Source organism: Natrix helvetica, assembly GCF_964273705.1.
Source record: "Natrix helvetica genome assembly, chromosome: Z".
NCBI classification, from domain to species: Eukaryota; Metazoa; Chordata; class Lepidosauria; order Squamata; family Natricidae; genus Natrix; species Natrix helvetica.
Genome location: NC_138554.1, coordinates 59,912,865 through 60,057,043, shown reverse-complemented (window position 1 = coordinate 60,057,043; position 144,179 = coordinate 59,912,865). Strand labels below are relative to the sequence as shown.

Here is a 144,179-nt window from a genome sequence, read left to right as displayed (position 1 = left end):
TAAGATCTGCTGAAGGAATGTAATTATAAATGTATTATATTTACAACAGCATGTTTCCCTTTAACATTACTTACCTGCATTCAAAGGTAGCAAATCAATAAAGCACAAGCATAGTAGGGACCTATTTATACTTCTCACTGATGAAATTAACTTCACATCTCTGCTCTCTCATCTTGTGAAGGTGAAGGCTAATGTATCTGCCTTTTGATTACCATTTGAATAAATTTGCACTGTGACATCTGTAGCGAGTTGACAGCTCTATTCTGACCTTGCTTTATTTCCTTCCTTGTGATGTACAGAAATAGATTTACCTAACTAAATGACTGTCTACTAGTCACAATGGCATTGATTCTATTTTCTTTTTCAACAATCAAAGGTAGCATCTAGAAATCAGTTTCTAGAGAAAAATAGTCTTGAGCTTAAGTTCCACATAAGCCTTCATCAGTTCCTCTCCTTTTTTTAGATGACTGATGAAGGTCACCAGGTGTTGCTGCCACTGCTATTATTTACATATTGATACTATGTCAACATTCCCCAGGCTCCTGCTGCCCCTATTCATGCAGAGTGGACACTATGTCGGACATGCTTATTTTAATTTTCAAATGCAACCTATGATTACAAGAAAGTGACTGGTGATGCTATTGGGGAGCTTCAGGTGGGTGGGTGTAGCCCATCAATTTCCATACATGTATATATAATTCCAAATAAAATCAAGAGTCAATCTAACTCACTAACCTCATTTACTTGCTTACTGTATTTGTTTGTTTGTTTATTTAACTTCTATCTCACATTTTTGACTTTGGTTTCAGAACCTGTTCAGATTAGCCTGAACCTTCCTTCCTTCTTTCTTTCTCCTTCCTTCCTTCACCTTCCCCAGCATAAAGAAAATTGAAAACAATGCCCATAGCATGCAGGAGTGCCCCTCAAGATTCTGTTTTGGGTCCAGTACTTTCAACATTTCAGAAACAATTTAGATGAGTGGATAGAATGGGAACTTATTAAATTCACAGACAACATCAAGTTGACTGGAATAGTAAACTGTAGACAATACGTTCAAGATCCAGAAGGATCTTCACATATTTGGACACTGGACCCTATGCAACAAAACGCAGTTCAGTAGTCAGAAAATCAAGGCCTTACATTTATGAAAGAAAAACCAAATCCACAGGTATAAAATAGGTTGTACCTGATTCATTCTTAGTGCCTATAAGAATGACCTAGATCAGGGGTCCCCAACCTCCAGGCCACAACCCACTACCAGATCATGAGCCTTTTGGAAGTGTTGAGTGAGCACATGTTCATGCGTTCCACTCAAACAAGCAGTGGGTGAGAGTGTGCACACATGCTCCATTTGTGCAAAAGACAGGCATGTATGCCTGGTGTTTGTGTGAATGGAGCTGTGTCTGTGCTTGCCCTCTGCATGTGCATACAGAACCATTCCCCTCTCCCCTCCCTCCTCCACCAGTCCATGAAGCTGAAAAGGTTGGGAAACTCTAATTAGTGGTCAACCACTTAAACGTAAGCCAGATTTGCAAGGACCTTTCCAATTCTGCAAGTCAATGTTCTATTTTCTTAATAACTCTGTGTAGCAGTGATAAATACAAGTGATGAGTTTTCACTAATTGGTGAAGTTTTGAAGAAGCTTTTAGAGCTAGAAGAATTTCATCTATTCAAACCTGTAAACAAGTAGCTATATACTTTAGGAGAACTATTGTGCCATATTGAAAAGAATTAAAAAGTCATTTAAGCAATTGTTTTTATTGCAATGTACCTTGCTTTGACATTTCAATGAGGAACTATTTATGCAATATACTGCTTTCAAGTTATAATGTGTTATTTTCCAGGTTATAATCATTTATACAAACAATTGCAGTGTATGGGTAGGTTTTTTTAAACTCTCAGAATGATTCGGAATCTTAAAGATCTGGCAAATAGAGGGATAGTTATATGATCAAATATTTTTATACTGCTTTGCATTAATGAAAGCAGTTGTTACACAACACAAATGCAGAGTCTTGGATTCCAGCAATGCATTTCATGAGAAGAAACACTGATTTTTTTTCCTGGCTTTTGGCAAATGACACAGAAGCAGCTGGTAAGTGGTGTGATTGCACGTTATCCACTATTACCTTGAAATGTTTAATAATCTAAAGAAAAGCCCTGAAGAATTTTTCTAATTGATCGTTTGTGCCTCTAATTGTGTCTCCTTATGTCTCTGTGAACTTCTAGTCACTTTGGGAGATAGCAGTTCCAGCAGTTATATTAAAAGTCTCTATTTTCTTCCCCATTTCTCTAACTAGATAGATTCAAGAATGTTATCTATAACCTGTTCTGAATGAGGCAGAAATTAGTGTTTATGTCCTAGAACGTTATATACAGGGCCATTTTTTTTTCATTGCAAATCATAGAATTTAACAAAAGTACAGAAAACAGAAGATAATGCAGGACTATATTACCTTCCCTACTGGTTCACAAATGTGATCATGTGCAGGGCATTTTGGGGCTGTTTTCCACTTTTTACTGTTTTTCAGGCTGTTTTTCAGCTGTTTTCGGGTCATTTTTGATATTCAGTAGTAGTAAATAAATAGAAAGGGAAATTGAGTCAAAGACCTCAACAAGGTACAATTTCCCTCTCTATTTATTTATTACTACTGAACATCCAAAACAACCCCAAAATCAACCTGAAAATGCCCCAAAATGGCCCAAAAAATGGCCAAAAATGGCCCAGAAAACAGCCCAGAAAAATGGCTGAAAAATGGCCTGGAAAACAGCCAAAAATGACCTGGAAATTGGCCCCAAAACAGCCTACAGAATTTTATTTGCAGAATGTTAAATCTTTTTCTATTGTTGAGTTTATGTTTTTGTTGTGTCTTTATTATTATCTTGTGAATTACCTTGGAGTTTATAAAATATAAATTTTAACATGTAATCTATATTAAATGGCACCTTTAGAGTATATTGCAATTTAGGCTGCTGGATTGAGAGCAGCAGAAATGAAAATTGTCATGTTTGGCCATTTATTCCATTCTCGTGCCTGCTGTTACCCACAACAATGACAGGCTTTTCTTTTGGGTTAATGACATACCAATTTCCTTTTCTTCCTGAAATTTGGTCTTAATTTAGGAGTTAATTTAGAAGCTGACTACAGATCGATAGCTGTGCCTTTACAGTCATTAGGAAATGTCTACTCAACAAATAAAAGTGAAAGCCATGCAGTCTTCCCTTCATCCACTGGGAAGGGACTACACAGTTATGTAGCCCAGGCAATAAAGTAAGTAGAATTGAGCTAGATGGACCAACTGTTAACTCAGTAAGAGATAAATTGCACAAAGTCATTTTGTGATTATCTCAGAAAGCAAGTATTGCAATTAAATCTCTGCACAAGGTAGCTGAGAACTGCTGCTAATCAGATTAATCAATATATGGAAGGCAGAATAATGGTAAACATTGTCTTTCTTTTTATAAGTAAGCCCATGCCAGTATTGTACATACTTGCCAAGGAGAAAAAGATTTTATTGAGATCCAGGCTGATCCAATCCTATTGATACATAGCAGCTTTTGGTCACATGTTTCTGTAACTTATGCTATTACTATGGACATTTCCTTCACAATTCTTTCTTGAATTGTCACAAAATCTACATTATCTATTCGTGCAATGGCTAAGAATCAATTCAAAGATATAAAACTACGGCATAAATTGTTATGTTGTTCTAGAATGCTGTATCAAATGAAATATTAAGCAGAAAATATTTTCCCAATTTTCTCTTGTCTTTCTTAGAGATAATTTTAAAATCTTTTTCTCACTTGTGGGCTTTAAAATGAAATCTAACAGTGTAGCACATTAGTATTTGAGAAAACCTGGAGACCAGCTATGAGGATGGCAGTTATAAGCAATTCCCTCTGTTAGAAACTGGCTGTTTACTTGGATTAAAAACGGCACTGTTGCCTCTTTTTTCTGGCAGCCATCTTTGCTAATTGGTCATTACCAAAGGTAGTGACCTGTTTATTATAACATAAAACTTTGACTTGCCTTGTGAAAATATTTTTTTAAAAAATATCATTAAAAACTGGTAGCCATGCATTTCTCAGAAGGGGGTATAATACTTTTATTATAGCACAGTTGAAGAGATAATTTAGGAAATCTGTCACGTCTGTATTGGCTTTACTACAAATACCCAGTAGACCTTAATTTGCAACAATGTCATTCTCTTACTTCATGCTGGCTAAAAAAAGTAACTAAAATTGTACAGTTCTTTGAATTGAAAAGAAAAAGAAATATAGCAATTAAGGATTTAAAGACTTAAGCCAAAGAGATCCAATTTCAAATTGATAATGGAACCAATGGTGCATTAACCATTAAGCAGACTAAATACATGCTTAGGGCACCAGGCCCAAAGGGGGCACCACAAAGTTGAGAAGAAGAAAAAGCCAATGAAGATTTGTATAGTATGTACAAAGGAGAGGGGCACCAACATTTGTCAGTGCTTAGAGCACCAGTGAGCCTTAATCCGCCACTGCATGTAACATACTAAGTTTAGGTCACTCCCAGTTTACAAGATTGCTCTGTGGATAAAATTAGAGATCTGCATGAAATCTGTCTTGGGAAAAGGAAAGAAAAGAAAAGAGAAAAGAAAAGGATGGAGTATAAATGTAATGAATAACTAAATAATAGGAACAAATGGATTTATAATTTATAATCTGACTCCCTAGTCCTTGTTCTGGATATCATTCCTGGGGAAATAGAAAAAGTAAATGTATCATGCTGTAAATATCTATATTTGTTTTTAATATTGTGGCATACTTGTGAAAACCATTATATCTACTACAGACCAAACGATTCACATAAATCTGAATTTCCTACAGCTTTTTTCATCATATGCATAATTACTAAATTATATATACTGACACATTTAAATTGGTAATTATTTTTAATGGATACTCATTCTCCCCAGACTGCACTATTAAATCAAAGTTTCAATATACAGCTACCCTAATATGTGTTGGTGTTGCTTAACTTTAACCTTTTAAGGGGGAAATTTTTTCATGATAGTGTAGTGAAAGGAACTCACCTCCCAAAATCCAATCTAAAATTGAAGATAATTAAACTAGAACCAAAGGACAAAAGAGACTACTTTTCAGAAGGGATTAAGTGAAGAGCTCTAAGAGGAGGAATATGTTTTCTCAACCATGCAATATATAGATTAGAATAATAATGCTTAGTTGGAGACCAGAATGCTTACTTTGTATTCCTATAGGAGAGTTCATTAAAGTAATCTTTCTTACTTTGTAAAGGGTCCTCAGTTCTTAAAGTAACACCTTCATTTCAAACTTTACTGCAGGATTGAGCACATTTGGCTCAAACTCAGTGCTCTTGTTCATTAATTACAGCAAGCCTTAGAAATGTAACAATATAAATCTGCAGAGAATTGTCTTCTGAGCTTTAGACACATACATTTATAAGCTTTTAAGATAATTTTATTACTATTTCTTAGGAATCCAGTCTTTAGAACAACAGTGGATTCACTGGGATGTAGTGAATAAAACACTGAACTGGGAGCAGGGAGAGCCATGTTGTAGTTCCTATTTAACCATAAAGTTCAGTAGACAATTTTGGAACTAGCCGTTACTTTATATTTTGCCAATCATTACTTAGAAATCGGACTTTAGTGTCAAATAGCTAAAGTTCCCCATGGGCCTTCTCATAGTGGCAAGAGAAGGGAGAAAAAACTTCTGTTCTAAAAGACATTGAGTTATGTATGTGACTCATTTGGGGCATAGATAGAAAAAAGGAAATCAAAATATTCATTAGGAATTCTTTATTCACTGAAATCAAAATATGTTTTAAACCTTCCAATTCTTCTTCAAGTACACATGAATCAAGCATCTGTATTCTCTCATCCTTGCATGGTTGTACCTCCAGAAAAAGGGGGAATAGAGAACATCTATACTCAAATCTTTTTTCTTCTTCTAATTATTCAGCAGTCCTTGATAAATACTCTTGTTTTTTTCTTCTTGGAGGATGAAGAAACCAACAGTGCACAGTTAATAGCAGTTGTTCATTGTTTCAGATCAACTTCAATGGGAATATTTTTTCATATTTTCGTATTGAAGTGATATGGTCATTTTCTTGGGCCTAATGTTTTTCCCATCTCTTCCCTGAACTTTCTTCTCTTTGATCCATATAATGTGGTCATTATAGAGAGACATATCCCATTGTTTTCATGTATTTAGTATTGCCAGATACATAGTTTACTAATGCATACTATAGATGAAACTGTCATACAGTGCTTCCCACTAAACCTCCAATATTCACTCTCTAACCTTGAATCCCTAGAATGAAAAGCTAGTGACCAAAAGTCACCACAATGTGAGAAAAATAGTTATTACCCTGTTTTTTAAAAAATTCTTCCTGCCAATTGAAAAGAGATGAGATTGCTTTGCTGGGCACTAACAATTTGCAAATTTTGGGCTACAAAAAGCATTTGACAGAATTATTTCACAATGCAAACAAAGAATGGCTTTTGAAATCATTAAAGTAACCATGTACTTGTGGAATGAACATGTTTGCATTAAAGATTAAAAGAGAACCATTTTTATTGGTGCCAGATCTCTGCTAAATGTTGCAGCCCTAATAAAATTGCTTTCTTCTGAAGAATCTGTTCAGGTCTTGATTCAATCCTATTTCTCCATTCCGTCAATGTATGTTTACCAGAGATCAATTTTTTTTACCATATATCTGGATGATGGCACCAAAATATGGTTTGACATCCAGAATTAAAGTTTATTTGTACTGCCTGTCAGCAGAATAAGACAGCAATTATTTTCTAAGGGCAAAAATAGGAAACATCAGCCTTAACTCACTTTTCTTCCATTGAAAAATTTACCTTCTTGTGTGTTTCTCTTAACACACTTTGAAAGTAATATTTCCCTTTAGTGCAGGGGTGTCAAACTCATGGCTCGCATGCATCATGCATTGGCCATGCCTACCCTTGGTTTAGCAAAGGGGGAAAAGTCGTGATACATCACATGATGGCAACGTGAAGCCATGAGTTTGATACCTCTGCTCTAGTGTCATCTTGGGCATGCTTTTTCATTTGGCTGGAGCGCATTACTTCCTTACAGGCTTGCTCCAGCAGTTTCTTTTGCAGAGAAAGAAACACCCTTTAACTGAGCCAGTTTACACCTTCTCGAATTGTAATAGCATAGTCTCTACAAATATTGCTTTGAAAATCAAAGGTTACTCATTCAAGATCAAGAGAACCAACCAACCAACTTTCCTTCCTTCCTTTCTTCCTTCCTTCCTTTCTTCCTATTGGAATTTTACTAAGCACTGCTGTTATGAAGTGCAATGTCACATTACTGTGTCACTTAGCAGCAGCAATTCCAGCAGTCCATAGTTATTGTAGTTAAGTCAATCATCAACATACACCATATGTACACCTATGAATTCTGACTTTCTGTTGATGTCAAATGGTGATCACGTGACTGTGGGATACTGTGATCATTGGAAATCCAATTGCTGAGATCTTAAATCTTAATCACATGACCATAGAGCTGCTGTGATGACCAGAACTTCATTGTAAGTACTCCTTGTTCAGAGCTATCATAACTTCAAAGAGTTGTCGAATGAGTGATCATTCACCATGATCATCTGTACTGTATATATGGATTTTGGGTAACCATTCTTGCTTGAATTTGGTTAAACTTCTGCTTCTCGGGTGGGACACCAGGTTTCCTCTCAGCTGATTACTCACTGATCAATATTACTTACTCCTGTTGGCCATGAGCTGTGGATGCTTTCTCAGGTTAGAGAAGCTTGATTGAGGCATTAGTCCTCACATGGGAGCAAAGGAAGTCACTGTAGGTTTTGACTGAAGCAAAACATGAAATAATTTAGCTCAGAGAGGAGTCAGTCTGATGTGGTTGACTATTCAATATCCAGATGTCAAGAGACTGCTTAATGGAGCACACATAACTTCTGAAAACAAACTGTTCCATTGGCTGATTGCTCTCACCATTGAGAAATTTCTCCTTAGTTCTATTGTGAGTAAAGGGTCCCTTCCAATTCTCATTATCCCATGTTCTATGGTATATATTTTAAATTTTCCCACTGGAAAAATGTCATATTATGATAGAAAATGTAATAGTTGGCTATAACATCTGACTAATATTTCTCCAGGCTGGGAATTATGCTACAACAAATTCATGTTTCTGGTTGTATCCATTTTCCAGTTCCCATCATGCTGACAATAAAAGAATACAGCCAAATAGGCTGTTCCAGGAGCCAGGGCACAAAGTTATGTACAGTGTATCACCAACATCATAATAATCTGTTCTGCACTGCAATGGCCAAATGATTATTGACCACTGCTACTTCCCCCAAATGTTAACACTGTCCAAATCAGACTGCTATGCTTATAACTATAAGCAAAATTTCATAATACATATTTTGTATATTGAGTAATATAACTGTAAAACTATAAGCTCTTCAAGACAGCAAATAGATAATGCATTGCATTTATTCACAGTTTTAAAGGGTAGTCTATAAGAACCCTCAGGATTGAGAATGTAGCTATCTTCAGGCACTTAAAAAAATGTATACAACCAACTTCCCATCTAAAAATTTGCAATTTGTTGTTCTCATCTGCAGAAGTCACCATCTCTGATTTATTTAGCCTATGTTACCTTTGTTTTTTCTCTGGAAATCTTCCTAAGTAAAAGTGAGAAATAGCATCAGAACCATATTGGTTCCTGATTTTTTTTAAAAAAATCAATCTATAGATGAGTGATAACTTTAATAGTCCAAAGTAAGTTACACAAAAATAAGTAGAACATTCACAGAACTTTCCACCAGGGAAATTCTCTCTTATGCTTATTTTCAGGTCTAAAAGAAAATAAGACTCAGTCTTATTTTCTGAGAAACACAATAATAATAATGTTTACTTATCCATTTTAACATACCTCCCTTATATCATTGATTCTTTCCTTATATTTTCCTGTTTCTAACTCCAGTTTTTATCAGCTAACCATTGATAAATAAATCCCAGGTCAAAAAGTATTCCGTTTCTTTCTTTTCTTAATTGTAAGTGTTAGCCTGTCCATTTCTGCACATTCTAGTATTTTTAAGCACATTTTCATCTGTTGGGATCTCTTCACTTTTCCATTGTTGTACAAATACAATTCTAGTTGCAATCAGTACATGTAAAATCAGATATGTACTTATCTGGTAAAATGCCTAACAAAAATATTTCTGGTTTCAGATCAATATGTTGCTTTACCATTTTTTCCAACCATGTATGTATTTTTGTCCAGTATTTTTTTTGCTTTTGGGCATGTCCAGCTCATATGATAGTATGAACCAGGTATCTGATGGTATTTCCAACATTTTGCAGACATATCCTTAAACATCTTCGCTAACCTTGAGGGTGGAAAATGCCATCAATAAAACATTTTATAAAGATTTTCTTTAAATGCAGTTGACATCCATGAATTAATTAACATGAGAGTCTTATGGGCAGTGTTTGTGTTGGATTAACTGTTCAGCAGATTTTCTATAATATTCTTGGCTTTGCCATGCAAACAAGATATAAAAAAAACTGTTAATACTAATGGATGCTCTTCTTTGATGGTATCCATTTGTACAGGCAACAGTTTATAAAGCAGTCTTTTTCCAAGTGGCACCTATGGAGCTGCCGATAGAATCAGTTCAGGGGCGTGGCTGGCTGAGTTACTATCTACTTGGCTGAACTGTTCCAAACTGGTAGGAACCCACGTCTGATGGAGCACCCACAACTTATGGAGACAGGTCATTCCACCCGTTAATTGTTTTTTCATCTCCCTAGCTCTAGGTTGGTTCTCTCCTTGATTAGTTTCATTAGTTTCTTGTCCTGTCTTCAGATACTTTGGAGAATAGGTTGATCTCCTCTTCTTTGTGGTAGAACCTCGAATTTTGGAACATTGATGTTATCATTTTACTTTGATTTAATTTCCAGCAGTTTTGCCAGTACAGCCACAAAAGTATGTAGTCCACAAACCTATGATTACCCACAGTCTCATAATACCTCTGTTGCTTTTATCCTGCAACAAAGATAATAAAATACCAGGCCGAGATGCACAGAGCGTCTTAGGCCATAAGGATCTTAAAGCAGAAAGGCTAGATTAACAGATCTATAGTTCTACATGGCTCTTAGCCAGCAGAAAATGAATGTCTAATCTTTGAAAGTTTAAAAAGAACTTGAACACTACTCAGCAATGCTGTTTTCATATTTAGAAATTGTTATTTATTCAAAATTTATCTCATTAGTGCAATTTAGTGTCTGCCATTGATATCACATTTCTGTTTTGCCCAGTTTCACCATCCTGTTCCTTTACTAAAGCATCCATAAAACAGACACACACAGTCTGTTTTATTGGAGGATAGGTGGGTTTAGCTGAGGTCAAGCTGCACACAGGATAACGTGTAGCAAGGACAGAACAGACTGATGCCATAATGTTTTTCATACCATGGACTGTTCTTGTTGCATTAGCTGCACAAGCTCTTAAGGTTCACAGTAAATGAACTCGGGCATGAAACAATCTGTCTAAAAGGAATAGGGAGACAAAAAAGGAAATTATTCATTAGCAGGTAATGATATGCACCAGAACTTTGATTTCTTATTCAGTACTAGACATCTAGTTCTTTTATTATCTATAAGTTGTGATAAGCTCAGTGATTTATTTTTGAAACATTTATTTATATTTGCTGTTTGCAAATTAAAATATGCCTTAGGCTTTAAACTACAGCACTGATTTTTAGAATTTCCGGGGGGGGGGATCTCACAAATATCCAATTTTGAATTATTTAAATCAGTAGCTTTCCCCATATTTTTTGTCAGTGAATTCTATAATAACCTGGTACATATTTACCTAGAATAATTCAGGAGAATATTTGATAAGATGTGCACAATTAAGCATATGGAAAGGAATAAAATCTTTTCTGACTATCCATACCATAATATTTGTGAGATAAGGAACTCAACTATTGGTTATCATGCTAATGTTGCACATCTAGAACTTAAATATATTCCTAGGCATTTGGAATTGTGAAACATCCATGGTATCTCACATAAGAACCAAATGTATTGACCCTGTTTCAATTGCACAGAGGTTGGTCTTCTTCTCTATTCTTTTTCTGAGACATTCCACACAAATTATTCTAGTCTGACTATAGTCCAATGTCTACCAAATGTGTAACACAAGCTAACCAGATTCCTTCCTGTCCTCTCAGGCTTTTTGAAATACACATTTCCATTTTCAACTCTCCCCCCACCCCCTTACCTGAATTGAGGACAAATAGTCATTTTTGACTATTTGTTGCCATCTGTTCTTAACTGGGAAGATTTTCTTCTTTCCCACGTTTCCCTGGAATCTGAATGAGCCAGAAAGGAGGTCTAATACTTTAAACAAATGATTTTAATACCCAATACTACCCTTGCAGTTTTGGAAACATTAATACAAGCCTGTTGTTGTTAGTTGCGAAGTCATGTCTGACCCATTGAGACCCCATGGACAATGTTCCTCCAGGCCTTCCTGTACCATCCTCTGGAGTCCATTTAAGCTCATGCTTCAGTGACTCCATCCAGCCACCTCATTCTCTGCAGTCCCCTTCTTCTTTTGCCCTCCATCTTTTCCAGCATTAGGCTCTTCTCATTAGGTGGCTGTTCTGACCCCCCTTCTCATATACCAAAGCACTCCGAAACAAGGTCTCTGCAAGATGTTTTATTTACATACAGTTTAAACCTTGGCAGCAATCCAGGTACAGATAACACCTTGGCAGCAATCCAGCCTGCCGAGGTCCAGATAATACCTTGGCAGCAATCCAGCCTGCTGAGATCCAGATAACACCTTGGCAGCAATCCAGCCTGCCGAGGTACGACACAGATTTGAGAGTGTCTCCAACTCTAATGATAAGTTGATTCCTGCAAAACAACTTTCGGAAAGTCCCTCCTTAAATAGCCTTGAGGGGAGCCTGATTACGATCACCTGAGTCCAATCATCTCTTGTAAATGCGTAGCTGTTCTCTATCAGCTCTCCGTTGCCGGGCATCCAGAAACCACTCCCTTGTCTCCTCCCCACTGCTCCAAGGCATGACATCAGGAGCACACTCCCTTTGGCTTTCACCACTGCTCCATGCCTCAGGTGCCTCCTGGTGGCCAACCAGCCTCTCTGACCCCTGCTCGGAGTCAGAACCCTGTCCAGGGTCCTCCACATCCTCCAGAGCCGACTCATAGGGACCCGCGCTGTTGGAGTCTGGTGGCAGCTCCAACGGCTCCTGCTGGGCCACAACAGGTGGCCAGAGTATTTGAGTTTCATCTTCTGGATCTGGCCTTCTAAAGAGCAGTCAGGGTTGATCTCCTCTAGGACTGACCGGTTTGATTGCCTTGCAGTCCAAGGGACTCGCAGGGTCTTCTCTAGCATCATAGTTCAAAGGCCTCAATTCTTTGGCACTCAGCCTTCCTTATGGTCCAACTTTCACATCCATACATTGCAACTGGGAAAACCATAGCCTTGAATATACGCATTTTTGTTGGCAGGTTGATGTCTCTTCTTTTTAGTATGCTGTCTAGATTTGCCATAGCTTTCATCCTTAGGGGCAAGTGTCTTTTAATTTCTTGACTACAGTCCCCATCTGTGATTATCTTGGAGCTCAAGAAAATAAAATCTGTCACTACTTCCATTTCTTCCCCATCTATTTTCCAGGAATTGAGATGGCTGGATGTCATTATCTTAGTATTCTTAATGTTGAGTTTCAAGCCAACTTTTGCACTTTCCTTCTTTACCTACATCAAGAGGCTCTTTCGATCCTCTTCAGTTTCTGCCATTAATACAAGTCTAGCACAGGACTAATATTAAAAAGAATGTCCATTTTTTAATAATTTGATACTCGGGTTTCAATTACTACCTCATCATTGCTTATTTCCAGTTTACCCCAACCAACATGCTCTAAAAACTTAGCATTTGCACTGTGATGGATCTTAATTGTCCCACATTCCCAGAACCTATAAGATATATGGTTTGAGTCATAACCTACAAATATTAATTGCCTTGGACGAGTTTGTCCCTTTAACCTAATCTGTGCAGGAATATGCACTCATGCAGGACTTCCAAACGTATGCAAGTAGCTCAAATCAGGTTTTCTACCATGCCAATGAGTAAATGGTACCTCTCCAGTAGAAGCATTTACAACGTTGTTCAGTAAATGATTAGCACACATCATGGCTTCACCCCATAATGTTTCAGGCAATCCTGAATCGGCTAACATGGTTCTAGTCATAGCTTGTAACATTTGCCCTCTTCGTTCTACAAACAAATTATGTTGAGGTCTATAAGGAGCAGAACGTTTATGCTCAATACCAGCTGTTTTTAACATAGTTTGGAACTTATAATTTGTAAACTCCATCCCATTATCAGTAACTACAGTAATAACCTTGGCTTTTATCTTTCTTTCCGTAACAGAAACATAATCATAGCTTAATATACATTGCCAAGCCAAGCCTAGGGTTACATCCCTAACAGCAGTCTTTCAATATATGAAGGGTTGCCAGAAAGAAGAGGGGGTTGACCTGTTCTCTAAAGCAGCTGAGGGCACAACATGAAGTAACTGATGGAAACCTATCAAAGAGACATCCAGCCTAAAAATAAGGAGAAATTTTCTGACGATTTAGAGAATAATTCAGCAGTTGAATAGCTTGTGTTCAGACTGGACAGCCATTTGTCAGAAATAGTGTAGGGTTTCCTGAGAGCAATTACAATACCAAATTCTTTTTTTTTAATTTTTCAATTTTATTAACAAACATGTAAAATACACACACACAAAACTTAGACGTACAATACATTTACACAATGCAATACAAACAGGAGCTTCCTGTTCTTTCTAGTAGCATTAGCAATCCTTGCCACCGTAATTATATGTAGCATTAAATACTGGATTTCTTTTTTGTATTTCGCAGACATTATTCCTAATAAAAAAAATTCAGGTTTCCATTCTATTTTAACCCCCGTTATTGCCTCCAGCCAATTTTTGATCTTTTTCCAGAATTTTTTAGCTTCCTCACAAGTCCACCATAAATGGTAATATGTTCCGTGTATCAATTCGCATTTCCAACATTTTGGGGAGGTATTAGTTGAGATTTTAGCTAACCTTGTTGGTGCCAGGTGCCATCTATAAACATTTTGTATTGGTTTTCCTTGAATGCAACTGATAGTGTCATTTTTAAGTTTGTTCCCCCAAATTTTTCCCATTTGTCTAATTCAATATTATAGCCAAAGTTCTGCACCCATTTTATCATTTGTTCTTTCACAATTTCTTCTTCCATTTTATACTTCAGGAGAAATTTATATATTCTCCCTATCATCTTTCTATCTGAGCTTTGAATAATTTTATCCAATTCGTGTGGTTCTGTTTCAATGTCATATAATTTGGTATCTTTATTGTATTTAGTTTTGATTTGAAGGTAAGTTAACCAGTCAACTTTCATGTTCTGTTCTGCCAATTCTTCAATTGCTTTTAAGTTTCCCTGTCTATCAATTAAGTCTCTATATCTTAGCATTTTGTTCAAATCTATAAGATTTGGATGGGTCGTCTTTTGTGTCGGTGATAGCCAATTCGGAATTTTCACATAGTGGATTTTTTTTTTTGAGCCATTTTTGCAATAACTCTCTTCTAATTAAATGATTTTGAAAATATTTGTGCATTTTATTTTTATCATCCCATAGGAATGTATGCCAGCCTGCTTGCAAATCATGGCCTTCCAAGGTCAAAATTCTTTTATTCTTTAGCTCTGTCCAATCCTTCACCCATGTTATTGATACTGCTGATGCGTATAGACCCCAATTTGGTAATGCCAAACCTCCCCTCTCCTTGCTGTCTTGCATTGACTTTAGTTTAATCCTCGCTTTTTGTCCCTGCCAAATAAACCTAGTGGTTATTTTGTTTAATTCTTGAAAGAATTTTTTACCCAGATTAATAGGTGCAGCTTGCAACAGGAATAAGATTCTTGGTAAAATATTCATTTTAATTGTTGCTATATGTCCCATGAGTGATAGTTGGATATTTTTCAAATTTTCTAAATCTTTCTTTATTTGTATCACTAATTTATTATAATTATCGTCTTTAATTGTGGAACATTTTGCCGACACCCAGATCCCCAAGTATTTCACTTTCTTATAATACCAAATTCTAAACCTCACCCCAGAGAATCATAATGCCAAATCCTAACCCCAACCCCAGAGCAATCATAATACCTTCACTAACCTGTTTTCCAGCTCCATACTCTGCCATCACATGCAGGGCAACAAAAGAAGTTTGTGGGACTAAAAACAAAATCAATCAGACCTTCCAACTTCTCAAGAAAAAAAAAAGATCTCACAAAGTTGGAAGGTCTGATTGAACTTTTTTTTTTACCAGTACTCCCACAGCCTTCTTTTGTTGCCCTGCACATGGCACAGAGAACACAGCTGGAAAGCAGGTTAGTGAAGGAATGCTTCACTAGGATGCTTCACTAGAGAAGCAAGGGGAGCAGGTTGGGAACTGGAAAGCAGGTGGCAAGGCAAACTCCCCAAGGGCTCCAGGCAACTGGTGGTGGAACCCAAGTGGTGGTAGGAGGTGCCCCAATGAACACCGCCACTGGGTGAGATGGGGAAGGGACTGCTTCAGCTACCACCGCTTCACTCCACCAGCATCAGGGCTCTGCAGGTTAAGCATACTGGTGGGGCTTCATCCTGCATACCCTCACCACCTTGCTTCATCCTCCACACCCGCATTATCTCACTTAGCGGCTATGACACTGGTGCATTGCTCAGCCTTCTGCACTGTTGCAGCAGCGAGCAAGGAGAAGAAGCTTTATCCTCCACCATCCCCCACTGCCTTGTTTCATCCTCTACCCTACGCCTTGCCTCCTGCTCCATTGCAGCAGCAAAAAAAAAAAAAAAGGCCTACCCCCCAAAATAAGCACTAGTGCTTTTTTTGTAAACCAAAAAATATAAGACCAGGTCTTATTTTCAGAAAAACATGGTATATTAACCACTAACCTGATTCTGTATTCCACAACAATGTCAAGTGGTTTGATGTAATTGTAAATGTTGTGTCCCTGCTATTTAAACAAATGTATCCCATTCTCTCTTTTTCTGCAGCTACAGAGATAAAACTTTCAGTTTTATATAAACCACCATTCTCCATAATGTGCAAGCATAGATCTCATCTTCTCATCCCTTTAAATTGCAGCACAAAGATGTTTCATTCTCTGTTCTTAAACCATATATCAGCCTGTCCATCACTGGTTTCCTTGCTGTCAGCTGCCATGGAAACAGGGAGGGGGGAAGGTGCATTGGTCTTTGGAAGGGGAAGGATGCAGATAGTGTGAGAGGGGAGCTGCTGGGTACTAATGAGGAGGATCAAGCTAATGGAAGACAGGCCAGTTTGGGTTATTTCCCATCTTCAAGGCCAACCGTCCCAGGAATGGCATGCATGAAGGTGGTACATAACATCTGGATTAGAGACATTCCTAAAACATCTTTCTAGACATTGATTGAACTCTGTCTGCTGAACTATTAGGGGGTGATTTTGAATTTATCCTTTTGGTGTGGGTTTGTTTCAGGCTTTGCCTGATTTTTGCTACACCCAATTCTTTCTTAGTAAAAGTACTTTTTCTCTGAATCTGTGGCAGTAAGGGCTTTCCTTCCAGGGAACTGAGTGGAGGCAGACCTGGTAGCATATGTCCTCATGATGTTATTTCTGTCTCATACTCTGCCTACCAGAAAGGCAACTTACATTAATCCTCAGCTTTTCTAATTTCTAATTTTGAAAGTGTTTTTCTTCTTTTTTCCAACACAAATCTTACTATATGAACTTTCATACCCAAGTAACACCATGATCAAGGTCTAGAGTCTGCCAGCTCTTTCTAACCACACTAGGTTCCATTCACTCAGCTCTGTCTCCCATAACCCTTTGGCTTAATTTATGATATGAAGTGGACACTTGCATAATGATGATGATGATATGGTAATTAATATTAGATGCATTCTAGAAAGGAATAGAAGGGGGGATTCTGTCTGCCCACAGGAAGCTTTCCAGGGTTTTTATTTCTGTGGCAAACAAAATTAAAACATTTATATGAAAAAAAAACTGCATTCCAATGTATTTAGGTATATGTATGGGAGTGTTCATGTTCAAACTCTCTAAAGATACATATTCTGTCTTTATGTTAAGTTGCAATTCAGAAGAGAATAAAAAGCATTTAGGCTAAAGTTTTTGTCTCCTAGCTGTTTTCAAAATCAAGAAGGCAATTGGACAATACTGGATAAAAGTTGGCAACTTTAATTCAGTGTTCTGATCAGTTATAAATGACTGCTTCTTACCAACTGGAAAACTGAGCACTTTACTTCAGTCCTTGTGAAAAGAAATACCACCTTAACATCTGATAGAAAGGGGAAAACATCCTAAATAAAGCTTTATGGGAATTTCACAAGTATAAAGCTTTTTTTTCCCAATGAAACGTGTGTAATTAATGCATCTTGGAGAGAATGGTGCAGTTTTAGAAGCACTGGAGTGGGGAAAAATAGCAAAACTGTGGTTAATTAAACACAAGTGTGTGCTTCCTCATAAACTCAATATGTTTTTCCAGGATTGGCCACTTGGAAAAAGACTGCTTTATAAATGCTGCCCGTACAAATAGATACCATCAAAGAAGAGTATCCGTTAGTATTAACAGATTTTTTATGTCTTGTTTGCATGGCAAAGCCAAGAACATTATAAAAATCTGCTGAACAGACAATCCAACCAAACACTGCTCATAAGACTCGTGTCAATTAATTCATGGATCTCATTAGGGAACTAAAAATGTTGGACTCCTTTAAATTACAAAGCCAATTAATGAGATGAATGCCCCATGTCATTCCCCTGCTTTCATGATTTTTCTGTTCCCTAATGCTATGAGGGAAAAAATTCTTATGACTAGAAAATGGAAGAATTCTGGAATTATTATTTAGACTAATCCTGAAATACCTGAGAAAAATTTCTGATAAAATAATAGTCAGATCAAAATATGACAAAGTTCAAGGATTAAGGAAGTAAATGGGGTCTATGACAAAAGAAAGAATAAGTGCTGCCACACTTTCAAGATTTATTCTAGTGTTTCTCAACCTGTCAACTCTAAAATATGTGGACCAAGTCACAGAATTCCTCAACTAACAAGCTGGTTGAGAAGAACTGTCTTAGTCTTTCTGGACTAATAGATCTAGAAAGAACATGAACAATTCAGACAGAATGGTACCCACACAAGATGCCTATGCAATAGGCAGGGGAGAGAAATGAAGAAAGAAGGTACAAGGCTAACTATATAGGGTCCCCTGTCATACATAAAAATATTTCAGCAGTAGTAGAACTCATCTTCCAAGATTTGCAAATGGACATCACCCACCGTCCAACAGCTACAGCATGAGGATAAATCATGTGCTACAAAAATCATTTGAAGGTGGGAGAAATTCTAATGTAATTTAGCAGATTCCCTGCTACTATGTAGAACAGATGGAGAGAAAGCTAACTACCAGATAGTGAGAACATGAGTGAGTGGACAGACTAGGAGACTTATTGGTTGCCTCACATTGCAGTGAACAAGGACATGCATTCAATTTTGCAGCTACTAAGATTGTTTGCCGAGTAGAGACAAAAATAGCCAGAAAAAGTATTGAAGTCTGAGAAACTGGGCCCCTTCTCAATCAATAGAAGTGGTGATTTACATCAGTTTATCAGGTACTTAGATCTGTGGCGCAAGGAAATAACAACTTAATAGCTAGCCATCAACACTATATTTAACAATTAAAAGTCAGACATAACTAGGCACTATATAAATACAATGTGTAGAACAGTCCAGTTGTACACATTCTGGAGAGAAAGAAGTTCCCTGAGGATGGGCTCCAACATGAGCCCAAAAGCTTGGAAGAATTAACGTTTGGTCCTGGTGACCAACTCGGATTGGATCCTGCAGATCTAAAAAGAGTATTAAAGACTCAGTACAGTATGAGGCTTATACTTATTCTGATCCAGACAGTATTGCTATCAAAAGAATGGGATGCTTGTTAAGAAGAGCAGGTATATATTTTCTAATCATCCAAACCACAAATCATAAATGCAAAAAAGTCTATGAGGAGTTTCCGGTCATCCAGAAGAATAAACATTGCTTTTTATCTAATCAAAGACATTAACCATCCCTGCAAGTTACATCAACTTCACCCATCATTCCTCTGTCTGTCATAGATGATGTCAAACCTTTCCACTTTTGAGCATATAGGAGTCTTGCTGCAGTTGTCATATATAAAAACAAAGTTCTATGACTTTTTTTCTAGTTGCTTGTTCATTAGTCCCAAAGAAAAGTCTCTGGTTTCAGTTATATTTTATCTTTTTAAAATCTTCTGAATATAATGTAAGTGTTTGTATCCAAAATGTATTTATATGTCCATCAAACATGATAACATGTCCTTTTATCTTGTTCATTTTCCAGCAAAACCTGGATTTATATTTATTCCATATTCTGAGGATAGTTCTGTCTAGCATAATGATTTTTAAGTTTGTGTTCACCTTAGTTTTATCATACTAGAATATCCATGACACCCAAATCTTAAATCATGATCTAAATCCAGTAATCTTTTATTTCTCAACAACACCTGCTCTTTTATCCAGCAAGCAGCCAAATATAACTTCAAATCTGGTAATCCCAGCCATCCTCTTTCCTTTGCATCTTATAATACCTTATAACTAGTAGTTTTTTTTTCATTTGCCATGGAAATTTAGATATATTCTTCGGTCATAGCTAAAATCTTAACAGAATCTTAATAGAATAACCAAGTTGGAAGGGACCTTGTATGTCTTCTAGTTCAACCCTCTGCTCAAAAAGGAGAACTTCCATTATTTCAGATAAATGATTTCCATTCTCTTCTTAAAAGCCCCCAGTATTGGAATCCCCACAATTTCTGAAGGTAAACCATTCCATTGGTTAATTGTTTGTACTGTTAGGAAATTTCTCCTTGGTTCCAGGTTGCTTCTCTCTGCAATTAGTTTCCCTCCATTGTTTCTTGTCTTACCCTCTGGTATTTTGAAAATTTGGTGGAAACCCCCCTTCTTTGAGACAGAATGCAGATCCTCAAATATTGGAACACTGCTATCATGTCACCCTAGCCTTTCTTTTCACTAGACTATACATACCCATTTCTTACAACCATTCTTTATACAATATGTTTAACCTTCAGCTCCTAATCAACTTCGTTGCTGTTCTCTGCATTCTTTCCAGAGTCTTTACATCTTTTTTTCATAATATGGTGACCAAAACTAGATGCAGTATTTTTTGTTACACACCTTTGTCTTCTCTTTATTAAACTTGAAACTACTGATGACCCAAATTCTTCTTATTTATTTATTAATAAATCAAACCATATCATCTGCAAAAACCATCTTAACTTGTATGATTCTTGTTTAATCTTTACACCAGTGATTCTCTCATCTTTTGTGATATCTCTATTTAGTATTTCAAGAAGTAAAATAAATAAGAGAGGAAACAGAAGGCAGCTTTTTCTTACTCCTTTTTGTATCTCACTTAACTAATAAAGGAGAATATTTGTAGCTCAGGGCTGAAATGAGAGATCCTTGGTGCTCTCTGAGCTTGGTTGTTTTCTTGAAGACATTTCATTAACCAAACTAAACTGATTGGGTTATGGAATGTTGGGTTCTGAAATGTCTGCAAGAAAATAACCAAACTCATAGGACTCCTAAAAGTCACAATATTTAGTTAAACATCCATTAATGATTATTTGTGCTGCCTGTGAAATACAATCAGTTTCTGCCCCAAATATGTATCTTCCAAAATCTTAAACCAGAAGGTCCTGTTCAATTTGTGAAAAGCCTTCTCTACATCTAAAAAAAAGTCAATGCAGCAGTTTTAGTTATATTGTATTTCAACTGTCTTTTACATAATAACCCACATTGAGCCCCATGAATGAATTCTTTCAAAATTATTAATCTATTTTTCAACTAATATCATTGTAAATAACATACTCTTTGGTCAATAATGGTATTGTTCTGCAATTTCTTACTGAAGTAAAATCTTGACCCTCTTTAAATATTAATGTTATACCGGTAGTAGGCTCTTTCCAAGTCTCTGGTATCCTTCCTCCCTGTATAATATAATTCATTATGTTTTGTAAAAGTTGTAAAAGTTCATGCCCAAAATCTTTATAACATAGATTCAATGAACTATCTGATCCATACTCAGCCCTGGTTTACTCTTTTTAATTCCTTCTGAGACTTTCCTTATCATTATAATCCCTTCCAAAAGATTCTAACCAAACCCCTTTAACCAATTTCAATAGTTTCTCACCATCTTGGATAGATTTTAAATAGCATTTACACTTCTTTAGATTGAAACCATCTAAAACCCTGATATTTGTACATGTTAGAGAAAAGAGTCAAAGAGATTTTGGACCAACAAAGAATGGATAAACCATGAACAGAGCAAATATGTGCGCAAATATGCCCCCAACAAAACATTTTAACAACTGACTAAGATTAATTTCTGTTAAACTGTTCCTCCTTAAGATATTTCTTCCTCTGGTAAGGAAAAGAATTATAATAAATTTAAGTAAGATGGTATTTACCAGTTTTCCAAACTACTCAAAATTTCTGCTACCGGTTCTCAAGAACTGGTCAGAACCTGCTGAATACCACCTCTGTCTGTATACCAAAATAACTTTAATCAGATCTAATTATTCCCCAGAATTTCTGCTCATTATTTATCTTTTTAAAATTCTCCAAGCAACATTATAGCGACAGGTAGATTCCATTCAATGAATTAGGCATATGTGTTTTGGAACCCTAGTCACAATAACAATATAGGCAACAGTTATCTGTTTTATGAGGTGTTTTTTTTAAATTATGTTAAGCTAAAACAGGCCTTGCATGGATTATGTATACCCCTTTCATTGCTGCTTTGTTTCTGAATTTTCTTCTATCTGGGAGTTGTCTGGGAATTCTCTAAAATGCCCTCTACTGAGGATAATAGAGGGTCTTCTCATTCTGTTAAGTCTCTCAAATGTGGTGGGGAGAGAGGGATTCTGGAATCAAAGAAGTTTGTAGGATATTTAACCTGTCCCCACTATGGGCAACAGAATCAGAACCCTGCGCACTTCTACTAATGTAAAGGAAAAAGGGGAGAGGGAAGGATATGTTCTTTCTGAGGAAAGTCTGGACTCTTTATAATGGGGCAATTGATGAATCAGTGCTACTTTGAGAAGAAGAAGCAATCTCTGGCCTACTATCAAAAATCCTTTCCAATTTGCCAACATTTCACTTTCTTTCGCATTTCACCTGAATATATTAATAATAGTAATAATAATGTCAACACCTTTAAGATTATCAAACATCAACATCTGCCTATAACAGGTTCTTGGGAAGGAATTGATAGGTGGACAAAAATGCCAAATTCAGTCTGAACATTTGGCTGACTGTGTGACAAGCCATAAGTTATTAAACTTGTATTTGCCCAACTCTCAACACATGTATGAGTGACTCACAACAATCAAACAGAAGGGAGGGAGGGAGGAAAGGATGGCAAGCTTCATTTCCCTATACCACAAATATTGGATAGAGAGAAATACACACTAGAGTCTAGAAATATATCTCTTCCTGCCCTTTTAAAAATATCTATCAGTTCGATTATTCCAATATTAAGCTTTAGCTCATTTGGACTTGATTCTGTTCATAATTTCCCCAAATTACCAAGGAGATGCATATATCTGACGGTTGAAATAACTATTCTTTGAGTCCTGAGCAGACATTAAGGAATCTCTGGAGACAAACTCAACACAGCTTTGCAATGCAGTGGAACGATAGCTCTGTTTAGGGAACTTACATTTAGGACAAAGTTCATTTTTATTTCTTCCTACCTTGTCACATTGAGAATTCACAAATATTCTTTATCTCAGCTATACTGCTTCATCTCCATCTACCACATGGGCTAAGAATTCTTGCCCTTTGTACTGCTATTGTCTAGAAAGCCCTTCTCCTCCAAACATGAAGTAGTGGGACCTCAATCTTGATTTGCCAAAGGACAGCTGAATAAAATAATAGGACTGCCATTCAATGCTTTGCATATTTAGTGCCCATGTTTCCAAAACAAAAACTATGAAACATAATTTGCAGAGTAAATCACCCATCATTCTGATTATTTACACACAATATCCATCCACCCTCAGCTGTTCAGTTTTAATATTACATATAATTATAACTGTCATGATTGATTTATTAACAGACATCTAAGCAAATTTATTTCTACCCAATCATTTATCATAGGATCAGATAGCTATAAACTGACAATCTAAATGTTTACAACAGGAATGGCAAAGGGAGAAGAGGAAATGATGGGCATGGACTAAAGCAAACGTATTTCCATATATTCATTTTCATTTCACTTGAGGATGGGTACTAAGGAATCGAAGTATCACTCCAGGTAAAATGTGGCTACAACCAGGATTACACCATATTTGATACGTTCTCCCCCATTTTCCATAACCAGTCAGACATACTGTGTAGGAACTGTGGCAGATTGCAGTTAACTCAGGGCATGTGGCAGTGTTTGCTCCCTCCAAATCATTTCTTACATTGGCTTTTTGTGGGGGGAGGACCTGAATAGCTAAGATGGCAAGGGGAAGTGTCATCAGATCTATAATAATTCATATTTTAACAAGTTCATGAGGAAATGATTGGTCTTGCAAATGTGAGCCAGCCAAAGGGTCATCATTGCCTTGCCCTCAAATCAGTCAGAATCATGTCCATTGTCAATCTCTCCCCTGACATATCTGCCATAAAATCACAAGCACAAGAACTATCAGCCTGCCCAGTTTAGTTAAATTCCTCAGAATGTTCTACAATTTTGCCTATTATTCTTCCTCTTTTTCAGGGCTGCAAAGTCTTTACTGATATAATCCTAAATTGCATGCTTTGCAAGTTCTGAGATGCAGATCCATTGCCTGAGAATATATTCTCCCATTCATCAGCCACAAGCAATTTCTTGTTCTTCTATGACTTTCAATAACATGGACACTGAAAGTAGGCTCCCCCACATTTCCAGCTAGATTTCAATTAGAGAAGATAATGCTAGTTCTCTGTTCCATCAGAATTGTGAAATAAAAGGATGGGGGTTGTTATGTGACTTGGTTTGTTTGTTTGTTTTTCAGATTTCTGTACCACCCATCTCCCTTTATGAGGGAAACAAGGATGCTGCTTTCAAAACTTTCCTTCCCTTGCTGCTTCTGCCCTAATTTCTATGAAAACTGCTAAGGAAGATCATATCTTTTCAGCTTCCAATTTAGCCTCAGAAGAATAAAATATAAGTTTTGAAGTGGCTGGCAGAGCATGGAAATTCTTCCTTTTGGAGATTTGCATATTTTCTTCCATTCAATGAGACTTAGTCCTTCAGGAATTACTTCAGTTTGCCTGAAAAGACTTGACTAGTTATCATTCCATTTTGGGATTTCTTTTGAAAAAGTCTTCATGTTATATTCTTTCCTCCATACTGAGTGTGAACTTAGATCCCTAGATAGGTTTGCTTTTGATATCAATAGACTATCAATCTTATTCCATATAATTATGTAAAGGATTCAGTAAAAAGATTGTAACCACTCAATGGTTGTAGCCAAAAAGATTGTAACCACTCAACCAACATCTGAAAACTGCAAAGTATAAGCAGAATTAGTCAATCCACATCTTTTCACACAGGAGGAGGATGTGGAACAGTTAAACTAACCATTCCCTTCCAGCTCCAACTCTGATCCTAATCTTTTCCTGACAGTTGCTATTATTAATAAAACAGAAACCATGCTGAATGTAATCATGTATTTCACATTTGCTGTCCATTTTTTTTCTTTAAGGGACTTCTATTTCAGGCAGAAGAGAATTGTCAGCATTGAACAGCATCAAAGGATCAATGAGGAATGTATCTTTTCCTTGATCCCTCGTCATCTTTAATTGAGTTGACCCATGTCTTTAGGTGTGCTTTCTCCTTCCTTCCTTCCTTCCTTCCTTCCTTCCTTCCTTCCTTCCTTCCTTCCTTCCTTTCTGCCTGTCTATCTTCCTTTCTTCCTTCTCATTCCCATCTTTCTTCCTTCCTTCCTTCCTTCCTTCCTTCCTTCCTTCCTTCCTCTTTCTTTCTTTGAAGTGGCATAAAATTGCTGAGAGAGAGAGAGAGAGAGAGAGAGAGAGAGAGAGAGAGAGAGAGTGAGAGAGAGATGATAAGATGGTGTGGGACTTTTCCAAACTTTCTCGCAAAGCTTAGAAAGTCTGCCAGCCAGGAAAAAGATGGAAGGAAATAGACAGAAAATGGAGAATAAGGCACTTAATATTGAGTTTAACTACAATCTCAAACCAATCAGAGTTTGGAAATGGAGTGGTTCACCCAATAAACGACCTGTATATGAAATGTCTCATACAATATTCCAGTACACAGCCTTATGGTGTTCTTCTCTGCTGTGTTGATTGGATGCAAAAACCTGGCTTTGCATAACCTCATGTTCATATAAAAACCAAGCTTTATCTTTCACTTTTTGTTACTATTCCTGATTTGAGCAGCAAGACTAGCAGCAAGACCAAGCTTTACTGTCTGCTGTGCAACTGGAGATCGTCCTGTACTGTCTCTGCTCAATTTGCTGAAAAAGAAAACATAGAAGGGGGAAGGGGAGGTTTTCCATTGTCTTGCAGCATTCATTCTCTGCATTTGCCTGATCAACACAATGTCTGTGCCTTCCACAAGGCTTCACAATTATTGCTATTAATAGCACAAACACTTAGTGTCAGTCAATCAGTTTAACAGCAAGTAGCAGTTAAATGTCTGGAAGATGTGTGGTGGGTCTAAATGCAAGAAAGATTTGCACTGCTATGACATTTGCCTCGAGGAAGCCTGAAGGAGGAACTGGCCTCAGTAGAAAGAAAAAAGAAAAGACAACTCCAGCTGCACATTTGGGTGTCACAACAAACAGCAGAGGAAGAAAAAGATCAGAGAAGAGAGACCTGCTGGCTATTACTCTTTGAGAGCTTTCCTGCACTTCGCACTTTGGAACAACAGCCAACCTTTCTCTTCCGTGTCAGAACCAAGCAAGAGGCCCTTCAATCTTTAAGGTATAAACCAATGCCTCTCTGCCTCAGTATGTTTGAAATGTCTGGATTTCAGCTCCCAGAGTTCTCCTGCCAGCTTGTTAGCTCGGAAATTCTGAGGGTTTAAGTCCACACATCTTAAAATGAGATAGAGCAAAATCAAATTTCCTCTTGCCATTCTTCCAGGGTTCCCTTATAGTTCTTATTTTTACTCACATTAGGGCAAGGATGTCAAACTCAAGGCCCGCAGGCCGGATCCTCAATTCAGAAACACATCTTGCAATTGAAATCTTAAAAACATTTTGAAACAATAAAAACCATTAACACTCTAAAAACATTAAAAAGTCTAATATGAATACATACAAAATAAAACATCTTGTCTGCTAACAGTAAAGCCAAGAGGTAGTGCATGTAGTGCCCCAGGCTCAGGATCATAGCCAGGTCTTTACAGAAGGCTGACAGGGTTGGGGCTAGTCTAATCTCCAGAGCGAAGATATTCCATAGAGCAGGGGATACTGCAGAAAAAGTTCTTATAGTCTCCATCAGCTGACATTCCTGGCTGACAGGGTCTCCAGCAAGCCCATTCTATTTGATCAAACTGGATGTGTAGAAACTCTTGGAAAAAAGTAATCCTTTAAGTACTCTGGTCCAGAGGTCTTATTCAGCCAGTTCTGATAGGTTCTGGAGAACCGTTAACGGAAATTTTGAGTAGCTCAGAGAACCAGTAAATAGGCTGGCCCCACCCCCACTTCCTTCCAGCCTCCCAGCTGATCGTTTGTTCCCCTGAAGAGGAGAACATAGCTGGAAAGCAAGTTAGTGGGGTGGGGAGAAAATGGGGATTTTGCAGTATCCTTCCCCTGCCATGCCCATAAAGTCATGCTCACAACTCCACACCATGCCCACAAAGCCACATCCACAGAATCAGTAGTAAAATTTTTGAATCCCACCACTGTTCTGGTCCCAAGCCATGTAGGGGTTTATAGGCAATCACCAGCACCTTGAATTGCATTTGGAAATACACTGGTAACCAGTGCAGTTCACACAGGAGTGGTGTTTTATGTGCCATATATTTGACATCAGTAACTGCCTGCATGGCTGCATTCTATACCAGTTGAAGTTTCCGAATGGTCTTCAAGGGTAGCCCCATGTAGTTCTTTGTGCAGGAACTTTCTCTTTGGGGGGGATCTCTATTTTTGTTCTTTATTAGTATTGTGCTAGACTGGGCTTTTATTATTTCATTTTTCAAAATTTTCCAAGCTTCTTGGGTTGTTTTTCCCTTGAGGATTTCCACCTCAGCAATAGGCATACAAATTACCAGCCTTCAGTGAGGTTCCAGAACAGTATTTTACAATGTACTAACTCTCTGAAGTACCTGAGAGTAACACCTGAGAGATCACTAAACTTCTAACAACACCTGGAAAAAAACAGCTGCAAAATTGAAAAGCTGCACCAATTTACTGAATAGACTGGCTGGAACTGCTGGGAGTGCTGATGCTAACGTGTTATGAACAACACCCATGGCTTTGGTTTATTCCATATCTAAGTATCTGCCAGCATGTAACTTAACAACGCTCACACCCAAATGGTCAATGTCCAATTCTGCCGGACAATGTATATTATCCTTGTCACATTGTATCCTACTCCTGTGCAATTATTACCAGTACTTAGCAATATCATACTGCCCCCACATTAGAAGACTATAAGCTCTCATTTGGCTATGGTCAAGGATGCTGAACCACAAAGCCATCCCTGTGACAATGCACAATACATCACAATATTGAAATCCTGTAGGCCAGCATGGGAAACAGTTAATTTTGGTCACCATGAGGTAAAAAAATGTAGAGACTCTAGAAAGAGTGCAGAGAAGAGCAACAAAGATGATTAGGGGCCTGGATGCTAAAACATACGAAGAATGGTTGCAGGAACTGGCTATGTCTAGTTTAATGAAAAGAAGGACTAGGGGAGACATGATAGCAGTGTTCCAATATCTCAGAGGTTGCCACAAAGAAGAGGGAGTCAAACTATTCTCCAAGGCACCTGAGGGTAGAACAAGAAGCAATGAGTGGAAACTAATCAAGGAAAGAAGCAACCTAGAACTAAGGAGAAATTTCCTGACAGTTAGAACAATTAATCAGTGGAACAACTTGTCTCCAGGAGTTGTAAATGCTCCAACACTGAAAGTTTTTAAGAAGATGTTGCATAACCATTTGTCTGAAGTGGTATAGGGTTTCCTGCCTAAGCAGGTTGTTGGACTAGAAGACCTCCAAAGTCCCTTCCAACTCTGTTATTCTATTCTATTTACTTAACATCTACTCAGTTTCAGCCTGAGAATGCCTGGAGAGAGGAATGGTCCAAGGTACTTTCTTGTAACCTGACAATTAATAACTTGTCTCGCTCTATCTAGTAAAAAATGAACAGAATTAGATGTGGTTGTCTGGATAGCTGAATTGGACATCCAGTTATGAGGCTACTGCCATATCTCCATAGAGATTTTGAATATAATTACTTGGATTGTATGCATATGTTTACTTCTCTTCTGTCATGTTCTCATAATATGCCAAATAATAATAACTGAATGAAAACAGTAATAAAGGAGTCCTTTGGCTAATCAGTGTTTTTCAATCTCAGCAATTTTATGATTTTTAAACTTCAACTCCCAGAATTCCTTAGATTATCTTAAAATTGCTGAGGTTGGGAAACATTGTGCTGCATTTCCTCTTTTTTAATTAAAAGAATTCACAAAGGGGAGGAAGAATATGCCATGGAATTCTCTTCTGTGCTTATTTTTCTCTGTCACATCATTAAAAGTTCAGCAAATTTCCAATTAAATATCTGTGACTTGATTGATAGATGTCCTTGAATCAACCTCAGAAGCCTTGAAGACATAGATTCAGTTTCTCCTTCCCTTTCCAAGAACATATTATTAACCCTTTTCCTTTCTACCAGTAAAGATGCATTATTAAGCACTTATTATCATTAGTTTCCTATGGCAGGTCATGGGCTACAGAGGTTATCTAGCAAAGAAGAATGAAACTAATTATTGTCTTTTAAATGGGAGAAATATCTTAGATTCAATGAGAACATTATTTTTTAAAATTTCTACAAGGATCAGTCTGCTTATAATGATGGCTTATAAATCTAAGCCAAAAGGTGATTTAGAAATCTGCACTTTGGAAAAAGAAAGGGAGAAAGGAGGAGATGACACGAGGAAGAGGAGGGAAGGAAGAAAGAGGTAAGGAAAGGAGGGTAGAAGGGAGAGAAAGAGAAGGAGAGAGGGTAGGAAGGAGAAGAGGTAGAGTAGGAGTAGGGGAGAGGTAAGGGAAGAAGGAAGGGGAAGGAAAAGGAGAAGAGGAAAGAAGAAAGTAGAGAAGGAAGGGAGAGAGAAAAGAAAGAGAAAATAAGGTGGTGTTAAAACACGTGGATGGGATGGTAAATAAAGCAACCCAAATTGTGTGTTATAACCTTTTAAATGGAATAACAAATGTATAAGAATGACGAATGTAAAGAAGAAGAATAACTATGTGAATGTATACCTATAATTGTATGTAAGAGAATAAAAAAATAAAATAACATAGAGCACTACTACTACTACTACTACACTACTACTACTACTACTAATAGCAGTAGTAGTATTACTACCAGAGGTGGGTTCCTACCGCTTCGGTCCAGTACGGCCGAATAGCTAGTAGAAATCTGGCGTACCTTTCTGAACCGGTAGTAATGGTAGCCTGGCCATACCTCCAAATCAGTTATCCCGGCGGGCCATAGGCACTGCGATCTTGGGTTTTGCTTCTGCGCATGCACAGAGCAATTTGTATTGCACTGGTTGGCCATGCCCACCACTCCAACGCTCACCTTGATTCACCTTTGCCATGTGGATCCACAGAACTGCCTCCTCCTGGCTCCTGGCTACTGCCTACACACAAGTAAGCAGCATTCGCACTAGCCTAGCTTTTTAAAGCCTTTTCTCCCTGTTCTTTGCCTGAACAGGCAGGGGGGGGAAAGGATTTAAAAGGTAAGAGAGAAGGGAGTAGGGAGGGAGGGAAGAGAGAAAGAAAGAGAAATAAAAAGAAAGAAAGAAAGAAAGAAAGAAAGAAAGAAAGAAAGAAAGAAAGAAAGAAAGAAAGAAAGAAAGAAAGAAAGAAAGAGATATTAAAAAGAAACTCACTTTTCAGCCAGGAGATTCAGCAAAGGAGAAAAACAAATGCTGTCGCTTTAAAGCTCCAAAATGAGCATGGCTGGCTGTGAAATTCTGGGAGTTGAAGTCTGCAAGTCTTAATGCTGCAAACTTTGGAGACTCCTACTTTAAATTGAAAAGCTGCTCGGAAGGAGGTTTTTAATTGCAGAAGCAAAGTGACATTCAGCAGTTTGTTTCTGTGTCAGCTGAACAACACCTGGATAAAAGGAAGGATTCTTATATGGTTCTATGTTTTTGAAGTTTTGGGGTTTATGCAATATGGGCTTTGTGTTTCTAAAAGGGTTTGGATGATTCCCTGCTTGTGTGAATGGAGCCACATTTTCTATAGGCTCATTATCTCATTATCTCTAACTGGCCGGAATGTGGAATGAGCCTCAGGCAGGTTTCTTTGTTAGCAGCTTGATTTTTCCTTGCTTTTCTGAGAGTCATTTCTTATGAGTAATATTTTATTTGGGGGGGGGGGTTGCTTCCCACAGAGGGAAGGGAGAAAGAAAGAGAGAAAGAAAGAAAGAAAGAAAGAAAGAAAGAAAGAAAGAAAGAAAGAAAGAAAGACAGACAGACAGACAGACAATTTAGGGCTCAAAGGCTACTCGGAGATCATCCAGGCCAACCCCCTTCTACAGCAGGAAACCTTACATTGTCTGGATTATTTTGGTTCCTCTAACAGAGAGGAAAATTGCCAGAAAGGAGTTTACTAGGACAAGGTTGCCATGCAGAGGAAGACAGAGATAGTCCTTGACTTATGACTACAATTGAGCCCAAAATTTTGGTTGCTAAGCAAGAGCGTTAAGTGAGCTTCACTACATTTTACCCAATCCATGACATCTCCTGGTGAGTGATGTCAAGTTGGCCACACTCACCCAGTCACATGACGAACCAGTTACATGACCATAGAGCCATGCCCACCAAACAAGCCACACCCTAACCCCTGATTACTACTATTGATATTCTGGATCAAAAGCCAATTAACAATGCCAAACTTCTCTTTGGACACAAGACAGCTATTCTGGTATTGGGGCCGGTCAGCTAAACCAGGGCCATCCAAAATATTGTTCTGCCAAGAAACAGGACAATATAAAGCATAGCTGCTCACAGTTAAAACCCTACCAAGGCCATCCAATTAGTTTTATAATTACTAGATAGGAGAGCAGAGAATGACAGAAAGGTTCTGGACTGATTTCATGACACATAGCTCTATCTCCAATGTTTTGCTCCCATTCAGTAGTTGCCGTATCTATGCATTCATAGATTTCTTATACGGTAAATATTTAATTTCATGGTATCTTTAAAGTATCTGTTTCCTGCTGAGATTTTTGAGAACTACATGCTGTCTTTTAGGACACACACAGGACACACACTTCCTTGCTGCTTTAAACAATTTCCATTTATTTGTCATGGGATTTCATATATTTCATCATGGCTACTTATGCAATCATCCAACATTCTTCACTTTAATTAGACTAGTTCTGGTCTGCTTTTCCTTCCTGTTGTTTTCCATCAAACTTTGCTGTAAATTAATCAAGAAGTGTCTATAAAAGTAGGAAACAGTTACAGTGTAATTTCTTGCCAAAGTGATTAAATCAACATAAATTTGCATTTTTTGTTTAGCATGATTATTTGTAAAATTCAGAGTTCATTTTAGATTTAAGACGTGTCCAAAAATGTTGATACCTAAATTAACTGTGCTGATTTATCAATAAAAAGGAGCATAATATAAATAGAATGCATAAATGTAAAACATTGTATCAGTCAACAATAGGACCACATAGAGAGGAACAAATCTGCCATTACTAAATATATAAAACCCAAGGACTGTTTGGCAAATGACTGCCATGTCTTATAAAAAAGAAGGTTCTATCAAACTAATTGTCTGATTCGATTAACACAAATATTTTGTGTCTTCTAGAGGTGTTTAACAGCACATCTACAATAATTATATTTCACTTGGCAAGAATCCAATTCCAAGAATGGGAAATTTGATTCTATAAAGTTGGAAGGCAAGGAGTTGTGAAAAGCTTAGGATGTCAGGTATAGCCGAGAGAGCTATTAATGGGCAGCAAAGATTTAGAGCAGTGTTTTTCAAATCTGGCAATTTTGAGATATATGGATTCAGGTCCCAGAATTCCCCAGACATTATGCTCACTAAGAAACTTTTGAAGTTGAAGTTCACACATCTAAATCTGCAAAATTTGCAAAATACCAATTTAGAGTTTTCTGATTTATTGCTGCTCTCTAGCATTCTTATCTAAATTTACAGACCAGATAAAAAATTTCTAAGCTATTAGGAATCTATATCAAAACATAAACTTAAATTAATTTTGGAAATATATATATTTAACTGTACATACTTTGTAAGAATTTAAATTAGAAGCCAGACACAGATCACACATAATGGATAGAAATAACAATGCGACTTTGATACCTGTGTACTATAGGGCTTTTAATCAAGTGTAGCATTTCAGTCCACCAAATTTTTAATCTGAAGTTGGAATTCTTGATGTGCTTCCAGAAAATAAGCATTTAATGATAATATAATAACAATTTTAATAAAGAGTAGACAGAACCTAGGAGTGTTTAACAGAATCAGAACTCCTAGCATAGTATTATATTGACAAGGTTTTTCTTTCTTTTAGTTTTTTGTTTTCAACTTTTCTTTGAATATCTTGGAAATGGCAGAGAGTTCAAACATTCTACAGACAAAGCACATACTCTTATCATTTGAGCCTTAGGACCAACAAAGAATCTTAAAGATAAAAGACAAATAAAAAGTTTTCAACTCGTTTTTGAACACATCTAATGTGTTACTACTTAGAGCAACGGTTCCCAAACTCTGTTCCAGGGTTCCACAAAAGCTTCATAGGGATTCTGCAAAAAAATCCTCAAAAATCATTTTTAAAATGGATTTTAAAATAAAACCACATGAGGTCAACTATTCAATTGTCAGTTAGTTTCCAAGTAGCAAATGCTAGAACACTCTTGGCTTTTCTAGCAACATCCAGAAGGTCCTCTGTCCACTACTGCCTTCATTCAGTTCAGTTCAGGGTAATTTCACATTTGCTTCTGTACTCATTCTTTCAATTGCAATTCATACTTGTGGTTCAGCGGTGTTATAATAGTATAAAATACAGTCTCTATATTATGATGCTAATCAGAAAAGCCTTCATCATAGTTTCCATAATAGCTATTTTGTGCAAAAACTATTGCTATAAGGTATGTAGTTCCTGGATAAACATTTTAACATTTTATTTGCATTCTGAACAAGAGTGATCCATACTTACTCAATTTTTCACATTATTCCACATTTCTCTTTGGGTTTTTTGCTTCCTGTGCAGTTTTTGAGATAAATGACATTTGGAATATTATCTTATAATCACTTTATTCATAAAATATCAGAGTAAAATTTACTCAAAAACTAGACATTGTATAGGAAATTGGAGAGATGTTTGAATTAGAATAAAAATGATTCAGAATATATTTTAATTAAATAAATTCCATTAAATCTGGGGTATAACTTTGGCCAATAACATAGAATTTATGTGTGTATATAGTTAGAATTTACTTACTATTTCAGGAAGCTGCTAAAGCCATGGATAACCAGCTCAAGAAGGATAGGCTTTCAGGTGCTAAAAATATAGCACATGCAACCTCTAGTTCTAACTCTACTGAGACACTGCCATCTGGACCTGATCAGATTCAAGAAGACACTCTTCATTGAAGTTTAATAAGTAAAAATACAAGGATACTAGAATTAGGGGAGGGGGTTGCGTGCAAATTGAGTCAGCCAAGAGTCTGATCTCTCTCTATTATTATTTTAATCATTTTAGGGAACAATTGTGATGGCAGATGATGCACTGATACTCAAAAAGCAAACATACTAATTAGTAGCAGATTCAAATATGAAGTTTTAAAATCTTTAAAGAAAAAAGAAAGGAATATGATGCATCTTATCTATCTTTAGTATTTATTCCTAATGGAAGTGAAGAACACCTGAATGGGCAATGTGTCATTTGCATTTAAGGAGATTTGCAAATCCTCAACCCTCCCTTGTCACCTGTTAAGCTGAAACAACACCTGAAAATAAACCACCTGCACATAAAGGGAAAATATGTCTTTTTTTTTTCAAAACCCACAGGGAACTCCAAGATGTTACTATGGCTTGTTTACCGAAATATACAAAAACCAATAATGAAAATACATGAAGCATCATTTCTCTTAAATTACATAAATGCCCATGCTGGGAATCCTTATAAAATTGCAGAGGATCTCATCATACCATGAAAGAGATTGAATGCTTGGGAAAGTGGCAATGAAAAAAGTTTCAGCAACCCAATCTAACATTATATTCAATGATATTCATAAAATCTCAGACTATATTGAAGATGAATTAATTCAGTGATTAAAAAACTGTAAAGCATTTTGAATACAACTGGTTGAGAATACATACATTACAGGACTTATGATATGGTTTGTTTTCATGAGGTATCTATTTGAAGAATAAAAGAAGATTTGTTTTTACGCACACCTTTGGAGACCAATGCAACCAGGAAGAAATTTTTAAATCAACAATTGTTACATACATAAACACAATCTTGATTGGGATAAGTGTGTTAACATATCCATCAATGGGGCTGAAGTGATGGTGGGAAAATTGAAAGGGATGGTATCAAGAATAAAAAATGTAGTGCCAAATTATATCTCATTGCATCTTGTATTGGCATGCTCTTGTGGCATTCCATCTGACTTAAAGGTTATCCTTAATGAAGTTGTAAAAATTGTCACTTAAAGTCTTGCCCATTCCAGTCAAGACTTTTTGCAAAGGCTTGAGAAGAAATGGAAAGTCAACATCAATTGCTTCTAATTCAAACAGGTTAGATGGCTATTGTAGGAAGTTATCACCCAGCCCTCTCCCAGAAAAATGAAATATCCTAGGAAATATTGTTGAAAGAAATGTCCTTCTGGGTTCGGCTCCAAGTGGGGAAAAAGACACTGGAGACATGGAGGCTGCTTAGAAAGATGGTTTTAATGGTGGACAGAACCACATGGCTTGAGTCCTGAACAGAAAAGGCGATCACATGCTTCAATGTTGGTGGAGAAGAAGAGAAGGAAGGACTGAGATGCTGAGTTCCTGGTTTTTTATCGCCTCTCTGGCCTTTGATATTGAGCTTGTCTTCTAATTGGTTGTCAGACTCCCATGGGGCCATGCAAGGGCAACTATCTAGGCTGCATTTTGAATCCAGGTTTGGTTGAGTTCTCAGATGCCATGTGGTGAGTTGGGTAAAAGGCCAATACTACCATGCCTAAATCCCATCACTCTGGAGTTGGAGGGGAGAACTCTTTTTTTTTTTTTTTTTTTTTTTGTAATAAAATTTTATTGGTTTTTCAAAATTTATAGGGAAAAGGGTAAATGGACAGGTATACAAATTTTGGCAGTTGCAAAGTGTGTGAGGCCCCCCTCCCTCCATACCCATAGCGTACATTTATATATAATGCATTAGTATATAATTGATTATAATCAGCATATTAGTTCTATTATTAAATTCAATCAAATTAAACATTACAATATAAAATCCAAATATAATTCCATTTTCACTTTCGGTCAATTTATAATAATATGATTTTCATATTTATTTCTGTGATCTGAGTCTTCTTGCTATTGCCCCATCTCCCTCCACTGGCAGAGCTCTGGCCCCTCCCGTGTCCTGCGTGTCCGTTGTAGTGTCTGGTGGTTTCTCTAGGAGTGTTTTATTTTTTTCCATAAAGGCCTGCGCCTCTATGGGTGAATTAATTCTGATTCTTGTCTCCTCCCAGAATATCAGCATACCTTCAGGCATCAACCATCTAAACCACACCCCTTTCTGGTATAATTTATTCGCTAATTGCGAATAATTTTTTCTTTTTTCTCTAATCTTCTTAGGGATCTGCTTCAGAATGGTTATCTCCATATCATGATATGTCAATGCTTGCCCCCTTTGTACACCCAGAATTTCATCTCTTGTGGTTTTTCTAAGGAATTTAATGTGAACCTCCCTGGGTAAATTGTGTGTTCTAGCATAAGCTGAGTTCACTCTATAAACCAGATCTATATCCCACCCCATCTGTTGTTTTTCTTTGTGTGTATAGTCAGCCAGAATGTTTGTCATGATGTCCCTTATATTTTCCCCATCTTCTTCTATAACATTTTGAAATCTAAGATAATAGGACATTCTCTCAAATTCTAATTTCATCTGTTGGATGTCAAGATCTTTGTTCCCTTTCTGCACAGCTTCCACCACCCCCCTCACCTCCTCCACCCCCCCTTCCACAAGATTCAGTCTTTGTGAGTTCTTATATATTTGGGCTTGATTTTCTTTAATTTCATCTTTCATTTCCCTTAACTGTTTCTTGATTTCCTCCTGGCCCTGTAGAATTTGTTGAAGCATTTGTTGAAAGTCCATCTCTGTAGTCTTATGTTGCATCAGTTCTGTTATCTTTGACTGTGTGGCTGGACTGGATGTTACGGATGTTGGAGCAGAAGTGGCAAAGCCAGGTTTTCCAGGAGGGGGTCTTTTAGATGCCATCCTTTATAACGTTAAAAGTTCAGTCCAAATATGAAGTAAGCAATTAGAAAAGAAGGGTAGCCAGGTGAATCCGGGAGCAGAATAACCAGGCAGAAGAGAATCTCTCCAATAAGTCTGGCAATAGATAGAAAATTTCCCCTAGAAGGTTAAAAAAATACCAATCCACAAGAGGTTCCTCTGGGAGACACGGAGACAAAGACCGGAAGCCTGAATTTTAAAGGTGGAGTCAGGTTTCAGAGTTCATAAAGACAACGGAAGTGTGCCATCTTGCCCTGCCAGTTTTGGGCACAGAGGCGTAACAAAGTTTTAAAAAGTTCCAAAAGTCCTCAAATCATTATAATATGTAAAATTAAATTGAAAAGAAAATCATCTCAGCCTAAGTGAGGCTTCATTCGTTGGCTCTCCCCCCTCCTCCTTCCCCGGGGGCTGAGAGCAAAATTGTTTCTTGCCGCTTGTCCAAGGGGGGGGGGGAAAACCCCCCTCCCTCCAGCCGCACCTCCAAAATGCTCCGAAAGTTGTTTTAAAGTTTTAAAAGCTGAATCAAATCTTCATGCAAAGTAAGGGATGAAGAGAGAGGCAACCTCACCGCACCGCAGCTGCTTCCTTCAATTGTAGCATTCTCCAGTCGGCTTGTAGCGAGGCGCGAGGCGTGGAAACGCGATGCGCCCTCCGAGCTTGCTCCCCGGTGCCTTGGGCGCGCGAGAGAGCCCCCGCCGGCTGCCGCCGCTGCAGGAGACCTCCGCGATGCCGCCCCTCCGGCAGGACCCCTCTGCGGGGTGTCCTGTGCCCCCCAAGGAGTGGGGAAGCCCACCGGGGAGCCGGAGCGGGCAAAGAGCTGCCCGTCGCCGCCGCCGCCGGAACCGGAACCTAGGGGAGAACTCTTTATTATGTAAAGTGAACTAGCTCAGGCTTTAATGGCTCATTGACAAAGGGAGATGGGCAGGAAGCTGCATGCAGCTATTCTGTCTTTTAAAACATGTTTCTTCCTTTTCACATCCAGAGAAATATTCTCCCTTTTCAATATTTCCTAGGATATTTCATTTTTCTGGGAGGGGGCTGGGTGATAACTTCCACAATATTGAAAGGCAGAATATTTCTCTGGATGTGAAAAGGAAGAAACATGTTTTATAAAGAGAGAAAAGCTCCCTGTAGCTTCCTGCTCCCACCCACTTTGTCAATGGGCCATTAAGAAGGCCAAGCCAGTCCCTTTACATAATAAAGAGTTCTCCCCTTCAACTCCAGTGGGATGGGATTAAGGCATGAAAACATTGGCCCTTTACCCAACTCACCACATGGCATCTGAGAACTCAACCAAACCTGGATTCAAAACGCAGCCCAGAGAGTTGCCCCTGCATGGCCCAATGGGAGTCTGACAACCAATCAGAATACAATCTCAAGATCACAGGCCAGAGAGGGCATAAAACCAGAGACTCAGCATCTCAGCCTTCCCTCTCTTTTTCTCCACCAACATTGAAGCATGTGATCACCTTTTCTGTTCAGGATTCAAGCCATGTGATCCTGTCCACCATTAAAACTATCTTTCCAAGCAGCCTCCATGTCTCCAGTGTCTTTTTCCCCACTTGGAGCCGAACCCAAAAGGACATTTCTTCCAACAATTGGCACCCCCCAGATGGGACTCCAAGCTAGCCTAACCAATGGATATGGCCCAGGTAAGCCTCCCACGCCAGCACAGACCCCATTGAGTCTGTGGGTGGACTTTATTTTGGCCTTAACCATTTGGATGTAGGTTTTAAAGGGGTTTTGAGTTTGAGCTCAAAGGCTGCTTGGAAAGAAGGTGAGTACCTCTAAATTTTAATTCTCTAAAATTTAATTTTAAAGCATGGGAAATGTGTGTATGCCTGCCTGTGTGTGACTAGTGTGTGTGAAAATGGATGGAAAAGTGAGTGAAATTTTGTTGTTGTTGTTGCTGTTTTTGTCCTGTGAAAGCAAAAAAGCAAATGCCCATTATGCATAAAGAGAGAGGAAAAGAGGAGGTGCCCATACCCGCTGATGACAGAACCCCTCCTGGGTAGCTGTACAGCCGGTCCTCCCGAGTCTTTCCCCAGAACTCGAAAACTGTTGGAAAGGGACTTTCCTGCGAGTAAGGGTGCAAAAGACCCCGTGTAGAGGGGCGCGACAGTTCCCGTGGTGAAGAACGCAAAAAGTCCCTGCATAGGGAACGAACGAGTTCCCTTCGTAGGGCAAGAAAAAGTCCCTTTAAAAGGGGTGCGAAAAGGTCCTCTAAGGATGTGAATTTTGAAGCCCCACATCTGAGCGGGATCATGGGAAGTGGTAGCTCAAGGGCAGCCACGGAACCCCCCCCCCAGGGGAGGTGTTGTTTTTCTGCTCACTCTCTCTTCTGAGAAATTTGGAGTAAATGTGTGACCTGCTCCTGCACCTTTACCTTTCACTGTTGTGATCTTTTCGTCTGCATATAAAAGCTATGCAGTTACATTTCCTTTTCTGCTCTGAATACAATTTTGATTTTTTCTTCTGGAAATTTTTGAGGTTTAAAATGCTTAATTAAACCTAGAAAAAGAAATGATTTTGAAATATTTTGCTTACATTTGTAAATGTTCTAACATACTTAATGAGAATTTGCTTCCATCTGAATGGAATCTGATATTTTGGAGTGTTGACTCAAAGTACCTCTCTTTTTAATTGCAATTTTTGGGTTTTTTTTTTGAAGCTGTTCTTCTTCCCTCCCTCTTTTATGCCTGAGTGCATTTTTAAATGCTTATGAGTCAAGGTGCTCTACCCTATGATATTTTGTTTGTTTGCAACACACGTTGTTGCCCCTTTTGGAAATTTACTCATTATTGAAAAAGTGTTTCAATCATAGAGGCAGTGGGAATGTCATGTTCCATTAAATTTACATCGCCTGCCTTCTGAAATGTTTGGACTTCCACACTTGGACAGAATGGGGGAAATTCCACAACATGAGACTAAAGATATGTCTGTAAAGAACTGTATACTTTTTTTTACCTCACAAACAAAGGACTACTAGCTCAAACCATAACTCTTGAATTGGCTGCTGGTGATTGCGTCCTGATAAAACCTGACACGAGGAAAAAAACTTAGCCAAGCCTGGGACAGATTCTACCAAGCCTGACTGACCACTCTTACCAGCAAGCCAAGCCTAATGCTATCCAGCAGACATGAAAGAAAGGACCTGAGATGGACAAGAAAGACCAAAAGACTCTCTTCTATCCCAGAAGACAGCTGTAAAGACTATGGGGGAGGGTGGAAATTGATTGTAAAGTTTTCTTTCTTTGCTTCCTTCACAGAAATTCATTGTAAGGTTTTCTTTCTTGTCTCATTTATATTGTAATCAGTTTAATGTATTCATGTAAGAATTGTATTTGAGAATGGCTAGCACAGCAAGTTCTGAACACCTTAGATTTCTGTCTAGTGGGAGGGATATTTTGTCCAAAATGTCTGTATTTTCTGTATTGTGGAAGCAGCTACACAGAGAGAGAGACAGAGACAGAGACAGAGAGGAAGAGAGAGAGACCCCATTCAGAATTACATTGAAACTATCCCCTCCATACAAAGCTTCTCCTAGCTTGATTTTTGCCCTGGCACAAAAAAAGACTAAGCGGTGATATCTCCCTGTTAATCCCATGGGGGAGGGTCAATTCCCCTCAGGCAATTCGCCCACTTGAAGAGTAGCAGAAAGGATCTTCAAAACCTGAGCCCTGACTGACTCAAAAATGATGCTGCCCCATTGCCCAGTAAAGCAGGATATGTTGCATGAGTGGTCACATGAGGAGTCCCAGGGCTCATTGTGTAATTTTAAAATTACTAAATAGCCTGGATTGCACACTAACTAAACTCAATTTGGCCTCACTAAAATAAGAGCTAGGGCAGGTTCAAGAACCATCCCTTCAAAATGGGCAGCCTGTAACTTAAAGGAAAAGCATGGATGTGAAAAATTTTGGGATTTCTGCTTGCTTAAAACCTGTCTGAAAGCTCACAGAAAGTGATATCTGACATTAATTGACATGGAAAATTGGATACTGTAAAAAAAATTTCAGAAATTGTGCCCTGGTTGCTAGACCTTCATGATTGAAAGCTCTCTGGGAGCCACTGAAGGGATCCTTCTGCTGTCTCTCTCAATGCCTTTCCATCAAAAAAAAGTCTCCCTCATCTGACCAATTTTAATCTTTTGTCAAGAACATGTGCGTTCCACTCACATGTTTTGAAAAAAAAAAAGGAGGGATTGTAGGAAGTTATCACCCAGCCCTCTCCCAGGAAAATGAAATATCCTAGGAAATATTGAAAAGGCAGAATATTTCCCTGGATGTGAAAAGGAAGAAACATGTTTTATAAAGAGAGAATAGCTCCCTGTAGCTTCCTGCCCCCACCCACTTTGTCAATGGGCCATTAAGAAGGTCAGTCCTTTTACATAATAAAGAGTTCTCCCCTTCAGCTCCAGGGGGATGGGATTAAGGCATGATAATATTGGCCCTTTACCCAACTCACCACATGGCATCTGAGAACTCAATCAAACCTGGATTCAAAGTGCAGCCTAGAGAGTTGCCCCTGCATGGCCCAATGGGAGTCTGACAACCAATCAGAATACAAGTTCAAGATCAAAGGCCAGACAGGGCATAAAACCAGAGACTCAGCATCTCAGCTTTCCCTCTCTTTTTCTCCACCAATATTGAAGCATGTGATCACTTTTTCTGTTCAAGACTCAAGCCATGTGATCCTGTCCACCATTAAAACCATCTTTCCAAGCAGCCTCCGTGTCTCCAGTGTCTTTTTCCCCACTTGGAGCTGAACCCAGGACATTTCTTCCAACACTTTCAAGAGGCAAAGTCCTGGCCAGGCTTTTTCAGCTGCATAACAAGCTTCTGGTTGTCTTCATTAAGGGGGACCTTTCTGCACATAGCAAACACACCAAATTTTACACAATGAGAAGTGGCTCGTGTAATGTGATAACCTTGCCAAGATGTTAGGAAACTTAATAAAGTTATTACATCTTTCCAATGGAAAGATACAATCATGTTCATAGGGCAGACAAAATAACATCACTGAAAACCAAACAACTTTTGAATCAAATGTTTAAATGAAAAAAACTTGGAATGCTTTCCTCTCCTGGTCCATTTTCTGAGCAAAAATGAGTTGGAAATTGAAACTGATGTGCACTAAAACATTTATCATCATTTAATGAACTTTGTGAAATTCCTGTCTTGAGTACTTCCCAGATAGTAATAGGGACAGTAAATGGGGGCAAGATTCATTTGTCAACCAAAATAAACCTCACCTGTTGTCCATACCAGAGTATGAAGATCTTTTTATAATTTAATGTACTCTACTTTAAAAAATAAAATTTCAGTCTCTGCTTCTGAATGACTTTTATGTGGGTCTAATGAATATATAGATCTCTGTCAGTAACTTTAAAAAAGTCATCTGAGCTTTGCTTCCTTTCATGTCCACCTATCTATATGAATCAGTTTTTTCAGTTTAGGCTTAACCAAAAACAAATTTAGGAGTGGGTTTGCTGCTGTCTGGGTAAGCATACCTGCATCTCCACTTGCATAAGCAGCAGGCAAGTGTGTGTGCTCTCCATTTGTGCGACTGATGAGCATGCATGCCTGTTGCTCATGCAAATGGAGCATATGCAGTTGCATAAGGACTTGCCCAACACTCACGTGGAAGCATCCACTCCCCACCCCCATGCGCTGGTCCACAAAGTCAGAAAGATTGGGGGACTGATTTAGATGAGAGAATAGAAAGTGTCATCAGATTTGCGGATGATACCAAGTTGGGGGGAATAGCCAACAATTTAGAAGATTGGCCCAAGATCCAAAAGTATATTTAGTTCTTTTTTTATTTTGTTTATTTTTAAATTCTAAAATCCAATTTTAAAAAATTAAAAAATTGTTTTTTTATTTGTATATATATACAAATGCTGAAATAATACTTAAAGTTAATGGTCAGCTCTTCAGCTAATATTGAAACAAATGTTTGCACTGGGAAAACGAAAAAAAAAGAAATAAATGAAAAGAATACATGATTTCTGTTAATGTAAAAGTGTAGAAGTATTATATTGTCCTTCTAATCCCTTCTTCCTTTAATTTTGTCATTTAAAGTGTGGTTTTTATTTTACCATCATTGCATACTGCCTCTCCGCCATTCTCACTGCACAAGCCACTGCCATTCTGACACCCTTCCTTCTACCTTTCCACCTTTTTCTCATTCCTTTGTTCCTTCAACTTCAACTTTATTTTATCTTTACTTTTCCTCCTCCTTCCTCTCCTCCTTCTCCATTCTAAGTGCTTCATGTGCCTGATCTCACTGATGTCTCACCATCATTGCCCTTAATAACACCCGCCACTGTTTATCAGTTGCTCTCAAGTCTCATTTGAATTACATACAGATTATTTGGTTATTGGTTATTACAATGTCGAATTTTATGATAGTCATAAACCAGAGACAAGAACAAATAAAAACACTCAATAAATATTCAATTAAAAATTCTAGAATAAAGTAATAAATAACAGATAAAATCTATGATAAAATCCAGCCTGTCAATTATGTTATGGGCTAGAGAAAGTTTTTAGAAATGTATTTATTTACAAGCAATTATATGTCTACACAATTTAAGCAATAATACTGGGTGGCACACAAAAAAGGGAAAATAAAGTCAACAATATTAAAAAATGTACTGTTAAAAACAAATAAACAGTAAATGGGACAAACAATTGAATCTACTATAACACATAAGAACAAAAACTCAAAGAAGAGAAAGGGAAAAGTTGAAATAGATTTAAATAAAGATGAACTACTTATGGAGCAGTGATGGGATTTTAAAAAATTATTACCGGTTCTGTGGGCGTGGCTTGGTAGATGTGGTGTGGCTTGGTGGCCATGGCTTGGTGAGTGTGGCAGGGGAAGGTTACTGCAAAATCTCCAGTCCCTCCTGATCATCTGGGACTCTGGAGGCAGAGAATAGATAGGGGTGGGGCCAGTCAGAGTGGGTATTCATCAGTTCTCTGAACTACTCAAAACTTTCGCTGCCGGTTCTCCAGAACTGGTCAGAACCTGCTGAATACTACTTCTATTGTGGAGCAAATAAATAATTGCATTAAAGTGATAGTTTAGAATTACTGCAATTATGTACAAAAGAAGCAAAAATATGGTAAATTTGTCTTAATCTATATCATTGGTGCCTTCTAGGTTATTGTTTCCTATGTATAAGAGTTGGAATCCATAGTTTGGTAAAAGCTGTTTGTTAGAAGATAGTGAACAGCAATTAATGGAAAACATAAGTTTAGGGAAAAGTTCTGAATTAATATGACCCAGGAAAATGTTATTCTTTTAGGTGGCATAAAAGGCTGGATGGGAAGGTAATAATACAGAAATATGAAGGGATCACTATAACTTGAGAACAAATTGAAATAGTGATTGCCTGATGAATATTTGCATAGCAAAGTATTTATTTCTTATGAATATTTGGTTTAAATGTAATCACGACTAATTGATAAACCAAGTTTTTGCTTTGAAGTGCAGGCTTATATGTAGACATCAGGAAAGATTTAAGTGGGTATCAAAAAGAAAGTTCAATAAAAGTCAGATAAAATATATACATTAAGTTATATATGCAATATTGTTATACAACATAAAATGTACTTAGCGTCTGAGGTAATGAGAAGACCGAGTTCATGCAACAGGTTTATTTTCAACAGAACCAGAACAAGAACAACCACTTGCGCTCTGACAGCTCTTTTTATACTCCCAGCTGTCAGAACGCTAACCAATAGCAACGCTCCAAATCTCCCGCCTGAACACCAAAGTAACAGTCCAATCAGCTAACAGCCTGCCTGATTGACAGGAGGGGCGGGACGCGTAGGGACGTAACACAACATATTTTACATCCTTTCCCAGACTACTGATAACTGCAATGTCAATTGTTAAAAATGTAAACGAAACATAGAAATTGGGGAAATTATAAAGTCTCTGTGAGCAAGCATAATTCTATTTCTTTGTAAGAATTATATTGCATCTATGACTATTCTAGAAAGTCCCAAGCATTATGTGAAACCAGGAAGCAATGAAGCTTTTGCTATTAAAACATAGTGGTGTGTCATAGAAGTCATTGGGAAGAAACTGCTTAACAATTATTACAGAAAGATGCTCAGTAGATTTATTTTTTCTGAGTAATTGCTGCAATCTTTCAGCTAGAGAGCTATTTGTTTCAAAATATTTATTATACTCTCATTTAAAACTGTTTATATTGTTTGGGAGGACTGAGCCGCTAAAGGAGAAATATGAATAACAGTAATTTTATTCATTTATTAAACATATATGCCATCCATCTCACTGTGAGCAAATATGAATAATAAATAAAATATTATAAATAATATTAGCAGTATCATGAAGCTAAGGAACCTATTATTCACTGTATTCTCAGGTGAGTCATCATTACCAAAAGGACATGAGTAAAAGCTAAGTGTTGATGGCATTTTTGTTTGTTTAGAGACAAAGAGTCATTATTAGAATCTGAGATGATCCTCAAGTTCATCTACTTTTCTTCACACTAAGGACAAACAAAAACGCACATAAATTATTTCCTGGTCCACCAAATACTGCTTCCATTGCTTAAACTCATTGAATGATGAACAGGAAGATTCAGTATTTATTTCAAAATATTAATTGGAATAAAGTAAATTAATAAAGCAAATTGCAAGGACTGTACATTATTTCCTGTTCTCATTTATGTGTTATGGTTCTTGGGGCATTTTGATATGAACAAACCTTGTTCATTAAGTTCCCAACCGAAGGTTTGAATAGAAGGTAACTATTCATTAAATTTCACCTTTCTCTAGATGTAGTGATGCCATTTTCAGCTCAAAAATAAAACATTTATAACTGCATATTTTGTGAGATTATACTCAAAACATGAATTTAAAATACATATTTTAATGCAGGTGCATTAAAGAAAAATGAATTCATACACAATCTCAAAATGATGTACATAGTGGTTCTTCTTCCCATTTTTCCTCATGGATAGACTTGCATCTATATCTGTCCATTGTCCAAATCTATAAGCAGTAAATCATATTGGCTGAGATAGAAGAAATAGACTTGTCTATCTTTAGAAAAAACAGGCCTTCAAAGCAGCCTGAGATGAGCAACTTGCTAACAATTGAAGAATTCCTTTTCAACTCCTTGGAATAGTGGGCTGAAAAAGATGAGGCAGTTTGAAGAATCCTTTGCCGGAGATGACTGTCTATATCAATTCAACTTGAGGTTGTAGTCTTAAAATGTGGAAGCATAAGAATTCCAAAAGTTTTGAGTGCCTCAGGGAGCTCCTTTTTTTCTTGCCACTAACCTCAGTGAGAAATGTTTCCTTGGAAATATGTCCTAAAGAGCTAGTAACCTCAATAGTTTCAGCTTTCAGTTCTTTACCCAGATTTTTTTTGGGGGGGCGGGCAATAAATTATGATAACTTTGAAATAAGAACAGAGCCCAACCTAAAAGAGATTTCTAATTTTTCCCTAAAAATCTGATTTGTTTTTAAAACATCCCTCACTGCTTAAGCATGGAATCCATTTCCATAATTTCACCTAACCTAGAAAGATAATGTGGATCTCGGATTATCTAACAAAGTTTCATCTGGTCTATAGGACACCATGATTAAACCTACAGTCTGAAGTGTGGTTAGACAGCCCTTCTTTGCCATCTCCCCTAAGAATTCAATAGATGAAAATGTGTACATTTGTTCTTCTTAGACCAAGCCATGGAAATTCTGAGAGTTGTAATCCACACACCTTAAAATATCTGTGGGTGAGAAACATTGCCTTGGACCAGAGATGGTATTCAGCCGGTTCATACCAGTTTGAGCAAACCAGTAGCAGAAATTTTGACTGGTTCGCCAAACCAGTAAATACCACTTGTCTGGCCCCACCCCTGCCCGGTCGCTCCTCATTCACCACGCCCGTCCACTCGATGTTCGCTCGCCCTGCCCATCTGCTCAATGCTTGATGCTTGATCGCCCCACTCACCTGCTTGACACTCAGCCCGCCTATCCCGGCCCTATATATGTTGTCTTCACCACATGGCCCAGCTAATCACATTGCCAGTTGTCTCCGTGCCTCGCCCGCTTTGCTCAGCTCAGTGAGTGACATCAAGTTGGCCACTCCTACTCAGTCACATAATCCCCCACAAGCCACATCCACCAAGCCACGCCCACAGAATTGGTAGTAAAAAAAATCGAATCCCACCCATGCCCTGGACCCATGTCCCCTGAATTTTTAAGCCTGGAGCTTCTCCTCAGAGATATTCTTGGGACCACAACAGAGTAATCCAATGAGCTGTTTTTGATGTATATGTGGGGTTTTTTGCCTGCCGAACCAGCAGTATTGCCGGCAGCAATCCACCCCTGGTACTGTTTCTGGTTGGCTATGCAGATGATATGGATTCTGAATTGAAGAAGTGTGAGGAAAGATGAGGCTTGACATGCTGAGGAACGTCCAACACAATTTTATTCAATTTAACAGCAAGAAGTAATACAGGAGAGAATCGCCCGTTCCTCTGCCTGACAGCTATTTATACGAAGAGCTGTCAGGCAGAGAAACCAATCAGGATAGCAGAACAGCCCGCCTTCAGCCAAGCCGCGCCTGATTGGCTAAGGCGCGGCATGGCTGTTGCTAGCTGTCAACAGAGGGAATCCCCGGTCGTATATCGGGGAGGAAAGGAATATAACACTCCTTCCCCCCTAGCGAGGACGCATGCGTGACAGCGGAGCATGCGTAGTCGCTGAGATATGCAGGGCGGCGTCGGACACGCCCAGAACGCCTCAGAACTGGGCAGACCATCGGAGGAGGAGGTGGTGTCCGTGGAAGCTCCTCCCGGAAGGGAGTGGAGCTCCGGGCGCCATCTTGAAGACCTAACCCAGGAGGAGGAGGAGACTCTGAAGCAGGTAGGCAGGGCCGGGGTGGCGCGGCCGCTGGCGGGCTTGAGTCAGGGAATTTTGAAAGACTTGTAGGGTAGGGCTGGCCTGATTGAGGGAAGGCCAAGGCGGGGTGCAATGTTGGAACTGGTTGCCCAACGGGGGCTGGAATGCTGGAGGGCTGTGGCCAGCGGAAAGTGCCAGGCCCAGTCTCTGCTGGCAGGTCTTGCGGGGCAGGCAACGGCCACGGCGGAGGGATCGGTTGCGGCGTCCACCCGAGGGCCGGCGGTTGGATGGCAGAGGCCGACCCTGCAGGGTTGTTGGTTGGATCCAGTGGTAGGCGACGCCTTAACTGATCCACGTGGCGGCGCCAGTCTGCACCGTCGGCGGTCTGGACCCTGTAAGAGCAGGGGCCGGTTACAGAGGTGACGGTGGCAGGCACCCACTTCAAGTCCCCCAAGAAGGCCCTCCCCCATACTGGATCGCCCTCGAGGAAAGAACGGGAAGGGGGCCCCAGGTTGCTCGGCTGTGCCTCTGAATAGGTTGGGTGCAACCTATCTAAGGTGGTCCGCAGGCGCCGGCCCATCAGCAGCTCAGCAGGGGTTTTCCCAGACAGGGGGCACGGGGTGGAATGCTGAACCAGGAGGTAAGCAGCCACCCTCATGGGCCAGTCGCCCTTGTCCATCCATCCAAGGGCGTCCTTGGCTGAGCGGACAGCGCATTCCGCCCGGCCATTGCTGGCCGGATGATAGGGGGCCACCGGGGCGTGCCGGATGCCCTGGGAGGCCAGGAACTCCTGGAAAACAGTGGACGCAAACTGGGGCCCATTGTCCGACACAACGACGTCTGGCAACCCATGGGTGGCAAACAGGCGCGTTAATGCTCGGACAGTGGCCTCGGCTGTGGTGGAGGCCATGAGGATGACCTCCACCCAGCGCGAGTAAGCGTCCACCACGACCAGGAAGACCTGGCTTCGGAAAGGCCCAGCGAAATCCAGGTGTAGGCATGATCATGGGCTGCGAGGAATCTCCCACTCCCGCGGCGGAGCCGGCGGAGGCGCTGGGCGGGAGACCTGGCAGGTCGAGCACCTGGCAACCCAGGTAGCTATCTCGTCGTCCAGACGGGGCCACCAAACATAGCTGCGCGCAAGCGCCTTCATGTGCGCTATGCCTGGGTGGCCGTCGTGGAGGCGAGACAGCACCTGTTCGCGCAGGGTAGGTGGAATGACCACCCTGTCCCCCCACAGGAGGCACCCACTGTGGAGAGACAACTCTAGCTGCCTGGCCTTGTAGGGGCGGTGGTCGTCAGACACCAGCCCCCCAGGCCATCCCCACAGAACCCAAGCCCTCACCTGGGAGAGGGTGGGGTCGGCCAGAGACGCAGCAGCCACATTGCCCGCGGAGAGCAGCAAGGCTAGGTCTGCAATGGCCAAAACAGACAGGCAAGGCACTGTCTGTGGGTCGGAGATGGGCAAGGGGCAGCGGCTGAGGGCATCAGCGTGCCCCAGCTGCTTACCAGGGCAGTAGACCAGGGCATACGAGTATGCCGCTAGGAACTCCACCCAACGGGTCTGTCACGATGTTAAAAAGTTTGCTAGGCATGAACTGACATTCAAGAGTTAAACTAAGAAAGCTTTATTGCGCAGGTCATAAAAGTTCTTATCTGAAAGTGATTTATTGCGCATGCGTTACACATTCCAGAATCTAATTCCTTTCTTCTTTGTTCGGCTGCCAACTTGGCAACCGGAGCTTTTATTATCAAAATGTAACCAATTAGTTATTTTCTGTTTCATTTACTTTTATTATTTTCGTATTAAAGTTTGTTTATTAATTAGAATACATCTTAAAGACTTTTATTTCTTTTCTTAATATTTCAAAAGATATGCGGAAGGGAATCAGCCTGATCCATTGATCTCAAATTTCTCCAGGGTGTTTTTCCCCCTGACAGGGTCATCCAGGGAGACAGGATGGGAGGGGTCGGACGGTCACTGGCCAGAAGCCCAAGGAGCGGCTTGTGGTCAGTGAAGAGTGTAAAATGCCGTCCGTAGAGGTACTCGTGGAACTTTTTAACCCCGGACACGGCAGCCAGAGCCTCCTTGTCGATCTGGCTGTAGTTCCTCTCCGCTGGAGAGAGTGTCCGGGAATAAAAAGCTATGGGGGCTTCCGAGCCATTGGGGAGGACATGGCTCAGGACAGCCCCCAAACCCACGGGGGAGACATCACACGCTAGAGTCAGGGGCATCCTGTCACTGTATTGGACTAGGACTGCCTCTGACGTCAGCATGTCTTTGACAGCCACGAACGCATGCGCTTCGCGGCTGCCCCAGCGCCAGGCCGCGGATTGGTCGAGCAACCGATGCAGCGGCTCGGCTAGTGACGCCTTGTGCGGCAAAAATGGCGCGTAGAAGTTTAAAAGCCCTAAGAACGACTGCAGCTCCACCTTAGAGGCGGGGGTGGGGGCGTTCTTAATGGCTGCGACTTTTGCAGGGGTAGGGTGGATTCCGTGGGCATCTATGGAGAAGCCTAGGAAGTCCACTTTAGGCACAGCAAATGAACATTTGCTGCGCTTTAATTTGAGACCCACGCCCCTAAAACGGTCGAGGACCTTCCCCAACATTTCGAGGAGTCCTGAGCAGCTGGACGCAGCGATCAGGACATCGTCGAAATAGGGTACAACGCCAAGGAGCCCGTGGAGCAATCACTCCATGAGGCTCTGGAAGATCCCCGGGGCCACGGAAACGCCAAATTGGAGGCGGCGGCAACGGAAAGCCCCTCGGTGGGTGACGATAGTCTGCGCAGCCGCCGCTTCGTCATCCACCGGGAGCTGCTGGTAGGCCTGCGCCATATCCAGTTTCGCGAAAATACAGCCCTGCCCCAGGGAGTGGAGCAGGTGCTGTACAACAGGGACTGGATAGGGGTTTGCCTGAAGGGCCAAATTGATGGTGGATTTTAAGTTGGCGCAGAGACGTATGGAGCCGTCGGCCTTCACGGGGACCACTATTGGGGTCTCCCAACGTGAGTAGTCAACTGGCTCCAATACGCCCTGCGCCAGCAAGCGGTCAATCTCCTCATCAACTTTGGCCCTTAAGGCAAAAGGCACCCTGCGGGCCTTCAGCCTAATTGGAGCAACCTGGGGATCTAAATTAAGAGAGATGGGGGTGCCCTTATACAGCCCAAGCTGGCCATCAAACACGTCCGCGTAGGCGGAGATGACGGCAGCCACGTCAGGGGGTGTGTCTGAGAGGGAATACACCCCCTGCACAGAGAGACCTAGGGCGGGGAACCAATCCAGCCCCAGCAATGCGGGGAGGGGCTTTTCGACTACCAGGACGGGCAGGCAACCCGAAAACCCCCCATATTCAACCCTAACTGGATAGCTGCCCAGGGTTGGGATAAGTGACCCCTGATAGTCCCTTAGGGCCACGGGGCTGGCAGTCAATTGGCGTTTTAGGACGCTGGGGCAAAGTTTGTTAAAGTCAGCCCATGCAATTATGGAGCGGGATGAGCCGGAGTCCACCTCCATTATGCAAGGCGCGCCCTCAATGAGGACTGACGCCTTGATTCTGTCCGCACCTGCAGAGGCCTGGTAGATTGCCTCAGCAGGGGCGGCTGCTGGTCCTGGCTCCATGGCGTAGCAGCTGGCTCTCGTGCGCGGCTGGCGGCGGGGCTGCTGCGGTCCTGTGGTCGTCTGCTGGCCGGAGGCTCCTTGGAGTGGAGACGGAGGCAGTACAGCTCGGCAAACCTGAGCCAGGTGCCCTTTTTTGGAGCACCGGTGGCAGATGGCCGCCCGGAATGGGCAGGCTGATCGGTCGTGGCTGCCTCCGCAGCCAAGGCAGGCTGCCGTAGTCTGGCGCGGAGGTCGCGGATTGCGTGGTCTCTGCAGCTCAGCCAGGCGGGCCACCAGCTCTTCCTCTTCTTCAGCCGGGCTAGGCAACGGCGCCAGCTGATCAATGAGGCAAGTGCGGGCTGGATAGTTCGGCAGCTGGTGACGGTCCATTCGGACAACTCCACCGCGCGCGCCTCAGCGACCGCCTCGGCCAAGGTGATTTCTGGCCGAGCCAGGAGGTGTCTCTTCAGCCGGAGGTCCTTGAACCCGCTGACGAATTGCTCCACCAGGTTGTCCTCCAGGTCTAGGAACTCGCACGGGATGGCCGTGGTTCTCAGGGACTGGAGGAACTGGCTGACATCTTCGTGGGGTTTCTGGACACACTGGCGGAACGCGTACCGCTGCGCAATCTTTGATGGGGTTGGGGCGTAGTGCCCTTTCAGTTTGGCCATCAAAGTGTCCCAGTCAAGTTCGTGGACTGGCAGAGGGGCTGCCAACGCCCGGGCGGCGTTAAACATCGGGGTTCCGCAACTACTGAGGAAGAAACTACATTTCTCCTCCAGCGGAATACCCCGCTTTCCATTGGCCCTCAAGAAGCACTCGAAGCGCTCTAAAAATCCGGTCCATCCTTCTCCGTCTGTCCCGAAGGGAGCGAACGGGGGAAGCGATGCCATAGCAGCTTGGAGTTGTTCGGCTCGGTAAGCTGGAACTCAAGCGGCAGATCGAGGAGGTCGGGTTCCTTCAGGTTCGTCACCTCAGAGCGATCCCACCTTCGTCGCCAGTGAAGAAGTGTGAGGAAAGATGAGGCTTGACACGCTGAGGAACGTCCAACACAATTTTATTCAATTTAACAGCAAGAAATAATACAGGAGAGAATCGCCCGTTCCTCTGCCTGACAGCTATTTATACGAAGAGCTGTCAGGCAGAGAAACCAATCAGGATAGCAGAACAGCCCGCCTTCAGCCAAGCCGCACCTGATTGGCTAAGGCGCGGCATGGCTGTTGTTAGCTGTCAACAGAGGGAATCCCCGGTCGTATGTCAGGGAGGAAAGGAATATAACATGAATAAGTATCCTAATGCTGTGCATATTATAGCAGGGGACTTTAATCAGGCTGATTTAAAAACAATGCTATCTGCATGTTAAGTGTGCCACTAGAGGAGCAAACATATGGGACAAAGTATATATAAACATTAAACATGGCTATAGGGTTGTACAGTTACCACATCTGGGATGATCAGACCATATGTCACTGTTTTTAGCAATAGCATACATCCCTCTCATGAGACGGGCTCTGCCTACAATAAAGACGGTGAAATCTTGGCCACAAGATGCTTCCCAACGATGTCAGGATTGTTTTGAGAACACAAATTGGGACACCCTGACTAAAAGGAGCACACTGCAGCTGTTCTGTGCTATATCAAACATTGCACAGATAATGTCACTGTGGATAAACGTATTAGGATCTATTCTAATTAGAAGCCCTGGATGACTAAGGAAGTCCAGCGCCTCTTGTGTGACCGGACCAAGGCCTTTAGGTCTGATGTTGGGGCAAGATACAGTGCTGCTAGAACTAGTCTGAAGAAAGGTATTCAGAAGGCCAAGGATAATTGAGGATAATTTTTATAGTAACTGTTGGATATTAACACAAGCTACTGTGGTTTCCACTCCAGTCCTCTGTTCAGGCGGGAACAGAGGTTTAATCTGATTGGTTGAAAGGTCTGACAGCTCCCTATAAAAGGAGAGCTGTCAGACCTAACTGCTGCTGGATTGTACATACTTGTCTGTTGTAATAAAGAGCTGTTGTTGCGTTAAACCTGAGTCTGCCTTCTCATTGCCCTATCTAACATTGGCGATGAAGGTGGGATCGAGAGGCAGATAAGGCAAAGAATGAACAACGAGTCAATCCAGCAAGTGAATCCAACCTGGAGCATCGGCGCGGCATCGAGCAACCATTTTGAGCAGCAAATCGAATCGCCTCAAACGAAAATGGCTATGCACACCCCGCCAACTCCGTACGACCCAGTGGCCAAACACTGGGAATCCTACATGCTGATGTTCGAATGCTTCCTCGAGACAAACGACCTCATGGGGGTTCCAGACTCCCGCAAGAAAAACATATTCCTGGGCTACTGCGGCCGAGAGGTCTTCGAAACGGCAAAAGACCTATCGGAGCTAACTCCGATCCAAGTGGTTACATGGGCGGCATTGCAACAGACTTTAAAAACGCATTACGCGCCCAAGACTTCAACGCACGTTTGCCGCCACGAATTCAACTTGCGGAACCAGAAGAAAGGAGAGTCCATTAACCAGTATGTTGCGGCCCTGCGAAATGCAGTGACATACTGTGACTTCTGTGACTTGGACGAACAAATCCTAGACCGCCTGATCTGTGGAGTGAGAGACATCAACCTGCAGAGACGTCTGCTAGCAAAATCAAACATGTCTCTGCAGATCGCACTCGACGAAGCCAGGGCGTCCGAGTCGACCGACAAGTCCACGGAAGCCTTACAGCGCCAGCACAACACGCCACAAACCACACAGAAACAGGCGCGCGTTCACGAGGCCGCAGACCAAGAAACCTCCAACAGCGAAGACGATGACAGCTACCGCATGCGCAGTAGCCGCACAAAGCCAGCGCAAAAATTCAACTCATGCTTGCCGCCCTGCGCAAGCTACGGAGGACACCATGCGCAGTCTACTTGCTGATTCTGGGACGCAACCTGTCAATGTTGCGACAAAAAGGGGCACATCGCAAAAGTGTGCCGGAGTGAAGTCCCTGCCACCACTTGGCAGCCAAAGGCAAACCCAACAGAGGCCCAACCCAGGGGCCTGGCGGAAATACCAAGGGTGCCCAGAGAGAGAGTACCCAGAGAGAGAACCCAGAGTAACCTATCAAACCACTATAGGGCAAGTCCGCACAAGGCGGCCAAAAAAGCTGAAAGTCACGGTCCTCATTGAGGACGCTCCCTGCGAGCTTGAAGTCAACACTGGATCGTCCCTCACGATCATCTCCTGGTCGATGCTGAAGCAAGCCACCCCGAGCCTGAAAAAATGGCAACTTCGCACGCCGACATCATGCTGAGCGACTACCAGGGGAACCGAGTCCCCATCGTGGGCCAAGGCACCTTCTGGGTCCAGTTCAAGGGCATCAATACCAAGCTTCCCATGACTGTGGCCAGCACTCCACTACAGAGCCTCCTGGGGCTAGACTGGTTTGAAGCCCTGGGTTTGGAAGTCACCGGGATCAATGCCATAGCGGATGGCGGCACCAAGGTGATTTTTAAGGAGTTCGAGGACGTCTTCAGCTCCGGTCTTGGGTAAGTATGTGGGGACGCCAATTTCGTTTAACTTGGACCCCAACGTCGTGCCTATCCGGCTAAAACCCAGGAGAGTGCCTTTCGCTCTCCGCCCTAAAATCAATAGGGAAATTGACAAACTGGTGAGCCAGGGGATCCTAGAACCAGTCGACCATGCTTGCTGGGAGACCCCTATAGTGACCCTTGTCAAGCCGGACGGGTCAGTCCGCATCTGCACAACTATAAATGCACAATTAATAATGTGCTGCAACTAAGCGCCTACCCTGTGCCCATTGTACAGCACTTACTACATTCGCTAGGGCCAGGAAAATTTTTTGCTAAATTAGATATGGCGCAGGCATACCAACAGTTGCCTGTAGATGGCGCCACAGCGGAGGCTCAAACCATTGTGACACACAGGGGTGCATTCAAATGCAACCGCCTGTAATTCGGAGTTAGTATCGCCCCTGGACTGTTCCAAAGTGTCATGGAATGGCTTTTGCAGAGGATACCAGGAGTCGTCCCCTATTTCGATGACATTTTGGTATCGGCTGCAAACGAGGCGCAACTTTTAAAAAGAGTTAGGGCTGTTTTGACCAGAATTTGCGAAAAAGGCCCCCGACTTAAAAAAGAAAAATGCAAAATTAATGTGCCCAGGGTAGAATTTCTGGGGTACATGATTGATGGCTCTGGGATCCACCCGACATCCCAAAAAGTAAAAGCAATCCAGGACACCCCTACACTTCGCAATCAGGCCGAGCTGCAAGCTTTCCTCGGGCTCCTTAACTTCTACAGCGTCTTTCTCAAACAGAAAGCTACCGTCGCTGAGCCCTTGCATCGTCTCCTGTCTAAAAACGGCAAATGGTCCTAGGGCTGAGCCAAGGCCGCTGCATTCACCGGTGTGAAACGCCTGCTCACTGCTGATTCCCTGCTGGTCCAGTACAGCCAAACCCTGTTGCTGGTTCTAACATGCGACGCTTCTCCTTTTGGTGTCAGCGCTGTCCTCAGCACCGCATGCCCAATGGCATGGAAGCCCCCATTGCCTTCTACTCGCGAACCTTGTCTCCCGCTGAACGGAACTATAGCCAACTGGACAGAGAGGCTTTGGCTGCAGTAGCGGAAGTCAAGCGGTTTCACGAGTATGTCTATGGCCGCGATTTCAAACTTGTGACGGACCACAAACCTTTGTTGGGGCTACTGGCTGGGGACCAATCTACTCTGGTTTCCTTCTCCCCGCGCATGACCAGGTGGACTGATTTCCTGGCTGCCTACTCCTACAAGCTCATCCACTGCACTGGTTCCACGTTGGGACATGCCGACGATTTAAGCTGCTGTCCCCTACCTGAACTGTTGGCCGACCCGACTCCTGAGACACCAGTCTTTCTTATTGACTGCCTGGACTCTGGACCTGTCTCCTCCACTGACGTTGCCCGCTTTTCCACCAAAGACCCCGTTATTAAGCAGGTTCTGAACTGGGGGTGGAGGGGATGGCCCAAGGGGCCTATTGGGGCCGATTTTAAAATGTTTTTTTTTGCTAAACGTAATGTGTTGTCGGTAATCAAAGGTTATTTTCTGTGGGGGGACCGGGTGGTTGTTCCAAGCAAACTGCGAAAGGCAGTATTGGAGGCATTACATGTGGGGCATCTTGGCACCATCAGGATGAAATCCTTGGCTAGGAGCTATGTCTGGTGGCCTAACATGGACAGGGAGATAGAAGAGTGGGTGGCCACCTGCACTCCATGTCAGGAATCCAGACCAGCTCTCCCAGAGGTGCCCGCTAAGGAGTGGGAGCGCCCTCAAGCACCCTGGTCTAGGGTTCACATTGACTTCGCTGGCCCCGTTCATGGCCAAACGTTCCTCATAGTTCTGGATGCATACTCGAAATGGTTAGAGGTAGCCCTGATGACCTCTACCATGGCAGAGGCAGTCATCAAGGTGCTATGGAGACTTTTCTACACGCATGGCCTGCCGGACGTCTTGGTCTCAGACAATGGGCCCCAATTCACGGCCATGCAATTCGAGACCTACTTAGCTAGCCAGAGAATTCGGCATGCCCTAGTCGCGCCATTCCATCTGGCCTCAAATGGACAGACGGAACGAATGGTGCAATCAGCTAAAAGGAGAGCTGTCAGACCTAACTGCTGCTGGATTGCACATACTTGACTGTTGTAATAAAGAACTGTTGTTGCGTTAAACCTGAGTCTGCCTTCTCATTGCCCTATCTAACAGTAACAACATGAGGCAGGTGTGGTGAGGGATTCAACAAATTACCAACCATCAACCAACTAATGTCATCCCTGCTGAGGGGGATGCTTTGTTGGCAGAGGAGCTGGATCATTTCTTTGCTTGCTTTGAAGTGGAGATATCAGAGCCTGCTAAAATACAGCTACCACCCATTGTAGCCCCCACTTCATTGTGGAGGAAGGAGATGAAGAGCATTTTGAGGGTTGTGGACCCTAGAAAGGCTGCTGGTCCTGATGGTATCTCTGGTCAAGTGCTTAGAGTCTATGGTGATCAGTTAGCTGGAGTCTTTACCAAGATCTTCAAACAGTCTTTAGCCCAGCCCCCTATTCCATCTTGTTTGAAGGCTTCCACCATTGTTCCGCTGCCAAAGAAGTTCCCTATCAATAACCTCAATTATTAGACCAGTGGCACTCACTCCTATCATCATGAAATGCTTTGAGAAATTGGTCTGTCATCACATCACTTCTGGTCTTCTGGATATATTTGATAAATACCAGTTTGCATACAGAACAAATAGATCTACAGAGATGCTATAGCCATCACTCTTCACACTGCTCAGACTCATTTGGAATAGCAAGGGGGCTGTGTGAGGATGCTTTTTGTAGATTTTAGTTCTGCATTTAACACAATTCTTCTACATAGACTAGTGTCTAAATTTATGGACCTTGGGCTTTCTTATTCAATCTGCCTCTGGATTATGGATTTCCTATATGGCCACACTCAGAGGGTCAGAGTAGGTAATCATACCTGCTTGGCCCTTATTCTTAACATTGGTACACCACCGCATTGAGTCCTTTACTCTATACTCTTTATGTATATGACTGAATTCCCACTCCCACCAGTAATATTATTATTAAAGTTGCAGATGATACAACAGTGGTAGGATTCATTTCCAAGAGGAATGAGTCTGCCTATTGAGATGAGTGGACTGGTTGCTTTCGTGGTGTGGAGACAATAACTTGGTCCTTAACATCAATAAGACCAAGGAGCTTATAGTGGACTACAGAAGGAATAGATCAGATATCTAGCCCTTGCTTATCAATGGAGGCTGAGTGGAGCAAGTGGCCAGTTTTAAGTTTTTGGGTGTTATTGTAAGAGACCTGACCTTGGGCGCTCACATTACAGCACCGGTCAAAGGGGCACAGCAGAGATTATACTACCTGAGACTTCTCAGAAAACAACAACTGAATGAAAAATTGCTGATCTTCTACCACTGAACCATAGAGAGTGTTTTAACTTACTGCACCTGTGTATGGTTTGCTAATTGCACAGTGGCAGATAGGACAGCGCATCAGAGGGTTAACATCATTGGTTGCCCTCTCCCCTCATTGGAAGAGCTTTATAGCTCCTGCTGCCTTAAGAAAGTTCAAAACATTCCTAAAGACCCATCTTGTCCTGGGCACTCTGTTTTGGAACTATTACCATCTGGCAAGGTCAAATAGGCTGAAAAACAGCTTCTATCCTAGAGCAGTACCTATATTGAATTATACTGTATAGTGTAATATTAATGCAGTATCAGAGGTTTTCAATTCAATTGTATAGAATGTGCAGGATGCATATTTTTGTTTTATTTTTATAGTTTTCTTATGCATGATGTACACTGAAGATGGCATTGAATTTCTTTATATGAGGTGCAATGACAATAAAATAAAACAACTGAGGGATTCATAGGCTGGTTGTAGGTTAATGTTGATAGAACTGCTTGCGGAGTGCCAGGCTTTGATGAGCTCACGGATGTGGAGGTGGTAGCATAGCCAATGATTTTTGTGGAGCAAAAAAAAATTTTTTTATACATAAAAAATGAGATATGGGAAGAAATCATTTGTTGTAAATTAGGAGCAGGTGAAATGTATTGTGATGAAGCCTGGAAGTCACTTCTATATTTTTTTAATTTTTATTTACTATAAGTGTATAGTTTTTTTATATCTATTCTTTATCTCGTTTCCCTTTTGCAGCTTTTGCTCTTTCTTTCTATTTTTCTATCTTCTAGTGTGTATTAGCTTTTACTATTGTAATTATATTTAATAAAATTACTTTAAAACATAACATTAATAAAATATAATTTCTACATTTGTCTTTTATAGGTGAGACTGGAAAACTGACTGAGTTTGTCTGGATTCTGAGCTCACTAATGGGGAGTTATCTCTACCCCATAGGAGTCCTGCAAAGATATCCAAAATGGGGACAACACTATAAAAAAGAATGACCTTTCTTAAGCACTGGTGACTACAGGCAAAACAGGCAACTTTTTAAAATCCATATCCAAAGCCTTATTACTGGTATTTTGGAAACTTTCAGTGCATCATCTCATCTCTGATTACAATTGCATTAGCTTTGCACATTTAAGCCACTCCAATCGGAGTCATTTATTTTTGTTTCCAAAATGTCTGTGAGACTCAGTAGGCACTGAATTGAAATGGACACTTCCATTCATACTGGTAAAAGCAGTTAACTCAAACTGCATTTAGGGAAAGAAAAGGCAGCACATTCCATAAATTACCCAACCCAAATTGAAGCCTAGCACTAGTAATTGCCTTATTGCTCTGCCAAAAAAAAAACACCATTTGTTCGAAGGTCTTGATTCACTACTGCCAATTCTTGTATAGATGTAATTCCATAATTCTTATTTAGGTTAGTTTCCCTTACTGCTATCTTGCATGAAAGAAAGCAAGAACCTAATACCATGAAATTGCTGTTAGCAATTTTGCACAGGAGGTAGCAATTGGCTAATAATTTCTTCAAATTAGCCTTTGTAAGTATATAAAACTTCTATGCAGCTGGGTACCAGGTGGCAGTGCAAAGGGCGAGATATTTCCTTTTAATAAAGTATCACCCTGTATTTTAAACCATGGCAAAGGTTGACAACGTTGGTGGTATTATTACTATATATGAACTAATCATGGTTTGAAAGACTTATACTGACCAACACCAGTCTAAACTTATCATCAGAAAAAGGCTGTTTACTCTTCCCAGAGAAAATAGTTAACAATCACCATTGAAATATTTTATTGATATTGTTCAAAGGTTCATCTTTTAATAATACCATTAGTGTTTTTCAGATTCCTTAACAATCCAGCATAAAGAAATGAACTATGTCAGGGTTAATGTTACCCTAAATCCTAATGTGGCTTGTTTAGTTTTGGTGTAGCATATGAAATAATCTTTTATCACCATGGTTTGTAAATTTATGGCTTAATGTGTTTTATGAACCCATACAATTAGGGCCTTTTAATGAATCATGATTTAACATATATGAACCAAGTCAAATTCAAGTTACAATAAAAGTAGCTCATGGTCAAATCATTAAGCTCAAATAAGATCTTAGATATGGAGTTAACATCCTGAAAAAAGAGAATAGGAATGGAATGGCCTTTTATACAAAGAATTCTAAATAAAATTCAAATGATCTAATTACATTATTTTGATATTGTGTTTAATAACATGCAGAGTTATTAAACATGCAGAGGGATGGCAAAAGAGCACCTTACCTGGGCTTAAGATGTGGTTAGAAAGGCTTTTACTGACAGCAAATTCTCATATTTTTAATAAGAATAAAATCACTGATCAGAGAAAACCATTTTGCATAGTGCAAAGTGAAATTGGCTTTAAAGAAAAGAAAATTTCAATTTCTTTGCTGACAAGAATATTATTATTGCTAATAATAATTATTGTTATTATATAAATTATTGTCTTTAAATACTTATATATTCTAACAAGGCATTCTATCATAAGTAGTACAAAATCAAAGTAAGTCAGTCACTCTCAGATTAGAGAGAACTAAATAGTTAACATAGATCGTGTACCTTCCAAGGCCATCAATTGTGCAACAAAGTATAAATTTAAGCAGGTTTAGAGAATGAATTATCAAGTCTGTTTAGGCCTACTCATAAACTAGTCACCCAAGGGGCACTATGGAGTTATAGTATTATATATTGGAGTTTGTTCATTTCCTTATGAATTTTAGCCTTTAACACATATTTTAACTTACTAGCCAAGCAACTGAAAAATGAAGCACATAAGGCAGAATATCTTAATTTCTTTGTGCTGCATCAGATCACTTAAACTAGACAGCACAAAATGAAAAAAAAAATAAGTTAATCCAAGCTCACTGTACTTTGATAAGACACATGCTTAATATGTATGGAAATGTGAAATAAAACAACACTTGTAAAACAGTGAATCCTATAATGTTTGCAATATGTCCGTGACAATTCTTTCTTAGGTGATGAAGGACATTTTTGTGTTATTATCTATCATGTGGTTTCTATTTTTCTCTGATTAGAATAGAAAACATTTATAAATTAACAGACTATTCTTTCAAGTTCATCGGCATTCCTTAATTAAATTTAAGCACTATGTGGAATTATATTTTTGTTGATTTCTAGACAAATTCAGATAACATAATTTTTAGTTTGTGAGCTGGAGTGAAAAATATCTCAGTAGCCAGATCATTTACACACATTTGCCAATAAAACAACATTGATATGTCCAATTAACATGAGAAAACTGCCTTTAGTTTGTTGTGCCATCAAATCGGGCCTAGATCTGGAGGTACGTGATTGAATGCTCTGTTTCAACCAGATAACATTTTTCAGTTCTTTTCGTATTGCTGCATTAATATTCTCTCAATCCAGAGTCATTTTCTATTTTTTGTGTCTTTCTGTCAAAAAAAATGTTTTGTGTACCATATGTTCACTAACACTGCATCAATAAATTAAATAGTTTTTATTTCTTTTATCGTTAATATATTGGTTCCTGGTAGATATGTCCAAATCTGTAATTCAGGTGTACATATCTTCTTTTTCATATTCCCTACAGCTTTCTCAGCTGTTTGTAACCAACATTGTAAAGCATTCATTAGTGTAGATCTCTGCTGCATCAAAATGTTCTTTTCCTTCATTATCATCTCTATCTTTGTCATTGCTAGGATCAATCTTCTCTTTATTTCTCCAGAACATTCTTGAGTCCAAGAAAAGAAAGAATAACTGAATCAGACTAAAGCACATTTTAGTTTTTTTTAAGAGTACAGACTATAGATAATATACAAATTAATTTGAATGTTGTGAATTTAGCCAATTCAGTTCCAGGTTTGTTTCTTCAGTTTTAGCATTTCATTCATCTACAAGTAGTATTTCTTTCCCTCAAATTAGCCGGCCTGGCCTAATTCCTAATTCCTAATTTTAGTTCCTCAAGCCTGCATTTTTTAAATTTTCTAGGGGTATGCTTTTAGTTGTTTTTAATTTTTACTTTTTTGTACAGTTGTATGAGGTTTAATTCGTTTTTAAGGGTATAGGATATTCGTCTTTTGTATTCGTTTTAATGAGACACCTGTACACCACCCCGAGTCCCTTCGGGGAGAGGGGGCGGTCTATAAATCCTGAAAAATAAATAATAAATAAATCAAATATGATTGTGGAGTTCCTACTGATGAAATAATTTCTTACACATCCATAGGGACTGTTAAGTTCAGAATTTGATAGTATACCTCACTTGATACCATTCTCTTACAGTATAAGGTATTCTGTGGATTAATCTCAGAGCAAGACAATTTACTTCACATGAAAAGTTTACTGTGAGAGCCGAATCACTTCTGATTTTGGTATGGGGGTAACTCATACTCACATGAAAGAATCTGTTCAAGAAAGATTTCACTACTCGAAGGGGAAAAAAGTAATTCAGACAGAATTTAACAAAAGGGATGAAAAATCCAAAACAATAACATACTGAGATGTCACAAGGAATTGCCATAAAAAGATTGATAGTAGATGTAAAACCAAATATGGCCGATAAATTTTTGTAGTGTACTTTCTGTCTGACTCAACTAGGAAGGACTGATTGTTTCTTACAGGTATCCTGAGAGACCCATTCCAAGTTGTGGATTACTGTTAGCTTCATTCTTTCATTTTGAACCTTGCCAGAAAGACCGATCATATCTACAGCACCAACAGCATTACTGTAAAAATCATTAAAAGTGTTGCAGTTACCAGAATGGAAATTCCCCTGGAAAATTTATCTTAAAGTCATTTCCATTTGAAACGATGAGATAATGTCCAAAAAACAATGAGCAAAAGACAATGAACAAAATCATTAATACTATTCCACAAATGTCTAGGCTTCAGGTTTCATGAAAGTTTGCATGACTCCAGATTGTCACTTCAAAAATGTGTCCCCCAAACATAAAAATAACAATATCAGTCCTAGGGTGTAGACAGACCAGAAAATGGATTCCACAAAATGACTACAAGTATACTTTATAATGACAGGCTATAAATAACAGAATCTTACCAGTCTGGTTGTGTTTCTTCTCCTTTCCTTCTTAAACCTCAGGAAGTTATGGAAAACATATCTAAATCTCTTACCATTTCTCCTCCCTACACACATACACACAGACAGGCAGGCAGAGAGACACACACACACACAAACCAGCATCTATTCTGGAGAAAATTTTGGATGCCTTCTCCAAGGTTATTTCTACAACTTCCTTACATAATTTATAAATAAGAAGAAAATGAAAAGAGAACCTATCTAAAAATTCCAGATTTCAGTAGGCAACGAACAGATTGGGGGGGGGGGGGGGGGGGTGTTTAAATTGAGCAAAACCAAGGTAAGGTCAGAATCAATAAACATGTTGAAATTTGCCAGTTATGTCTAAATTTAGATGTGAACCCCTACATATGCAGTATGTAGATTATATGATGAATCTTCTCGGCATCCAAAGAAGTCTGGTCTTTAATTCCTGAGTTTTAGTGTGTTGCCTTCAGTGTGATGCTGAAAATTTTGAAAATGAAAAGAGTGACTTCACTGAACCTCAGCTGATTCTGACAGATAAAATTTTTAAGAATTTTTCTTTAATTATGACATTAAAAAAAAAAACCTAAAAGCCAGCATGGAGAAGTTAATTCAGATTCATTGGAGTGGTAACACCATTTGTATAGGAAAAATAGATATTGTAAATATCAAAATATTGTATATTGTGAATTTAGCCAATTCAGTTCCAGGATTCTTTGTTTCTTTAGTTTCAACATTCCATTCAAACTAAATTGAATGTTGGTTTGAAATGTGTACCAAGATTGAAAGGCCACACTGCAGATTTTATAGACAAGTAAAAACTTTCTTTTCTGATACAATACTGCCCTCTAGTGGTAATCTCATGGTTGCATTTTGTTGCTGTGATTCAGAAGCAAATGTCTGGTGGCATCTTAAAGCCTTTTCATAAAGGGGCCAGCTTTTGGAATCCAAAACCAACTTCAATAAGATAGAATGAAATCAATTTAAACTTATATACTGCTCAACTCTCATCAACCAAGTCCAATAAAAGAATTTTAAAAAATGACAAGGATGACAAAACCAGACAGAAACACAACAGAAACCAACTCACACAAATCTAAAAATTGCCCCTTAATGTTTCTCTTATTTCCAACATCGATCCATTGTACTGTGATACATCTCAGATAGTTTCTATGGTACATCTTTTTAGAAAAAATCTCTTAAATTATGGTACATCATTTTAGTAAAAATCTCTTAAATTATGGTACATCATTTTAGAAAAAAATCTCTTAAATTATAACACAATGAAAATGTCAATCCTTTTGCTCATATTCTTCCCATTGCTGCATTTGTATACAGCATTATATTAGCCCATTTTATCATCCAATGTTTCACATGCTTTTTTTCTATTTCAAATCTTAGCAAAGGTTATAGTCATTTGCATATTAGGCAATTTCAAATTCCATCTTATATTGTCCAATTCCAGTTACTTTTTTTCTCATCTTCAATCTTTCTCCCAATTGCACATTTAAAAACCATTGAAAACTACACCCCTCTGCAGTTAAATGTTTTCTTAACTTTAAGTTTTCTATATTCATTAGCAAATCTTGATGTGTAAAGCATTTTTCTTTGCCTGTGTTTCTTTTCTATAAAATGTTTCTTGTGCTCAAACCAATTGAGATATTTTTTGGGCACAGCCTGGGTTTATTCTCAATATGGCACTTTTCACATAATGGTTTTTAAAATCTAAGTAAACTTTGCTGCAGTATTAAAAGCTGTGCCAGCCAAACTTCAGGTTATTTTCTTCTATTTCTAACATTTTATTTCTCAGTAATACCATTGGAAACATCTTCTTGATATTGGTTGACCTGCAAAGTGGTCAATGGGCTTGATTTAGGTTACTACCTGGAGAGGTAGGTAATTGAAAAAAATCAAGAGCATAGCATATTAAATTAAAAATAAAATACTTCATGGAATAAAGAAAGCTAAATCTGTTTTACTTTACAGCCAAGATAACTTTAAGACCAACATAACTATATCATGGACATATCCATGATATCAGCAGATGTTAAGCCCAACTCAAGAAGGATTTCAATAGTGTCTTTTATATATTATATGCCTTATCAGAAATATATCAGAATTTGGGATATATATACAATGTGTTTCCAATAATAATTTTAAAAGGTTGTTCCAAAGCAGTAAAATGTATTCAGCATCCCATCTCACTGAATGCTCAGTTTATCCTTGCAGCCTTGAATACTTTTGTGTGCTTTTACCCGTATTTATTAGAGTATAACGCGCAAAATTTTCTACCAAAAAAAGAAATCAAAGTTTGGGTGCGCGTTATAAACGAGGGCTGGGGTGGGGTGGCAGTGGCGGCCGGTCCATTGAGGGCGCAGGAGAATTGTAAATTCGCACTGCGCCTTTTCCGGGCTGCAGCCGCTCACTGTACGTGAGGGCGAAGAAAAAAAAACGTCCCCTTGTCGCGTACAGTGGGCGCCCCGAACTGGGGGTGAGAATTCTTATTATCCGCTGTATGGTCGCCGCTTCATTTCCTCGCCTCGCTCACACGTTACGGCATCAGCAATAAAATGGATGGCATTTATTTATTTCGGTATTGTGTTTATACCAGTTTACATTGTCAATAAATGATTTTTATCATGGCCGCACGTGTTCAACAACGTTTTTTTGTCAATTACAATGCTTGGTGTGAAACAAAATTTTATACCGATTTTTAATCAAAAATTAGGGGTGCGCGTTATACACCTGTGCGCGTTATACTCGAATAAATATGGTTGTTTTTTTTTAAGCTACTAATCAGCAGCATATGCAGTGTTTTATTGGGATTTATTAAAAAGAGATATACCTTATTTTCATGCTGACCATATGATGATCGAAGTATCTTGTTAGACAACACAGGCTCCCTTGGCTGCAAATTGGAGATTAGCATCACCTCCTTGGGTTGGTCACTACTGAACAGAGGAAATATTTAGCCCTCGACTTACAACCATTCATTTAGTTGTCATTCCATACATTGCAGGAACATCTCAAAAACTCAGGAGGATCTTCAGGCAACACAACATATTTGCACACTTCACTCAAGAATACACTAAGGCAAAAGCTTGTTCACCGCAAGGATAAAACACCCAGACACAATCTGAGTAACGTGGTATATGCAGTATAATGTAGTGAGCTATGTGCAGATCTGTACATTGGGGAAACAAAACAACCATTTCATAAATGCACAGCACAACATAGGAGAAAAAAAACCCATCAGGACTAGATTCAGCAGTCCATCTGCATTTAAAAGACAAAGATCACTCATTTGAAGACAGCAAAGTCCACATTTTGGGCAGAGAGGACTACTGGTTTGAAAGAGGGGTCAAAGAGGTCATTCTGTCAAAATTGAACAGCTGTCTCTCAACAGAGGAGGAGGGATAAATCTCCAAATGGCCTCAAAGTTTCTCTAAAAGAATGTAAATGACTAGCTGTCTGAAAGGAATATAAATCCTTTCTTTCCCCACCATCCAGTCAGAGCTGAAGAAGCTTCTTGGATAAGAAGTGAAACATCTTCAAAGAAAAACAAGGAACTCCAATTGCCTCTTGAAAATTACACATTTGGGACATTTTTTCTAAGTGCAGGACTTTATTTTTCTCACATCTTGCTGGGGCCCCAGCAAGTTATTACATCTTGCTGGGGCCCCAGGATCAAGTCTGTCAGGATTATTCTAAATTGTAAGTCTATCTTCCAAAGTGTTAGCAATTGCCCCTAGCTGTCTGCAAATTTGATGGGCTCCAATTGAGGACTACACACTTAAGCCAGTTGTGAATTCATCTAGTGGTGGTATTGTCTATTCCACACTTTTTTATCTTATCGAGAAATAGGCTGTGGTTCTCTGTGAAATACCTTACTGAAATTCACACAAACTATGTCTACAATTATTTCCTTGATCCACTAATCATTGTATTAAATAAGGCAGTAAGATTTGTTTAACATGACCTGCTTTTAACAAACCCATGCTGAGTGGTCAACTTGTTCATTTCTAGGTGCTCACAAATCGTTTGCTTTATGACCTTTTCTGGAGTTTCCTGGGTATTGGTGTCACGCTGATTGATCTGCAGATTCCAGTTTTGTTCCTATTTCCAATTTTACTCTTTTTCAAGATTGGAACCCCTTCATCTCTTTTCCAATCCTCTGGCAGGAACTGTGAAATATTCAGTAGTTTCAGGATTATAACTTCCAATTTCTTCAAATCCCTGAGGTATAAACCATCAGGTCTCATCCATTTGAATTCATCAAATTCCTTGCCTAGTTTGAACTGCACTTCTGTTCTGTCTCCGTACTACATTTTCTTTTGCATAAGGACATATGTTAAGAAGATATTAAGCAGTTCTTTCTCCTTGTTGCCTGTTACTTTCTTGCCATTTTCCCCTATTAGTGGACAGATCATTTCTTTGGTCACATTTACTTTGGCCATGTCATACAGGGACATTTACTGGAGAAAGTAATTATGTTTGAAGAGTTAACTGTAAACAGAAACCAGGCCATCAAAGCATACAGTCACTGGACACCATCAAACCTGACACAAATCAGAGCATAGAAAAACTCAAAGTAGTGCAAAGATGTGAGAGACCGGGCCCATAGGTTCGCCAAGACTCGGACACAATGAATGGATAATAACATTTCCTTGATTTTCTTCTTATTACTTATATATTAAACCTTTTTTTATTGTCTATGGAGATTCTCAATCATCCAGGTCATGATTATCCAATAGGTGCTTTTCAAAACACCTTGAATTTTCTTCAAGAAAGTCCAGTTGCCTTTTGAAAAGCACCTCTGCCCCAACCTTTTTCATTATTTTTGACATTGATTGCAAGTCTTAGTTCATTCTTAGTCTTAAGTCTTCCCAACTCTATAACAGCAGATGTGGACTATTTATTGGTATTCTATTTTAGTTATGTGCCCCTTTCCGTTTTTTATAAAGTTAGTCTCTCAGTTTATTAGTGAGCTTTCTGTGCAGCCATGATAGTTTTGTCTGGAATCTCTTTTTTCTCTGGAGTATTTTGTTTGGGCCTTTACTATCTTCTTTTTCAGAGTTTCCCAGGCATCTTGAACTATTTTTCCCTCTAGAATTTGCATCTACAGAATCCTACCTAGTCTCTCTTAAATTTGTTGAAATCAGCTCTCTTTAAAATCTAAAACACTAGTCTGACTTTGTTCAGTCGTTGGTGCCTGCATTATGGTGAATTCTAGTATGGGCACTTTTCCCCAAAGTTCCTACAATTTCCACTCTCTTAACCATTTCATCCCAACTAGTTAGGATTAAGATTATAACTGACTCTCTAGTTCCCACCTCCTTTGGATGACAAAGTTGTTAGCTAGGCACATTAGAAATCTGTTTGATCTCCCACTTGTTGCTGAATTTGTTTTGTTTCCCAGTGCAGTCCCCACCCCAGTGTTGTTGATGCAGAGTTTGTTTCCCAGTGCAGTTAAAACTGGGAAACAAACTCTGCATTATTACAATTTTGTTTTCTGCACAGCTTGGCTAGCTGATTAACAAAAAGTTTGTCTATTTCCTCCACTTGGTTGGGTGGCTTGTAGAACACACCTGTAGCAATGTCATTTTTTAATCCTTTAATATTCACCCAAATACTTTCAAGGCAGCTTTCATCCTTAACACTGCTTATTTCTGTAGAGGTGTAGCAATTCTTTATATATAATGCAACTCCTTTCTCTTTCTGAACTGAGTCTATTTCTTTTGAACAATTTGTATCCTTCTATTAGTATATTCAGTCATGGGTTTCATTTCACCAGGTTTCAGTAATAGCAGCAATATTGTACTTGCCCTCACGGACTAGGACTGAAGTTCAGTTTGTTCCCCATACTCTAAGCATTAGTGCATCCAAGCTCTTTATGGCTGACTATGACAAGTTTTGTTTTATCTGAGTGACCCTTTACCTGGACAATTAATTTTCCCAAGGGGCCACATGAGAAACTGGGATTATGTGGAAGTCTGCCAATATTGCCCCCCGATGATGCCCTGCCCCAACATCATTCCCACGAAGTAATGCTGCACTGCCACTCTGACTGGATGTGGCCCACAGGTCATGAAATGCCCAGGAATGCCCTACACCATGCCATCCTAAAGGACAAGCTGTTTTTTCAAGTCATATTCCAGATCAATTTATGCTAATAGTACAGGTTCTCAACTTATAATTGTAATGGAACCTGCCCATCATAGCCAGCTAAATTGTTATGGTCATAAAAAGGATCACTTCTGTAACCAACCTGATTTTATGATCTTTTTCATTAAGTGACCTTTATGATCATTGTTCACTATAGGGCAGTTTTGCTGAGCCCGACGTATGGTCACACGACCTTTGGGATTTGGAATTGGGTCGTAAGCCCTGGGGAGGGCTAAGCATCTAGTTGTGAATTATATCAGACTGAATTTTTTCAGCCTCAAATCAGTTCCTCAATTAAACACCTCTATATCTTCATTAGAATTATTTAATCAGAATGCATTGAATTAAGGAAACTACCAACCAACAAATATGTATTGGAATTTAGGAATGACCAGCAGTTTACACATTAATGGTTGTGTTGCGTTATTTTAAGGGGACATCACATTTACACTGTTATACAAGCTGTATTCTCACTACTTTACATTGTAGCCAAGTGACATTTCTTCAGGGTTGTCACATGAAAAGATATATTTAAATATTTACAAAATGTGAGGGGGGTGTACTCAGTTCTGTGATATACTGTGTATATATACAAAAATAATAATAAAAATGGGAGAAAGAAATCAATAACCATTTAAACTGGCAATCTACTGAGCAATTGAAAGCAACATTCAAGATCCAACCCTAGAATCTCTGCATATGTGGCCTTCTCTTCTACCTATGGATAGCCACCGAATGGCCTCTGGAATATAGTCATTACAGACACCTGGAATGCAATACTAGGCAGCCCCTATAATAAATTGTATTTAAAACTTAACACCTCTAAAATATAAAATTCTGAAACTCCATTGAACCAAAGAAAATTAACATGAACAATTCTGACAACATTCATGCCACATTCCTGGAAATAAATTTCAAGAGAAATACATTTCAAGAGAAACTCACATAAAATATATATTTTTTAAAGTATGATTTTAATTTTGCGTAATGTTTTAAACTACTTCGTTTTTTTTTTAAAAAAAAACATCAGAATAGAATGTATAAACCATTAGAACATACAAAACAGTCATGAAAAACATTTATACCCTAACTGCAAACAGTAGAACCAGAGGGCATCTGGGCAAAAAAGGGATTTCAAGAATTTTTCAGTTTTTAAGCAGATAGTGATCTTCAAGCTGATTCAAGAATTATGGGTTCAAGTTTACATTAGAGATTACTTTTCTGGGAATAAGATAATGTGGTTGTTTATATTAACATACAAATCTTTCACATTTTCCAATTATATTATCTCTCCCACATAATCATTAGACAGTAAGAGCAGAACCTATAGCAGAACTTATAAGTCATTTCCAGGTTTTACTAGGCAAATTATATATTTATATATTTTAAGCAGAAGAAAACAGAGTGATGAGAAACATCTTCAATATGGCCTTCCCTTGCTTGTTTCCTATTATGCAAAAATGCCCATATATTCCAAGCAGAAGTCCAGTAAAACTATAAAAACAAAAACTTAAGAACTTCTGTTTAACATTTGGCAGATTCTTGAGTTTTTTCAGAAATGCAAAAGAGATTGATCTTTTATATTTAGCCAGGCCCTTCATCTTTTCCCAATTTTGCATAAGTTTTATTACTGCAAAACTCATTTACTGCAGAGCTTCACTCCTCCCATGCAGTAAGTTTACACCAATCAGATGATTAAAACTATGCTGCTTTTTCTAAATTTGTCACTAAATTTGTCACTAAATTTGTTAGCCAGTTCCTTCTTTTTTTGTATTTATAATTCAGTTGTTTCTAAGTTATCTGACATAGTGAAGACTAGTCTTCGCAAGCTCAAAAAGTTCCAAGGTTCTTATACGGAAATTAATTGCTCCAGAAGCATACTTCCTAGTTGTCAAGATGTTCTGTAAAAAAGCACAGAAGCATATATGAAGACATTTGATAGCTCAGAATCATCACCTGATAATCTCTGACATCTATTAAGTTCTCAACATCCATGACAGCAGGTAGAAGTATCAAGAAAGTCTTGGCTGATCTTCAAAAAAGCTAAGCTGGGCCTCACCGGTAGGAAATCCCTGGGCAAAAGACTAGCCCCAAAATTTAAAAAAAACCAAGCCTCATAGTTGTCATATGCCAGCCCCGGCCAAAGGATGGTAATGGCAAATTACCATCTTGTATTGTTGCCAAAAATAACCCCACATAGATCCAAAATTTATTTGAAAGAGACTCAAACTTTTATCCCCATTCAGGTATTCTACCACTACGTCAACAATAAAAAAAAACCTTTCAAGATCTCTGCAAGCAAAGTAAGCTTTAAGGCTTGTACTAGCATTGCATATTAGAACCCTTGCTTTGTTATATTAAGTTTGTGATTACAGTAATTTTAAGTTATGGGGCCTGATTTATGGTAAATCTTTGTAACATTTCTAGCAATATACAAACTAAGTAGGTTAACTTTACCATAAAGCTGCTGATTCATCCTTATTCATTGTTATTTTCACAACATTTTGCACAATAAAGGTTTCTTTCTGCTTATCTGAAGACTTTTTATGTCTCATTGAGTTAAAATAAAATATTAAAACTGCTCAGAGCTATGAAAACCTGCTGCCCAAAGACAAAACTATAGGGGAGTTGAAATAAGCATGTAATGTATTTTATAAGTATTACATTACATACTGTGATTTAAAAGGCTGGAAATCAAATAAACAAAATGAAATCAAGAATTCATGGACAATTTTACATTATAAGCTTATTAAATCTTTCGTCTTAGATACAGGTACAAAGGTGTTTTTTTTAATTAAACACAAGTAAGGGAAACAAAAATACAGAGAACCCAATTTTTGTGCAAGAAATTTAAAATACAATTTTGGGGGATGAGGAAATTTAAAGTGCTAAGATGGTTGAGGAAAGTTAAGATCTTAAGATGTTAAAAACTTGAGGGGAAATAATTAGATAAGAGAAGAGGAAAAGGATAAGAGTGAGATAATTAAGATTAGTAACAATCTCCACATTGCAAGTTAGAAATAAAAAGTTATGGGTCTGAAAGGATAGAAAGTTACACCTAAGCAGAGTATTCAGACTTATCACAAAAAGCCTCAATGGGACTTAAGCTAGTCATGAATTTACATATATTGATTGCAATATATCTATTTCAACTAAAATTAAATCTAACAAAACATTTTTTCATACCTTTTCCTTTCAACTGTGTGAAGAGGATGACACATTCTTCATTCAAGAGATTACGTATATTGTATACATTCCCTACAATGAAAGTTTCCATTATAGAACAAATAATTTTTGTATTGACAAATACCATTCCACATGATCAAACGCAGCCACTGGCTGGTCCAACAGCAAAATTTTCATTTCCCTGTTTTGTCCTACCATCTTTGATCTTCTGTACTGACATTTGTCATGGATGTTAAAGGGTTAGTCAGTGCAGGTAAAAGTGTAGGATGCTCCTGGTAGAACATGGACGTACCACTATGGACATTTTTCCCATTTTCTGCTATTGGTGCAATACCCACCTGCTCCCAAACTGTATCGTCACTGACATGGCCAAGAAAGGAAACATCTAAAGACCAATGAGCAGGCACATTCCCATGGGATGTAAAGGCTACTTAGCACTTTTGGGGGTTGGCCACCACTCAGAAGCATATAGATCTACTGAACAGACCATCATTTTATACTTTTGGTGAATTGGCATATGCCTATCACTGAGCAATCCAATGATTTCTGCAACAATTGTGCTGCATTCACCCTTGTGCGTATTGCTTCATTAATGCCACTATATTTTACAGATAGGATCCTAAGTAACACAAGTTTGTTTTCATCACTGCTGACTTGGATGGTGGAGGTGTTCAGGCTAGTTTCTAGATACTCAGTCTTGAGTTGCAAATCCAATTGACTAAGCAAGTAATTCCATATCTAGATATAACATTGCAGGTCTTCCCTAATGGCAGTTGTGAGCAAAATTTTTGTTTTGCATTTGTAACAAATAAATCTCAACTGTAATATTCTGATGTGTACTGACAAAACAATTTAAAATTATCTGTCAGACTGAAACTCAGAAAGTTTTGAATAGTTTGACCTAAATAACTTGTGATAAGAAACAACTGATGCAAAACATTTACTGATTTAAAGAGATTCAAATATGGATTATTTACCTCCCATGTGAGTCCAAAGCATAGCAGACTCCTAAAATATTTTTGGTAGTTTTCTTGTAAATAAACAGACATATTGCAGATGGAACGAACTACATCAGTACCTACTCTAATGTTCTAAGGGCAAAATAAAGGGGGAGGAGGCAGTTTTGTTTTTTGTTCCCATTGCTTTATGTGATTAGAACACTCAAAAGTTTTCCAAATAACAACTTTTAAGATTTTTTTTTCAGGTAAAACACAGTCTCTAGACTCTATAAACTGGTACCGCCCCAGGCACCTGATGGAATCTGATAGATTCCTGACGGAGCTTGGGCCAATACCTGTAGCCTTGTCCCGCTCCCGTTCCGAGGACCTAGTGACTGCCTGGAATAGGGCGACGACTGGGGCCTTGGACCGGGTTGCGCCGTTGCGACCTCTCCTGCGGCATCGACCCACCCGGGCTCCTTGGTTCACTGAGGAGCTCAGGGTGATGAAGCGCCACAGGAGACGTCTAGAGAGCAGGTGGAGATCCTCGCGCTCCGAATCTGACCGAACACAGGTAAGAGCCTATTTGCGGACTTACCTTGTGGCAATAAGAGCGGCCAAACGTAGACATTGTGCTGCTCTTATTGCGTCCGCGGATAACCGCCCTGCCGCCCTGTTTAGGGTGACTCGCTCCCTCTTATCGCAGGGGGCGCGGGAGACACCCTTACAGGGTAGAGCAGAGGAGTTTGGGGAATATCTTCAGGACAAAATCGATCAGATCCGGAGCGGGTGGACCTCCGTCAGTGGACCAGACGAGCCGCCAACAGCGAGTCTTGAGGGACCATTCTGGGAGGAGTTTGACTCTGTTGCCCCCGAGGATTTGGACAGGCTGCGTGGACGGCTGCGACCCACCACTTGTTTAACGGACCCGTGCCCCTCCTGGCTGGTACTGGCAGCCTGGGAGGTGACACGAGGCTGGCTCCTGGGCCTGGTGAGCGCCTCACTGAGTGAGGGATACTTACCAACCGCCTTGAAAGAGGCGGTGGTGAGACCCTTGCTCAAGAGGCCTGCGCTCGACCCAATGGAGCTAGCTAACTATCGTCCAGTCTCCAACCTCCCCTTTCTGGCGAAGGTTGTCGAGAATGTGGTGGCGCAGCAGCTCCCGCGACACCTAGACGAATCCGACTATCTAGACCCACGCCAGTCCGGCTTCCGACCCGGGCACAGCACTGAGACAGCCTTGGTCGCGTTGGTCGATGATCTCTGGAGGGCCAGAGATAGGGGTTGCTCCTCTATCCTGGTCCTATTAGACCTCTCGGCGGCTTTTGATACCATCGACCATGGTATCCTATTGCGCCGGTTGGAGGGGATGGGAGTCGGAGGCACCGTTTTGCGGTGGTTCGGCTCCTACCTCTCCGACCGGAAGCAATGTGTGTTGACAGGGGGGCAGAGATCGTCCCTGAGGCCACTCACTTGTGGGGTGCCACAGGGGTCGGTCCTCTCGCCTCTCCTGTTCAACGCATATGTGAAGCCGCTGGGTGAGATCATCCGTGGTTTGGGGGTTGAGTACCATCTTTACGCTGATGATACTCAGCTGTATATTTCAACCCCAAACCACCCCAACGAGGCTGTCGAAGTGATGTCCCGGTGTTTGGAAGCCGTCGGGGTCTGGATGGGGGACAACAGACTTAAACTCAACCCCTCCAAGACCGAGTGGCTGTGGTTACCGGCGCCTCGGTTCAGCCAGCTGACTCCATCGCTGGCCATAGGGGGCGAACAATTGTCCCCTGTGGAGCGGGCGCGCAATTTGGGTGTCCTCCTTGATGCCCGGCTGTCAATGGAGGACCATGTGGCAGCCGTGGCAAGGGGGGCGTTCCACCAGGTTCGCCTGGTGCGCCAATTGCGCCCCCTACTGGACCGGAGTGCCCTGCGCACGGTCACTCATGCGCTGGTGACGTCTCGCCTGGACTACTGCAATGCTCTCTACATGGGGCTTCCCTTGGGACGCGTCCGGAGACTGCAGCTAGTTCAGAACGCAGCCGCGCGGGTTATTATGGGAAGTACACGTTACTCCCACGTAACACCTCTCCTGCGCGAGCTGCACTGGCTACCTGTGGCCTTTCGGGTGCGTTTCAAGGTATTGATCACCATCTTTAAAGCGCTCCATGGCAGTGGACCTAGTTACCTGCAGGATCGCATCCTACCACACACGTCCCTGCGACCTATCCGCTCACACAGAGAGGGGCTCCTCCTGGTGCCGTCTGCTAGTCAATGCCAGCGGGCGACACCTAGGAGTAGATCCTTCTCTGTGATGGGCCCAACCCTCTGGAATGACCTCCCCCCTGACATTCGAACTACCACCGACCTCCGTTCCTTCCGGCAAAAGTTAAAGACTCACCTATTTCAATCAGCTGGCCTGGCACTTTCTTAGTTCTACCTCCCGGGGATTTATTCATTTTAATTGGGTTTGGGGTTTTAAAAAGTTTTTAATACACTATATACTATATTTAATATTTATTATTCTATGTACAGTCTTGCAACCTCCTCCACCTACGTATTTAATTATTTAACTGTTTTGTATGTATTTTATAACGTATTTTAGTGACTGTACACCGCCCCGAGTCCCTTTCGGGAGAGGGGGCGGTCTATAAATATGAATAATAAATAAATAAATAAATAAATAAACAGTCAATTCAAAACATTCCAGATAAGATTCCTTGTACATTTTTAAGAAATGACATGGCACCACATCTAATTCTAATCTGTTCCCATGCCTTGTGTGAAAGACAGAGAATATGCCGTATTTTTTGGAGTATAAGACGCACTGGAGTATAAGACGCACCAAGGTTTTGAAGAGGCAAATAAAAAAAACAGTAGGTAGGTAGATATAAGGATAGAGAGGGAGAGAAAGAGACAGAAATACAGTAGGTAGGTAGGGAGAGAGCATAGGTAGGTAGGTAGGTAGATAAAGGGATAAAGAGAGAAATAGAAAGAGAGAGAGAGAAAGAGAGAAATACAGTAGGGAGGGAGAGAGAGAGAAAGAGGATGTAGGTAGGTAGAGGGATAGAAAGAGAGAAATAGAAAGAGAGAGAAATACAGTAGATAGGTAGGGAGAGAGAAATACATTAGATAGGTAGGGAAAGAGAGTAGGGAGAGAGAGAGAGAGAGAGAACTACAGTAGGTAAGTAAGCAAGGAGAGAGAGAGTAGGTAGGTATGTAGATGTTTCCAGGTGTATTTAACCACGTGCTGGAGAAGGAAATCACTGACAATCTGCAGCACCTAAGACTTTGTTTCTGCAGGCACAGCACTTGATCAATCTATTTCTCATCTATCGCTATAAATAAAGAGCTTTCCAAAAGGGAAAAAAAAGTTTTTGCACTCTGCAAACCTCCCAAAAACCATTTTTCGCGAAAACATGCCCCGCTTCTTTTTTTTAAAAAAAAGGCATGAATAGCCTTGGGAGGGCTTGCAAAGTGCTCCTGGGGGGCAGAGAGGGGGGCCAAAAACAAGCAAAAAATGGCCCATTTTTTGCGAAAACAGACCCGTTCTTTGTCAAAAAAATTGCATGCATAGCCTTATGGAGGCTTATAGAGTGCTGCTGGGGGCTGGGAGGGGGCAAAAATGACCCATTTTTTTGCTTATTTCTGCCCTCCCCAGCCACCAGGAGCTCTCTGAAAGCCTCCATAAGGGTATGCACGGCCATTTTGGTGAAGAAGGCAGGGCTTCAGGAGGCAAAAAATGCTGTATTCAATGTGTAAGACGCACCCAGATTTTCAGCCTTTTTTTTGAGGAAAAAAGGTGCATCTTATACTCCTAAAAATACAGTATACATATGCTCTAGGAAGCAAGCATTCATCTTTCTTTTGTTCAAGACCCAGAAGGAAAAAGCAACTAGTTATTTGTGGTTTCTTATGAACAGAAGCCATCATTCATAATCACACAAATATGCATAACACAAATGTTACAGGAAGTCTTTGACTTACAACATTCGAGTTCAAAATTTCCTACATTTTACTTTTTTTGCCACAGCTGTTAGTAAATCACTCCAGTTGTTAAGTTAGTCAATTGTTAAGTAAATCTGGCTTCCCCGTTGATTTTGCTTGTCAAAAGGGCACAAAAGATGATCGCATGACTCCAAGACACTGCAAATGTAATAAATACATGCTAGTTGCCAAGTGTCAGAATTTTGATCATGTGACCATGAGGATTCTGCAATGGTTGTGTGAAAAACAGTCATAAGTCACCTTTTTCATAAGTCACTAAATGAATAATTGTAAGTCAAGGACTACCTGTATGATGCTACTACTGCTGCTAAAAAATGAAAGTATTTCCTTTATTAGATGTTTGCATTACTTTTACTTCTACCCTTTCTAATAGGAAAAATATCAGTACACTTACCTGGTGGAATAAAAAAATAGTTTCCAGCACTCAAATGATAGCTTTGATCATACAGCATTAGAAGAAGTTTGCCACAAATAATGTGAAAAATCTTGGGATGAAAAAGCCATAATTTTAATTGCATATTTTATTTCCTGGAAACATGATGATAAATTATTTTCTTTAATCTTAAAATCAACAAGACTCTTGAATCTTGTGTCTGTCTACATAAAAATAAGACCTACAACACCACATTTTGGTTTTACTCCAAACCCAAGTTCTATTTGTCAGGTGCAGGAAAAGGTTTACAGAATCCTATACCTAATAATATTAAGAGATAGCAATGAATATCTGCTTTGGTGATTCACATCATTTCATTAATTATTGAAACATTGTATCCAGGTGTTTTGCATTTCACTCCAGATGCCCTGGAAATTAGGACTGCTAAATTCTACGTAATTGCCATTATAGTCCTAAATATTTCCTTTCATTTTTAGGAAGAATCAAACAACTATTCCTTAAAAAATAAGTTTTTCCGAAGGCTTCAGGGACCGTCCTGAGGCTTCCCTAACGCCTTCGGAGCGCTCAAAACGACCCTCCGTGCAAACCGGAAGTGACTTTCAGTTTGCTCGGAGGGTCGTTTTGAGCGCTCCGAAGGCTTCAGGGACTGTCCGGAGGCTTCCCTGACGCCTTCGGAGCGCTCAAAATGACCCTCCGAGCAAACCGGAAGTCACTTCTGGTTTGCTCAGAGGGTCGTTTTGGGCGCTCCGAAGGCTTCAGGGGCCATCCAGAGTCTTCCCTGAAGCCTTCGGAGCGCTTAAAACGACCCTCCGAGCAAACCGGAAGTCATTTCTGGTTTGCTCGGAGGGTCGTTTTAAGCGTTCAGAAGGCTTCAGGGAAGCCTCCGGACGGTCCCTGAAGCCTCCCGAGGGCCTCCGGAAGGGCGGGGTCTTTTCGCCCTCCCCAGACTCCTATAAAGCCTCTGGAGCCTGGGGAGGGCGAAAAATGGCTTTTAAAAATGGTGAACTCAGCTGGCCAGCGCGCGCATGCTCGCTGGCCGGCTGACAGGGCAGCGCCTCGCGTGCCCTGACAAATGGCTCCGCGTGCCACCTGTGGCACGCGTGCCATAGGTTCGCCATCACTGGTCTATGAAATGGAACAGAATGGGTGGCATGGCATGGCATGGCATAGCATAACATAGACCAAACAGAACAGAATGAACAGAATTGAAAGGGATCTTGGAGGTCTTATAGTCCAACCCTTGTCCTCAAGGAGATTGATACCATTCCAGACAAATAGCTATCCAATATCTTCTTAAAAACCTCCAGTATTGAAGCATCCATAATTTCTGAAGTCAAGCCATTCCACTGATTGGTTGTTCTGTCAGGAAATTTCTCTTTAGTTATAAGCTGGATCGCCCCTTGATTAGTTTCCATCCATTGTTTTTTGTCCTATTTCTGGGTGCTTTGGAGCAGGGGTCACCAAAATTTCAGACCACTAAATTCATAATTTTAAATCCTGTGACCACTAATATGAATTTTTAAAAAGATAAATAGCATTTAGTGCAATATAAAAAATGCAAAAAAAATTTCTGCAGACCACCAAAATTTCCTTGTGGACCACTAGTTGCTGACCGCTGCTTTGGAGAATAGCTGAACCCTTTTCTTTGTGGCAGCCCTTTAGATGTTGGAAGACTACTATCATGTCAACCTAATCCTTCTTTCATTAGATAGATATATCATTTCTGCAACCGTTCATGTCTTCTAATCATCTTTACTATTCTTTCTCTGCACATCTCAACATTATTTTATTTATTTGTAACGCCTTTATTATTGTTACAAATAACTCAAGGTGGTGAACATATCCAACACACATTCTTCCTCCTATTTTTCTCACAACAAACCTGTGAGGTGAGTTTGGCTGAGATATAGTATATAAGTTACAATTTATATTACATGCTGCTAAATGTGAAAATTACATTTTTTTCCAAAGCATTTAATTATCAACTGTTAATATCAACAGGACAAAATGTCCAATATTAACTATTATCTGTTAAAATGTTTGATACCTGTTTTTATTTATAATCTCAAAGCCAGAGAATATTTTATACATGAACATTTAAAATTAAGCTAAAATAATAGCTGAACTCAGGAAGTCTATATCACAAAAGTTATTTTCAGCCCAAACTGTGCATTCTATAATTCTACACCATAAACACAGCTATTTTTTTCTCTTGAGATTGTTTAAAGCATCCCTCATGAATATAAGAAAGAAAACATATTCATGCATAAAGACACCAAACAAATTAAGAACATATAATTCTGCTGTGTCTACATGAAGGATCAAAATTATTAACCCACAGTAGTGGGGAAAAAATAAGTGTTGTTAATATATTGGAAGAAAAATAATTAATCCCTGTTCTATGAGGAAGGATGATAATTGGCTAAAATACAAAGTAATATTAAGTATTAATTTTGCAAATACAAATTAGAAAGAAAAGAAATAAAATACTTACTAATGTGTCTGTGTGGGAATACTGATATCCCTTTTCTTTAAATGGATTTAATATTACTTTTCCAGTAGCAAAGGAAGGTGTACTGAAGTATTTATAAATGGACAATATTTCATTTTTAAAGCAAAACGCAGGTGAACTACCATTATGCACACATTCTATGAAATCAGAAAAAAAAATATTCACAGAAGGAAATGTTAGATAAAATGTACTGCATCCTTGCGTTTTCATTCATAGGCAAGAATATGTTTACGTTTTCTTAAAATAATGATAAACAAACCATACACCTAGGCAATATCAAAACATAGAGTATATGGAAAGTTGAGAATATTTATACATAAAAATAGGTTAAGATTCTGTTTTGGTCTGCTGTGTGGAAAATTACACTCTGTGGTGTTTGTATCATTTTTGAGTGTAGTGCAATAATAACTACACAAAACTTTGCAATGTTTATCAAAGTTTTTCTTCTTGACTTCTCTACTAAAGAGTATTATTTAAGTCGGCAGTAGACTGGCATGAGAAAGACGAGTAGAACTTTGTGCCAAAGTAAGAAGGCAATAGAAGAGGATACATATATACTGTGTTCCCCTGAAAATAAGACCAGGTCTTATTTTCCTTTGACTTCCGAAATAAGTGCCAGGGCTTATTTTGGGGGTGTCTTAATTCCACTCCCCCCACCCTTTTCAGGCCAGCCCAGTGTCCCAAAGAAACCAAAAACAGCACTTTGGCTCCAGCCTCTAATGCTACAAAAGACATTGCTGGTGCTCTCTGAGCATGCTTGAGGCCAGCGAGCAGACGCAGTTGGAGCCACAGCTGCAGCTTCTTCCTGCTTTAGCTTTGCCTTCAGTAGGTAGCGGGGTAGTTCATGGCAAAATGGTGGGTGAATTCACTTGCGAGATATTCCTAAAGCCTCAGCAGGAGAGGCGGATTGCTTGGGTAATAGGCTGAGAAAGTGGGGTTAATACGTGAGGTGTGGGTATGTGTCGAGCTTGGCATTTTACCTTCCTGCCTTTGCAAACCTTTGGTTGCACGTAAGGAAAGCAGAAGCAGCAGAGGAACAGATCAGGGTAGACCAAAGAAACTGCCCAACAAACAACTCTCCATCCAAGGAACATGAGGGCACACTCTTATGTAACTCTTACATAAGAACTTGTCCTTAGTTCTTTGGTTGGAGTTGTTTGTTAGACAGTTCCTTTGGTCTGCCCTGGTCTCTACACATTTCCTCTGCCCTGCTCTCTACCCAGTTGAAAGTAATACTGAATAGTTACACAAAAGGCTCAAAGTGATATTTACAGACTTGGATTCCACAGGTTAAATAACTCATCACGTTTGTTTTGTATTTTCCCTGGGATATGTTGGTTGAAGTTTCATAATTTCACAAATATGCAAGCTGATGTTTTCATATCTTAGGGCTTTTGTAGCTGCCATTCTTATCTGATCATTTCAGATACTGATGCCAAAAGAAAATCTTGAGATATTTAAATGACATTTGAATTTTGATATAAAATGATTTATTCTCTACTACTGTACTATCAATTTTCCAAGATGATAGTATGAAACAGCATCCTAGAGAACACAATTCATTTTATTTTAGCATGTGAAGACCATTATCTCTATCACAATGGCCCAAAACTTCTCACACGTATTATAATAATATAAAAAGGCCAAATCTTCTCTCAGATGTTATAATGATATAAAAAGAATGGCACATCGCCTGCACTGAGGATCAAGACAGCTTTATTGGCTATTGAAGTTGGCTATAATTCAGATCATGACAGGCTTTCAACCAGGGATGTTAGTGTACAACTGTTTTATCCCTTACTGAATGGGAATAGGGCAGTAAGAACAGGGTGGGAATCAAAATTGGATGGGATTATTTTCACAGAATACCAAGATTAAAGAATGACATCATTCATTTGTTGTGATCATACCCAACACACTTTCCTCCTCCTATTTCCTCCACAATAACTCTGTCAAGTGAGTTGAGCTGAGTGAGTGACTGGCCCAAGGTCACCCGGCTGCCTTTCATGGCCAAGGCAGGACTTGATCTCATGATCTTCTGCTTTTTTTCTAGCCTTAACCACTTGATCAAACTGGTTTTGATTATTGACTGAGTAAAACAAACTTTTAAGTAAATGAAAATAACATAAAAGTTGCCATTAAATATATATTTTGGTTAGGTACTAGAGAACTGACAATGGTTGACAGTTAAATTGCCTTCTGAAAGTTCAGTTTGCAATGGTGTTATCTTGTTTCTAGCTATCTACCAATTTTAGATAAAACTGTCCAGCACAGAGCTTGCTAAAGATGCTTTTCAGAGTAATTGGGTACATTTTTATAGATTTTGAGACTTTTTAAAATATTCATTCTAATAGTGAATATCTCTCTTTTTCACTCTCTTTTTACTTGACAACTGTTATTTAAAATGTGTTATTTGGCTACAGCCAAAATTTACCTATTTATATTGACTTTCAAGATCAGTTAAATAAAATATTTTTCTTTTTTTAGCTGAGAGACAATCTCCAAAGCCCAGATTGGTATGCCTTTAGGAAAAGTGTACAAATAGTTTTGGAAATGATCAATGCATGTGCTGATGAAGCCAGGGGATCCAGCTAAAACACATGAAATATGAGTATCCACATAAGAAAATGATTGTAGCTTGTGAATTACTTGTATCAAAATAAAGCATAATTTCTCATATTTGTACAAGGTGCTCCCTGGCAGACATTGGATCATATAGTGACTAACTGCCATGTGAGAACTTACATAGGGGGAATGACTGTTGGCTTACCTGAACGGTTGTTCTCTGGGCACTGTGGGAGAGTCCAAGCATGGGTTAAATACAGTCTATCTGCCCTAGGACTGAGTAGATTTTTCTTTAACAACACCTCCTTTGCCTCATTGAGGTCAGTTTAAAACGAAGGTCTTATCCGCTACAGACTTCTAAACAAGACAAGGATTCTTGGACATCTAGTTAAACCCTGGGCGGGTTTGGACTCTCCCGCAGCGCCCAGAGAACGACTGTTCAGGTAAGCCAACGGTCATTCTCCTGTGTGCTGCTTGGAGAGTCCAAGCATGGGACATACCCAAGCTATTGTGTCCAAGGGCGGGAAGAGTTTGTGTTCAGATTATCCGGAGCGAAGGCAACTTTTGGCAAAATGCGTCTTCCAAAGGAGGCTTCGGCCGAGGCAAAGGTGTCAATTTTGTAATTTCTAATAAAAGCAGTGGGGGACGCCCACGTAGCTTCTCTGCAAATGTCAATGATGGATTCTTGGGTCACCCGCAATGCTGTGGTGGCAGCGCTCCTTGTAGACTGTGCCATCACCCGACCTGGCACGGCTCTGCCCTGATGTTCATAGGCCATCTTGATGCAGGCTTGAAGACGAGGCCTTGCGGCCCAGTGACCCAGGCTGAAATGACACAAAAAATGACTCAGAGCATCTAAATTCCTTAGTCTTCCTGACATAAATGTGAACAGCTCGCCTAACGTCTAAGCTATGCCAAGTACACTCCCTGGGATGCGTAGATCTAGGGCAAAAGTTGGGGAAGATCACTTCCTGGGCTCTGTGGAAGTGAGAGTTCACCTTGGGGATAAAGGTGGGGTTCAGTCTCAAGACGACCCGATCAGTATGAATTATACACAGCTCCTTCCTGACTGAGAGAGCTGAGACCTCTTGAGACCCTCCGAGCAGACGTAATCACCACTAGAAAGGCAGTCTTAAGAGTCAAATGTCGAAGACTCACAGTTCAAATCAGCTCGAAAGGTGCACTCGTCAGGGCCCACAGAACAAACGGCAAATTCCAGGAAAGGTATCGGTATATAGTCTGAGGACAGATATTGGCCGTGCCCTTCAGGAAACTCTTGACCTGACGGTGTTGACTCAGGGACCGGGATGAGCCCCTAGCAAGGATGGTGGACAAGGCAGTGACCTGGTGACGGAGAGTGTTGGGCGCCACACCTTTGTCCAATCCTTCCTGAAGGAAGTTGAGTAGTTGTGGTATTGAAGCTGAAATGTCTCTTATACCACGTTCTTTACACCATGCTGACAAGGCGACCCATCTCGCTTCATATATTCGTGTAGTTGATGGTCTTCTGGACGCTTGAATGGTCTTGATGACCCTGTCAGAGAGATTCTGTTTCCTCAGGAGCTCCCCCTCAAGTGCCAGACGGCTAATTGGAGCCAATGAGGGTCCGGATGGCAGACAGCCCCCTGGCTGAGGGAGATTTGCTCCTGAGGAATCCTCCACGGTCTTTGGATGGAGAGTGACAAGGTCACATACCAGGACCTCCTGGGCCAATGTGGGGCCACAAGGAAGATCTCCGCTTCCTCCGCTAGGAGTTTGGCTACTACCTGCGGAACAAGTGGGAGGAAATGCATAGAGAAGTCCTGAAGGCCACTTGTAACTCAGTGCATCCGTCCCCTCCGCCTGGGGCGAGTGGTAATGGGAAAAGAACCTTGGCAGATGTGTATTGGTGAGAGTAGCGAATAGGTCCAGCTGCGGTTGGCCAAACCTCCGAATTATCTGTTGGAACAGCTCTGGATGCAGGCGCCACTCGGAGTTGTCGATCATCTGCCGGCTCAGCCAGTCTGATTTCATGTTGCTTGTCCCAGATATGTGGTCTGCTCTGATGGATGCTAGGTGGAGTTCCATCTCTGTCATGAGTCTCCTGGAGTGGGTGCCACCCTGCCGGTTTACGTGGGCCTTTGTTGCTACGTTGTCTGTTAGTAACAGTACATGGCGGTCCACAAGCTGTGTTGAAAATCGATGTAGGGCAAGCCGGGCAGCTCCAGCCAATTTATATTGTGAGCTGCCTCCCTCTGCATCCATCTGCCTTGTGTCAGCTGTCCTTGACAATTCACCCCCCCCCCATCCGTAGAGGCTGGCATCTGAGGTTACGATGATTCTTTCGGGCTCCTTGAACTGGCACCCCTTCTCTACCACTGCCAATTGCCACCAGCGAAGGGAGCGGATCACCTTCTGTGGCGGACAGACTCATCTTGGAGAGTTGCTGTCCTTTGACCTTTGCATCAGCAGGAGGAACCACTGTAGTTCCCTAGCATGAAGGCACGCCCAGGGAACTACCTTTAGGCAGAAAATCATGATGCCGAGAAGTTGCGAGATTTTGATGATCGGCACTCACCTGAGCTGCCGGCACTGATGCACTCTGCTCCTGAGGTTGTGCAGATGGTCTGGGGATAGAAACACCTGGCAAGAAACTGAGTCTATGATGGTGCCTAGGTGCTGAATTCGTGTGGTCGGCTAGAGATGACTCTTCTTCCGGTTCACCGAGAAGCCGTGCTGTTGGAGGGTGCGTATGGTCACCCGAACATCTCACAGGGCCTGGTCGTAGCTCAAGGACTGAATGATGATGTCGTCCATGTAGCATTCCAGTCAAATTGGGCGTGCCCGGAGGTGAGCCACCACAGCTGCCTGAAGCTTTGTGAAGGTCCTGGGCATGGACGAGAGACCGAATGGGAGAGCCCTGTACTGGTAATGCCTCCCATTGTAATGGAACCACAGTTTTTGCAACGGGCTTGTGCTTCCGGGGGTCCTCCCTGGAGGTGGTTTTACTGCCTGAGGGTCCCTGGGATTCCTTCCCTATAGTGCCTTTCTGTCCCTTCCCCCCTTGTGATGGGGACAGTTATATATATAGAGAGGAGGAGCTTCCTGGAGAAAATGGCGGTCTGCCTCTGAGCTCCATAGATCTGCGGGGCTCTTTTAATGGAGCAGGGATGCTGCCGGTCCTCTTCTCCATCATGAGGACCGGGGGTCCAGCAAACAACCACCCTGGATCTTTCCGGGACCCAAGCTGGTCCTCCAGGGTGGTTTGACGACCAGAAAGAGCGTGGAGAACGGGCTGGTTGATCAGCCGATGGGGAGACGCCGTTTTGAGACCTGAGGAGAGACGCCGTTTGAGACCTGAGGAGAGGCATAAGGCTAGGAAATAGCGGCTGGAGTGTTCGGGGGCGTGTTGGTGTCGGCGGAGTCGGAGGCTTGCGGCTTGGGACCGGGGCTTGAGGCGGCGGCGGGTGGAGATGCCGGCTCTGGAGCGGCGGTGACCCAAGCGGCGGCGGCGATGGCTGGAAACGCCGAACGCCGAATCCCCTGGCCTGCTGCGAACCGCAAGAGGCGTTGGAGTTAATGAAGGTCGAACGGGAAGGCTGGAGGCCGGCCGGGACTCTGGAGGCCGGCGAAGGCCGAGCGGGTAGGCCGAGCAGGAAGGTTGGAGGCCGGTGGGAGCGGCGTTGGGGTTCGGAGTGGTGGTTTGGGAGCCATGAACGAAGGATGCAGGCCATGGCAGGAACGAAGTGCCGAAGGCCTGGTAGGAAGAGGGAGGCGTGTGACTCTGGAGGCCGATCAGAGTCGGGGGGGGGCATGTTGGTGACTGGCAGGAGGCTTCAACATCAGGCTCGGCAGAGGAGCTATCTACCTCCTGCTAGCTGCCTCCTTGACTGTGACCACCTACCCCCCTGCTGAACAACTTGCCCCTGCTTACCATCTGTGTGTGCCCGGAGGATTACCTCCTTATCTTCTGTGACCCTACCGTTTTATTGACCATCTGCCCCCTGCCCATTACCAACAATAGTCTATCTACCCCTCGCCATCCACCACTGACCATCCACCAGCCCCCACTTATCGATCGATCATCTGACCAGCCTACCATCCCCCCCCCCATCTAGGACTGGATAATCTTCTCCCGCATTGGAGCCCTGGCTTTTTCAAACTATACTGGACTATGGCATACATGCCGGAACATCCTCAGCACAGATCCTAGGCCCTGCCGAATTTTAATATCACCATGTATTTAAGGTCAGACCTAATCCTACTGCGGGAGTCCCCCCTCTCGCAGGTGTGGCCCTCCGCCCTCTCGAGGGCCCACCTTGATGACGGATTTATTAATCTCGAGAGGTGGAGGAAGCGGAGACTTAGGGGTTTTTTAGCTAAATGTTTTTTAAAAACTTGTAGGGGTTCTGGGGTTGGGGGGCGGGTGGGTCAGGTCAGGAGTGATGACAGAGCCAGGTCACTAGGTGTGGTCGCGAGCGGAAGGAGTGGAAGGGAGGAGGAGGGGGAGGATATCATTCCAATACAGGGCTCTTTGATTCCAACGGTCGTAGGGAGGGGCAGATACGAGGACAGATCAAGAACTCGCAGTCGGTTGGGGGACCGTGGGTGTTGGTCACACCCGGTCGCTTGTACCAACCCCCACGTACTAGGTGGTCAGGAGCTGCAGACCCAGGGCCTGAGGCTGTTGCTATGCAATGCGAGGTCCGTTGTTAATAAGGCCCCCCTCATTTACGATCTAATTCTTGAGGGGGAGCCGGACCTCGCAGGAATAACGGAGACCTGGTTGGGCCACGAGGGAGGTTTACCCCTCGTGGAAATGTGCCCACCAGGTTACCGAGCATTTCACCAGCCCCGGGCCCAGGGAAGGGGCGGTGGGGTAGCAGTGATTATTCGGGAGGATTTAGAGCCGAGGGAGTCCACTGTGCCACAGACGTCCGGGTGTGAGTCCCTTGTCGTGAAATGGGGCCCTGGGAGACAGCTGGGCCTGCTGATAGTATACCTGGCTCCTCGCTATACATCAGCGGCCCTGCCTGAACTCCTCATGCTGATCGCATCGGTGGCGGTTGAGACCCCCAAACTTTTAGTGATGGGGGATTCTAACCTGCCATCGGTGGGAGAAGCATCCGAGGGGGTTCGGGAGTTCATGGCTTCCATGACAGCCATGGACTTGACTCAATTGATTCAGGGCCCGACACACGAGGGAGGCCACACCTTGGACCTTGTTTTTGTCTCTGGCCAGTGGTTGAGTGATCTGGGAGGAGGGAATTTAACCATCACTCCCCTGTCATGGTCAGATCACTCACTCCTCCGACTTGACTTCCCTGGTGCTACCCCCCGCTGCGGGGAGGCAGAACCGGAAAACACTAAATGGTTCCGCCCCAGGCGCCTGATGGAACCAGATAGGTTCCAGATGGAGCTTGGGCCACCTCCTGTAGCCCTGACCCGCCCCCGGGTAGAGGACCTGGTGGTCGCGTGGAATAATGCGACTACCGGGGCCTTGAACCGGGTGGCGCCTTTGCGGCCTCTCCGGCGGCAACGATCCACCCTGGCCCCTTGGTTCACCGAGGAGCTAAGGGTGATGAAGCGCCGCAAGAGATGCCTAGAGAGTCGTTGGAGATCCTCCTGTTCCGAATTTGACCGAACACAGGTACGAACCCATTTAAGGACGTACCTTGTGGCATTGAGAGCGGCCAAACGTCAATATTGTGCCGCTCTCATTGCATCCGCAGAGAACCGCCCTGCCGCCCTGTTTCAGGTGTCCCGCTCCCTCCTGTTTCAGAAGCCGCGGGAGGCCCCTTTACAGGGTAGGGCAGAGGAATTTGGGAAATATCTGCAGGATAAAATCGCTCAAATCCGGAAGGATTGGGTCCCTTTCAGTGGTCTTGTGGAGACGTCCGCGGCAAGTCTTGAGAGACCAGTCTGGGAGGAGTTTGACTTGGTTGCCATCGAGGATTTGGACAGAATGCGTGGACGACTGCGACCTACCACATGTTTACTGGACCTGTGCCCCTCCTGGCTTGCACTGGCATCCTGGGAGGTTACACGTGACTGGCTCCTGGGCCTAGTGAACGCTTCGTTGGGTGAGGGGTCTCTTCCGGCCGCCTTGAAAGAGGCGGTGGTGAGACACTTGCTCAAGAAGCCTTCCCTAGACCCTACGGAGCTGGCCAATTATCGTCCTGTCTCCAACCTTCCCTTTTTGGCGAAGGTTGTAGAGAGTGTGGTGGCTTATCAGTTTCCACGACATCTGGAGGAAAATGATTATCTAGACCCACGCCAGTCCGGGTTCCGCCCCGGGCACAGCACGGAGACGGCCTTGGTCGCGTTGGTGGATGATCTCTGGAGGGCCAGAGATAGGGGTTGTTCCTCTATCCTGGTCCTATTAGACCTCTCGGCGGCTTTTGATACCATCGACCATGGTATCCTGTTGCACCGACTGGAGGGGTTGGGGGTTCGGGGCACCGTTTTGTGGTGGTTCGGCTCCTACCTTTCCGGCCGGACGCAACGTGTGTTGGCAGGGGAGCAGAGGTCGACCCTAAGCCCCCTTACTTGTGGGGTGCCACAGGGGTCGGTCCTCTCGCCACTCCTGTTCAACACATATATGAAGCCGCTGGGTGAGATCATTCGTGGTTTCGGGGTGGGATATCATCTGTACGCTGATGACACTCAGCTGTACATTTCCACCCCGAACCACCCCAACGAGGCCGTCGAAGTGATGTCCCAGTGTGTGGAAGCCGTACGGGTCTGGATGGATGACAACCGACTCAAGCTCAACCCCTCCAAGACGGAGTGGCTGTGGGTTCCGGCCCCCCGGTTCAACTAGTTACTTCCATCTCTGGCCATTGGGGGCATACAACTGGCCCCCGTGGAGCGGGCGCGCAATTTGGGCGTCCTCCTGGATGCCCGGCTGTCCATGGATGACCATGTGACAGCCGTGGCAAGGGGGGCGTTCCACCAGGTCCGCCTGGTGCGCCAATTGCGCCCCTTATTGGACCGGGATGCCTTACGCACAGTCACTCATGCGCTGGTGACATCTCGCCTCGACTACTGCAACGCTCTCTACATGGGGCTTCCCTTGAAATGCACTCGGAGACTACAGTTGGTCCAGAATGCGGCCGCGCAGGTGATTATGGGGAGTACAAGGTACTCCCATGTGACACCTCTCCTGCGCGAGCTGCACTGGCTTCCTGTGGTCTATCGGGTGCGTTTCAATGTTTTGATAACGATCTTTAAAGCGCTCCATGGCACAGGACCTAGCTACTTGCGGGATCGTATCCTGCCCCATACATCCCTGCGACCAATTCGCTCGCACAGAGAGGGACTTCTCCAGGTGCCGTCCACCAGACAGTGTCGGGGGGCGGCGCCTAGGAGCAGAGACTTCTCTGTGGCGGGCCCAGCCCTGTGGAATGACCTCCCCCCGGATATCAGGACTACCTCTGACCTCTGCTCCTTCCGTGTAAAGCTCAAGACCCACCTTTTCCAAGTAGCTGGCCTGGCTCAACCATAGTTTGATCATATCGCTCCTGACGGGTTTTTAATCTTGTAATTTTAATTAGGGGATTTTAAATTGCAATTTTAATTCTATTTCCATTTATCTGTCTACCTCCTCCACGTATACGTCTATGTTTATGTGTATGTATTGTCTATATTTGTATTTTATGTGTTTTTATTGTACGCCGCCCCGAGTCCTTCTGGAGAGGGTGCGGCTAATCAAATAAAAAAAAATTTATTATTATTATTATTATTATTATTATTATTATTATTATTATTATTATTATTATTATTATTATTATTATTATTATTAAGGATCTGGCCTACTGCGTTTCGAAGATGGCCCTGTCATCTCCTCCTACGCCTCCAAACCTCCATCTGCCATGGTGACTTGCAGATCAATAGGTCGTCCTCCGAAGGAGAGAAGTGGCTGTAGCAGTAGCATGATCCGCTGCGCCTGCAGATCAACAGTGATAGGGGTGTGACCTACGTAGCCACAACTCCTAAGGCCGCACTCGGTGGTCCCTGACTGTGCTGCAGGGAGATAGACCTTGCCGACACCCCGGAGAAGGTCAGAGACTCCCTGGCAGCGATCTGCAGCTGAGGAGCTTTAGCTAAAGGACGCGTTGGTTCTCGAGTCTTCCGACGACAATCCAGGAAGAAAAGGCACTTAAAATGGCTGCTGCCGCCACTCTCCGAGCCAAACGGCTCACTTTGCAGCTTCAGAAAGTGCATGAAACACTTTCAAAATGGCCACCGCACTTGTCGGGCTGAGGAGAAACCGCCAAAACCGTCGGAGCTCTAATGAGCAACCGGAGATTATAAAGGGAAAAAGGCAGCTGGGAAACAGACAGGAAGCCTCCTGCTGCCCCCATGCTCACCCTGCCTCAGCCACCTCAGCAGGTTCGGAATCACTGGAATCTTCCTATAAAGCTTAATCTATGCTGTGCAACAAATCTATACAAAAATAAAAAAAAATTAAATTCACTGTGTTCTATTTGGAGAGTCCAGTCTATCTGATCTAGAACCGAGGAGCTCCCCAAATTTAGTCCTAACGAGCGGACTGAGTTTTTAAACTGACCTCAATGAGGCAAAGAAGACGTGGTTAAAGAAAAATCTACTCAGTCCTAGGGCAGATTGATTGTATTTAACCCATGCTTGGATTCTCCCGCAGCGCACAGGAGAAATGTAGACTTTCTCCAATTAACAAATACCACATTTAATTAATAAATTCCCTAGATATTAATATATAGAACATATTTTATGAATCAACCAATTTTTAAATGTATCTAGGAACACAATATGTAATTTCTTGAATTTCTTATATCTTACAAAATTAACCATACATCATCATATGTGCATCATATTATGTGTTTTTAATGCATCTTTACTGCTGTTATCTATATATTTTATACCATACACTAAATAAATCTCATATTTATCATAAGCATTTTAAAAGTATGTCATGTCACTCACCCAGAAGAATTTGTTGATTAGATGCTTTATTAAAAACAACAGCTGGTTGAAAAAAACTTTCTGTGAAAATTGAGTTATTATGCAAATTCTCTGCAAAACAGAAGAACAGAGGATTAGGCTGAAGGGCAGACATAGTTACAGGTAGTCCCTAAGTGGGACTAGAATTTCCATTTCTAAGTGATGTAACTGTGGGATACAATGTCATTTGATCACATAGCAACAGCAATCTCAGCAATCCCCTTTGTGTTTGTTAAATGAGGATGATGGATTGTTAAGTAAGGGGTCTCACCTGGCCATGATTTGTGACTTCCTACTGTTTCTAGAAAGCAAAGTCAATGGGAAAATTTAGAGGAAGTTATTTATAAGTCCGAATCACAAATCGTTTCTTAACTGCTAAGCAAGGACTATGTTGATTTTCTATTAAATACTTCTATTATTATTAACAGGCCTAGAATTAGCTCAGATTTAAACAAAAATCAAAAAGATAAATATATTTATAAATCATGTTTTTTGAATAAAGCATATCAATTAGTCTGCCTTTACACTAATATGTTTTTTTCTTGATACCTGCCAAACTATATATTCACTTAATTTTTTATACTTAAAATAATAATTTATAATGGGCTGAGGAACAAAGTGTTATTTTCCAGCATCTTATTCCTATAAACTTTTTTTTTACAAAATAAAATGGGTGGATTCAGCCCAGCATTCTGTTTGGAAGTTTGTTTACAAGTCTGGAAAAGTATGACATCCAGAGACCATATCATTTAGCAACAGAAATGTCAGCAGTACCTATTTCATTAACCAAGGGCTTACTTACAATTTTGTGCCAGTTTTCAACAACTAAAGTCAGTGGGGTAGATGACAGGAAGTTGCAAGTCCTGGGCAGCTCACAAACAGGCTAGCAGGCACAAGCATAATGGGATTTTGGAGGCTACTTCAGGAGGGTGAATGAGAGGCAGGTTTAGTGCAAATGTGGAGGGCTTGGGCTGGCTGCTGCAGTTGCATGAGGGCATATGCGGGGCAGGTGTAGCATGAGCACAAAAGGGCTTGGAATAGCTGCGGCGAGATGTGAGAAGGCACACAAGGGTAAGTGCAACATGAGGAAAGTTCATGGGGGAGGGGGGTATATGGTGGTGCAAGTGAGCTTAGAGAAACTGCTGCAGGGTGGGGAGGATGGGCAAGGACCATAGTGGTGCAAATTGCAATGACTACTATAGGATGCAGGAGGCTGTGACAGAAGCAAGTGTGGTATGAGCACAGTAGGGCTTAGGGTGCCTGCTATAGAGCAGAGAGCATGTGATGCGAATCAGGTGTCCATAGGATGCTGCAACCATCCTATATGTGAGCTGGTTGCCAGATTAGACACAACTGTGGGAATGCTGGGAATGGTTACTCATAATTTAGAAAGATAACGTTCTGATGATCCTACCGGTCTCTGATACAGATTTCATACCAACTTTTGCTTTGCATTTCCTAGATTTTCTTTGTTCGGGTGATATTATTCCACTTACAAAGTCTCCTGAAACAATACAAAAATTAATTGTGATCTATATAATACCAATTATAAATTGTTTTACTCAAGATTGGATAGAATTCTGGAATAACTGGATTACCTCCTATAGCAAATTGGTACCAAATCTATTGCTTAATGATGATTTTGTTTCCATCTATAATTTCATAATGATACTCTCAAATGTAAACACTAACATTTTGTGAGATTATTTCCTTAAAATAAAACAATTCCATTATGGAGAGGCAACATAAGGGGAAATATAGGCTATCCATGTCACTAGTAACTTGGGTGTTACTGAAAGTATATACATACATACCACATATGCTTTGTGTTACAACGTTCCTGCATAATGTAATTTAAAAAGAAAAGGAACGTTGGTCCTATCTGAACGTTCTTCTCAGCGTGACACAGGATGGTCCAGGAATGGGTTGTTCAATCCTTATTTGCCCAAGAGAATGAGTCAGAATTGAAGCGACGCCTCCAGCTTCCCCTACTGACTTCCAATTCTGACGAGGCACAGCTCCAACAAGAGAAACAAAAGAAGAGTAGGCCCTGCCCGCAGCATTAACAGCCCTGGGAACACGGACCTAACTAAACAACAAACAAAGGCGGGACCTCGACCATTCTGCGCCACACTGAGAAGAACGTTTGGGTAGGACCAACATTTCTTCTCCAGCTGATGGCGCAGGAGGGTCCAGGAGTAGGACATACCAAAGGGCAGGAACTCACTGGTCCATGGTACACGAGGTACCATGAACTCCCTGAAGTACCCGACAACCAAATGATGCCTCGGCAGATGCAAAAGCATCCAATCAATAATGCTTAATAAAAGGTGAAGGGGAAACCCACGTCGCAGCTCTGCAAATATCCCCAATCAGAGCCTGAGTGTTCCACGCGGCCGTTGTGGCCGCACTCTTAGTTGAATGAGCTGTTATCCCCTGTGGCATTGGCTTACCTCTCGCCTCATAGGCTCGGGCAATACAAGCTCGTAATCACCGCCCAATGGTAGAAGGGGTCACCCGTGACCCAATGGCAGAAGGCTGAAAAGAAACAAACAGCACCTCCGTCTTCCTGGAGGGCGCCATCCTCTTTATGTAAATACGGAGAGCTCTCCGCACGTCCAGCTTGTGCCACGATTTTTTCTTCCTATGAGTGGGGTTAGGGCAAAAATCCGGGAGAATTAACTCCTGAGCCCTATGAAAATACGAATTTATCTTGGAGATAAAGGTGGGATCAAGCCTCAGCACGACCGTGTTAGGCTGGAAAATACAAAGGTCCTCCCTGACAGAGTGAGCACCCAGTTTGGAGATCCTCCGTGCAGCTGTGATGGCGACCAAGAAGACCACCTTTAGGGTAAGGAACTGCAAGGAAATGGTCCTCAGTGGTTCAAAGGGGGGATCCACGAGGGCCAGGACGACCGTGGAAAAATCCCAAGACAGGAACCTGTGAATTACCGGGGGGCAGAGGTTAGCTGCCCCTCTTAGAAAGCTCTTCACCACCGGATGACGGCCCAGGCTCTCCCGACTGTCGAGGACAAGGACAGTTGACAGGGCTGAAACTTGTCTCCGAAGCGTGTTATGGGCCAATCCCCCCTCCAACCCGTCCTGGAGGAATTCCAGGCTATTAGGGAGTGAGGGACATTTGGGGTCTACATGTGCCTTATGGCACCAATCACAAAAAGTGGACCACGTGGCGTGGATGGTCAATCACCTGGCACATGAGCTGTCTCTTAAGTGCACACTTGGAGGATGTAAATGTACGAAAAGAATTCAGAGGGACGGAAAGGAATTCCAGTCGCAGGCCAAATTTTACAGTATTAAGGACCCAGAGATCCAATCTGGGTCTGCCGATGTGATACTCTCAGTAAACAATGTCAACCGACCACCAATAGGGGCTGTCCAAACCCACTCATTTATTCCAGCGGAAGGGATGTCTGCCTTCTTACTCTGGGGCTGACATTGTGACCTATCCCTGTAGGGAGACATATTCTGCCCCCTGTCCTGACGTGGCTGAAAACTTCTAGGTTGATAATGATAGTCCATGTCAGTACCCCTATAGGGTGCCCTGCGTGTATATGGTGTGTACTTGTGTTCCTGCTTCTTAATCGTGGCAGGCAAAACCTTATGTTTGTTCTTATTCTCAATGAGGATTGGGTCCAGAACCTCGCCAAACAGCTTCTTCCCTGCATATGGGCCAGCCACCAGCTTCCACTTCGCTTTGGCATCCCCCTGCCAATTTCGGAGCCACACTATCTGCCTAGCTGAAACAAAGGAAGAAAGAGCCCTGGAGGCAAACTTAGCTGCATTCAAGGTTGTATCCACCAAAAACTGGGTCGCAGCAATGACCTTGCTGATGTCCTGAAGCAGCCTCACATCGTGCACCGGAACACGCTCCTGCATTTGTTCAAGCCATATCAGCATGGTGCGAATGAAGAAGGACTCAGAAGAAGCGGACTTAATTGCCCATGTTGCCGCCAGGAAGGTCTTACACAACTCTAGTTCAGTCCTCTAATCTTCTGCCTTTAGGTTGTCCACCACATCACTCGCCACCATGGGTGTTGAGGATGCCAGGGTGGCCACAGGAGCGTCCACCTCCGGAACCTGTAATGCCTGGGAGAAATCAGGCTCCATATTATAGAAGGGTCTGTCATTCCGATCCGGGGTGGGGAAAGTACCTGGCTTGGCCCACTGCTTCTGAATTACATCCAGAAACAGTTTCGGTGCAGGGATCTCCTCCTTCCGCGCATTCTACAAAGAAACACATTTTCTTTGGCGCTGCCTTGGAAGTCAAAGCCTCGGCCACGGACTCCTTCTCCTTCTGTTTGTCAGCCTCCATCTCGACGGCTGCAGTGCTCCTGGCTTTAAATAGTAAGGAACGGAACAAATTAGGAGGAAACAAATCAGCAAAGACAGGAATATCCGGTGCCAAACCTTCATCATCCAAAAGCTCCATCTCCTTTTCCTCTTCCTCTTCCTGGAGCAAAACCTCGCTTCTCAGCAAAGGAGAAACCTCTCTCTATGCCCTGTCTGGGCGAGCAACCAGATCCTGGATACGTCTGCACTTTGCCTCCATCAGTTCTGCCTCTGCCTGGTCACAGGAGTGACCCTGGAGGGCTATGCCATGTGCAATGGCTCGATGAATAAGAGATTGAATGTTATCAGGTAAGTACTCAAATTCACCAATCGCATGACTAAGCCCAGGCCTGGGTGCCAGTTGGTGCCTGTGAACTGGTTCAGGGACAGGCGCAATGCATGGAAACGGATGGCACTCTTCTTACTTGTCCTCAACCTCCGAAAGTGGAGGTGAGATGGAAATGGTCCTTGGGGATCCAGATATCCTTGGAGGAGAAGGGGAGGAAGAAAGTGGAGCCACCCTTAGGAGCAGGGGGGATCTCACAGAAGACAAAGGAGCCTTATATCTGCCTCCCTGCCTGGATTTCTCCCCATCCCCTGTACTTCCTTGCCTGGAGGGAGCTTGCTTCACCAGGGGAGGAGGATCCTGAGGGGAACCCTTCCTCTTCTTGGAGCTCTTCGATGGAGCTGCAGAAGCCACCCCAGTGGTGCTCTCACCGGGGGAATCAGCCATGACAACGTAGCAATACTCTTTGCCAAAAACCTCACTCTGCCCAGTTTGGTAACCAGCACGGCAATCTGCAACTGTTCTCACCGTAGCCGGCAGTCGCAATGAGCCTCGTGGCAGTGAAAAGGGGGAAACAAAATGGCCACTGATTATGTGACCCACCGGAGGTCCAAACAAAATGGCCACCACCTCATGGCCCCTAACAAAATGGCCACCACCACGAGGACCTTACCAAGATGGCCACCACCCAAGAAGCTCTCCCAAAATGGCCGTCCCCCATGGCCCCAAACTCACGAGGGAGTAGCTTCCAGGAAAACAAATTGTGTCGGCAAGCAAACGGCCCCGAGAACGCCCAGATCAGCTGCACGGCCCTCCACAAGTCCAGCCAGCGCCGATCGTGCCCTCCTGTTGTTCCGGACTGTTTGCAGCCACGCGGGAGTGCCGGCGCTCCGCATGCGCGCCCCTCGCACCAGTAACTTCGACATCCACCCACTGCAGTCCCTGAGAACCAGCGGCAACGCAGGGAAACCTCCCTGGCACGCGCACGAGCCAGCAAGTGGTAACCAAGTCGAACAGAGCCGCAATAGAACTCCGATAGCCGGTACAGCCAGCTGCTTGCCTGCGAGGAACCTGGAAATCTCCAGCAGGACCTAGCCCAAACACTTCACCACTCTAACAGTAACCAGGTAGGAAAGAACTTGTGAGCCAAGTTCAACACCTTCCATTAGATAGTAACATTAAAAGGAAAAAAATACCTGAAAACAAACTAACTGCAACAAAAAACCTATTTTCACTCACAGCAATCAATTTTACAAGACTGAGTCAGAACTGGAAGTCAGCAGGGGAAGCTGGAAGCGTTGCTGCAATTCTGACTCAGTCCCTTGGGCAAATAAGGATTGAACAACCCACTCCTGGACCCTCCTGCGTCATCAGCTGGAGAATGATTCCATTTCTTAATTGGGATAGAATCTGGACTAGAAATCTTTGTGCTTTAAGCAAAAGGTATTATGGTATTTCTTTGTTATTCAGACAATTCTGGATTCTAAATTTTCATATTAAAAATACAAAACATAATCCAAGTCCTTCTAATCCATTTTTTACCAGTTTGGTATAGTGGCTAAGGCATAGAAACCAGGGAATTATGAATTTAGGTATTAAAAAACAGCTGTTTTTTAGTAATTTTATCTCAGCCTGATTGATTATCTAGTATATCTGTATACTATAAATACATATATTTAGCAAGTAGCTCCACCAAGCAGGCAATGTTGGATCTTTGCATTAAAGGGATTTAGAAATATGTGAGTTTCAGAAGAATGTCCTTGTGTGTATGTAAGTATAGCTTTTAGATTATTTTAGTTTGCATTTCTAAAAAAGTTTTATCACAAACAATAACTTCTTTATTCAAAGCCCTGAATTACATACCTGAAGTGCCTATCTTATAATCAATGCGTTCTCCTCTCCAATATTCCAATGGTTTAATACGTGTTCTTTTGGACCGCCGAACGATGGGTATGCTTGTAGGCAATACTACTAGAAAGGAAATATACAAAAAATATGAATATGTGTGTGTATATACATATATACCAGTGGTGGGTTTCAATTTTTTTTACTATCAGTTCTGTGCGCATGGCTTATTTTGTGAGCATGGCTTGTCGGTCATGTGACTGGCTGGGAGTGGCTTGTCGGTCATGTGACTGGCTGGGCATGGCCAATTTAGCTGTCCGTTTTACCAATTTAGCAGTCCATCAAACAACATACAGCAGCCCCCTTTTCTATTCTTTTGAAGACTGCATGAAGTTTTTGTCCTAAGTTTTTTGTTTTGTTTTTACTAAGGGGGGAGAGGTTGCCTGGGGATTTCTGGAAATTTCTCCTCTGTTAGAGGCACCAAAATGACCCAGATGATATAAGGTCTCCTGCTGGAGCAGGGGGTTGAACTAGATGACCTCTGAGGTTAAGAATTGGACATCTGAAAATGATGAGTTGCTTGGATTTGGCTCAAATAGCTTGCATCCATTTATAGTTTAAGGAATTTAATAAAGTATTGCATAAAATGGTTAATAATAGGCAAAATATATTGGATTCAAAAACACCTAGCAAACCTTGTTTTCCACAGTTGGAATATAAAAATACTTTTGAAGTGTGGTTTTTTCCCGTCACTAAATATAGAAAATTTGAGCTGTTTTAAATTTTGTTCCATTGCAACACAAGTAATCAAGACATTCCAACAGAATATTCTCGCAGAATGCTTTTTCCAAGTTCAAAACAAAATACATTTTGCATATTTATATATAACTACAGTGAGAATTAGTTGGTGTAGTGGTTAGAGGCATCAGTCTAGAAACTGGGAGATCATGAGTTCCAGTCCTACCATGATGCAAAGCCATCTGGGTGACCTTTGGTCAATTGCTTTTTTCCAGCCCTAAGCAGGCTGTGGCAAACCAGGAATCAAGACTGACCCCAATACACCAAACTAAACAAACAAATGTACATTAATCAATCAGATTTTAGCAGTTTACAATGAAGAAGCATTTCCAATAGAACAATTGTAAAATCATAGTAATAATCAGTCTCATTCTACAAACCCTCCAAAACACTTTGGTTTTTATTCATGTTTATTCATACTACCACACTATTACAATAAATAATTAGTTCAAGCATTAACATTTCTAATATAGTTTAAATGGAATACCATGAATTCCAGATAATGATAATAGTGTAAAAATAGTGGTTTCTACAAGGGTATTAATGTTATTCTAAATAGGATTCTACAATATAATATGCAGTTGTTTGGCACCTAAACCAATATAAATTATATTTTATCTGGAGCCACAAAAAGTTCAGATCAGATTCGTCTAATTAGATGTGCCAGTTTAAACACATCATTAAACTATCTATGAATGTCGCATAATAATCTTTTTAAAAAGATTTTTACCACAGAAAAAGCAAGAGAAGTGTGGTCAAAGAATGCCTTTTGGCAGTCATTTAATACTATTTTTAAAATGAAATGTTTTTAATTTTATTACAGATTACTAAGTATTTTTGTAACTTTTAAAATGCCTTCTTAATCTTAGTGAAATAAAAATATTAAAACATATGAAAAAAATTATTTAGCATGTGAATTTCCTTTCTTCCTGAGAGAAAAAGAACAGTTTTTTCTTCCCTTCCCCATGAAGCTTCAAACAGGTTTGCTGAAGAGGATGAACTTTCTCATCCATCCCAGAAGTAAAAGATTTTTGTAGGAGCTATGTTAGTCTATAGTAGCCAAAAATCAGGAATTTGGTTTTCTAACAAAGCCATGCAGCATAAAATGTATTATTTGGAAAGGTGCTACCAGACACCTGCTGTGATAGCTGAGTGACAATATTCCCTCACAAAGAAAATCAGTTGGGAAGAATTATAGTTTGGACCACACCTCTAAAGTAAAACCAGTAATACGCTGAATTTTCCATCAGCTCAAAGGCTGAGAATACTCTTTAAAGTCAGAGAAAGTCCAACATGTCAAACCCTAACTGAAGACAGAGACAAATAGCACTTAGCTCTTTTCCACATATAGATGAGGAAAAAATGAAGGGACCAGGGACTCTTCATTCAAACATGAGTTACAAATATTCTTCTTTATTGAGACACAATAAATAAATTGTTTACTGACTGGAAGGTGCTTCCATTTGGTGGGTCCTAACTGGTTGGGCAGTAAGAAAAACTTTGCACATTAAATACAAATCCCAGCTATATTTTGTATAACTCAAGCCAGTATTTGTAAATGCACTCAACTACAATCCTGTAGCATAGAGTGGACTAAGAGAAAGTGACTGGCCTAAGATCACCCTGCTGTTTGCCATGTCTAAGGGAGGATTAGACTTTCCAATCTCTTGGTTTCTAGTTCAGCGCTTCAACCATATTACCAAACTTGATTAAGAGAAAGGGCGTTGGAAACTTATCTAATACACCTGTTCTAATAAGGTGCAGATAGCATCCATGCATGGGTTGACACTGTCCGTGCTCTGATTGGACTGAGTCTGATTACTAATTAATTAACCCGTTTATAAAACCTGCCTCCATGAGTGGTACCACCCAGTTTCCGGCGAAGAGAAAAAAAGACAGACTCCATGAGTTATTCAAACAAGATCAAATTTAGTGATTCATAAAAAAAGGTAGTCAAAAGAACATCATCAACCTGGTGAGATAAACTTCTCAGAACAGAAAAAACAGTCCCGTAGAAACAAGGAACAGTCAATTCCTGGGCTGGGGCTGGATGCTATCCCCACCTTATTAGAAGATTTGTATCAGGTAAGTTACCAATGTCCTTTCTCAATAAGGGTGGAGATAGCATCCATGCATGGAACATACCCAAACCGTACCATTCTCAAGTGTGGACAATTGATTGTTCCGAAAGTGAACCATCCAACTGAACAGCCAGCAGAACTAGTCTGCCAAAGGAAGTGTCTACAGATGCAAACTCATCAAGCTTGTAATTGTGGATGAAAGGGGACGGAGAGGCCCACGTAGCAGCTTTGCAAATCTCCTCCAGTGACGCTTGAGTCGCCCACACTGTCGTAGTGGCAGCGTCCTTGTAGAATGGGCCATTACCCCCGCTGCACCCTCTCCTGGCGTGAGTCATATGCTGCTGCTATGCAATGTCTGAACCACCTGTGGATAGTAGCCACTAAGACCTTTTGTCCAAGGGAAGAAGACTGGAATGAAATAAAAGGGCTTCTGATTGTCTGGTTTCTGCTGTTCGCTCAATGTAAATTTGCAGTGCCCGATGCACATTTAACTTGTGCCATTGGTGTTCCAATTCGTGTCTGGGAGAGGGACAAAAATCTGGCAACACTACCTCCTGTGTGCGGTGGAACCAGGAACCAACCTTCGGCATAAAAGAGGGATCCAGTCTAAGGACCACCCTGTCCGCATGGAACCTACAGAGGTCCTCCGGCATCGACAAAGCATGTAGTTCAGATATGCGCCTTGCTGACGTCACTGCCACTAGGAATGCTACCTTCCAGGTAAGTAATTGTAAGGACACCTCCTGAAGGGTTTCAAAGGGTGGATCTATCAGAGCCTCCAGGACCTTCGCCAGATCCCAGGTCGGATATCTATGCACTGCTGGAGGTCTTAAATTAACCGCCCCTTTAAGGAATCCCCGCACGTTGGGGTGATGTGACAGCGATTGTCTCCCACCCCAGGTCAGTACGCTGCTCAATGCAGCCACTTGTCTCCTAAGAGTGCTAGGTGCCAACCCCTTCTCCAGACCATCCTGGAGAAATTCCAGGACCTGAGGGATGGTGGAATTAACCGGCGAAATGTGTTTGGCCTCACACTGAGAAAATTTTTCCCAGGTGGCATTGTAGATGCGGATTGTTGACGATCTCCTGGAGGCTGGTATGGTGGAGATGCCCGGCGCGAGCTGCTCAATCGCCAAACTCAACTGCAGCCACTGGGGGTCTGGGTGTTCCAGGAAAACCTTGTCCAGTGGAATCCTCCAAGGTCTCTCCATGGACAGCGACTGCAGTAGGCAAACCAAGGGCGCCTCGGCCAGTGTGGTGCCAGAAGGATTACCTCCGTCCTGACTCAGATGACCTTGCAGATGACTCTGGGGAGGAGAGGGACCAGGGGGAAAGCATAGAGGAGACCCCTGGGCCAGGGGCTGTGAAGGGCATCCACTTCTTCCACTCCAGGTGTGTTGAACCTTGTGAAAAACCTCAGGAGCTGGGCACTGGCTGGGGTGGCAAACAGATCTACAATCAGGAGTCCGTACTGCTGCGTGATCTCCTGAAAAAGACAAGGATGCAGTCGCCATTCATCTTGGTCAACTGTAGCCCTGCTGAGCCAATCCACAGAGACATTAGCAGTGCCAGAAATATGCTCCGCCGAAATGGACAAGAGATTATCCTCTGCCCAGGAGACCAGGACTTCGGCCTCTGACATAAGACCCCAACCTCTTTTCCCCCTGACTATTAATGTGGGCATTAGCTGCCATATTGTCGGTCAGAATAAGGACATGCTGCCCTGAGATGGAATCCCGAAATTTCAACAGGGCCAACCTGATGGCCCGCAGTTCCAACTAGTTAATGTTTTGCTCTGCCTCCTCCTGGGACCATTGTCCTTGTGCCATTTGTGTCCCCATATAGGCACCCCAACCATACAGGCTAGCATCTGTGGTAACCATCACTCTTTCGAAAATCCTAAAATGACACCCCCTCTCAATGGCCAGTGACTTCCACTAGTAGAGAGATTGGCGAACCACCTGGGCTAAAGGCACTTTAGTCAAGGAAACACTGTGGTTAGACATCTGGTAGGGGAGGAGGAACCATTGTAATTCCCTTGTATGTAATCTAGCCCAGGGCACAATGGATATAGTAGAAACTCTTTTCCCCAATAGCTTGGAAAGTGTAGCCAGGGACACCCGGTGACTGCATAACACCTCTGTTACCATCTGCTTGAAGCTGTTAATGCGATCCTCTGAAAGGAAGACCTGACCTGCCTCAGTATCTATCCAAGCCCCTAAATGTAGAATACGAGTTGTGGGTGTAAAATGGCTCTTAGCTTCATTGATGGAAAACCCTTAACACATTCAACGTGAGATGGAGATCATCCAAAGCCCTGTTACTGGAGGTTGACTGTACCAATATGTCATGTAATAAAGTTGTACCCTCACAGGAATGGTTTGCAGGTGTGCCGCTAGAACCGCCAACACTTTAGTAAAAACTCGGGGCACAGACAAAAGGCCAAAAGGCAATGCTCTGAATTGATAATGATGGGATTAGTAACAAAAACGTAAAAATTGCCGATGCTGCCTCAGGATGGGCACATGCAAGTACGCCTCCATGAGGTCAATCGAAGTAAGAAAATCGCTTTCGCAAATACCTTCCAAAATGGTGATTAAAGAATGCATTTTAAAACATCTATACTTAACATACTTATTCAACCGTTTCAAATCTACAATAGCCCTCCACCCCCCTGAGGACTTTGGTATTACAAATAGAATGGAATAGAACCCATGGCCTGCTTGGTTCACAGGGACTTCCTGTATGGCTCTAATGTCCAGCAGGTGCTGGATGGCTGACTGCATGAGAAGTTGTCTCTGGGGGTTGCAAGAAACAGGGCAACGCAGGAAAAACTTTGGGGGAGGGGAAACAAACTCCAGGATCAGACCTAACCTGCCCGAGGCCTTAACCCAGGCATCAGTGGCTGTGGCTTCCCATTGATCAGCGAAAAAACGTAACCTGTCTCCAATGGGCAACAGTCCCTGAGAGGGATTAAGGTCTGCGGTAGTATCGGTTACCATCTCCCCGAAAGGGACGCTTAGATTGGTTACCCCTCTGCTGCTGATACTGCTATTGCCTAGGCCGCTGAAAGAATCCTCCCTGTGGGCAATAACCCGAGGGAGAGTACTCCAGTTGCCGAGTGGGGCCCCCATATTCCTGGGCCCGAAAGGGCTGCCTTCTAGGGTAGGGTGTCGAGCGTGAGAACCCCCTTTTGGGGCTAGAGGGAAGAATTTTGCATTTATCCTTACCCTCTATCAACAGGGGAGTGAGAGAATCCCCAAATAGTCCCCCTCCCGCATATGGCTCAGATGCCCGGCACATTTATGTTTGACATCCGTTTGCCACTGCCGCAGCCACAGAAGTCTGTGTGAGGCTACCGATGATGCCATTATCCTGGAGGTGAACTGAGTAGTGCTCAAAGTGACGCCTGAGGTAAACTGCACAACAGCTACAATTTTATTTAAGTCCTGATGGGTTCTTGCATCCCCGGCCGGGATTCGCTCTTGCAGCTGTTGTAGGCAGCAAAAGCTAGAGCGGGAGAAAAAGGATGCCACCATTGAGGCCCGTACCACCAGGCAGCTGCCTGGTGGCCCCATTGGAGGACTTGTTCTCCGGCTTGAGGATATCTTCTTGCGCCCCTGGCATGGTAGTGTTAGTGTACAGAGCGGCTATCTGGGCATCAATTGTGGGCCACAGCAGTGACTTGTCAATAGTCTCGGCGATGTTATAAAAACACCTGTCATTGGCTGAGTGAGCCAGCCCAGATGTGGGGGTGGACCATTGTCGACAAATCGTGTCCACAAACAGTTGTGGAGCCTGGATAACATCAGCTTCCATCTTTTGTTCGGTAAACCAAACACTGGTTGACTGAGCCTGCGGAGGGGGCTCCTTTGCCATTTGATCCCCTATCAAAGAGGATGCCTTGGCCTTGCACAATAGTGGGGTAAACAAGTTGGACGGAAAGGGACCGGTGTAGGTGGGTTTGTCGGGAATAGGCTCCTCCTCTTCTGACAGGTCAGCCTCCCTGATCTCCCCTTCTTCCAAGGCTTGAGAGGGGCAGTGGTCAGGCTCAGGTGGTGGAGGTTGGGCCGTAGGAGCAGCCCCCCTCCCCTGTGAAGGGTGTTGCCTGAGGAAGTCCCACCAGTGGGCCTGCGGCCTTTTCCTTCAACCCTGCCGCAATGCCCTGTTTTATAGCCTCTGCTATAATGTCTTGGAACCTCGATGACATGGTTGGTGTATCTAGAGAGGTATACAAGGTCGCTAAGGGGTCACGGTCCCTTCCGGATGTAGGCCAGCCGCTGTAGGGGTGAAGGTTGCCTCTGCGCTGCTACCCTGCCAACGAGTTTCAGAATTGCCCCAAAGAAACAGGGAGGATCAGCACAAAACGGCAACTGCAATGTGGCACCACCCACCTTTCAAAATAGTGTTCGCGACTTTTTAAGCCTGGGCCTTTTAAGCGCTCCGCGGGCTGCACTGCCGGTCTCGGTGCTTCGGTGCTTGTCTGCCTGCTGTCTGAGGAGCTTCTCATGGCTCCGCGGCCTCCTGCCTTGTCCCACGCTTCCGTGCCTCCTCCAAAGCCACGCTGTGAACCAGTAAGTGGGGGCGCGTTTAATCTGTGCTGCCCTGCCGCTGTGCGGCAAAAGGGCTTCTTCCCTGAACTCCGGAGGCTGTTAAGGCCCAGGAGACAATCGCCTCAGTAGCAACAGCAATTCATTTTTCTGTGAGGCATTCGAATCAGCGTGGGGAAGGATTAGCTCCCTGTCAGAACGAGGGAGAGTAGTGCGCGTGCGAGCCTGTAGCCAGCAGCCTTGTCAGCAGCCAGACTTTAGAGCCCTGGATCTGGCAGTACTCACAGTCAATGCAAGCAGGAATTGTCCAATTATTCAGATTAATCATAGCAACATATATCAGTGATGGAATGGATAACACAACCATCCCAGAGTGTACTGAGTTGGCAACTGGGTGGTACTACTAATGGAGGCGGGTTATATAGTGGGTTGATTAATTAGTAATCAGACTCAGTCCAATCAGAGCACGGACAGTGTCAACCCATGCATGGATGCTATCTCCACCCTTATTGAGAATGCAGCTTCTTTTGAGGCTTGCAATCATAATAAGAGCAAAAAAGCCACCACTAACTAAAGATTTGATATCATTCCTCCCTCAGGGAATACATATATATCATTCAAAGCCCATATTGAAAGAAATCACTGAAATCAGTCCAATTACTTAAAAAAATTAGAACATTCTTTTTTCAAAACAAATTTCACAGGGTTTCCTTTGTTCATATGACATGACTTGTATTTTCAGGGGGCCACCTGTAGTTTGCCCATTAGGCTAACAATAACAGAGAGAACTTTTCTCACACAATCACAGTTGAATAAGCTAGAGCTTCTCTAATTAAAAGCTGGTCAATATCATTATTGCTAATGTTACGCTTTTTAAAAATCTATGCATTAAATAAAACTATAATATACCGTATTTTTCAGAGTGAAAGACGCATTTTTTCCCTCAAAAGAGGCTGAAAATCTGGGTGCGTCTTATACACTGAATACAGCATTTTTTGCCTCCCGAAACCCTATCCCCTTCACCAAAATGGCTGTGCATAGCTTTTAGGAGGTTTTCAGAGTGCTCATGGGAGCTGGGGAGGGCAGAAATGAGCAAAAAATGGACCTTTCTTTTGCTTGATTTTGCCCCCCAGCCCCCAGGAGCACTCTATAATCCCCCTAAAGGCTATCTATGCCCTTTTCCCTTCCTCCCTCCCTCCTTCTCTCTCTCTCTCTCTCACTTACTCACTTACTCACTCACTTTTACATTTTAAAACCTCTTTTCTCTTCCTGAACCGGCAGGGGAAAACACTTTTGAAAAAAAAGTTTCTGACGAAGCTTCTGTCGGGAGAACAGGTTCAGGGGTGTGGCCAGGCCACCATTACTATTGGTCCTAACTGGTACGCCAGATTTTCACTTCCTCTTCTGGCATACCATATCGTACCAGGAGGAACCCACCTCTGATGTACAGGAAATACAGAGCTGTGGTGGCACAGTGGTTAGAGTGCAGTACTGCAGGCTATTTCTGCTGATCATTGGCTGCCAGCAGTTTGGCAGATCGAATCTCACCAGGCTCAAGGTTGACTCATCCTTCCATCCTTCCAAGGTGGGTAAAATGAGGACCCAGATTGTTGGGCACAATATGCTGACTCTGTAAACTGTTTAGAGGGCTGTAATGCACTGTGAAGCAGTATATAAGTCTAAATGCTAGTGCTAGGATCAGGATGCGCTAATTCTTCTGCATTAAAAACCCCAAATCACAAAAATATGGTTTAAATCATATAAATTACAAAATATTTATTACTTACGATATACTGACATATTTAATAGATTAATTATTTGTAAAATAGATAAGCATGAATCAAGTTATTCCAAAATAAGATTCTATAATATCAAGTATAGCTTTAAAACACAGCATAATGGTAGTTTATAAAACATTTATGCCTCTGTTAAGAAAAGGGAACAGATGGAAAATCAATCATAGGCTTACTAATACTCAAAGACCTAAGTTCAGCATTCATATCTGAAATGTTTAAAACGTGCAACATCCCACAATTTTGGTTACAATTTGCTTAGGATCAGAACCAATAATGTGAAAACCTATGAAATGAAATTTGCTTGGTCTACACATAATAGTAAGAATAATGCATAGACCACGCCCCAAATAAAACCACACAATCGTAACAATTTATATGAAACACAGTAGTATCCAATCCTACATAGAAAATAAAACAAAACATAAATATTAACTTTGACAAGTTACCTGAATCAGAATCATCCGTATTAAATTGATTCAATTCTCTTCTAAACATTTCATTACTATGAAGTGGTAGTAGTAGTGGGTCACTAAAAAAAAAGTTTAGATCAGATTAAATCATTACATTAGTAAATTATACCACCTTATGTAGCTATAAATCAGGGAACAGAACGTCTCCATGTATAATACTCTATTTATGGAGTGATAATTGTTTATCTTCCCAAGCTGTTTTTCTTTTAAAAGGGCAGGACAAAAATCAAATACAAAAAATGGTATCAGCAGGCTTATGTCCTAAGAGGACAGTGCAATACTGAATCTATTTCTCTGACATTGCTTTCCCTAAAAATTACTCCAGAATGTTCCGTATGATTCTAAACCAATGTTTTTCAAATGTAACAACTCTAAGATCTGGGATTTCAACTCTACAAATTCCACAGCCAGTGTGAAGCAGTTTCATCAGAGAAAATGTTTACTTGGATTATGTGGCACATTCACCATTTTTTCATCCTAGATTCTTGAATATGTTTTATGTTACTATGAATCAGACATGGGGAATAATATTCAGAAACAAATACTTTCCATAGAAAATCGGCACATATTTACTGTACACATAATAGTATCTCAGAGAAATATTTTTAATTCAGTGAATAAAATACAGTACTTTTCAGAGTAAAAGATGGACCTTTCCCCCCCTAAAAGAGTATGGAAATGTTGATGTGTCTTATACGTCAAATACAACCATTTTTTTGGCTTCAGAAGCCAGTGGGGTGCAACCAGGATGGCTTCCACTTGATCTGCAATTACCTTTCTGACCACCCTTAAAATGAGAGATAGAGGGGGAAAGGCATAAAGAAGTTATTGTGGCCAGTGATTGCGTAGGGCATCCGTGCCCTACGCCCCTGCTGTCCAAAACTGCGAGAAAAGTCTCAGCAACTGAGAGTTTGCTGGGGTGGCAAAAAGATCCACCATCGGGTGGCCGAATCTCTGTATTATGGTCTGAAACAGCTCTGGCTGCAGGCGCCAACCATGGCCCTGCTCAGCCAATCCGCTTGCACATTAGCAGTGCCAGAAATGTGTTCTGCGCGGGGGGAGATTACGTAGTTCTCCGCCCAGAGCCCCAACCACTCCCCCTCATGCATCAACGTCTTGGCGTGGGTGCCGCTCTGATGGTTCAAATGTACCTTGGTGGCTACATTGTCCATCAACAGCAGAACATAATGCCCAGAAACTTGCTGTTGGAAGCGATGGAGGGCCAGGTGGGCAGCCCAGGGCTCCAGCCAATTGATGCTATTCTCCAGTTCATCATGAGACCAATGGCCCTGGGTAAATTGAGTCTGGAGATGGACGCTCCAGCTGAATAGGCTGGTGTCTGAGGTGACTGTGACTAGGTTGGGCTCCTTGAACAATGTCCCCTTTCTCATGGCCAAGGAAGTCCACCAATGAAGTAAATGGATGACTTTGCGAGGTACCCGTATGGTCGAATTGGACGTGCTGATTTGGATCCACTGATGCGGAAGCAGAAACCATTGGAGTGGCCGAGAATAAAGATGAGCCCATGGCACTATCTCTATACAGGATATCATCTTCCCCAGCAGACAATATCAAGGGCATGGCTGGGTGAGAATAGACCTGGATCACCAGTGCCTCTATGCTGTTGAGGCTCCTGGGAGAGGAACACCGTGGAGAGGGTGGTGTCTATCACTGCTCCCATGTGCAGGAGTCGGTGGCTGAGAAGAAGATGGCTTCTCTCCACATTGACAGAAAAGCTGTGGTCCTTAAGTGACTGGATCGTGATGCGGAGATCCCGTAGCACCTGACAGTGGGATGACAATTGAATAAGGATGTCATTCTGGTAACATTGCATGTGGATGGGGACCACCCTGAGCCGCACTGCAATCACTGCCAACAACTTGGTAAATGTCCTAGGAGCCAATGAGAGGCCGAAGGGAAGGGCTCTGTACTAGAAATGATGGTTGGCAAAGCAAAACCTGAGAAACTGGGATGGGCAAATCAGAATATGTAGATAAGCTTCCTTGAGGTCTATGGAGGTAAGAAGGCCCCCTTCTCGGATGCAGGCAAGGATGGAACGGAGGAACTGCATCTTGAAGCACTTGTACGCTATATGCCTGTTGAGACATTTTAGTTCTAATATCGCTTTCCACTCCCCTGAACTTTTGGGGACAAGAAAAAGTATGGAATAAAAACCTGTACCCTTGTGACCTGCTAGAAGCAGCTCTATGGCCCTGATCTCCATCAGATGCCTAATTTCCACCTCCATGAGATCCTTCCTGACTGCGTTTCTTGGGGTAGGGCATCAATGAAGTGAGGAGGGGCTGGGGTAACAAACTCTAAGGTGAGACATAACCTCACGGTTTGGAGCACCCACACATTCATGGTGAATGCCTCCTATTGCGTCGTAAATAACTGCAGCCGACTATCAATGGGAGTGTTTAGGCGGGAGTCACTTGGACTTCCTAAAGGGTCTAGTGCTGGCCTCTTAGAATGATCTCCTGAAATAAGGCTGCTGTTGTTGCCTGTCCCTGTCCCTGAAGGAACGTCTGTCGTGGGAATGCTTCAGCCCCCTGGGAGTAGGATCGCTGATACTGGATGGCAGGGAACCCAGTGTTAGCTGCACGAAATGGCTCCCTGCGAGGGTAAGGAGAAGACCTACAGTCAGCCCTTCTAAGGTTAGATGGAAGAACCTTCTTCTTGTCCCTAGTCTCAACCAAAACTGCATCAAGAGCATCCCCAAACAGATTCCCGTCGTTAAACGGAGCCGATGCCAACTGCCATTTAGACCTAATGTTGGCCTGCCAGAGGTGAAGTCAGGCCAGGCGCCAAGAAGTTACATTGGCGGCAAAGGCCCTAGAGACAAATTTGGCAGCATTTAAGATGGCATCAGCCGAGAACTCCATGGCTGCCGCCATCTTATTAATGTCTTGGCAGAGCCTGGTGTCCTCCGGGGGAATCCTGGCCAACACCTGATGAAAAAGGATGTGGCCGTAGTAGCCTTAAACGGCCATGCGGAGGCTAGATGGGCCTTTCGGAGAATGGCTTCTGCTTTTCTATCCTCTACTTTCAATCCTTCCATGACATCAGAAGGGGTGAGAGCTGAAGATGGAAGGGATGCTACAAGAGCATCGATCTTGGGCCACTGAAGGAGCTCCTTTAGCTCAGGCACAACTGAATGTTTGTCACTCTTGCTAGGGGAAACAACAGAGCCAGGCTGAGCCCATTGGCATTTGATTACATCCATGAATAACTTGGGGGATAGAATGGAATCCTGAGCGGCTGCAGGCACAGTGAACAGCCGTTCACCTGGATCCTGCGGTTCCTTGCTGGGAGAAACATCCACTCCCACTCCGCCCAATTTGGTGACCGACCTGGCCTTGTACAGGATGGACTTGAACAGAGTTGGGGTGAACAATCCTATAAATGCTGGCTTGTTGGCAGCCATACCCTCATCCTCCAATAATTCCTGGTCATCAACCTCTCCCTCCTCCAGCTCGGAGTCATTGCTGTGGTCAAACAGACAGGGAGATGGATGACCCTGAATATTACGGCACCCTTCCTCTGCAGACCCCTGGCCCCTAGCAGACAAACTCGGTTGGGACGGGGCCGGCTGATCCCAGTGCTGGAAGGCAGCCTCTACATCCTGAACAATTGCCTCTGCAATGTAATCGCGCATCTCCTGCATGATAGTGGAAGTGTGATGTGCAATGGGTGTCACAGTCAGAGGGGGAGAAGCCAAGGTAGTAGGCAGAGGTTCTCCAAGGAAAGGCACTGAAGAAACTTCCACAGCCGGAAAACAGTCAAAAGGAGGGAAAGACTCCTCAAAACAGAATGGACCCGCAGTCGAAGGATCCGGAACATCTGGAGACAGGTGGTGTTGCCCACTGTTGGAAGAAGGAGGTGACTCATGAATGACCGCTGAATCACTGGCCTGTAGGAGGGAAGCCTGTTGAGCCTTGGTGAATTGCTTGTCCAGAGCCTTCTGGATCCTGATGGAATGCTTGTTTTTAGCCGATGACGACTTCTTTGCAGAAATATGCTTGGTCTTGGCCTTGGTTTTTCCAGCCCCTGTCTGGTGTCAGCCATCTTGAACACTGCTGTAGAGGTAACTGTAGCCTTAACTGTAGCTACTGCTGCTGCAGCTTGCTGTTGCTGCTGCTTCAGCCCTACACCAATCTCGTTGTATTTAAGTACAATGACAATAAAGATTATACTTGCACACAAATCAGATGTTGTATAAACTGAAACAGATGTGCTTCAACCTAGAGCCCCAGGATGTAACTGAGTTCTCAAGACAGTGACCCAGGGGATAGGCCATAGCAGGTGAATAATAATAGGCCCTCAGGAACTCCAGAGGTTCCGGTCGGCTTACAGGGCTTTTAATCTGCCCAAAAACAAACGCAAACTTCAGCCTGGTGCACAGAAAAGCAGGGTATACGAGGGAAGAGTGAGTAATCCAGAGCAGCAGACTGAAAATCCCTGTGAGCTAGCCAGCTGCTCTACCAGGGCTACCCACAAGTAAGATCATTCCCAAGGCTCGTGGCCGTCCAACAAGGTCAGAGCCTCTCACAGCAGCCACTAGAACATGCAAATAAAATGGCAGCCATGCTCAAAATGGTGACCACAGTCAATCCAAAATGGTGGCTGTCACAAAATGGCCAATCGGCAAACAGCTAAAACTCCCAAAATGGCAACCAGAGAAGCACCGATGAAAAGGGAAGCAGCTGACAGCAATCTCAATGCCAGCCTGATTTCGCTCTCACCAGAAGTCCCATCGCTATGATAGGATAGGATAGATATAGATAGTTAATATAGGTAGTCTTCGACTAACAACAGCTTCTTTTAGTGAATGTTTAAAGTTACAACGGCACTGAAAAAAAGTGACTTGTGGCTGTTTTTCACACTTACGACCGTTGAAGCATCTTCATGGTTACGTGATCAAAATTCAGACATTGGCAACTGACTCATATTTATGATGGTTGCAGTGTCATGTGATTACTTTTTGTAATCTTCTGATAAGCAAAGTCAATGGAGAAGCTAGATTCATTTACAACGGTGTCACTAACTTAACAACTTCAGTGAATGATTTAGCAACTGTGGCGAGAAAGTTCATAACATGGGACATTTACTTAACAAGTGTCTTATTTAGCAACAGAAATTTGGGACTCAATTGTGGTCATAAGTTAAGGATTACTTGTATTTTCATGTAACAAAGTCCTATATAGCTGACTGGTCTGAAAGATATAAAGGTAAAGGTTGCCCTTGCACATATGTGCTAATGATTCCCAACTCTAGGGGGTGGTGTTCATCTCCATTTCAAAGCTGAAGAGCCAGCACTGTCCAAAGACATCTATGTAGTCATGTGACTGGCATGACTAAATGCCGAAGGCACACGGAGCACTGCTACCTTCCCACCAGTGGTCCCTATTTTTCTACTTGCATTTTTATATGCTTTCGAACTGCTAGGTTGGCAGAATCTGGGACAAGTAACGGGAACTCACTCTGTTATGCGACACTAGGGATTCAAACCCTGAACTGGCGACTTTTCTGATTGACAAGCTCAGCGTCTTAGCCACTGAGCAACTGTGTTCCTTTGAAAGATATACCAAGCTACAACTGATGCAATTAGATTACAACATGGCATAATTTATCCTATAGATATTAAATCTTGCTAACAGATCTATCTGCTTTTCAGTCTGTGGCCAAGCCATGTTTAAGACCTAACTAGCAGGTTACCTCAAAAAATAATTTTCCAAGGCCTGCAATATGAATATAAGGCTTTTCCAATGGCACCCATTACAATATTCCAAATCAATACTGATGTTTGTAGTGCCAAGATTGCACAGAAGAGCAACAAAGATGATTAAGGGACTAGAGGATAAAACATACAAAGAACAGTTGTAGGAATCAGGTATGTATAGTTTAATGAAAAGAAGGGGTCATACGATAGCAGTGATCTAATATTTAAAGGGCTACCAAAAAGAAGAGGTAGTTAACTATTTTCCAAAGTACCCAAAGCTCAGGAGCAATGGATAGAAACTAATCAAGGAGAAAACCAAGCTAGAACTACCATATTTTTCGGAGTATGAGACACACCGGAGTACAAGACCCATCAAGATTTTGAAGAGGCAATTTTTTTAAAAAGATTTTTGCCCTTCCCCATCCCCAGGAGCACTCTGCAGGCTTCCCAAACCCTCTGAAAACTGAGGCATGCAGAGTTTTGGAGGCCTGCAAAGTGCTTCTGGGGGCTGGGGAGGGCAAAAAAGCAATGTGTGGGGGCTCGATCACCCTAAAGGGTAAGGCTTTTATTGATCTCAAATCCGCTTTTCACTCCCCTACGGCAGGGGATGACTAAACATATCTCTCTGTGCTTTATTTTTTCCCCCTTCCCTCTGACCAGCGACCACGCAGAGCCGCTTGACCAAAGAAATGGCAGTCGGCTAACTTCTTCTTTTCAATGAGGAGAGAAAGACACGTGGGGGCTGCTGAACGGCCATTGCTGTGTTCAACCGGGAACGGCCCATTGGGTAAGGAGGGGTGGGGATCCCTTACATTTGGATTAACGGTTCCTCGTGGTGGTTCCTGAGCAGCAAAAGGAAAGCCCAAAGAACACGACCTGGCAAGGCTGTCTCCTTGAAAAACCGGGCTTGTTAACAGCCCTCTTCGCAACCCCGCTTCCTTAGGCTTAGTGCAAAAGCAGGTGCCAGGCTCCCAGCTACCATATCTCTTTGCTGCATGACAGATCCAGGCAGATTGGAGGTGGGGGGTGGAGGAAGAGAAGAGGAACAGTGTCCTGTCCAGGAAAGCTTTTCTCAGGACACTATATTGGGAAGTTAAAAACCTGGAATAGAATACAATCAAGCTCCCGAGATCACTTCGCTGCCACCTCAAAACGCTGTTACTGCAATCTCAGCCGCCTGGAACTGCCTGAGAAGGGGCAGGTGAAGTGGGCTCTGCAGAGATTGCTGTAACAGCATTTTTTGGTGGCAGCACAGCGATCCAAAGCCAAAGCCTTTGAATTAAGCTTGATTATACCCCATTCCAGGTTTTTAACTTTCCAATATAGCATCTCTGAGGCACCTCTCATTTGCAAGAGAAGGAGGAGAGTAGCATATACAAAAGCTTCTAAGTAACTGGGAAAGAAAGCCATGCTTGGAACCTTTCAAAAACCACTGGCCGAAAAGCATGGTTTTCTTTCCCAGTTACTCAGAGGCTGTGGTATATGCCATCCTCCTCCTGCAAACGAGAGGTGCCTCAGAGACGCTAGATTTCTCAGGAAGCTAGATTGGGAAGTTAAAAACCTGGAATGGGGTACAATTTATTTATTTATTTATTTATTATTTTGACTTCTTAGTCGCCCCCTCTCCCCCAAGGGACTCAGGGCGACGTACACCAGCAGCGGTTCCAACGATACAATATGGAGGAGGTGGAACAATAAATAAATAAATTACAATAATTTAAAACAATTAAAACCCCAATGATAGTTAAAGTTAAAAATTAAAATTAAAAATGCCCAAGAGGTGGAGAAGCTCTAAATTAAGCCAGGCCGCCTAGTCGGAACAGGTGGGTCTTAAGTTTCGTGCGGAAGGAGCGGAGGTCAGTCGTTGTCCTAATGTCTGGGGGGAGGTCATTCCAAAGGGTAGGGCCCATCACAGAGAAGGCCCTATTCCTGGGCGCCGCCCTCTGACACTCTCTGGAGGACGGCACCCGGAGAAGTCCCTCCCTGTGCGAGCGAAGAGGTCGCAGGGATGTGTGGGGCAGAACGCGATCCCGAAGGTAACTAGGCCCTGTGCCATGGAGCGCTTTAAAGATGGTAACTAACACCTTGAAGCGCACCCGGGAGACCACAGGAAGCCAGTGCAGCTCGCGCAGGAGAGGTGTTATATGGGAGAACCTCGTTCTCCCCATAATTACCCGCGCGGCTGCATTATGGACCAACTGCAATCTCCGGACGCACCTCAAGGGGAGCCCCATGTAGAGAGCATTGCAGTAGTCCAGGCGGGACGTCACCAGCGTGTGAGTGACTGTGCGCAGGGCATCCCGGTCCAAAAGGGGTCGCAATTGGCGCACCAGGTGAACCTGGTGGAACGCCCCCCTCGCCACGGCTGCCACATGGTCATCCATAGCCAGCCGGACATCTAGGAGGACGCCCAAATTGTGCGCCCGTTCCACCGGGGCTAATTGCTCGTCCCCGATGGCCAGAGATGGAATGTACTGGTTGAACCGGGAAGCCGGAAGCCACAGCCACTCTGTCTTGGAGGGGTTGAGCTTGAGCCTGTTGTCCCCCATCCAGACCCGCACGGCTTCCAGACACCGGGATATCACTTCGACGGCCTCGTTGGGGTGGTTTGGGGTGGAAATGTACAGCTGCGTGTCGTCAGCGTACAGATGGTATCCCACCCCAAAACCATGGATGATCTCGCCCAGCGGCTTCATATATGCGTTGAACAGGAGAGGCGAAAGGGCCGACCCCTGCGGGACCCCACAAGTGAGGGGCCTTGGGGTCGACCTCTGCTCCCCTGCCAACACGCATTGCATCCAGTCGGAGAGGTAGGAGCAGAACCACCGCAAAACGGTGCCTCCTACCCCCAACCGCTCCAGACGGCGCAATAGGATACCATGGTCGATGGTATCGAAAGCCACCGAGAGGTCTAATAGGACAAGGACAGAGGAGCAACCCCTATCCTTTGCCCTCCAGAGATCATCCACCAACGCGACCAAGGCCGTCTCCGTGCTGTGTCCGGGCCGGAAGCCGGACTGGCGCGGGTCTAGATAATCAGATTCCTCCAGGTGACGCGGGAATTGCTGAGCCAGCACACTCTCAACAACCTGCAGGTATTCCCCGAATTCCTCTGCCCTGCCCTGCAAAGGGGGATCCCGCTGTCCCTGTGACAGGAGGGAGCGGGTCACCCGAAACAGGGCAGCAGGGCAGTTCTCTGCGGACGCAATAAGGGTGGCACAATATCGACGTTTGGCCACTCTTAATGCCACAAGGTAGGTCCTTGAGTAGGCTCTTACCTGTGTTCGGTCAGATTCGGAGCGGGAGGATCTCCACTTGCTCTCTAGGCGTCTCCTGTGGCGTTTCATCGCCCTTAGCTCCCCGTTAAACCAGGGAGCCCGGGTCGATCGTTGCCACCGGAGAGGCCGCAAAGGCGCAACCCGGTCTAAGGCCCCGGCAGCCGCATTATTCCATGCAGCTACCAGGTCCTCTGCCCGGGAGCGGGACAGGTCTGCAGGAGGTGGCCCAAGCTCCGCCTGGAACCTGTCTGGTTCCATCAGACGCCTGGGGCGGAACCATCTAGGACAATCTGGTTCTGCCTCCCCGTGGCGGGGGGTAGCGCCAGGGAAGTCCAGCTGGAGAAATGAGTGATCTGACCATGACAGGAGCGTGATGGCTAAATCCCCTATTCCCAGATCACTCGTCCACTGGTCGGAGACAAACACAAGGTCCAGTGTGTGGCCTCCCTCGTGTGTGGGGTCCTGAATTACTTGAGTCAGATCCATGGCTGTCATGGAAGCCATGAATTCCCGAGCTACCTCGGATGCTTCTCCCATCGACAGCAGGTTGAAGTCCCCCATCACTAATAGCTTGAGGGTCTCAACCGCCATCTCAGCGATCCGCTCGAGGAGTCCGGGCAGGGCCGTTGATGTATAGCGAGGAGCCAAGTATACTATCAACAGGCCCAACTGTCTCCCTGGGCCCCATCTCACGCCCAGAGACTCACACCCGGATATCTGCGACACAGTGAATTCTCTCAGCGCCAGATCCTCCCAAATAATCACCACTACCCCACCGCCCCTACCCTGGGCCCGTGGCTGGTGGAATACACGGTAACCTGGAGGGCACATTTCCCCGAGGGGCAGACCCCCCTCCGGGCCCAACCAGGTTTCCGTTATTCCTGCGAGGTCCGGCTCCCCCTCTGTGATCAAGTCACTGATGAGGGGGGCCTTGTTAACCACGGACCTCGTGTTACACAGCATCAGCCTAAGGCCCAGGCTGTCGATCCTGTCCACCTAGACTGCGGGGGTTGTGACCAGGCGTGTCCAGCAACCACGGTCTCCCAACCGACTACACGTTCTTCTAGTGTCCTCGCGCCCACCCCACCCTACGACCGTCGTTATTGCGGAGCCCCTTGTAGGAATGCTGTTTTCCCCCACCTCCCCCGCTCCACTCCCTTCTCTCCTGACCCCACCTGTTCGCCTGGCTATATCCACACCCCTGGGCTGTGCAACCCTCCCCCCCACCCTGGAACCCCTTAAAACCTTTAAAAAGCATTTCACTAAAAAAACCCTAATCCCCCGCTTCCTCCACCTCTCTGGGTTAATAAACCCTTCATCGAGGTGGGCCCTGGCAAGGGCAGGGGGGCATGCCTGCAAGAGAGGGGACCCGCGCAGTCGTAGAAGGTCAGACCTCGGGTAGATTATAATGTTGGTTTCAAGCCATGGCTGTGGCAGGGTTTCATTTGTAGCAGGGTGTCAAAGTTCAAGTCCAGGTTGTAAGTTGGAAATCAGAGCTCCTAAAAAGCAAGAGAGAGGGGAGAGGAAACAGACATCCACACGTTGGATGTCTGGCCCAGAGGCAATTCTTGGGGTGTAGGCGGAGATCACAGCTCAGCGGCGGGGGGGGGGGGCATAGGCAAAGTACCGAGGCCAGTTTCGTGGCCTGATCTTCTGGAGGCCGCCCGTGGCCCCTGGCTTCCTTCCTCGCTCCCGCGGCTCCTTTCCGACCCCCATCGGCCCCCCGATCAGGCAGCTCACCACGGCCGGAGAAAAGGAAAGAAAGCATGGCGCTTGAAGTCCCAGCGCCATTCCCGACGCCGACGCTGCCGTTGCCACCGCCGGTCGGGCCGTAGGGCCAGGTGTCGCCCCCCGAACGTCCAGGCGCTGTTCCCAAGCCGTTCTCCCGTCGAACCATCATTCTGCCGCCCTGGTAACCGCACAGACCTCCTCTCCATTATTCTGCTGCCGCGGCCTAGCCTCTGGGTTTGTTCTCGCCCCCGTCACCGGTGTGCTTCCCTCCTTCTCCCGTCCTCCTGGCTGTCTGGCCCCCCAGAGGGGGGCCGAGCTGTTCTTAACAGGAGCCAGGGTTACCGCTCAACAGTTCCAGGCCCCCAGAATGACAGGTGGGGGCCGAAAACACCCGCTACCCCCATCAGGGAGCCCCATCGTCCTAAGGAGCTCCGAGAAGGTCCGCCATTGCCCCAGGAAGCACCTCCTCCTCCCAATTAAGCTTGATTCAAAGCCTACTGCCCCGTGAAAAAAAGAGCAGCTCCACTCTCACACTGTTGCCCAAATGCTGCTCGGCCTGAAACATGAGGATCGTGGAAGAAAGCATTTTCAAGCCGAGCAATAGCAGCAGGGAGAGCACACACCTCCTGAGCTGCAGGAAGCGGCTGCCAGCAATGCCCTCAGGGCGAAGATGTTGTGAGCGGAGAAGGCTCAACCCCCTCAGGAGCCACCAAGTCCTTGCCGCCCCTCTGACACTCGTTAGGTTCATGTAGGAAGGCATTTTCAGGCGGCAGATCCCCTCCCCGATTCCAAAAATGGTGCGTGTGGAAGGCACTGCCACCTGAAAGCTCTTTCCTCCACGATCCTTACGTTTCAGGTGGCGAATCTGGCCAGGAGAAAAGAGAAGGTGCGTCTGCGGCGGGAGGAGGCTCAGTAGGTATCAGAGGGGTGGCAAGCACTTGGTGGCTCCTGAGGAGGCCTTCAAAAGGCTTTCAATGCAATTCCCTGGGCCCCTTTGGGAATCAGACTCCATGTGGAAGTGAGAATCACCGCCGTCTGGAACCACCCAAAAATTTGATGCACGGACCATGTGGGCGGGGCTACATTCGGAGTATAAGACACACCCAGGATTTGACCAGAAGTTCTCCAGCTGAACAGACATGGGGGGATGTGAGCTTCACATGTCTGACAAACCTATTCCATGATCCTTTTTGGATCAGAACCCCCCTGTAGGGGGGCGAAGAAGGGGCATCTCATCAGACCCAGAGGGAGGCAACATGTCCCCCGTAGGTCAGAGATTTGCCCTCTGAATTGAAGTAGGGGTGGCAGCATGGCAACATGGCTGCACTAGAAGCTGGCTTCCAGCCAAAGCAACTGAATTTGGATTTGAAATAGAAACCAAACATTCCGAGGGATTTACTTCGTCTGAACCTCTTCCAACTAATATATCTTAAGCAACACCAATTAATGAGAGATGAAATGCAACAAGGGAGAAAAATCAAGAAAAAAAATCTTCTTACTGATAACCTAATCTTGACTGTGCGGGAAGTTTAAATTAACCAACTGCCATAAATCAGAATTTGGAAAAGCAGGAGGCAAAGAGAAACATACCTGGCTTTTTGCAAGTTTGTTCCAATTAATATATATAACCAACCGGAGGTGGAAGGTAGCAAAGGAAAAAATAATAACAAAATCAAGAACTGGGAAACTACAAAGTTTTCTTCTTTTTTCTGCAAAAGATCAAGATGGCTCTAGCTTCTCTTCCATTTTTATATTAATTGGATTAGCTAAATTTAAGGTGGACCAGAACCCTGAAATAAGATCTGTATAAGTAACAGTAATTTTGGAACTAGATATAAGAACAAAAGACCAAGATGGCTCCCGTCGCTCTTCCCCACAGCAGCTGAAGTAGATAAATTTAAGGTGGACCAGAACTCTGAAAGAACTATATAACTAATTGTAACTTTGGAATTGGACATCATGGAAAGCTGGGAATTTGAAGAACTATGTGAAATTATAAAAAATATGCATAAATCGTTAAAATAAAGCCTAAATAGAATTCTGAACCCAGAGAAACAGGTATTTAAAGAAGAAGGGAAAGAAGAATGGGGGAAAGATAATGAAGGGGTAGAAACGGTGGGAAATAAAAAGCAGATATAAAACTCCATTGGGCTTGGCAGTAGTATAGGGAAAATGGTAAAGTGGGAATGTGTCCCAACAAAAGGGAATAAAAAGCAGACAAAAGAGATTTCGGAGGTTGACAATGGCATAAGGAAAATTGAAGTAGGAGGTTATGCCCCAACAAAGAGAAATATAAAAGATCCTTTTGACAGTGGAGTGGAGAAAATTGAAGAGGGTGGACGTGTCAAAACAAAGAAAAGGGAAAAGGCAGGAACAGAGAAGTGGAACAAAAGACTTACTAGGAAAAAATCAGACAACTAGAAATTGTTATAGGAAAATATAAAGCTACGATAAGGAGTTTATTCCTAAATATGACAATAAAATGGAGTTGCTGATTGAATACGATAATGGAAAGGTAATTAAATAAAGGTTAAAAATATGGAATATGGACAATTATGAAACTCAAAGTGAGATGTGTAGCACTTGTTATTCTATATAGTAGATTAAGGGAATTGTAATGAACATTGAAAAATAAGGATTGCCATTTATAGACAATTAAGGGTAATCTAATCCAAGATATGGAAAAATGGAGAGGGAACATGAAATATACTTACAATGGGAAACTATTGAGATTTAAAGACAGAATTACAAATTGGGGGCGTATAAGGATGTATAATTATATAAATATAATAATGAGAATAGCTGGGAATTGTAACCAGGTCTACATCTTGGCCAAAAATAGGCTGGGGGGGGGGGGGGGGTTTAAAGTACAATGACTATATATGTATACTTTTTTGTTTTGTTTTCTAAAAAAAAGGAGGAAGACATATGTCAAAATTAAATATGTATATTGAAAAGGAATTATAAACACCATCAACATAAAATGGAGCTCGCTCAGAAGCTGAAATACACCAAGTAAATGAGATGAAGAGTGTGAAGTAGAGGAGAGAGGTAAGAAGAGAGGGATAGGAGAGAGGGTTGGGGGGGAAGAGGAGGAGAGAAAGGAGGAGTGGAAAGAGGAGAGAGGAGGAGAGAGGAAGGGGAAGTAGAGAAGAGAAGGATGACAGAGGAAAGAAAGGAGGTAGGGAGGAGAGGAGAGAGGGAGAAGAAAGTGATGCATAAGGTACAAATATGGTGTATGGAGAGCAGAAAATTGTGTTTGGGAGTTGATGGTAAGGTGAATTGAGTAAATATTTAATAACACAATTTGATGTTGGCTATATAATAATATACATGTGATTATGTTATGAAAATGGAAAAATAAAAAACTTTTTATAAAAAAGACACACCCAGATTTTCACCCTCTTTTGGGGGGTAAAAAGGCGTGTCTTATACTCCAAAAAATACGGTAATGAGAAATTAATCAGTAGAACAACTTGCCTCCAGAAGTTGTGCGTGCTCTAACATTGGAGGTTTTTAAGAGATTGAACAAGTATTTGTCTGAAATAGTATTGGGTTTCCTGCTTGACAAGGTTGGATTAGAAGACCTCTGAGGTTCCTTTCAACTCTTATTATTTTTCCAAAACTTATTGTTTTTCAGGTAAATGTTATATATTCCATTTTTTGTTACCATTCTCCAACCATCTCTTATTTAATTTAGCTTATTTTAGCACTTTCTACAACTGTTGCAAAATACCTAAGGATTCCCAGGGATGAATACAAGCATATAAGTATTTTAAATAAGAGGACAAATGGCTTTAATTGGTATGTATACTCAGGGAATTAACAAAGCCCCATAGCAGTCTAAGAAGTCTGTACCTCAGAAGAGGTAAAAACAGTTGGGTTGAGTATTCATGTCTTTGCTCAAAGCTGATTAATAATCCCAATGTACAAAATTGCATTGCATTAAGAAATAGTAGCATTAAAACATACTTGTACAATCATAACTTACTGTGATAAAGATCTTTCATTGTTTTGTGGTGCTACTGAAATATTTGAATGTTTTTTTGCCACATGCTGCTCACAAGAATCTTCTTGATATAATACATTATTCTGAGGCTTTGGTGAAGAAGTCTCTCTTATTTTTTGAGGTGTTGCTCTTTTTAACTGATTTTTTAGCTTAAAAGGATGAAGATTCTTCTTTTTATCTAAGTGTTCCTCTCCATGAACATCTTCAAGGCTCTGCTTTGAAACCAATTGTCTGTTCTCCTTCCCCATAGGTCCAGCAGGGGATCTTTTCTTTTTCTTTTGAGTCCCTGATTTTTTTTTGGATGGTAACTGCTTTTTAACCTGTGTATTATGGCATGACTCCTGAGCTACAGAAATAAAGCTTGATATAGAATCTGAATAGTCAGAACAAACATCTGTATTCTTAGATTGTATGCAGTCCTTTGATGATAGAGCCAAGGCTGTGCACTCCTCTTGTTTTTCATATTGCACTTTTGTCAGTGTGGTCAATTTATTCCGTGATAAGCTTTGTTTTGTAATTTCTAGAGGTTGTATCTGGACTGATAACTTTTCATCTGATTCTAGTAAAGGTATACGGTCTTTTGCTTGCTTTCTACTTTTTGGGTAACTTGTGTTATGTATTTCTGCTGAATTTTTATAGTTAGTTTTAGAATGCATTTGCTTCCTTGTTTCTTGGGAGGTAACAAAAGGCATAACCAATTGTGATTTATTATTCTCCACAGCTATTACTTGTTTAATTCTTGAAGCATTTTGAAATCCATCAAAACATCTTTCACCAACATTACATAATGTTGTATTTATTTCCTGCAGTGGAGTTGGCATAACTGTTTTCTTTAACTCCCTCTTATTTATTTTTCTTTTATTATGCTGCTTAGCTTCCTGGTTTCCTTCAAATGAAGCAGATCTTGTCCTTTTCGGTGGTTTTTGTTTCTTTCCAGAAATTGAAAACCAAGATGCAGAAGACAAATATTCCTCTATTAAAAATTCACATTCCTCTTCTGGCTTTAGAGTAGCTGAACTTCTAGGGAAGAAAGACAGGCAAGTAGATTCTTAAATATCAGAGTCAGTTCAAAGAACTTCATATGAAAAATAAACTTCAGATATTTTATAAAAATATTTTCTGATAAAAACTAGTGCTAGTAATCATTTCTCTGTTTTATTATGTCACACAAACTTTAAACATGTTGACTTTAACCCAACAGTGTACCCAGAAAAATAGTCCTGAATATATATCTCTTACAGATCCACACAGAAAACTTTGTCTGGCTTCTTCAAAGTGCCAACAATCCCAAGCCTCTTATTCAGAAGTAAAATCATAGCCAAGACTTTCACCTACAAAGGAACTGCACACTGCGCATTCTCTGTACTTTCCAGGGAACAAAGTGATTGGTTTAAAACTGCAACAAACAAGTTCAACCGATTTTACACAATTCTGCAGTTTTCTCAAGTCAGCCACTTTAAATGTCACAGCAAAAATATGACTTTACTTGCTTTTAATTACAAATGCCAAAATCTTCTATACAAAACTACTCTTTAAATAATGGCATTCTTATTTCATTGTACTGTCAGAACACTTTCATGGCTTATAATGATAACATAGGTTATCCTTTTTATTTGTTTAGAGGCTGCTTCTTCAATACGTAACTCCTCCATTTCTTTTCCTGAAGAAAAGCCCTTAGACTTGCTAAACTTTTGGAATAAATAAAATCTCTCTTCATTAAAGCACAATCTGAATGGGAAGAGAATTAAACAATTCATTCAGGATTTTCTAAATGTTCTGTTTTAAATTTCCAACTCTTAAAGAAAAACTATGCACACAGAATTTTCTCAAATCTTTTGGGAAATGTACTAATTATCACCCACCTCCTATAACTTTGTAAGACACTTTGTGCGATAAAGGCAAGACCAGGGGTGAAATCCAGCAGGTTCTGACAGGTTCTGGAGAACCGGTAGCGGAAATTTTGAGTAGTCCGGACAATCGGCAAATGCCACCTCTGATGGCCCCAAAGAGGGGTGGGAATGGAGATTTTGCAGTTTCATTCCTCTGGAATGGGGTGGGAATTGAGATTTTGCAGTATCCTTCCCCTGCCACACCCACCAAGCCACACCCCACTCGCCATGCCACGCCCACAGAACCGGTAGTAAAAAAAAATTGAATTTCACCACTGGGCAAGACCCAAGCTCATCCTACATTAATTACCAAAACATAGGGGAAACCAATTAACCTTTCTCTCAGCAATTTATCATTTATCTACACTAACTTGGATAGGAATAAAATACTTTCATTAAATATTTTACAATTGTATGAAGTAATTTACTTTTCTGCACATGATTTCTCTCCTTCTTCTTCTCCTTCTTCTCCACTTTCTACTAGAAGGGCTGGTGAGCCTAACACCTCAAAATCATTTTCCTTAATTTCTTCTGATACCTTGCTTCCTATTTTATTGATAAGACAGAGAAAATACATGCAATATTATCATTCTTTTTGAGATAAGAAAAACAATTGTCTCCTGCTATTACCTTAAATTACAACTGACAAATTTATTGGAACATTTTTGTTAGGATAGATTTATTTTCTTATGATCTAACTTATGTATGACTTTCTTGCAATACATATGGAAACATAGCATCATAGGCTTCAAAGGGACCCTGGAGGTCTTCTAGTCCAACCCATTGCTCAAGGCAGGAGACTTATACCATCCCACAGAAATGACTGTCCAGTCTATTCTTGAAAATCTCCAGTGATAGAGCACCAACAATTTCTGAAGGCAAGGTATTCTATTGATTAATTGCCCTCATTAACAGAAAATTTCTCCTTACTTCTAGGTTGGACCTCATTTTAACAAGCTTCCACTATTACATCTTGTCCTAATTTTCCCCGTTACTTCTTGTCCTGCTCTCATGTGCTCTAGAGAATAAGTCAATCCACTCTTCTTGGTGATAGATGCTTAAGTACTAGAAGACAGCTATTATATCCCTCCTAATGATTTTCTAATAGCCTAGCTATATGGTACTTGTCTACTTATCATTCAGCCCAGGGATACATGGTCTGCCCTTTTGGAGATCTCCTGGAGGCAGCCATCATCTCCTGTGCACCCGCAATTCTTTAACACAGTCTGCAAAGTGTTAAGGTAGCAAAACAGAACAGTTTGTCCCACTCCCATGTGACAGTGACCCAGAAGCAACCAACATTTTGACCCAGAGGCAGGCATGGCAAAATGGCAGCTGCTTCCACCACATGTTCCAGGGATGAATCCCAGGCTTCCATTACAGTCATGCAGCCAAGGGATGCATATCCTGCTCTCCTTCGCCAACATGAGGTTCAGAGATCTTCAAAAGGTATGGAGGCGGCTGTAATGTCTGGTGGGGTGGGAGCAGTGGTGGGTTGCAGGCGGTACGCCCTGGTACGGGCATACCGGAGCCTGCCCGGAGCATCGGGTACCATTCCGGTACAGTGCTCGGAACGGCCCACCCACCCACCCGAACTCCTTACCTGTCCTTTAAGCCTTTGGCGCTTCTGCGCATGGCACATACGGCGCCTGCGCAACACTCCGCCGAGCAGCTGCAGCGCCATGGAGGCTTGTGGGGGCATCGCAGGCAAGTAATATGCATGCACGCAACGTGCGTGTGGGCACGTGTCATGCGCGCGTCCATGTGGGTGACACTGGGCCCATTCCAACCATACTGGTTGGAATGGGATCTGGAACCCACCACTGGGTGGGAGTTAAGCCTAAGGATTGAAGGCATCCAGTGGGAGCGGGAAAAAGCCTGTGGGACCTTGTAGGCAAAGGGAAAGGCCTCCTGGATGACCCCAAAATTGGGGTAGGGAGGCCTTTGGAAGGCAAGCCTGGGCTTGCACTAGGCTTCCAAGTTCTTCCTCAAACTCTAAGGTAGCCACTGTTCCGCTTAATAACTATCTATCTCCATATTGTGAGAACCAAGAAATATGGCCTATTGATCTATTAGATTCAATAAGTCCTATGGATGATGGAAGGCCCCAGAAGAAAGAGATACGAACTAAAGTTTTCAGCTAGGATTTCAAAATTTACCAGAAATATTTGTAATTCTGCTTAACTGTTGCTAACTGTGAAATATGCTTTTTTGCAAAATATGCACTTGTATGGGATCGTTTAAAACAGGAAGAATGAAATTGTTGAAAATGAGAAATTGAAAGTAATGCACACAGGTGTTCATGGATAGTGACAGTTAGTGAAGTTGGGAATCATGTATGTGGTTAGAAGAACAGTATAAAGGATAAGGGTTCAACATCAGCTCGGGGCTCTTTGATTTATAGCAGTCCTTGTAGGATTTGCTATTTCTCATTGGCCCACTGCATTAATATGTCAATGCATTGTATTATTGCTATTATATCTTTTATATCTAATCCTTTCTAATGTTCTAAATTATTAGAAACAATAAACCCCTGATCTTAAAGTAAGAATTATTGCTTGTGTTGTTGCCTTTGTTTTCTATTGGAATTTTCCTATGACAATATGAATTGATGGTATTCTCCCTATGTCAGCAACTCAAGAGGACATTTAAATATGTTCTAAAATGTTTGCTATAATGCCTTTTCAGATTTGGTCTAAAATAATCTTCCCATCCCATCTTCAACTTGTCTGATACTCTAATCTGTTTCCCAGTAGAGATAAGGTCTTCTACACCTTGTTTAGAGGTGGTAGCTGGATTTATTCAACACAATTAACCTTGTACCTAGGCTTAATAGAACACATTTGTTATGTTCACATATCTTGTTGCTATATCTAAACAAATAAAGCATATGATGGCTTAATAAGATGGTCTGATTCAAAATGTGTGCTAAGATAGTAGCAGGATACATACATCAAACTGAACAACAAACTACCTAACTGCATTTTTCCTAGAATAATGTGCAGAACATACATAGACAATTATTTTCTCATAATGAGAAATAGTATACAGTTTGCCTATAGTGTGAAGAAAATGATTGATAATTGCAAGTTATTCTTAATTAAAATGCTCATCTCACAGATAGTTTTGTAGTGCCAGAATTATGTTTAGCTGACATGTGTTGACAATAGATTCAATTAAACAACTTATTTGCCAATAATGCATGTTAAACAATAGCAAGACACAGAATTTTGTTTGTTTAATGAATTAAAAATATTATCCAGCCTATTTGATGGCAAAAGGAATGAAACAGGGATTAAAACCATCATTATTTCCACATTTTAAAATTTAAATCATATATATGATTTAAGAAGTTGTGAATGCCCCAACACTGGAAGTCTTTAAGAAGATGTTGGATAGTCATTTGTCTGAAACGGTATAGATATTGAAACCATTTTATGCCTTTTAAATGTGATTTGCTATAGATTGTAGATGTGGAATGTTTTTATATAGATTAACATTTTAGAGCTTTCTTTCTTTTTTCTCTGGTAACTGGATTGAAAACAGTGGTATTTACTTGATCTCTCTGTTAAAAATGGGCTGGGGAGGGGGGGGAAGGACGGCAAGAGGAGCCCCATCTCCCTCCACGTGTACCAATGAAAGGCAGTGGTAGCCCAGGTGCTTCCCTTCCGCCCTCTCTCTGGCACTGGAAGTAATTTAACAACACGTTTGTCAAAGGTCAGGTTGGCCATCGAGGGAGGCTCATCCTGCATGTGCAGCAGAGCTGGAGGGCCACTCCTCCCACAACAACCAACCTGACCCTGGGCGAACTGGTTGTTAAATTACTTGAATCCCACCACTGGTTAGGACCATAGTTCAGATGATTTTCTTAATAATCTTTTCATTTCATTAAAATACTTTATATTCATTCATTGAACTTACTTTCAAAACAGTCGTGAGTACATTCCACTACACTTTCTCCTTGTATATCAGTAGCATTTTGTTCACTGGAAAAAAAAATAAGTTAGACATTGGTAAAGTATTTATAATCTGCAAACTCTACCTTACTGGCAAAAATAAGTCAAACTATAATACAGCATTGCTGCAGATCAAGCCATCCTGGATAAATGGCTGTCCAGTTTCTTCTTGAAAACCTCCAGTGATGGAGCACTTTCAACTCTGAGAAGTTAAGTGCTCTCAATTTCTCCTTAGTTCCAGGTGGGATCTCTCTTAGAGAGCTTCCACCTATTGCTTCTTGTCCTACTCTCAGGTGTTTTGGAGAATAAGTCAACCCCCACATGTCTATGACTTTCCCTCAAGAACTGGAAGACAGTGATCATGTCACTCTAACTCTTCAATTCATTAGCCTAGATATACTTAGTTTCCTTAAATCATACAATTTAGCCTCCAGATGTCTTAGCATTTTTGTGGCATTCTTCTCTGCCCTCTTTCCAGGGCCTCAGCATCTTTTTTGTCTCTCCATGACCAGAATTGAATGCAGTAATCCAAGTGTGGCCTCACTTGTGCAATACAAAGTGGTATTATCACTTGTGATTTTGATGCTAACCCTGTGATATAGCCTAGGACTGCATTGGCCTTTTTGATAGCTGCAGCAAACAACTGGATCAGACTTAAGTGGTTGTCCATTAGGACACCTAGAGCCTCTCAAAGTTATTATTGCTGAGCCAGGAATTGCCTATTCTGTACCCATGCATTTGTTTTTTTCCTGCCAAAGCACAGGAACTTATTTTTCTCAACACTGAACTTCACCTTACTGGACAGACCCTGTTGCGCTAGTCTATCAAGATCATTATGAATAAGACAAACACACACACACACAACTTGTAATAATCTTGGTAAATTGGTGTGTGTGTGTGTGTGTGTGTGTGTGTGTTGTCAAAGCACCTGGTATACCCAAATATGGGAGGGAGCATACTGCTTCCCTTTTGCCTTTCAACCCCACTCCAGGAGCCTTCCAAGCAGAAAAACCATTTTTGTGTTGCATTTTTGCTGATAAATAAATAAATGGAGACTAGTATAGTATTGAAATAGATCTATACTAGTCTCCCTTCATTTATTTATCAGTAAAAATGCTGTGTGTGTGCATGCGCGCATGCATGGACATTTTTTCAACATTTGAGCTTTTCTGTGCACACAATCAAGTATATTTAATAAATCACAAATTTGGAGCGAAGCTTTAGTCATTTGAAATAGTTTTAAATAAAATTACATCATACCTTGGAGATATTGCAGATTCAGTTCCAGACAACCGTAACAAAATGAATATCACAATAAATCACATAAATCACACATTTCTTTTGTTTCCCAGTGCCTATAAAAGTTATATTTATACTATACTGTATGTGTAATTCTTTACTTATGAACACAATTGAGCCCAAGACAGAAAGACAGTAGATGAATTGTGCCTCAATTTATGACCTTTTCCCCACAATTTAAACCAATCATGCAGTTATTAAGTGAATCTGGCTTCTCCCATTGACTTTCCTTGTCAGAAACTGACTCATGTGATCCAGGACAGTACAACTGTCACAAATACATGCCAGTTGGCAAGCACCTATATTTTGATCACATGACCATGGGGATGCTGCTATGGTAGTAAATAGGAAAAGTGGGCATATAAGCCAATCTTTTTAAGTGCCATTGTAACTTCAGTCACTAAACAAATGGTTATAAATTGAGGATTACCTATAGCAGCGATGGCGAACCTTTTTTGGCTCGCATGCCATAAGTGGAGGGAGCGCAGGGGGGTAGTGTGCAGGCATGCCGCACCCGTAATGCAATGCACGACCCCCCCCCAGTGCGCATGCGCGCACTACAGGTGCGACCCCCCATCTTTTGCATGCTCTTTTTGCCCTCCCCAGGCTCCAGAGGCTTTATAGGAGCCTGGGGAGGGCGAAAACAGCCTCCCCCGCCCCCCGGAAGCCCTCAGAAGGCTTGAGGGACCTTCAGGACACTTCCCTGAAGACTCCGGAGCAGTCAAAATGACCCTCCGAGCAAACCGGAAGTGACTTCCAGTTTGCTCGGAGGGTCGTTTTGAACCAGAGGGTCGTTTTGATCACTCCAAAGGCTTGAGGGACCTTCAGGACTCTTCCCTGAAGCCTCCGGAGCAGTCAAAATGACCCTCCAAGCAAACCAGAAGCGAATTCCGGTTTGCTCGGAGGGTCATTTGAGCGCTCCAAAGGCTTGAGGGACCTTCAGGACGCTTCCCTGAAGCCTCCGGAGCAGTCAAAACGACCCTCCGAGCAAACCGGAAGTCCGTTCCCGAACTTCCGGTTTGCCCATAGGGCAGGTTTTTTGTGCTCCGGAGGCTTCAGGGAAGCTCATGAAGCCTCCGGAGGGCCTCCGGGGAGGCGGGGGAGGCTCTTTTTGCCCTCCCCAGGATCCTATAAAGCCTCTGGAGCCTGGGGAGGGCGAACAATGGCTTTTAAAAAGGGTGAATTCAGCTGGCCAGCACGCACCATGCGCGCTGGCCAGCTGACAGGGCAGTGCCTCGCATGCCCTGACAAATGGCTCTGCGTGCCATCTGTGACACGTGTGCCATAGGTTCGCCATCACTGACCTATAGTCTATTAAGTGTGCAATGGCATTATTTCTTAAAAAACAACATACATACATTAATTCAAAATACTTTATTGCTAAAACACTAATTATGATCTTATTAATAATAAAGAAAACATTTAAAATATTGTCAAACTTGAGAATTACCAAAATGTGACAGAGACATGAAATGAGTACATGCTGTTCGAAAAATGTTACTAACAGACTTGCTTGATGCAAACCTACAAACCTTGTAGCTACAAACCTTCAATTTGTTAATAAAAAAAACAAAAAAACAAAATGTGACATAGAGATCTACAAGGGGGGAAAATCTGTGAAGCAGAATAAAGCAAAATACAATAAAACAAGGCATCCTGTATATAAAGTTTGAACAAAAATTAGAATCTCCAAGAGGACAAGACATAGAGATAATCAACAAGATTAAAATAGTTAATCCATTTGCATGTTGAGAATAATTTTATCTTTATTTTTTTTAACCACTGATATTTACAGTTAGTCTTCGACATACAAATATGGGTCTGCTTAATGGCCATTTGAAGTTATGGCAATCTGAAAACTACTTATGACCCAGTCCTGAAGTTATGGTCACTAGAGCACCCCCATATTAATTCACCTTTACATCCAACAACAGGGATGCTCCGATGCCCCCACTCACTTTCCCACCCCTAATGGCTCTCTGCTGGCTTTAGACCTGATTCCCACCCTAACAAGCCCATACTCCTTCTCCTTTTCTTTTGAACAGTTCTGCAGCCTTCCATGGTGCTGGAATAAGTTGCTTTGTTGCTCAGCTGCATGGTACAATTCTGGAATAACTTGCGTAGGCAAGGGACAAATCACTCCATTTTTCCTGCTTAACAAGTGGCACAAGTTTAACAACTATCGCAACATGTGACTGTAATGGGTAGGCTTCTTTATGATCAACTACTTTTATATGTCACATATATTTATTTATTTATTTGTTTCGATTTATCAGTCGCCCCCTCTCTGCAAAGGGACTCGGGGCGACGTACAATTAAATAAAAAATACAAATGTGGCATGGAGGAGGTGGCATCAATATTTAACAGTCAAATACAAGAGAGAGCCACTAGGTTAAAATAAATAGCAATAAATTAAAACAGTTAAAACAATTTAAAAACCCCAAAATTTACGTTTAAAATATTAAAAATATTAAAATTGCCAGGGAGGTTAGAAGGTTCTAGTTAAGCCAGGCCGGCTAGTTGGAACAGGTGGGTCTTGAGTTTCGTGCGGAAGGAGCGGAGATCGGTCATTGTCCTGATATCTGGGGGGAGGTCATTCCAGAGGGCTGGGCGCATCACAGAGAAGGCCCTACTCCTGGGCGCCGCCCTCTGACACTGCCTGGTGGACAGCACCCGGAGGAGTCCCTCTCTGTGAGAGCGAATTGGTCACAGGGATGTATGGGGCAGGATGCGATCCCGCAAATAGCTAGGTCCTGTGCCATGGAGCGCTTTGAAGATGGTAACTAACACCTTGAAGCGCACCCGGTAGACCACAGGGAGCCAGTGCAGCTCGCGCAGGAGAGGTGTTATATGGGAGAACCTTGTTCTCCCCATGATTGCCCGCGCGGCCGCGTTCTGGACCAGTTGCAGTCTCCGGGTGCATCTCAAGGGGAGCCCCATGTAGAGAGCATTACAGTAGTCCAGGCGGGACGTCACCAGCGCGTGAGTGACTGTGCGGAGGGCATCCCGGTCCAATAGGGGGTGCAATTGACGCACCAGGCAAACCTGGTGGAACGCCCCCCTCGCCACGGCTGCCACATGGTCATCCATAAACAGCCGGGCGTCTAGGAGGACGCCCAAATTGCGCGCCCGCTCCACGGGGGCCAGTTGCTCGCCCCCAATGGCCAGCGATGGAATGCACTGGTTGAACCAGGAGGCCGGTAGCCACAGCCACTCCGTCTTGGAGGGGTTGAGTCTGAGTCTGTTGTCTCCCATCCAGACCCGTACGGCTTCCAAACACCGGGACATCACTTCAACGGCCTCGTTGGGGTGGTTTGGGGTGGAAATGTACAGCTGTGTATCATCAGCGTACAGATGGTATCCCACCCCAAAACCACGGATGATCTCGCCCAGCGGCTTCATGTATGTGTTGAACAGGAGAGGTGAGAGGACCGACCCCTGCGGCACCCAAGTGAGGGGCCTCAGGGTCGACCTCTGCTCCCCTGCCAACACACATTGCGTCCGGTCGGAGAGGTAGGAGCAGAACCACCGCAACACGGTGCCCCCTACCCCCAAACCCCCCAGCCGGCGCAGTAGGATACCATGGTCGATGGTATCAAAAGCCGCTGAGAGATCTAATAGGACCAGGATAGAGGAGCAACCCCTATCTCTGGCCCTCCAGAGGTCATCCACCAACGCGACCAAGGCCGTCTCCATGCTATGCCCGGGCTGGAAGCCGGACTGGCACGGGTCTAGATAATCAGATTCCTCCAGGTGACGTGGGAACTGCTGAGCCACCACACTCTCTACAACCTTCGTTAAAAAAGGAAGGTTGGAGACAGGACGATAATTTGCTAGCTCCATCGGGTCCAGGGAAGGCTTCTTGAGCAAGGGCCTCACAACCGCCTCTTTCAAGGCGGCTGGCAGGAACCCCTCACTCAATGAAGCATTCACAAGTCCCAATAGCCAGCCTCGTGTGACCTCCCAGGATGCCAGCACAAGCCAGGAGGGACACGGGTCCAATAAACATGTGGTGGCTCGCAGTCGCCCACGCAACCTGTCCAAATCCTATTTAAAATATAAATAAATATTTTATAAGAATCTTCTTTATTTCAAAAACAGCCTACTATTTATTGTGATGGAACTTACATTTTAAAATGCCCTATATTTCTTTTTTTGTTTGTTTTAGGATATTTGTTTTAGAATATTTGTTTTAGGAGTTTTAAACAAATCTAACTTAAGGAGAGAGCTACCAAAATATTTTCAGCACATCAATTGTCTCACTAGAGGCAAGAATACTCTAGACCAGTGATGGCGAACCTTTTTCGCCTCAGGTGCCAAAAGCATAAGCGTGCACGCTATAGAACACGTTTGCATGCCCTCCAATAACTTAATACCCCCCCTTGCGCATGCGCACATGACCTTGGGAGGGTTGAAGACAGGATGGGCTTTTCAAGGTAAGCTACATCTCTCCTTAGTTTATTTTGAGGTCCTGGAAGGAGAGCTAGGGATTTGGGGGGGGGGGCGCTACCTCGGAAGGCTTGAGCCCCTCTGCTTCTTGGGATAAATAATTAGGATGACTTGGAGATGGCCCCAATTCAGCCTATCAGCCTGAGAAATGCCCTGAAAGAGGCCAGCTGAATAAGGTGACTATTTCTATCCAAAACTCACAAGTTTCCAATGCTGAGGAGGGAGAAGCTGTAGTTCCAAGAATCTGCATGCAATATACACACGAGCGCATGCATGCGCGCGCACACACACACACACACACACTTATCTTTCAGTTTTAGCCAGCCCTCAGCAAAAAGAAAAAGGAAACAAAAACCCAGGGCAAGATCTCTTATAAAAAGCAGGAACCCCTGCCCAGCTCCATTCTACAAAGAGTTGGCTCTTTCAAAGTTTGGCTCTTTCCAACGAAAGAGTTTCCCAAGCATTCTAAAATGAAACCTGGACTCTGCCAAATGTCCCTGCTTTGCAAGCAGGAGAGAAAGGTGGGGAGGGAGGGAGGGAGGGAGGGAGGGAGGGAGGGAGGGAGGGAGAGAGCTCAAGAGTCAGCAAATGGCAAAATCACACCTACCTGTAACAATACCCGGGAACGTTTGGAGAAAACATCGCAGCCACAAATCAGACACACACACACACACACACACCCTTGCGTTTATCTTTCAGTTTTAGCCAGCCTAGCTAATCTTTATTCTCTCATATTCTTTTTAAAAAATTTTATTATTAATTTTTTAAAATAAAGTTTACAATTATCACCCCCCTTACCCTTCCCTCTTCCCACCCTTCCTCCCCCCGACCTCCCAGAGCAAAATACAGGGTATAAACATTTAGCAACCATACGCTAACATAAGCTAACTAATTTTAACATGTTACTATTCTTGTGCTTTAACTCCCCCTTTATTAAGCTAACATTGAATAAATTGTAACATTCCTTATGCCTTCATTCATAAGCTAACTGAAATTTTTTAGTCCGGTATTTGTTTTGAATATAGTCAATCCATCTTCTCCAGTCCAGCTTATACTTCTCATCTGAGTGGTCCTTCGGATACGCTGAAATTTTGGGCATCTCTGCTAAGTTTACTACTTTTAACGTCCATTCTTGGATAGTGGGCAACTCTTCCTTCTTCCAGTATTGCGCCACCAACAATCTTGCTGCCGTCGTTAGGTTCAAGATCAAATTAGTCTCTATAACAGTACAATCTGAAACTATGCCTAACAAAAAAAACTGGGGTGTGAACTTTATCCTCTTTTTCAAAATATTTTGAATAACCCACCATATTTTTATCCAAAGTGCTTTAACTTTTTTACAAGTCCACCAAATATGGTAGTACATGGCACCAACACAGTCACATCTCCAACATTTAGATTGTAGATTCGGATACATACAGGCTAGCCTTTTGGGATCTAAATGCCATCTGTACAGCATCTTGTAGAAATTATCTCTCAAGTTCTGAGCTTGTGTAAACTTTACATTTCTTACCCAAATCTCTTCCCATGTTTCCATCACTATTGGCTCTTCAAAGTTTTGTGCCCATTTTATCATACAATCTTTAACTAATTATGTTTCTGAGTCTATTTCTATCAATACATTATACAACCTTTTTATATGCATTTGACCCTGGTCCCTGATTTGTTTTATCAAGTTATCCTCATTTTGGGTAATACCGGATTTCTGGTCTTTCTTCCATCTAGCCTGTAACTGACCATACTGAAACCAGGTTTGAATTACCCTTTTGTCTCTTATTGCATTCAAAGATTTTAACTGTAGTGCACCTCTATCCATACTAAGGAGTTCTGCATATGTAGTTACATCTTGTTTTTGTTCTATACTTATGTTCTCTATAGCGTGTCTAGGCACCCCCCACATGGGTATCTTGTGACTTCCGGGTTGCTCGGAGGGTCGTTTTAAGCGCTCCGAAGGCATCAGGGAAGCCTCGGACGGTCCCTGAAGCCTTCGGAGCGCTTAAAACCACCCTCCGAGCAAACCGGAAGTGACTTCCGGGTTGCTCGGAGGGTGGTTTTTAAGCGCTCCGAAGGCATCAGGGAAGCCTCAGACGGTCCCTGAAGCCTTTGGAATGCTTACAACGATCCTCCAAGCTCGGAGGGTGGTTTTAAGCGTTCCGAAGGCTTCAAGGACGGTTCCTGAAGCCTCCGGGGGGGCGGGGGATGCTCTTTTCGCCCTCCCCAGGCTCCTATAAAGCCTCTGGAGCCTGGGGAAGGCGAAAAATAGCTTTTAAAAAGGTGAACTTAGCTGGCCAGCGCGCGCATGCGCGCTGGCCAGCTGACAGGGCAGCGCCTCGCGTGCCCTGACAAATGGCTCCGCGTGCCACTTGTGGCACGCGTGCCATAGATTCGCCATCACGGCTCTAGACCATTGCTAAACAACATTAAAATATGCTTATCAGTCTTTACCATGAGAGCTATGGGCAGGGTGGATTTGATTTAAATCAAGTCAAGGTGGATTTGATTTAAATCAATACAGCATAATGCTGTATATTCTGCAACATTGGGACTGTTGGTAAATCAACAGCAGGTCAGAAGTGTAGCAGAGATGACAGTTGCTTTTTAAAAATTATGATTTAAATTGAGTTGATTTAATCATGATCTCAATCGTAAAAAGGCTTGATTTAAATCAACTCAATTTAAATCATATTTTTTAAAAAGCAACTGTCATCTCTGCTAATCCTCTGACTTGCTGTTGATTTACCAACAGTCCCAATGTTGCAGAATATACAGCTTCATGCTACATAACTAAGTTCCATTTCATGCTGAATAAACTAAATTATTTATGTATCTTAAGTAGAAAAGTATCTTTAGATAGATTTTTACTCCAAAAGCATTTTGTTATAATAAATTTGATTTTTAAAAAATCTAATTTAAATTTTAAAAATTCAATTTAAAATTTAAAAATCATTGATTTTTATCCACCTTGGCTGTGGGTCACTCTGATCATTGCATGATTCACCTTGTACCTGCTTACAGACAAAGACTTAAAGCCATGAAACCAACAATTAAATCAGTGATGACTTGGACTGAGGAGGCAAAGCTAAAGCTACAAACCTGCCTTGACTGCACTGATTGGAATGTTTTTGAAAATACCTCTGCAGTCTTGGATGAACTCACTGATACTGTAACATCATATGTCAGTTTTTGTGAAGAGCTACATGTGCCAACCAGAAACCTGCAAATATACAGTAACAATAAACCTTGGTTCACAGCTAAACTTAAGCAGCTACATCGTACCAAAGAGGAAGCCCACAGAAAAGGCAATAGAATGCTGTACAATCAGGCCAGAAACATATTAAGAAGGGAGATCAGAGCAGCAGCGAAGCTACTCTGAAAAGCTAAGGAATCAGTTCTCGGCAAATAAACCAGCAAACATGTGGAAAACTCTTAAAAATAACACCGGTTGCAGCAAACCTCCTTCCCATGCTGAAGGAAATCAACAACTGACAGATGATCTGAATGTACTTTACTGCAGGTTTGAGAGAAAACTACTGCCACCCATCTCCACAATCCTCATCTCAGACACAACAACAGTCAAGCCTCCTACAACTGACCCCATCCCATTAGGCCCACTGCCTCTCGTGATTACAGAAAATGAGGTGCAAGGTCTATTTCACCTACAAAAGCCAGGAAAAACACCAGGCCCAGACAAGATAACTCCTTGCTTAAAAGCTTGTGTTGACCAATTAGCCCCTATCTTCACATGAATCTTTAATAAATCACTAGAAATGTGCTATGTTCCTTCTTGCTTCAAAGGTTCTACTATAATCCCAGTGCCGAAGAAACCCTCCATCAAGGAACTGAATGACTTCAGACCGGTTTCCTTAACATCTGTAGTTATTAAAATCTTTGAATGGCTAGTGCTGGCCCACATGAAAACCATCACGGATCCGCTGTTAAACCCCTTTCAATTTGCCTACCGAGTAAATAGATTGACAGATGATGCTGTTAATATGACTCTGCACTATATCCTTCAACATCTTGAATCTCCAGACTTATGCAAGGGTTCTCTTTGTAGACTTCAGCTCAGCATTCAATACCATCATTCCAGATATTCTTCTAACTAAACTAAATCAGCTAGCTGTACCTGACCATACTTGTAAATGGATCATAAGCTTCCTAACAGGCAGGAAGCAGCAGGTGAAGCTAGGCAAAATCAAATCAGATACCTGTACAATTAGTACAGGAGCCCCCAAGGGCTATGTACTCTCTTCACTTCTCTTCTCTCTTTACACCAATGACTGCATCTCAAAAGATCCCTCTGTTAAAGTACTTAAGTTTGCAGTGATACAACAGTGATTGGTCTCATTCGAGACAATGGTGAATCTGCAAACAGATGGAAGGTTAAACAATTAGCCTTGTGGTGCAACCAGAACAATCTTGAAGTAAACACACACAAAACCGTAGAAATGGTGGTAGATTTTAAGAGAAACCCTCCTATACTACCACTTCTTACAACACAGTATCAATAGTAGACACCTACAAGTTTCTAGGTTCTATCATAGCTCAACTTAAAATAGACACCTAACATCAAAAACATCATCACAAAAGCACAAGAATGTTCTTTCTGCGCCAACTCAGAAAGCTCAAACTGCCCAAGGAGCTGCTGATTCAGTTCTACAAAGGAATTATCGAGTCTGTCATCTTCACCTCTGTAACTGTATGGTTTGGCTCTGCAACCAAGCAAGACTGACACAGACTTCAACAGGATAATTAACAGGATAACGGCAGAAAAAATAATTGCTACCAAGTTGCCTTCCATTAAGGACCTAAATACTGCATGAGTCAAAAACAGGGCTGTGAAAATATCTATAGATCCCTCACATCCTGGTCATAATTTATTTCAACTTCTACCCTCAAAACAAAGCTACAGGGCACTGCATACCAGAACAACTAAACACAAGGACAGTTTTTTTCCCCAAATACCACCACTCTGCTAAACAACTAATTTCCACCACACTGTCAAATTATTTACTAAGACTGATTTACTATTATTCTTCTCAGCCTTCCTATTACCTATCTTCTCCCACTTATGACTATAACCATGTTACTTCTATCTTTACGAATAATATTGTTTATTTGCTTCCTAGTATGATTTGATTGCTTATTAGTAACCTATGACTATCACTAAGTGTTGTATCTTATGATTCTTGAATAATGTTTTTTTTTTCTTTTATGTACACTGAGAGCATATGCACCAAAAACAAATCCCTTGTGTGTTCAATCACACTTGGCCATAAAGAATTCTATTCAAGTCAAGTCAAGTCTAGTCTAGTCTATAGTTTAGAAATCTAGAAGTTTATCGAATCTAGAAGTTTATAAACATCTGAATATTTCTTTTCATTTTATCAACATAAAATGCTGCAATATATGATACATTGTCTCATATATTTTAGGAAACCTCGATTTTATCTATTTCAATATAGTTTAAGAAATAAACATTAGTTACCTTTCTGCGTTGAAGAATCGTGGCCTATATGCTGTCTTTAAATGATACTGTTAAAGAGAAAATATAATGCTTTTTGAAAAATAAATAAAAAGTTCAATTCACCACAATAGGATTATATATTAATCTAGATGACCACATATTACTTTCACATCAATTGTTGGGGAACTAGGAAGGAGCTTTCATTTTCTAGTGATAAGCTATTTGTACACAATTATTCTTATAACCTATATTGTTCAAATACTTGCCATAAATTTATGTTTATCCATCACCAACAAATATTACTAAATATAATTGAGGTTAGCTATTTTCCTTAGAAAGTGGTTTAGGGATTATGATTTTTTTTTTAAAAAAACCTCTTGTTTAGTCTTTTGTGGCAAAAACAGTGAACTGCCCTATGCCATCTTACACTACAAAATCATACACTTGCTCATCCCAATATGCTATCTTCTATTAACTCCATTCCATTATCTTTTACATTAGACAAGCACACAGTACTCATCCTTAAGAAAATTGTTCTGAAATGAAATTATTCTAAATATATTAGCAACCTTACAGTCTCATGCATTAAGAGACTCAAATTATATTGCTAAGCAATTACTTAATGTATTTATTTATTAAACAAAATTTTGTAGCCACCCAACTCACACATAAGTGACTCTTACAGAACTTAATGTAAAATATATCTTAATATAAAAATAAAAGTGTCACACCTGCTTTGTTGATAACCACTAACTATAAGCATTCTATTAAGTGTTTCCCCTTTCCCCTTTTCTGCAACAATAACGTATTGTGTAAAACTGTGCCCTTAAAATTATCTGCAATTTTTGAGGCAGATGTGATTCATCAAAGGTTGTATCAATATAAACGTCGAGGAAAACTAACGGGCCTTCCACATTACGCTTACCAGCCAATCCATAGCAATTTTCTTCAGTCTCGAAGAACGTTCTTTCTTTTCGTTTCGAAAACGGCGCGACGTATCTGAATGACGCGATTGCACCACAGGGGAGTCCATTGGTCAGATCTTTACTACGTCACAAAAATGGAGGTTGGTGAAGAAAGCGAAGTCAATCAACATTTTTATAGACCTATGCATAACTTCTACTTAGACTCATACAGAGAAGATCAACTTGCGAGTGTAAGCTTGAGAGTCTTTTGGATCACCCACTATTAGAAAACGCCATGACTTTAAAAGATAAAAGAGGCTCGTGGGGTTACTATTTTTTCCCCTCCAGTAAAAGATGACAAAATATTTTTATGTTTTAGTTTTCCATATCTATTATAGTACTAAACATCGGAAAATTTCATTTTTATAGGGGGAGCTTAATTGGTAGGGCGCAATTTAAGAATCCAATAGAGCTCTACAATTCAGAAAAAAACAAACTCCTGAGAAAACTATTTGAAGAAAAAAGCTGCTGCTAGTTTGTAGAAATGGAATGAATCTTGAGGGATGGCTGCTAGCTTCCATTACTTGCAAAATATCTATGGAAATTCTCAGTCATCCAGCTCATGGCTCACTACATTGCACAACCTCCTGGAGCATCTCAGTCACAAAACCTCAGAACCCTATAAAGATCTATCCACTCACACGCCCATTTTGTCAGCCATTGCAGAAACATGCTGCTGTCACTGAAGTTTCTGGAAACCAAATAAACAGAGACCTTTTTTCCCGTAGCCAGCCTCCACTTTATTACTAGCATTTTTCTCCCAGCTTGGAACAAGATTGAATTTTTCTTTCTACAGCATGCAAATAAAATCAGGAAACACAAGTGTGATATATGGCTTTGTGGTTTCAGAAATACTCCGCTTGTTATCTCCTTTATCAAGGAAAAATCTGTCTTCATAGCAGTAACTGCGAGAGGGACCTTGAAGACCTTAGTGGATAATCAATTAAATATGAGCCATCAGTGTGAGGCAGCAGCCAAAAAAGCCAATGCAATCCTAAATTGCATTAACAGAGAGATTCAATCACAATCAAGTAGGATACTAATACTGCACTATAAAGCCTTAGTAAGATCACACCTAGACTACTACATCCAGGTTTGGTCACCACACTATAAAAAATGTTGAGAGACTAGAAAGAGCAACAAAGATGATTAGGGGATAGGAGGCTGAAATATACAATGAAAGGTTGCAGGAATTGGGCATGGCTAGTCTAGTGAAGAGAAGGACCAAAGATGACATGATAGCAGTGTTCCAATATTTGAGGAGTTGTCACAGAGGGGGGGGGGGGTCAACCTATTTTCCAAAGCACCTTAAGGCTAGACAAGGAATAAGTGGATGGAAACTGATTAAGAATAGATTCAACCTAAAAAGAAGGAGAAATTTTCTGATAGTGGGAACAATCAACCAATAGAACAGCTTGTTTTCAGAAATTGTGGGAGCTTCATCATCACTGGAAGCTTTCAAGAAAAGACTGGACAGCCATCTGTCAGAAATGGTGTTGGGTCTCCGGCTTGAGCAGGGGGTGGACTAAATCAGGGGTCTGTAACCTTAAACACTGAAAGAGCCACACAGTTCCCACAGAAAACAACACACTGGCAACCACAAAACTTGGGTGGGCAGGGCCAACTGAATGTCACTCATTCCACCCAATCACATGACACACACACCGAGCCACACCTACCCAGGTTTTGTGGCTCCTGGTGTTTTCTGTGGGAAACAAGTCTCTCTCTCTCTCTCTCTCTCTCTCTCTCCCTCTCTCCCTCTCTCCCTCCCTCCCTCTCTCTCTCTCTCTCTCTCTTGTGTGATGTGTGTGTGTGTGTGTGTGTGTGTGTGTGTGTATTTTCCCTCTTGAACCATTTCCACAAACAGGCAAGGATTGGTGGGTTGTTTTCTTTTTGCTGATGTTGTTCTTTCTTCTTCTTTGGGTGCTTTTTACCATATGATTTAAATCAAGAGTCATTCCAGGTTCCCAGATAAATGAAACTCTTTTGTGTCCCCGTGCTGTGGCTCCCTGTTGGCTGAACCCACCATTGGCTTGCCCCATCCCTTGCCCTCCTAGTCACTCCTCACCTAGCTTGAGAAAGTAAGGGTGACCGCGGGGGATGGAGACTCTCCATATTCCAGAGAGGAAGTGAAGCACCCATGTACTTGCATCATCTCGCGGGCGCTTCTTCTTGTTGTTGGTGCTGCGTGCCCCTTGATTGCTCAGAGAGATGGGCAACTTGCTCTCAGCCCTGAGACACTGGCCCGGCCTAGCTGTGGCCAACACCACTGCTGTTGCCACTTCCATGGCCTGCCTACTGCTCTCACAGTGCATTGCACAGTACACTTAGTGCACTTCACAATGGGGAAGACAGCATCCCCTCCTCCTCCTCGAGCCCATTACAACACGGAGCATCAAGCACAGCCGGGCTGGGCCAGTATCTCACAACAGAGAGTAAGTCGCATGTCTCTCTCTGACCAACCAAGGTGCGGTAGCACCAACAAGGGCCGGAAGAAGGGCCCACGAGATGAGACAAGTACAGGGGTGTTTCACTCCCACTCTGGAATATAAAGTGAATCTCCATTCTCTGCCATTGCCCTTACCTTCTCTTCACCACCAGATGGATTCGTAACCGTCTGACCAATCACATTCAAGGTGTAGTCCTCAATGGAACTGCATCTACATGGAGGGAAGTATACAGTGGGGTACTGTTTTGAGCCCAGTACTCTTCAACATCTGCATCAATAACAAAGAGATAGATGGGCAACTCATCAAATTTGCAGATGACACCAAGTAGTAGGAATACCAACACTCCAGAAGTTAGGTTTAAAATACAGAAGGATCATGAAATACTTGAACATTGGGCTCTATCTAACAAAATGAAATTCAATGGTGAAAAAAGTAAGGCATTTAGGCAAGAAAAACAAAATGCACAGGTACAGTATATGTGTTACCTTGCTCAAAAGTAGTAATTGTGAGAGCAATCTTAGTCCTAGTGGACAGCCATTTAAATATGAGCCAGCAGTGTGCAGTAGCTGCCAAAAA

General features: G+C 42.3%; 1 protein-coding gene across 3 annotated transcripts; it reads right to left on the bottom strand.

Annotated features, from left to right (window-relative positions):
• Positions 1-70,669: 70,669 nt before the first annotated feature.
• CENPC (centromere protein C) lies at positions 70,670-141,242 on the bottom strand. Of its 3 annotated transcripts, none has more exons than XM_081932981.1 (13): positions 141,114-141,242; positions 140,210-140,256; positions 128,938-129,002; positions 125,445-125,562; positions 123,110-124,147; positions 108,364-108,446; positions 98,711-98,818; positions 93,626-93,715; positions 92,194-92,283; positions 80,665-80,819; positions 78,171-78,261; positions 72,834-72,905; positions 70,670-71,548 (listed from the first exon to the last, which is right to left on the bottom strand). In XM_081932981.1, the coding sequence occupies exons 1-13, from the start codon at positions 141,219-141,221 to the stop codon at positions 71,532-71,534; spliced, it is 2,082 nt and encodes a 693-aa protein (XP_081789107.1). In that variant the 5' UTR covers positions 141,222-141,242; the 3' UTR covers positions 70,670-71,531. The 3 variants fall into 3 exon arrangements, with proteins under 3 accessions (XP_081789107.1, XP_081789108.1, XP_081789109.1); XM_081932982.1 differs by having other exon boundaries at positions 98,711-98,815; XM_081932983.1 differs by lacking the exons at positions 125,445-125,562; positions 128,938-129,002.
• Positions 141,243-144,179: the final 2,937 nt, after the last annotated feature.

Bases quoted from the DNA above. Each gene is read 5' to 3' on its own strand.
- CENPC (XM_081932981.1), bottom strand. From the start codon at position 141,221: ATGGACTCCCCTGTGGTGCAATCGCGTCATTCAGATACGTCGCGCCGT. The intron at 140,257-141,113 runs GTAAGCGTAATG...TCTCTTTAACAG, and splicing joins AAATTGCTATGGATTGGCTG to TATCATTTAAAGACAGCATA. The intron at 93,716-98,710 runs GTATGTAATTCA...GTATTGTTTCAG, and splicing joins TTATAAGATAGGCACTTCAG to GAGACTTTGTAAGTGGAATA.